We start from the raw sequence: 144179 nt of genomic DNA on the forward strand, positions 1-144179 counted from the left end.
AATACATGTACACAGATGTATTTACGAACAACAAAGCATCAAGCAAACAAAAACAGTAACGTAAAACCACAACCCACCGAACAGAGTGTTACACAAGTAGTGTTATGGCACCAACTTGTAAAGTAACATTCATATACGCATGAACAGCGCGACACATTTTAAATAGTTTTATTCCTTAAAATTAACGAAGAATCTATGTTTTAAGCAGTGCGTTAGATTTCATTTATCTGACATCTCAAAAAGTTGAATGACGTATATTTTTTGTAATAATTGATGAAATGCAAGTCTATTAAGTTGAAATCAGTTCTGTTTTTCAACTTTCGTCAAAGAACTGTATGAGTATGGAGTTAACTTATAATTAATTAGGAATCTTTCTTTTGAGCAGTGCTTTAGATGTTATTTTATCAATGCTATATTTAATGGACTGTGTTATTTTCAAGATTTTGATCTAAAATCGTATGGGTTTATTTTTATGAGAAGTGTTGGTATAGGTATAAGATACTGTGTATCATCAGGTGATGATTTTTTTGTGCAATAGTTGGTGGATAAAAAACATATCCGGTTTAACACCATTTCGATGAAAATGAAGTGATATCTAAGAATAATTTAGAATAATTTTATTGTATATTAACGATGTGCCTAAAACAGAAGAACGTTTAAACGATAATAGCAACAAATATCCATATTAACAACGAATAATTTAATCATACCGTATACAAGTATATAACACATATTGTTCTTCAATTGTCAAGCCAGTAACATCTCCTCTGGACAGGTATCATATGTACTATCGCGATATCTAGTAAATAACAAGATGAGCTGCTCCTTTTCGCACAACGCTTGTAGAATAATATTTCTACAGTGACGTTCCGGGAGTTAATGACATCATAGCAGTCACATGTGACCGTGTTACCAAGGCTACCAATCAAACTGCACGTATTTTACAGGCAAAAAGGTGCCCTTCGACAGTTAGGAGACAACACGTGTGCATTTGAAGGCCTAAAGTTAAGCTATTGTAACAAACCCTCAGTTGGGTCATATTACATAACCTTCATTGTGACGTCAACAATCCATTACTCTCTTGCAGAGTCTCATCGCTTGCACATTCGTGAATGTCTCGGTGTGGAGACTGATTGAGATCCTGTAACTCCATATGTACATTTTGCTTCCATTTTCCTGATTTGTTTTGTATGACGTTTCCCGCCAAAATCAAAGCAGACAGTTGTTTGTCTTTTATACACACTGCGGACCCGACCGACATGGTCCTAGTGGACCGTGACGACACGGTACTGAGTCTGCGCAACTTCCACTTCCGGTTCCATTTCTTTCGTATTTCCTGCTGCACCTACCAATTATGAATGATCGAAACCTTAAATCTAATTTTGAATAATTGTAGACAAATTACATTTGAAAGAGAATCTTTTTTTTTTTTTTTTTTTTAAACATCAAAAATTCAAACTGATAATATCTTAACTAGATTTCTATTTTTTAAAATAAACATTTATTACATACATGTACAATTATGAAAGTTTTGACAAGGTATTCGACGTTAAGCAAATTAGACGTACCTCTCCATTTAGGAAACAGAAAAGAAGAGCTACGAGAAAACCCTGCAATGAAATTATGTCATCAGTACATGCCGTCATACAAACTATAACAAATTTTATTCCTATTGACTGTCATACAGTGTTTTAGTTTTTATGCAAATAAATTCCAAAAGGATGTCTAATCTAATAAAAATCAATGCAACGAATTTCCGGAAAAAGTGATGGTCATACAAATGTGAAAAAAACCCAAATTTTAGAATAAATATCTTCGTAAAGAGACAAGAGTATTTCCCAGTAAGCAAAATCTATCTCCACTGAAGGAATCTTTTAGTTCCTAACTTTAAAATCACTTACCACAAATATCAAGCCCAAGGAAACATTTGATTTTTGCTCTAAATGGTATCAAAAAGGAAACACGTGGCTAATTATTTTTCATTGAACAAACTCTGACCTGGAACGAGTTGACCCCGCTCTCCACATAGAGCCAGATGAGCTCCACCCCGGGGTCCATACACTCAGGCATGACGACGGAGATCATGTAGTAGACCCCAAACAGTGGGATCAGCACCAGGGTGGAGCGGGCCAGCTTCCTGCAAAACAAACGCTAATAAGTTATATCCAGGTATCTAATGTACTTCCTGTCATAAAAAGGTACACATCAAGTATATACACCTGTATGCACAAAGAGTTCAGAAACAGCGTGTAGCTTCTTGCATTCAAAACAAACTTAGGTGTGTGACTCAAGTATGTATGTATACTGGAAATCATCATTAAATTAAGGTTTATTTTGCATGCGCAAATCTAGATGGAAAGGGGGGGGGGGTTGTCAGGGGTCCAAGGATTCACATTCCTGAATTGTCTGAAATTTGATATTTACGTTTTCCTGGCAAGTACACTGTAATAATTAAAAAAGCAAAGAAAACATAAGATATTTCGGACTTATTTCTGAAAAATTGAAAGTTATAAAACTAATTTAAAGTAAAATTGCCGAATGCAGACCTCGGACACCCCCCCGCGGCAAACAAAATTATGTGACCCTCGTCTCGGAACCCCTACCCCCACGTAAAATTTTCTGGATACAGCAAATGTGATAAAAAGTGAAATAAGAACCAATGTCGATTGAACCAAATTTCTGTAAAGAAAGGTATGTAACTTATATACGAGTGTCTTACCTGTAGTAATGAGTCTTACCTGTAGTAATGAGTCTTACCTGTATTAACAAGTCTTACCTGTATTTATGAGTCTTACCTGTATAAATGAGTCTTACCTGTATTAAAGAGTCTTACCAGTAGTTATGAGTCCTACCTGTAGTAACAAGTCTTACCTGTATTAATGAGTCTTACCTGTATTACATTGTAACGAGTCTTACCTGTATTAATGAGTCTTACCTGTATTACATTGTAACGAGTCTTACCTGTATTTATGAGTCTTACCTGTATTAATGAGTCTTACCTGTATTACATTGTAACGAGTCTTACCTGTATTAATGAGTTTTACCTGTAGTAATGAGTCTTACCTGTATTACATTGTAACGAGTCTTACCTGTATTTATGAGTCTTACCTGTATTAATGAGTTTTACCTGTAGCAATGAGTCTTACCTGTAGTAATAAGTCTTACCTGTAGTAATGAGTCTTACCTGTATTAATGAGTCTAACCTGTATTAATGAGTCCTACCTGTAGTAATGAGTCTTACCTGTATTTCATTGTAACGAGTCTTACCTGTATTTATGAGTCTTACCTGTATTAATGAGTTTTACCTGTAGTAATGAGTCTTACCTGTATTAATGAGTTTTACCTGTAGTAATGAGTCCTACCTGTAGCGATGGGTATCGTGGTTATTGGATGCTGTCAGCTTGGTAAATATGACTCTGATGATGTTGATGAAAAACATAAAATTTACCTTTGAAAAAAAAATGAAAAAAATGATATATATCTATTTGCAAATTTAAAAGAGGAGTAAGAAACTATGAAAGAGAAGTTTTAAAATTGATTGATGCTACATGTAAAATAATATCATCTTCGCTACCCAAGGGTTTTCGGTCCACTCTGCAACCCATAAATGTGGAGCAGAGTGGACCAAAAACCCTTGGGTGGCAAAGATGAGTTAATCTTGGAAATCGAACTTAAAAAGCAGATTATTTTTATCAGACGTAAATAGTTTTAAATGAAATAAATGATATTAGAAATAAATATCCATATATAATTTAAGACAATTTATATAATTTAAAAAGTGAGACTCACTACAATGGTGGCCACGATAGGTCCCCGGATGATCCAGACGTACTTATTTTCTGCTGTGTGGGTACTCCAACATCTGTTCAACACAATTTCAAGAAAAATCTTAAGACATATTCAAGCAGGAGTGAACTTCTTGATGCCCCCGGCTCTTGAATTACTCATATTCAATCAAGGGCTCAATCATAATGAACCCAGCAAAGGAACAAACAAATGCAATAAAATAAAAATTAATGTAAAAACCTATTCCAGTAGAATAAATCGAAAAATTCACGGATTTCGGTTGATATGTATACATGCATTTGAAGTTTAGATAGTACATAATTATACTCAATCAAAACTTGTTCATTCAAAATGAAATTTTATCTTTACAAGAAATATTTTGAAGGTATGATCACCAAGCGTTAAATTTAAATTTGGAGATTTTTTTATTCTTTTTCGGTCACCTAATTTCAAATTTTCAAAGATTTAAAAAATTCATAAGTCAAAATCGTCTTTGTTGTCTCAAGTAACGTTTTGTATGAAATAACATCGCGAGGTTAAATAAATTAACTTTAGCGCGTATGAGATTATGGGAGATGCCTGCTTTAATTTGGGACGACTTTTATAAATAAATGGAAGGTTTAACTGGGCCATCCTTTATTCATGACCTGTATACTGTTAACCCTTATCTACAAAAATCAGTTCAGGAATCTGCCACGCCGTGGCTAATTTTACAAACAATGCATCATCATGCGGAATAGTAGTGTGAAGACGCTGTCAGAATGAGCGGGGGGGGGGGGCTAGAACAAATGGAAGTGATACTATACCAAACTGTATAAATGTAGATGCTTGTAAATCAAAAAGTGCGTTACCCAATTTACGAAACGTTTGATGAAATTAAAATGAAACGGCGATAAAATTGAAACTGAACGAAAAATATTCAGTCTATTTGGAGAGAAGGGGAAACATATTTTAAAAGTCTCAAATGATGTGAAAAATATCGAGATTATGAAATAAAACTATTAAGAGATATATTCGATGTTTGCTTACAACGATTCAAGTCCACTGGATGAAATATCTGGTTTCGGCGCTGCGGAAACCCTTTGGAAACTCTGCGGAAACTTAAGGTTACTTTAAGTTTCCGACAGGTTTCAGCACGGAAACTTCAAGTTTCATTAAGTTTCCGCAGTGCTGAAACTTAGGCTGTCCATGAATCCAAATGGTTTCCGCAACGGAAACTTACTGAAACTTGAAGTTTCTGCATAGTTTCAACCTCCATATACAATTGGGAAACATATTGTTTACAAAGGGTTTCCGCAACTGAAACTTACTGAAACTTTTTATATCTTTGCTTTCACAAAAGCTGAGCAAGGTTTCTACTTTATGTAAAAACAAAACACTTTCAAACAGTTCCAAATTTATTTTGTTCAAAAATCTGAAATTGTTTCCAATAATAAATAAAATACAGCCAAGATACAATAATGGAGAAACATCCATATGGCAATTCCCTTATTAGGGACTTTTATTTAAAAAATGATAAAATTGCACAAGAAAAAAAACTCCCATAGAAATCTTTACATTTGTATTTTTTTTTCATCTCGATTAAATGCCTATCAAATCTACCTTTAAAAATGCAACAAAGATCTTACTTTTTTAAAAATATGAATGCAATTTACAAAATAACTGCACGTACATGAATAAACAAAGAAAACTTCACTGTTACATGAACATGATACACTTGTCTCAATTTGTTTTGAACTACAATGAATATGTACACCATAAAATATTTTTGAAAAGTCTAAAGTATCCATCTTTAAAAAAAAAAATACACTACAAAATAGTAGTTGACTATAGAGGTATGACCCAGATTTGATTTGAATATGTCAATAAATTCCAAAATGAGGTCAAAGTTACCCACTTACAAGTTGGGATAAACCTTTTCTTTGTTAGTAATATAATCTAATATTTTACAATAGAACAGGATTTGATATCATTTTTTTGATAATCCATTAAGTCCAAAGTGAACTTTTCATTTCCACCCATGATGTACCAAGTGATCATTTTCATTTTCATTTTATTTATTCTCATATTGTATAAAACAACATAGAGAAAATATACAATACATACAATATTAAACAAAAAGCAAGAGTGTATACTGTACACATCAACCTGGAGAGTTGACTCTCTTATTAATGATATTGATGAATTTACATAAGTTATTAATAACAGCTAATTTTTTACATGAAAATAATTCAAAAAATTTGAAAGCATTTGGTCTTCTAAAATACATTGATGGTAAATAAGCTTTTCTATATTCTTTCAATTCTGGACATATCATGATATAGTGATATTCGTCGCCAATGTTATTTTTACATAAATTACAAAATCGTTGATTTCTAGGTACATTGTTCCATCTGCCTGTCTCAATTGGCAGTTTATGGTTGCTTGTTCTAAATCTAACTAATGTAGTAATGTTATTCATATAAGCACCAGAGTTTATGTAATATCTAGGTACAAAAGTGTTATTGGTAAACAAGTTATAGATCAATCCTTTACTAGATGCGTTACAATCAGAGACCCATTTTTGTTGAAATTGGTCAATCAAAGTTTGCTTAGCAACATTTAAAATCATTTTAATATCATAAGCCTGTCAGTATTTAATAGATGACCCAGAGGGAGATATGAAAAGCTTGTTGGCCAATAAAAAGCTAACAATGGAGCAGTCTGTCAAATCATGTGCAAAAATATGATGTTCACATTTAATTAATTATGCTGATTGCAACACACTTCATTCCTGATGAATATTCTTCTTTACACACGGTTTACCTTCCTACATTTCACTACTTTACCTACATTAATATTTTTAAATCCAAGACATGAAGTAAAATATACATTGTTTATATATGACAAGTATTACTACATGTACATGTACTTGCTTTTTGTAGCATGAATGTATAAAATACAAAGTATCACACAATTCATTCATCTTACAATTCTCATCAATCCCAGCATTTTACTTATGATATAAAAGCTAATTCCAATTATATATTAGTTACATAACACAGATTAAAATAAAACCCACATGGAAACAACTTTCCATCCAAGTAATTTTGTTATATAAAAATTGTAATACATGGGGTATATGTTGTCTTTATATATTTTCATAAACGACATAATTGAATATTGTTTGGTGTATTTTATCATTTCTATGACCCATGCATTCATCTCCTAATGCAGTGTTTTTACATTTAAGATTGGTTTCTTAATTTTTCGTATATTGCTGCAAATAAAAACTAAGTTATCAATAAATGTTTAAACAAAGAAAATGGAAAAAAAAGTAGTTAACACTTATCAACTTGGAGGTGTGAGGATATATGTTACATGGAGTCTAATATTTTATGCAATATTTGCAAATATAACAAATTATTTAAGAAAATGAAAGTTAATATCTGCAAGGTCTAATCAATCATTTAATAAGTCAAAACCATGTGATTTTCTAAGATTCTAGCTTACAGACAGACATTGTAATATACTGGTATTTGATCATATAAAAAAAGTACTTTTATAGTTAATAGGTTTTTTGAAATGAGAATACTTTACAGTTAAAAAGTCTTGTTCTGCAGAGGTTTAGTCGGGTCGTAGAGATGTGTCCATTCGAATCAATAAGGAGTGTCCTTGGCTGTTGTTGATGTAACCCGAGTCGTAGTTTATGGAAATAGGCCTTTTTGGGGGACTTTCGAGCATTGTCCAGGCCGGTGAAGCACTCATATGATCACATCATGGCTACAGCAGACTTAGTACTTCTGGACAGTGGTAGCATTAAAATTCTTCTTCTTGCAATGAACTTGTTCCTTTCACTGGGCTGTACTTTATGTCTGTTCTATTTATCTTAAACATAAATAATAAAGTTTCATTTAGATTTTTAAACAATAAACATAAGTCATTCAGCCTAACATGTAATAAAAGCATTCTGAATAAAATTCTGAATACAGAAGCTACTATGCAGTTGCCAGTTGCTGTTTAAACTATGTCATATAATGACTACAGTAGTATCTGGTCTAAAATGTTTCATTTTATGTTTGAAGCTATGTTATTTTCATTTTGATTCAATTATTGTTTGTTGAACAATGGAAAAACTTATCAACAATAAGTGTGTTTCATTTTCCGGATTTAATTAATATTATTTTTTCGTTACATATAGAGTTTGTAAATTGTTTAATGTGCGAAAGATTCATTGCTCGTCTTGTTTACCAACCAAGCATTCATATATTAGGGACGTTTATATAATTATATATGTGTATACCCTGGATAATCTTGATTATCATGCATATAAAGTTGGTTAATGGTTAACTTGGTCAAAACGTATATTTAAAAGAGATACAGTAATAAAAATTAAAACGCCGAACCAAGTTTGAAAAAATGACGCCATCTTGATTTAATGGCGCGAGATCTCGTTTACAAATGAGAGATAAATTAGAGCCTTGAAAATGTTACTGGGAGTATCTATATTGTGAATTTAGTTACCTTGACATGAGTTCTTCGTTCCTGCATTATCTCCTTGTTGTAGAGGCTATTAATGCTTCTCAATTCTCCATTTTACAACAGCACCTTCTTGTCCATTTTAACCTTCGCTCGGAATCATAAAGTGCGCCAATACTGACCAATCAGAACCCGCTAAATCTCGGAAAAGTGCATCTTGGGATAGTTTAAAATGAATAATGTTTAATCAAAATTATCACTTTTTACCGAATAGTATACTTTTTACATGTATATTTATTTTAAATAAGAACTGTCGGAGTCAGAATTTCCTGGTTAAATACGACAAAGTATTGGCGTTTTGTTACAATTGTATTTGTAACACGTGATTAACCAAAAAAAATGGCCGACCGTTTGTTTACAAATGTCTAATGAAATTAAACAAGTTTTAATGAGACATATGTATTAGATTTTGTCTTTAACTATATTTTATTTACATGTACTGATGATTTTGCCAAACTAAATATGATAGAGCCTTATATAGTTTACTGACAAGTTAGTCTTGATTTGTCCAATTTTCACCACGATTCTAAGCACGGTCATATTCTTATTCAAAATATAGAGGTGTGAAAATATTATGTTCATCACAGAGCAGGTTCTGCATGAACACACAGAAATCACAAATATAATTAGATGCCGATCAATTAACGGGGTCCGGTTAACAGCGTTCACCCGTACGGTGAATTTACAACTACGATGAATTGATGGCAATTATTTTACAGTTACACATGTGCACTGATTGGTCACGCGATGAACAGTACGTTAAGAATACTTATGAAATTAAAATACAAACGCGTTAAACAAGCCGGGAAGTAAGACGTACACGTCGGAGTGATATATAAACAAAATATAATTTTAATTATTTGGTATACTTTCTACATCAAATGTATACGAATGTATAATCAAATTTTAAAAATGGGATTAAATCACGTGCACCACATGGCTAGTGCTGGATTTTAAACTGATCTTGTAATATAACGTATAACTTCAGTAAATTATGAATAATGCTTAATATATCTTATAACAGAAACATGTGCATGTTTCATAAACATGTATCAATATCTGTATTTACATTTTACAGTACAGAAAGTAAATACAAAGTAAAGAAATGCACGAATCACATAGGCGTCGAACCGGGGGGGGGGGGGGGGGAGGGGGGCTTAGTGCAAAGTTAGACTTAACCAATAGGCATATAGCCTCCCCCCCCCCCCCCCCACTTTTTCTCGCCGGAAATGTAATTGTTCCTTAATTTACCTTGAAAGATTGAGAAGTTGGAGTAATAGGCATACTAGCCCCCCCCCCCCCCCCCCCCCCCCGACACGGATAAGGAATTTCATGATTTGGGGGAAAAAATTTGGGTAGGGAAATTTATTTTCGGAAGTATATAGTATAGGTATTATATATATGAATTAGCTCTAAACCTCAGGTTGTACGAATATTTGGTACGATTTGTAAAAATTTACAACGACTTTACCTTAATTTGTTTGCTAAATTAGTTATTGTACCTCAAGGTTCATTCAAATGATAACTAAATGATTTAAGAAGGAGTCTTACAAAATAGGTATATTAATTTATTTTACTAAATAATTATAATTTACTTATCAGTTTTACTAACTCAGGTACACACAAATTGAAAAAAAATTCCCGCCGGGCTCCAGTTATAAACTCACGCTTCCTACTGTGTATATGTTATGTAACAGTCTTTTGTTCACTCCTGACAGAAAAAACCCTGCAATCCACACAGAATATACAGGAAAATCACAAAGGAGGTCACCTGGACAAAGAATGTATACACATGTATACACGTGCCCGAGTACCTAAGATTAATGATTTCATCATATGCATTAAACAAGATCAGACATCAGTTTTTCTCTTCAAATTCAATTAATTACTTAGTAAGGTTCTTAATTGCCTTATTTGCCACATTAGAAGATAGTTACTTGTATACATATAGTTTCAGTCACGCTGAAACCTTACTATACATTTTAGTATGTACGGATTCATTAATCATTAGGCTAGAATTAAACTTAAACCTGTTGAATATAAATGATATCACTATTAAACTCAAATCAATTTTAGTAATAGTTTCAGCAATGCGTAAACCATTTGGAATCTTAACTTAAAGTTTCAGCATACTGAAACCTAGCGGAAATGTTCTGAAACTGATTGATATCTCCATAATAATTTACACAACTTTTCACATGATTCAAATTTAGTTTCCACATTGCGGAAACCACCAGGAATCTTAACTTAAAGTTTCAGCATACTGAAACCTAGCGGAAATGTTCTGAAACTGATTGATATTTCCATAATAATTTACACAACTATTCACACGATTCAAATTTAGTTTCCACATTGCGGAAACCATCAGGAATCTTAAACTAAAGTTTCTGCTGACTGAAACCTAACGGATACTTGCTGAATCGATATAATGGTTTCTGCATTGCGGAAACTATACATGAAACTTCAACTTCAAGTTTCAGCAAGGTTTCCATATAGTTTCAGTTTTGCTGAAACTTGATTTTTCATCCAGTGGTCTTAAAAACATTTACAAGCAAGTGGTTGTGTTTGTATTTATACAATGTACAGTTTGATGTCCGCAAAACAACTTTTCTAGTAAAGATTACAAAATGTTATGAATAGATTCAAAAAAAAAGTGTAAATATTTACAGGGTATCTTCCAGGAATCTCCTGACAAGGATCCAAGGTACGACACAAAGCAGAGGCAGTACTGTAACAAATAAAACCACCAATACCGTGTACTGTATACAGTCTGCGTGTTATTCATGCAAGCATATCACCAATCGATCGATTGATAATCAGTATTAGTCAATTCAATAAATTAATCAATCAATATAAAAATCACAACCACTGAACCAAAGAGCTTATTATCATCTGTAAGTTTGCATGATATTTAAGGAAGCTGTATGATCAACAAACTAACCTTCAGTTCTACCCATCACTGTATGATATGATTTGTTTAGCTATAAACTATAACGTGTTTAGTTAAGATAAAATTATCATATCTTTAAACTTTTAAAATTAGGCAATTTCCTAAATTTTAATATAGAGCTCTTCTTCTAAAGGAGATCAAAACAGTCTACAAAAATGGACACGGCCATCGAGCCCTCTTAACATATTCATATACAATTATATCATTCACAGATTTGCCTCAGTTACATATTGTACATGTATAGTAGTACTCACACCATCCTGCTAGTATAGGTTTGCCTCAGTTACATATAGTACATGTATAGTAGTACTCACACCATCCTGCTAGTATAGGTTTGCCTCAGTTACATATAGTACATGTATAGTAGTACTCACACCATCCTGCTAGTATAGGTTTGCCTCAGTTACATATAGTACATGTATAGTAGTACTCACACCATCCTGCTAGTATAGGTTTGCCTCAGTTACATATAGTACATGTATAGTAGTACTCACACCATCCTGCTAGTATAGGTTTGCATCAGTTACATATAGTACATGTATAGTAGTACTCACACCATCCTGCTAGTATAGGTTTGCATCAGTTACATATACTACATGTATAGTAGTACTCACACCATCCTGCTAGTATAGGTTTGCCTCAGTTACATATAGTACATGTATAGTAGTACTCACACCATCCTGCTAGTATAGGTTTGCATCAGTTACATATACTACATGTATAGTAGTACTCACACCATCCTGCTAGTATAGGTTTGCATCAGTTACATAAATGTGTAGTACATGTATAGTAGTACTCACACCATCCTGCTAGTATAGGTTTGCATCAGTTACATAAATGTGTAGTACATGTATAGTAGTACTCACACCATCCTGCTAGTATAGGTTTGCATCAGTTACATAAATGTGTAGTACATGTATAGTAGTACTCACACCATCCTGCTAGTATGTAGAGGTGGAACCGCTTGCTTTTCTTGAAAGTTGTGATGAAGATGAGGTTATGGAGATAGAGTCCCTCGATGAAGATCCACAAATAGTTAGCCACGATGATGTAGTTGAAGAAAGTGAATACAAGTTTGCAGGTCCAGTTCTATATATAAAAAAATCCCCAAAGAACATATATAGCAGATATATAATATTGACATCTTGCTGTGTCTTTGTCTGTGACAACACGAAATATTGATTTTGTAACATATATTTCGATAAAATTCATCAACGACGCGAATGACGTATTGTTGGGGCGAAAGCTGGGTTTGCGAAAGTAACGTCACAACGTCAATGATTTAGTACACGTATCTAATTGTGAAAATTATACATAATAATTTACAAATAATAAGGAATCATTCTTTGAATATAATGAGGTGATCAGATGAGATGATCAAATCTAATGTACAAAGTATTTACCCCTGGTTTTTTTTTATTGTTTTCCTGTAAAATCTCGACGAAGATGGGTGGGGGATCATATCAATGTTGACAAATCTCTACCAAATAATACTTCTGTTTTGCAATTTCATTGAATATATCACTAGGAAATATTCTATTGTATCTGATGCACTGTGCCGCAATGCACCAGCAGATTGACTGTGACAATGCTTAGATTTACTCGATGAATTTATATGATATTCGGACATTCTCGATTCCTTCCACTGACGATAAATACACTCTATCGAGACAAATCTTTTAAGGTGGGTCAAATGATGGGATATACGTGTAGATATAATCGATATATAGGTATAATCGATGTGGTTTTTGTGTTGTTTGATAAAGACCGGAGTTATAACAATCAAAATCATTTATAATTACTGTAGATTCTTAATTAAACGCGAGTAATAAATATCCGCGTAAAATTTCGAGAAGTTTTCTCACTTTTAGTTTTCAGAAAGTTTGAACCATATGAAATGATAAAAAAAATGCTGCTCGCATTCGCAATTTCATATCCATGCCATCAATGAAATGCATAAAGTTACTTACGAATTCAAGGGTACGCGAAATTTTCTTTTCGAAAGTCTAAAGAAAGCAATCGGAATTGGACATAAATTATTCACAGAGCGAGAAAATATCAGCCCATTGTCCCACTGTCGTAATCGCATTCGAGATGTTTAAATTACAAATATCCACACTCAACAGTTTACATACGATTTATGCATAAAGTTGTGTACCAAAAAAAGGAATGAAAAAAACCCCTCGAAGAAACAAATAAACAAGCAATGAAAAAACCGTAGCCCCACAATAATTTCGAATACTTGGTTTCTGATAAACACAAACGATTTAACGACCTTGTTTTCGCTGCCTCTTTTATTGGGGATTTTAATACTCTCATCACGAGTTGTTTTTTTTTTTTTGCAATTATATCAACAGCCGTCCAAAAAACGGTCATTTTCCCAAATCGTAAAGATTGAAGTAAGCTCAGATTCTTTGGTGTGCGTTGTCATAATGTTATCTCGTTTTATTTCTGTAGTTGGAGAATAAACAAACCGCTAAAGGGCAAGACATTAAGTACTGTGATATCGATTAAATGAAGCATAGGGTAACAATATTACTCAATCGATATACATTTATTTGAACAATTTAGTATAATTGGGTCAATAAATCTTATTAATATACGAGGGTCAATCAAAAAATACGAAGACTTTTGTCATAGCTATGTTACGTAACGTCATATAATTACTAAATTTGGAAGACATAATTTAGCAAAAGTTTCAAACAATTTGCAAGAAAAAAAGTTAATAAATTCCTTTACTTCTAAGAATTATTTAGAATCTAATCCTGCAAAAATGAGGTCACTGCGCACGGTCAAAATTTGTGTTAGGTCAACAATAAACCATATAATGTTGAAGGTAATATCGCTATAAATTAGGCTTAAAACCAAATAATATTGAAACCTCAAATCAAGTATAGTAATGGTATTCTATGTACCAAATAATGACGGGATAAATTATTTTGTCAAACAGATATTAGTAACTAAAGACAAATAGTCCTCTTTAGAATTGACTATAAAATCATCGACGTCGCCGGACGTCACGGCGCAACAAGAAGTATAAACAGAATGGATTTAACTTGGGATAAAGCCGATACAAGCTGTGAAAATGCTCAATTGTGCAACAAATAAGTCAACAATTATTTGCAAGTTTGTGTTTAGCTGTAATAAATTTTGTGAGGGTGATGGTAATTGTAATTTGAATATAAAACAGTCCAAAAGAGATTAGACAATCTGTAAATATTTGGTCAGAAACTAAGTAACGTCAACCGACGTTCATGGTTATCCTTACTGTAAACTAAGAGATACACGATCCAAAAAAGGAAAACTTCGAAGAACTAACTTATAATTCTCGAACAAATGTGTGCAAATAAGATGTTAAGTGGTTCAGTGCCATTTTAAATTGTAAGGAGAAAGGCACAAGAGACTAACCGTGATATAAAAATGTGGTATATCTATAAACTGTGCGTGTTTAATCTTGACGTCATGTTTTGAACGTTACCGGCGCCGCAGTGACAAAACATGTTGTATTCAAAAAAGGGGTAACAGAAATACCCTTTCATCAAATGGACTAAAACTTCGCAAATCAGAAACATAAGTGTTGGTGCACAGATCAATCTGTTAAATATGCCTTTCATGAAAAATATATGATAGACAGCCACATTGTCTTCGTATTTTTTGATTGACCCTCGTATTTCATCTTCAATGCACTTCTTTTTTACTTTATAAACATGTATAATACTTTTGTTTGACAAACACTCTGTCGAGTGAAATCCATTTCTGGATAAATGAAAAAACAATGCAATGTTCGACATTAATTTTTAGCCGGGCTCTGCTGAAAGCAGAGTCCTGGCTGTAGGCAGATAAATCGCCAATGTTACTATAAATAGCACAACTTCAAAGATAAACAAAAAACCTAACAGCGTCAAAGTAAAAGCTCCTGCTATACCAAATAGTTAAACAAAGAGCCACGTGTTGTCAAAAGTGTTGGCATTTTGTTTCTTTTATTCTAATTTCGAGAGAATTGTCTATTTTTTAGTTATCTTATTAATAACTTGTTTTAAAAACAAGACTACGCAATTTGGATACATACAATGCGCATGAATTTTATGAACTACTTTGCTGCGCGTTGAAGAAATGGGGATTGAATATACAACGCTTGTTGCAAAATTCAAGACAGCAACTGTTGAACTTTTTTCTATTAGACAGATATATTTTTGTTTGTAGCCGCTTACAAAATTTGGTCGCTCTCTGACGCTTTGCCGACATTGAAAGCATAATTATGAGAGAGAGAGAGAGAGAGAGAGAGAGAGAGAGAGAGAGAGAGAGAGAGAGAGATTTTCAGTCTTTACCACACAATATGCATAAAGACACACCAAAAGAGCCCGACTTTCAGTACTTCAGTACTTTGATTATAATTTGTGTATTGATAGGTTTTTAGTATACTTTGATTATCAAATTGTGGTTACATAACAATTAATGCACTCTTAAAAAAACGATATGCTGCAAAAAAAATAAATTTCAACTTGTTATTTGATTTAGAAATATTGAAATGATATAAAGAGTGATAATTATTCCGGAAATTACCGATCCTTCAGTTGTCAGAGTGGCGGTGTTGTTTATGACGGCTGGTCGCCCTTCCGGTGTATGGAAGACGTCTTTAACAAGGCATATTATAGATCGCAGAATGAAGGAAACAAAAAGGTTGATGTGTATCGTGTTCCTTTGGCAGTGCAATCTCCTGACAATAATAGATATTGCAGACATTTTATCTATTTTCTCTGCGCCTAACAAGCGAGTGTACGAGACATAATGACAGATTGCATTCAGTTCTCAGCATTTATTTGCAAAAGAAAAAGGTAAAAACACCAAACAGGAGTAAAATAAATATACAGATGACATAACATTACCTCTTAAATAAAATAATTAAAGTTATCAAATTAAACTTAGAGATTTACTCATATTAATAAAGTTACCAATTAATGTATTTTTTTCAAATAAAGATAATTCTTTACTGGTAAATTAATAAAGAGAATATTGAGGCAGGTGTATGTGCTTAATTTTGACTCTCCTTACAATTTACTTTGTACAAAATAAAGAATTTTAACAAAAACAACAGCAATTTCTTCTGCAAGTTCCGAAAGGTCTACTTTGCTACAAATGGATACCTACCGAAAGCGAGCCATCATTCCTACCGCCACGAACAGACATGCCAGGGACACAGAGTAACCAATCAGGTACAGGTTCTTGATCCGGGGCAGATGGTCCTACAAAGTCAACGACAGCTAGGGTATAATGGGGACTTTCTAGTTAATTCAGAAGAGAGAGAGAGAGAGAGAGAGAGAGAGAGAGAGAGAGAGAGAGAGAGAGAGAGAGCGCTAGCTCTTTGAAATTCCTTTAATTTTACGTATAATATTGAAGTTTTATTTATTCATTGTCTCATAATTCTTTTAACAGTTATGGGTTATGACGTGTTTACAGTAGAACTTAAATAGCATATTTGAAATAAAATAAATGCATGGTCTAGGTGGATTTTTTTTCGAGTACACAAACAGGGGGAAAACTTGAATTGTGGTGTACATTTGTTTGAGAGATTTACCATGAGCGGATCCACGGGCTTTCGTTTGTCCAAGCAATCTCTGAAGTCCGTCCATGTCTTATTGAAGCCCGGATGAACGTACCATTGTCCATTGGGTAGACACTCACGGCGAGCTTTCGCTACAAAACGGTGGACAGTTTCGTATATTTTTGATTTTATGAATAACTATACAGAATATTGTTTTAAATTATAAATCAATAATTATGCTGCACCTCTTTAACAATAAAACACTGGTACATAATATATTAAGAAAGACACAAACAAGGTCAGTGAAGAAGAAAATGGAGGAGCGGAATGGAGGGGTGGGGGTGGGGGTTGTTAGACGCGTTCGTCAGTTCTATCTTTTCATCTTACATTTTTGATAGTATCTCTTTAACATGAAAAAAATCACTTCCAGAATATGTAGAAAGAAATCATTTGAAAACAAAATCTTAAGAAAATAGATATCGCCAATTCGTCCCAAAAAGGACGTGAATTTTCGATAAAAAAAATTAAGTAGTTTACATCAGAATATCCGTAAAGAAATTCAGTATGTGTACGTGTGCACCTAAAACTTACCACACATCGAATTTTACCGCTTAACAACAGTACAAAAACAGGTTATAGTTTTTTTCAAATTATAGTGTCTTTAATAAAAAAGAAGATGGGGGAATAAGATAGCGCAAATGCCCATTCGGTTTAGTAGTGAAATACAATTTTGAATTTATTTTTCCCCAATTAAATCTATTCAAATACATTATAATAAAACTTTGCAAAAGCAAAATTTCTAACTATAGTCAGTTTTTAATATATTTAACAAAAAATAAGATAAAAAAAATATTGTCGGATATTATGGTGGTATCGAACCCGTAACATAAAAACCCTAGATATATAAGGTTAGCTTATGCCAGGTGCTCCAACCACTGAGCTTTTTCAGACACAACAAAGTGGGCCTTTTAACTATTATGTATGACTAAGGTCACGAACTACCGGACTTGTATTATTTTTTCAAAACGTTCAATTGTTGGGATACAAAATGATATTTTTAATGTATAGTGGGTCATTTCTCCACGTTTTTGTTGATTGAAATCGGTTTGTTTTCCAATAGACCTTGATTAGACTATGAGAAAAATATGGAGCACAGACCCACTCTATAAAAGAAAATGCCCTGAAGTTCTAAAAAATGACAGTTTTTGCAGGTTTTGATACGTACACGCCTGTTTTAGTCAACATATTCCAAGCATTGAACATACCTATAGGTTAAAAATCAATGATTCGTTAAATATATATTGTTTTCAATGAATTGAAAAAAATCCATCAGATTTATTGATACTTTAATTTTTCAGTAGCCTGTCCGACCGCGTATGGGCATTTTACACGCCATATCCACCCATCTTCTTTAAAAAAAAAATAGCGAAAATGGTCGTTTTAAACGTTGTCGGCAATTTTATGAGAGAGTAAATATAGTTATGCTATTTGTGTAAACATAAGGTATCTTGTAAAAATTGGATCTGAAATGAAGTGATAATGAATACTCTGTTTAACCCTTTGAAAGAATATGTGACAAATATCATACATCTTCAAATAAACATGGACTTGATGGATCTGTCGGAATTAAGGTATTATAACTGACAGGAATAAAAACGAATTAAGCTTTGTGTAAATAATCTAGATAAATGAGTATTGTCACGGATTATATAAACTGCAAACTCAGCAGTAGGACTGAGTCTAACGACAATCTGTGACAACAAATGGGGGACCTAGAATGTACACAAACTCAGCAGTAGGACTGAGTCTAACGACAATCTGTGACAACAGGTGGTGGACCTAGAATGCAGACAATATAAATTACGTGAAAACTGACAACGGTGTACCTCTGGTATCAAAGTTGTTGATGTAGTTCGGACAGTTCTGTTCGGCCATTGTTCCCGCCTTCGTATCAGGCCAGCAGACGATGTTATCAAAGGTTTGGTTACAGAAGGGACCTGGTCAAATAGAGTTATCAGCCATTGATAGCATTCAGTCAAAAATCATACAGAAGAAAGTTTGACTTGTTAAGGTCAAGGTTAAGCGGTGTGTAAAACGTCGTGTGAGGATAGGTAGACTAGAAAACACTTGTGACGTGGTTATCAACACACATATTGTTAAAAAAGAGAGTCTGAAGGCCGAATCCTTATTTTTTGAAAGATATAGTCTCATAACTGCAACGGTGTGTGCATACAAATTTTCATAACGCGCGTTACATTTTTGACCTTCTTGCCTTGTACGCAAATGCGAATTATACCTCAAAATTACTGTACTATCCTATGGGTAAGTTTAAATTAATGGAAGAGCCATTGTAACAGCCACTAGCGTGATCTTTAATTTTCGCTTGTGACGTTGTATTTATCAGCGTTCAACGTTTGTGATGTCACAATTAAAACTCGTGATTTAACCTTTTAGTACCATGTCTGTGTTATGGTGCTATATCTGCAGTAGCTTTACATGCAAAATATACGTGGAATGTAAATATACTGTAGACATGGATATAAAAATTTAGGAAATACAAAAACTTAATTGTAAAATTTATGGATCTCTTCTTTTCTATATAAATAATAGTTTATAGCTGAGCAATTCATAAATTGAAAAAACTAAGGTAGGTCTAATGGTGCATTTGTTGACCTCCACGCCTCCTTAGTTTGTTCTCCTGAATGATACAGGAACCATAATCCTGTTAATCCACGCTAATTACACGCTCGTATATATTCATCTGGTATTGTTTGGGTATTTGATTTTTGGTTTGATTTGGGCTCCGCTCTTTTTAAAACTTTTTTAAGCAACCAGCGACAGCAACTCCTAAAATTGACCTCGACAAATTAAAAAAAAGAATCAAACGCTGTTCCAAGGAACAACGTGTAGTGACTTACTGACATTATAATAGTGTTACCAGTGTCTACGAAAAAGCAGATCATTGTGTCTACTAATTGTCTATCTGATACCTACTGTATCTATTAAATCGAGTTGCAAATCAAAGTGAGCAAAGTTTAAACACATTCAGTGAAATCTGTGAGATAATCTTTGAACCATCTTGACAAAAACCAAGAGGGGAGATTGGTGTGTCATAAATCATTAAAGTTATTGGGTATAGCTCGGATCTTGATGGATACTCTTACACTTTGGCGTCACAAAGGGAGCTTCTATCTTATTGCTGGAATATCAATCATTTCCTTACGTACTCTCACATCGCCACATAAACAGCAATTCAATACACCTCATGAAATCTATCTAACTCCTATTCAGATGGCAAAAGTATGAAAAAGTGATAAATCATATCGCAGACTCGCTTGTTTGAATCCCGACGGAGTGGAGAGGGGGGTTAGACCTTTACACGTACATGCACGGTCGAGAAGTAAAACGCCATCTGTAAAATACCTGATACCGCCGGCCGCGGCACAATGTGTTCCTGTAGGCACCGCTCTCTCGCTTTCTGTAGCAGCTGTAGTTGTTTCTTATAGCTTAATTTCACGCTGTACACTTTCTGTAAAAGAGATTATTTCAATACAGCTAGAGAGAACAAGTCAGTCATCATACCGAGTGACGAAAAAAGGCGACTTTCTCCCATCCTAGTACATTGTACCATACAGAGAAACGCAATAACGCACAGAGAAAAAAAGACCCCCCTCCCCTATTATACCGGTATAACGCTCAGGAAATGAAGCGGCTAAAAATATTACACAGCTGTGCCCCTCCCCCCTGTACTAAACAGGAAGCACTGGCGTCGGAAGCAAATTGAAAGTGGGGGGGGGGGGGGGGGCTAGAACAATCCTATTACTAGGCCTATTACTCCAACCTTATCAATCTTTCACGGTTCATTTAGGAACAACTATACTTCCGGCGATAAAAAGTGGGGGGGGGGGCTAAACCCTCTATAATGCTACGTGCCTAATGGATAGGTCTACATTTGCAAAAAAATCATTTCGGTATGATAAGCCCCCCCCCCCCCCCCCCTAGCCCCCCCCGGTTCCGACGCCTATGGGAAGTATACAGGAAGATATTTTCACGGAGAGAAAAAGCTCCCCCCCCCCAATTTCCTTTGTACAAAACTGAGAGACACGTTATAAATCGTATTAAATAAATAGTAAATAAATTATTAAAAATATTACCATTCAGAAAAATGCTATAACGCAGAGAAAACAAAGCAAATATATTCCTTGATAACATGATAATATGACAACAAACTGCTTGGTGGTCAATTGCCGACCTTACTGTACTGACTCGCACTCTGACGATATTGGAACAACGCAGTGCGTAATCCTACGTCTATTATAATAACGCAATTAAACATTTTTGTACATCTTAAACAAAGAAGTAAAATATATGGTTTTTCATTTACACGATTAATCAAACTGAACTGTAATGATATATCTTACCAAAAAAATATGAGTCAATTGTTCTTATTCATAATCTCTACATTTAGATAAATGCGCACGTACATGTAGCATCATATGTACACGTGGTTTTGGTGTTCATCTGCAGGTAGCTTAATGGTAATACGTTATAAAATTGTTTTTTACTTGAGGGATATAGCCAACTATTTTATTAAAAGAACACAAAAAGGAACATTGATCGCAATATTCGTATAGTAATTGTGTATATAACTTTCTCTTTTCTACTAGTATATATTTTTCGTTTACCATTTTTTGCGTGTATTCGTATACCAGTATATAATTTCTCTTTTTTTTGACTGTTTGTTATGTATTCTAGTTGTTCGTAATATATACATGTATTGTACATGTAACATGAAAGTTTGGAAAAAGGGGGGAGGTGTGGTGGGGGAAGAAGAGCACGTTCATGTAAACAACACAATGCCATTGTATCACAAATTGTATAAAATAGATGTAGCAACTTTTGTTATACTTAAGCGAAACAAAAATTGCTCCGTGGGTATATTAACATATTTCCTTATAATACAAGTTAAATTGATTTATAATATTTACTTTACTCATAAAAATGTATTGGAAGTTGTTAACATCCAGGAAAATATTTGTCAGGGTGATAAAAATAGATAGACATGATAGCAGCTTGACAAAGTTATTAAGATTATTGACTTGTTGTCAGTGAAACAATGCAAGAGAGATAGCGGACTGTGAGCAAGGAAGAGTTTATACTATAGACGGATTGTGTTCTGGAGAAATCTAAGGAAATATTCTTAAGAAATAACAAGCAATGCAACTGAGTAGATAGTAATTGCTTCATTAAACACCGGATCTGGAATCAATGAATAAATAAATTCACTAGAGAATTCAAAATGATTTCTGTAAATCGACCCATCTCATTGAGAGAGAGAGAGAGAGAGAGAGAGAGAGAGAGAGAGAGAGAGAGAGAGAGAGAGAGAGAGGAGAGAGAGAGAGAGAGAGAGAGAGAGAGAGATTAATACAACCGTTTCAGATTATATCTAATGACGATGATAACGATAGATGATTAACTATCATAGCTTCTAATGATTTTGTGTGTGAAATATTTGGGGGTGACATATTTTTATTATCATTCGACCATAATTAATTTTGTATGCATGTAGCATCCTCGGTACAACGTACTATTATCATCCATGTTATTTGCTGGGGGAGGGGGGGGGGGGGGGAGAAACATTTCATGTACCACGACTTACATCAGACCGATTTTGTTTTATTTTGAACTGTAGAAATAATTGCACTTATAGAGATTTTTGATATTCTTTCAGATGAACGAAGTATTAACATGTGGACTTTGTTACCTTATTCGACATGTACATTATTCATGTATAATGTAAAGAATAAAATGCTTTAACTTACACATATCCTTAATGTATGGTCTTTAGGTCGGCCTGTTTTTACATGGTATACGGTACCATTAAATAACTGATACTATGCATGTATTACATACATGTATACTGTCAATGCGGCGTAAAAATCGGCAAACGCAAGTGCAAGCACTGATTGAAGTCTAGAAGCTATAATTAAGCACCAGAGCTTTTTACTTTTTCATCAATTGATTCGATTAAAATTTTAAAAACACCACGTCGCCAGCAAGTTGAAAATCATTCATCTACATGCACTTTATAACAACATGGGACGCAAAAACCTATAAAAAGCTATTGTATATATTTAACTCAATAGTATTTAACTGTTATATAGCTTTGTTTATCAAATAGTGATTTTTGTTTAGATTTGATAGGCTTTATTGGTTTCACAAACAGATAAAAATGTGTGGGGGGAGGGGGGGGGGGGTGGTTAAACACATTCTGTTGAGGTTCGGCAGTATATCTACACACATTTACTATATATAGATAGTGTCAATAGCCGGACAAATGCTATTGAATATTATAAAGTACATCGCATACACGGCTCTAGTATACATACAATGACAAAAAGTAGAATGATCAAAAGGATAATGAAAGAAAAAAACTGTAATGATATGTAATGATATGTAATGATTTCTTACATGAACATATTAATACTTAGATAAGACATTCATATTTATATGATACATATATGAATAAATATAAGTATCAGTTGTGATTTTTACCAAAAGCAACATTTCTATTTTAAACTGTGTGATGTTTCAGATTTATGACATTTAAAACAGGCCGAAATTACAAATTAAAATCTTAGTTAAAAACTCGTTTTACGCAATAGAAATAGAAGTCGACAGAAAACAAATTTTTGTGACGGTCTGCTGTTAATTTCAAGCTTGTGATGCACATGTATGTTAAGCATGTGAAAAATTGGACACCACACTATTCTCAAATAAAGAATTTACAAGCATCAAGTTCCGAAAGAATTTAAACAACCCAACTGCAAATGTATCACGTATCGTTATTTTTAAATAGATCTGCACCTCCATTTGTCCAAAACTCTGACTAAAAAAAAAAAAGAAGAAGGAAAAACGAGGCCAAGTTTAGGGTTAAGTTTAAGAGTGTGTAGATGATGATATTCAGAGACTGTCAGTATCTTCATATAAATTAATCGCGCTGTAACATTAATATTTGCGTATAAAGCATGCATGTCACTTAGATTTTAGATATATCGATTTTAGTTTTCTGACAAAACTGTATGAATGTATTAAAAGTTCGCATTTCGCGAATAATATTTTCGCGTTTTATTACTAAACGACAGAATTAGGTTCCCGAGTAAAATAACAGATAACTTCCCTCTAAAACAGACTGTTTACAAATACTGTATAAGCTAAGACCCCCAAGGACATTACCCTCATAAATAATACATACAAGATAAATCAGGGATGTAGAGCATCATAAAACGTAATCAAATATCATATTGATGACAAACACAGTAAAACTCTTTTGGGTCCATAATTGCAGCCTAAGTATCCATTCTCACAAACACACATGAAAACGTCAATGGACAGTCTGAGGGATATCTATTTAATAAGTTTCAAACATAAGAACACTAAAAAGAAACTTAGGATTATAAATTAGTAAGTTTTAGTTTAAATGGATTCTTATTTCTTTATGTGTGGCGGATGATCATGAGTGGTATAGGTATTCGTCCTAGGGTAGGTAGGACTACAAACAGTTTACTCTGAGTGGGGAACTTGTGCAGGGGAAAATTTCGCTGAATTCTAATTTCATGCAGAAATGTATATTAATCTATTAATTATTTTTATTAATAAATAATGAAACCCAAGTCTATGCAGAGTATTGGTATTTTTTTTTAAAACAAAAAATGTATAAACATTGTAATCGAGGAAGAAAATATGAGCATATTGTTATCACTGCTTGGTCCGCCTTATTAGTACTTCCTGTACACGTCTTATACGTCTGATTAACAGTTATATGTATTGATCAAGTACTTGTACAAAAGTACGGCATATAATGCAATTCTTAACAAAAGGAAGTCATATCATGAGTGGAAAAACGATTTCTTTTTGTTTACCCCCCCCCCCCCCAATAAAAAAACAACGTTACAACAAATAACAGGAGTAAATGAATTTTATCATTTACACGAAGGTATGTGTGAAAGAAGTCGACGAAATAAAGTTACCATGTAAAAAGAAACTTACAATGAATATTAATAATTAGTTCTTAATCAAATACAATACAAAAATCAAAATACTTACGGGGTCCTGGAAACACCCCCTCCCTACCACACATCGTCCACATGACGTCACAATCCATAGAATGGTCAGAAAGGACCAGTAATCCATTGAAGAGCACTCCCCGACCCACACGGTGCGTTAAATGATAATAATTATAGCAGTTTTCTCCTTGGCAGATTCTCGCCCTCTACGATACAAAACAAAAAATAAGCACACCACATTAATTAGGCGAGTGAAATAAATCTCCCGATTCCTGGAACTTGCGTTAGCCGTTGATGAAGCAGTGGATCATTATATAACGGGAATCACTATTTCTTGCCCGTCAGAAGCAAGGGTCGGGGCCCCGCTATCTAGACATGTCCAGGTTAGTGATAATCTGTCGCCCTCTCGTTAACTTCTATTTTCTCCACTTTGTTTTCATTCCAAGTTTTAAAAATAGTAGTTTTGTTTTATATTGACGCTTATCGATACGTTTTCGTTCCCAAATCACATGTGCGCGTGCGGGTCGCATGCATTGGTCAGATTCTCAGAATACCGTATAGTGTCTACACCGTACGTAGCTTGTCAACACACAGTTCTGCAACTACTACCGGTTCACTGAGTCACGATTAGAGAAATAGTTGAATAGCTATTGAATGGACAGTGGTAAAAGTTGGACATTCCTGGCGCGGATTCCCTGTCATTTCAACGATTCGGCATCACAGCTCCTACAAAAGAAATTGCACATGTGTACAAAAAAATGAAAATACATTTGCACTTTTGAGTTATGATTCGATTTGTTTCTCCCTCCGTTACAGCATGGTGCTGGCCGTTAAGTAGCGATGTTTTCTCTTTTCAGAAAACACGACAGATTTACAGACCCCTTCCTTTTCTTCCACGTGAAGGACGCACGGCTGAAACGGTCACACAAAATAATACAATGTTGTGTATTGCAATGCCCAGGTAAGATACGTGTGTTGGTTTATAGAGTTGAATGACCTTGGCTGTTGACTATAGTTTACAGAGGGTAGAACATTTACCTGTATGGTACATTGTATTGTGGAAATAATGGAATTTATACCTCAATGGTTACAGAGTTAATTTTACTTGCCATGCCTTGCACTGTGCTTGCTCAGTAATTACACAACCTCTATTTTACTATGCACTGATATAGATAGGGACTAGGGGTCCGGGTCTCCGTGGGTCTAACCCCTAACCCCCACCACCACCCACCCACCTTTCTGAAAATACACAATCATTTAATTTACAAATCAAGACATTGAACCTCTTTCTCCCTGTCTCGACAATCAAAATCATTGCCTGTTGTTGTATCATCAGCATGTACAGTTTTCAGTATACTTGTAGATATAGTTCCTTCTGTGTCTAAGCCCTATGTATATTTTTCATTGTTTAAATGGAAATAAATCTATTAGAACCGTTTTAACAAGAGCTTGGACTTTCGGTGGGATGTTTTTATCTAACAAGCTGTCAGATATTGGCCTCCTTTCTTCTAATTCGCTGAGAGAACCTCATTAATATTCATATGCTGTCAAAACCTTGTTCTACTGTGTGAAACTGACGCTGTTTCAGAGAAACACATCCCTGGAGGAAGTCGGACGAGTGTCATTGCGTTCAATGTATGCATATCTATTAGCCAATGGTTGGACAGTTAAAAGGGCATGATCACGATTTTGGGCAAATATTATTATTCCGATTACAATGCTTTAGAAAGGCAGTTTTAAAAGGCAACCGAAATTTGAGTGTCATTTGTTGAGTTATAAGCGAGTTACAGAGCTTGAAATTCTTCGCAATGTAAACAAAGCGTTTGTTTACATTTTGAACGTTGAAGAAAACAATTCAGTTTTTTTAAAACTGGTGTGTTAAACGTTAGGAACTGTTTATCCATGCTTAAAATAAATAACAATATAGACAAATAAGCTGGAAAAAGATTTTTTACTGGTATATAAAACCTATGTAAACAAAAACAGGGCTAGAGCATTGTTTACATGACAAAGACTTGTGAGCCCTGTATCTTGCTTATAACTCTACGAATGACTCTCAAATTGTATTTGATTATTAGAAATGCCTCACTGAAGCATTGTAAACAATAGAAATAGAAAAATAAAATTTGACCAAAATCATGACCATGCCCCTTTAACTATTAGTAGACCCCGCCTTCATTTAATCGGAGTTTTTCACTTTCTGCCCAAAGTCCAAGCTCTTGTTAAAACGGTTTTAATTAAGATTGTAATATATGGTCTATATTGTTATATGAAGCAAATGTCAGTATAATTTGAACATTGTGCAATGGTTTATGAAATAAAATAACGAAATATTTTATAACGATATGTTAGAAAAATATTACAGGAATTCTAACAAATCACACTTGTTTACAACAGCTTTGTTATGCCACCAGCTATACATGTTCATGTAAAAAGAGGGTAAAATAAAAACCCGAGAAATATAAATATACGTGAATGATATCAAACAAATAAGACATACGTTTGTTGTTATGAAAAGCACTGAAAGTATACAGATGTCTAAGTAAATATATTCATTTTGCATTTTTTTTTATATGTGCGGCTAGTAAATATACAGTCCGACATGTATATAATTTTGATATATATGTTTTATTCACCAACCAAGGGCCCTTAGGGAGGGGGGGCATATGCATTTAAACAATAAAACATCTATCTGCATTCTACCTCTGTATGACTTCTCATAAATCGGTGCGTCAAAACTTACACAGGTTCTTGTACGAGAGTGCACGGGGGCACTTAGTCCGTGGGAGAGGGTCAGTCTGCAGCATGCGTCTGTACAAGAGTTGTACGTTATTTTGAACGCATGCGTGGAACCCGGCGTAATGACGTCAGGATTAAGCCTATCGCATGTACATGTATCTAAGTACAAGTTTACCGAAGAAAAAAAGATTTATATGGTGATCGTAGACCTCGGTTATCTGTTGAATAAACGAAGAGCAAGATGAAAGGTCTCATATAATAAGACTGATCAAAGCAAAACAATAGCTGAAATAGACACTGGAAAAATACATTTTGTTTCAATTATCTCACGTGGGGGTTCACAATCATTCAAACTCCTTAATAAACGTATTGTGTTATAATGAGGTTCGGTATTGGTGTAGTAAAGCGGTCCCAGTCAGTAATAAATCGACTGTATCTGTTTGAAATAAATAAGCAAGCGATCTTCTCTTCTACGATTTCGTGCCTTTTTAAAATTATTTTTTTTATTAAAATGTATACGTAATTTATTATAAATTGGCAATTTTGAAATAATACATTCCTATCCATTCTAATCGATTCATATATATATATATATATAGACCATTACTTTAATTCCCAAACCCGTAGGCCTCATCGGTTTTATTATGTGTATGTTACATATTATATGTATTAATACCCCCCCCCCCTCCTCCGGAACATTCTTATAATTGAAATATGTATTCGAACGAAAACATTCAAGCGGAATTCGGTGGAGTGCAATATGTACTGGTTGATACTTCCTTTGACAATAGAGCAGTTGTGTGGTCTATTTTTATCTTATTAAAAATGGGTTTTCCGTTTTAACTTGAAGTGTGTCACATGTTTTGATAGAATTAATTCTCTGTCTGTTTTTTTTTGCTGTTGTTTTTTTCAGCTGTAAGTAATTTGATATTTTTTTTTTAAAGGGAGTTCTACTTATTTCATAAAATTCCCAGTTAAGACCTTGTATCTATTACACTTTTGCAAAAAAGTGAAAAAAATAAAATATAATATCATGTTAAGTAAACATAAATCTAAATATCAACTTCTGACTCTAATTAGCACCATTAATTAAAAATCTTAATGACTGCCATGCAGTTATAAATATACACGAAGTCATTACATAGATGCGTATATACATAAAATAGCACGAAAAATGTCCATATTTAATACACAATATTAATGCGCAATTCATAGATTCGTTGAAATATTCCATTTTTGAATTGTATTAACTGATATATTTTACATGTGGCATCACATAGTTGATTTATCAAATATCAAATAACAGTAACAATGTACGTATTTTACTATGCACGGGATAAATCAAATAATTTAAGGCTGTTTTAACCTACCTGGCTCCTGACATTACATTCCCGATCGCCTCAGCAACAAAAATACGTCAGGCTGCACAAGAAACAGCTGCCGATTGTTTACAAATATTTACACACAATCTTTGACTTATATTGCCGTCATTGCGTAACAGAATCTGTGGGGACCTGGAACTTGACACTTAGTATAATTTTTTATACACGCGCTGTGTTACAGAGAGAAAATTAATAGGGCTCGCGGTTTGTCAAAGAAAAACTAGTTGTAAATACTCTGTTTATTTTCAAAAATAACCTGTATTCTTCTCAAATAAATGCAAGAATGTCAACAGTGAATTGAAACTTAATACAACGTTTACATCCACATGTGATAAAAGGGAAACGAAAACGTTGCATGGAAGAAGCTTTAATTTTGGTTTCAGATATCTTAAAGCAGTTTTGTGTCCTCATTTACATGTATACATGTGAACATACAAGTATTCACTCCAAGCACCTACTGTATTACATGTATAGTTTTCAGAGGTTTTCGAAACTGTGCGTGTATGTTGGGGGGGGGGGGTGATTTTTGATTACGTGAACATTGAGAAGAAAAAATGGGGGTTGGGTAGGGGAAGCCCCCCCCCCCTATCTCTTGTTGCTACATGGCTGTACTTATATTTGAATTTATATGTGACAAACATCTAGCAAATTGAAAGTTATTTTAAATATTAGGCACCTGGTTTAAGTTATTGTAAAAAGGGATTTTCTTTCTTTCTTTTTTTCTACTCGCATATACCGTCACTAGTTTTTAGTATTGTTAGACTAGTCTTGGTTTGTGTGTGTGTGTGTGTGTGTGTGTGTGTGTGTGTGTGTGGTTTACCTTTGTTTTATTTTGATATATTTACATTTTCCTGTGTCTTTGCCTGTAATAACACTACGTATCGATTTTGTATAACCCATAATACAAATGACGATAAATATTGAGGCGCCAGCGGGGTTTGCTTATTCATATTTAAATATTTAATCGTACGATGGCTTAAAATTATATAAATATAAGTAATAAGGAATCATTCTTTGAATATTATGAGGTGATAATTTCGGTCGGTCGTGATCAAATCTATCATAAAGCCCTTCGGGCTTGATTGGATTTGATCATGCCCCGACCAAAATTATCACCTCATAATACTCAAAGAATGATTCCTTATTCCTTATTTAATCCAAACTATTTTGTAAAAATTTTTTTACGGTTTTGAGAAAACTCACCACCAAGCGTTAGAGGTGTAGGACAATCAAGGAGGCCGGATGGTGACAAATTTCTATCAGATCTGACTTAAACCTTTAAATATGATATTCTTGGCCGTAAACTATTATTAAGTAAAGAAAAAATCAAAATAGTTTAGCTTTAAATTTCAGACTGTTGCAAATTTTTGTGGTAAGAACTTATAGTCAATTGTTAAGATTTCACCTTCAAAACATTCGTATATTTCAGTATGTAATAATAAGCTGTAATATATGATGCATAAAGTGAAGGTTGGTGCGAGGAACTATAAAGGGGGTTGGATGTGCCCCCCCCCCCCATTTTGAAAATTAAACCGGTAATATTTCCGAAAATAGGTCACGGATCCCCCCTTCCCCCGGCAAACACAATTTTCCAATGGGACCCCCCCCCCCCTGGGATGTATAGTTAGGAAACAGTATGTAGTGACGAATTCACTTAAATCTTCAGTGATGATTCATATATATGGAAGATAACACCTGTAATATGAAGAACTTGTACTCGCAGATAATCATATAAGTTCACGGTTCGAGGCTCAATCATTTCAAAAGAAGGATAACTCATTTTTCATCCAACTGCATATATGAACCTGCTACATCACTGAAGTCCCTGTCTAAAAAAAAGACAGCAATACCTGGATCATATTCATGCGTTTCTAACGGAAACGTGAACGCCTTAAGATAATCCGAGATTAATTCCACCGACTACTTTAACCTTATGACATGTGCAGGGGAGGCTAATTGCGAAGTACAAGCAAGTCTAGGTGTTGCCTTTAACCTCTAAATTTGTCCGTTGTATAACGTGTAGCTCTGACCCTTTTTCCTCAGATTTAAAGGGTTCATACTTCTAACAAAATGATGAATTATATTAATAAGATTACATGTTTAGTATCAGGCATTGAACAGCTAGAACTATTTAAGCTCCCTGTAATTTTCGCTTTTCTACACTTGTAAACAGCTTTGCCCCGGCTTGAAGTCGCCGATACACAGTTGTGTTTAAAGAGAGATAAACTTTGAAAAGTTTTTTGAAACATATAAAAGTTAGGTTTTTATAAAATATAACCACTGTACATTATCTTCAAATACAGGTAGCTAAAGTATTCATAATTGTACATTTTCCAATAATTGTAGGATATCGACGTCTTTTCCAAACACTTTCTTTCATCTATTATTTCAAGTTCACTTGTCCAGTTTTTCTCATAACATTCAGTTTCATCGTACTTAATATAGATACCTAAATATTTAGCTAAGGTTTACGTAGTTCTTATCCCAGATTGATAAAGGATTATTGGCGCACTCAGTTACTCATCAATTTATAGGTTAACCATTTTATAAACATTCCGTCTTGGTTCTGTAACTGTTATTGTTATACTTTCATGTTAGATACTGAAATCTGATTGGTTTAGACGCAGTTCATAATCCGTTCCATTACCCTCAGCGTTAGCAACGCACTTAGCAACGGGTAACGTTACAAATTGTTACATGCGCGAAAATTATGCGCGTACGGTTCGCCGTAGAATTCACGTTATTCCTATATAAAAGCAGTACAGTTTTCTTTAAAATGAAGACATTCAGTATAATAAAATAAATAGTGCCCGTTTCGCGTCGGTTGACAATGGTTTTCACGGGGTGTCAATTTCAATTGCTACCCTCCCAAACAGGCACTATTTATATAATAGTAAATTCTCAATTTGTTTTTAGTTCCTTATTAGACGATTTTGAATTTTGACCACATAAAAACATGGTACCAACCTCAATAAAAAGCTAACAAACTCAATATCATAGAGTAATATTATGTATTTTTTGATTAAAATAAAAAGATGCACAAGCTTAAGATTTAAAAAGACTACGATGATACAAAAAAGCTTGATCCAGAAAACGTCTTTTAGGCTACAAAATACTTGGCAGGAAGGAGAGAAATGCTATGAAAACAAATGGTGATAACAGATGGCCTCTGGAATGTCCAGTCGATGGCGGATCGCATCTCAAAGCTTGTGGTGAGTGCAGGTCTTTGTTCGGGTATTTCAATATAAGTGTTGATTTGGTTACATTGGGACAGTTGATCACTCCAAACTGTTTGTCGAAGCATATCCGAATTTCAAACAACCAGTTCCGCTAAAATTAATAATCAATATTATTTTTATTTTTTGTCATTGCAATCATTTTGATCGATTGTACACATTGTAATTCGTGTTTTGTTATCCAGACAACAATAGTATGGTTATATTTACAGATAGATAAATACGTAGAGAATTGTGTTTGTTTAAATACGTTCATAAATACGTTCATATATAATGTTTGTTTTCTGAATGCTAAGATAACGTTTACTTACAGCACACTTGGATTTAGACCATGTGATACTGCTGAGACGAGTTGTGTTACGTTTCAGGGCGTCCTGGATAGATGAAATCTAGCAAAAATAAAACAGACACTCCTAAATAAATACAATCTGAGAGAGAGAGAGAGAGAGAGAGAGAGAGAGAGAGAGAGAGAGAGAGAGAGAGAGAGAGAGAGAGAGAATTGAATTTTCTTTTAATATTTCAACTTTTCGGTTGAGATAGCGTTTATCAATCCAGCCAAAATGACTTTTTTTTAAAGAAAAAATAGTTCTTACTGTGTAATTTTTTCCTTCAGTAACATTCATACTTCGTAGGATTCTTAATTCAAAATAGAATTAAAAATTTATAGTTTATTAAAATATGCATAGAGAAATTGATGATTTGGGGCCAAATAGAGTTTGCATCTGATTTTCGATCTGGATATTTAGAAAGCATACAACAAATATGCATAATTATATCTATAAAGACGAATACGACAGTTGAACAGCCAAATAAATATACTGTTGTTCATTTGCTCGCGAATTTTCACAAATTTGCTATTTTACGGGCATCGTAGATACACAGTTATAGGACAGTGATACTACTTAAAGATTATTTTGACAGTCATTTTTAGTTTTAAAAAAAATACAAGTATGCTTTTGATTTGATAGTATTTTTGTAGTATTTTAACATAGGTAAACATGGGTATGTGGTGCATATTTGACTACATTAAAGGGTCATGGTCGCGATTTTGGTTAAACTTTATTTTTCCGATTTTATTGCGTACAATGCTTTAGTAAGGCATTTGTTTAACCAACCAAAATTTGAGTGTCATTCGTTGAGTGATGAGCGAGTTACAGAGTTTACAATTCTTTGCTATGTAAACAAAACTTTTGCTTACATTTTGAATGCTGATGTGAAAATTCCAGTTTTAGACCTAATTTTACTGTGTTAAACTGTTTATTTATGCTTAAAATGAATAAAAAAGATAGATAAATCAGCTGAAATAAGATTTTTTGTTGGTATATTGAACTTATGTAACAAAACCAATACACGAGCCTTACTTACATGACAAAACATTTATGAGCGTTGTATCATGTGACCATGCCCCTTTAAGAATAATAATTCTTCTTTCACTTTAACAGCGCATATTTTACTTTTGCCATATAATTAAATAATACTGATCGTTTTCCGTTATATTTTATACACGAAAGGTGCGGCCGGTGTTGTATAGCAGTTTTCCCCCATAGTAGCTTTTCCCCCCGGAAAACCTACTATATAGTAGCTTTTCCCCCATAGTAGGGTTTCTCCCGCACGTTTTTGGTTCAGATTTTATAAAAAATATTTGTGGAAATCCAGTAAGGATTAAAATCAATGTTTCTACACTCCCATGTTGCATACATGTATATCTGCATTCATCTGTACAGGTTAAGTTTCGTTTTGCCGATTTATTATCTTTATAGACGATGCTGAAAGTTGAACATGTGTGTAATGGAATCACACATAGAACTTAATTTAGGTAATTTATTTTAAAAAAGTTTTACAAGTTATACACTTATATTCATAATTCTGTGTTCTGAAATTGTATTAAACGAGAATGTTTTAAGAATTTCTTGATAAATCTATCAGACTGTTTGTCTGTTTGTGAAAATTTCATTCAAGCTAAACCTCTGTTTTAGAGAAATTTCGTTTCCGATGATTTAGAGCCCGATTTTTAAAATCCTATTATAATATTTATAGTGCATATTCTTTAGGGTCCAATGTCTCATAAACTAGAGATGACCATATCACCATATTTTTATAGTGGCAAAGGTTTACCACTTGAAGATGACTCTGAAAATTTCAGCCTTCAGGGTAGGGGCCCTTAATGTTTCAGGGCCCGATGTTAATGATTGAATAGTGTTCTATGAGTGGTGACCCGAATCTCAAATTCTAGAGATGACCAATTAACCATATTTTCACAATGATAGTGGTATACCACTAGTAAATGACACCGGAAATTTAAGCCCCCATGCAGGGTAGGATCCTTTGTTGTTTCGAGCCCGATTGTTTGAAATCCAATTATAAAGAATATGTATTTTTAGGGCCCCATATCTCATAAACTATAGATGACCACATGAACATATTTTTACGGTCATTTAAAAGTAAAACCATCATTTAAAAATACACAACCACTCATATATTTCTTTATCAAAATGATTGAAAATAACGTTTAATTCTGCTGCTTTTTTTTTTTAATTTACAGACGAAAAGGTACGCGGGTAAAATTCATTATTCTTCAAAACATTAAATCAATTCATAAGATGACTAAGGATATATTTATCTAAGTTTTTAAATTATTTGCATAACTTTCTTATCCAACCTAATTCTAATTCTAGATTTAAAACTAATGATTTATTTGTATTTCATTACATGTTTTATAACTGTTATCAATGTTAACTGGCATTGTATGGCACTGTAATATATTATGTACAAGGAGAGGACATTCTAAGTTTTTGGAACTTGTGTCCAATCCTTTTGGCATTAGTCAATAAAATATGTTCAACACAACACAAGGATATAATATATAATTAGATAAATAAATCAATGAACGTTTATTCATAAAGAGGAAACCGAAAATCAAAAATAAATAACCAACCTAAGCGCATATACGACTTTTTTACTTGTTGGTTGATTAGAAAAACAAGCTTATATTTAAAAAAAAAAGTCAGCTCATCACAATATATGTGTTAATTGTTTTTTGAGGGTTTTTTTTGTTTTGTATTTTTAAATACCCTTGTTTAATTGTTCGAAGAAATAATATGGTACACAAGTAAATCTTTTTTGCAAAAATATGAAACAAATAGTATAAAGTTTTAGGTAATGGAATGGTACATCTTGATTTATATGGCATCGTTTTCAAAATTGTATATTTATAAATCACGTTGCAAACTTAAAAGTGGAAAAATTAGCAAATAGTGAGTGACAATATAAACATAAAGTAAGTTCAGGATCCATTTCACATTTCCCAAAGTAACCAGCAAAGATACCGAAATTGTTCTGGTTGTGAAGGCATTTCATTGTTTTTTAAAATGTTTAAATCATAATATCTCGCGTTTCGTAGAAATGTGCTTAAAAATATGAATATGCGTAACTTTAAAACGAAATGGTAAACACTAACTTCACATATGCTTTTAATACATAATTAAAATACCCCTTACCCATGATTTAGAACCCCATCAAAAATCAAAGTAAAACTAAAACATTTCAGTTTCTCATCATATTATTGCATCCTGTCTCCCGTTTGATATTTAGCAGAAGAAATATATAACTGTTTTTAAGATCTTCAATTTTAACGGTATTAATTTAAAATTGATAACCTTTTGGACGAAGGGAGTAATACATTTCCACTTTTTATTCCCTTCCTCTACAAAATTAAGTCAAGATTGGTCAGTTAGTTCCCTGGGAGAAGCTTATACATTGATGGTAATACATTGAAAAATTAAATTTCCAAACCAGCGTATTTTCACTCAAATGTGTTCTCGCGTGTTCATAACGTCGAAGTAAAAACTGTAGATAATCATCTACAGTAGATGAAAAAGATTCGAGGTATTCCGAGATTCGTGTAAAAGGTGATCCAAAAAGGGGTGAGAACAGGTGAAATAAACTATGATGACACATGCATGTTATGAAGGCGCATGCCTTAGTTCATATTTGGGGTTGAAAAACCATGTATTTTATTCTATGTATTAATAAATGCCATAATTATCCTTTTTTGTGAGAAATTAATATCATATCATTTATTGCAAATTATTGGCACGAGTGGTCCGCAATAAACATGGCCGGAAAGTAAAAATGGGGGAAAATCCACTATATAGTAGGTTTTCCGTGGTGGTAATCTGGCTATAAAAAGGGAGAAAGCCCACTATATAGTCAGCTTTCCGTGGGGGAAAAACTGCTATATAGCCATATTTCCGGGGGGAAGAACTGCTATATAGCCATTTTTCCGGGGGGAAAGATGGCTAGGGGGAAAAGGCACTATATAACACCGGTCGACAGGGAATGCTTACTCGTCCTTGGCACCTGATCCACCTCTATTTTCTTAGAGGTCCGTGTTTGCTTTGAATTTATATTTGGCTATATGGATTTTTGAGCCGGTTGAGAGTTTGTTTTTCCTGTCTTTAAGTATCTATTGTGTATTCAAATTATTCAGTAAGGAAAACAATCAGGTTTATCACCATCCTAACTTATTCTTCCTAAATTTATCTTAATAGATTAAAATGTTCAAAAGATTACTTTACAGCACTACATTATGTATTTTTTTATTTACAGTCACATGCAGCACTGATCCTTCTTTGAAGATAGAAACGATACATTGAGTGATTTGTGATATAAATGATCGGTAACATAGTGAACCTTACTCCTTTATGTTATACATCTCAGCCAATTTCACAGCTTTTGTAAAGTATTGGCTGATATTCTGCACGCCCGGAACACTTTCTGCACAAGATCCATGCACTTTCCATTGCGTAGACCTATGATATAACAAAAATAAAACCAAACAAAATATTCTACAGGAAAAAAAACTTTTAGATGCCAGACGTACGATTTCAAATACATTTTAAGATATACACAATGACACACGTGCATGCAAAACACATTTAGAATTTAAAAACAAATACACATTTAAAACAAATGTATTACTCTAGAACAACTGTGTGCAAAATTGGATATTAATGTCCATTTTATGTAATTTTTGTTTTGCATAATATTTCAGCATTCGTGTTAATATGAATTTTACGCTAATATAGAATTTTTATATTTGGATCTGAATACGTTTAGTCGCCAAAGAGACGCTTAAAATTGAGCGTCCGGGGTAACCGTTGCCATTATAAGAAAGCTAAAGATGCAAATTACAAATTTTATCTATTTTATGCAATATAATAAGGTGTCGCCACTATAATGTAAGCTATTAAAGACGTTGAGGCTTCTATGGAAACACAATAGGGGCATAAATGTGTATTTATTTATAAACTTCTAACTCAAGAGGAGTTACCATATATTTTTTAAAACAAATTTAATTTAAAGCTTCAAAAAGAAATGACTGTAATGATGGTATTTTGGTTTAGTTTTAGACTTGAGTATTAATGATATCAGACTAACCATATTAAATGTTTATGGTCTCAACTTTGACTGTCTATAAGAAATGAAAATTAATCTCCTTGAAAAACCTAATAAAATAGCTGGTTGGTTGCTATTAAAACATAATTAATCTCTTTCAAAAGAGCTCTGTATAACCGATAATTCAAGAAAAATATTCAAATTTTTAATTGAAATATGATATATGTAATCTAATGCTATACAATTTATTTCAAGTGGCCGATTTTAATTTTCATAGGACATGTTTATGCGCAATCTAGTAAAATACAGTGGATTTCTTTATAAGAATTAACATTAAAAAGTAAAAATTGTATGTCTTGGAAATTTAACACACAGAATTATGCTATGGAATAGTTATTTAAATTTTCAAAGAAGCCTTTGTACCAATCTTCATTTGTAATAATTCCAATCTATAGCAACATTTTATGCATATTTAAATTTTGAGATGACCCCCGCTAAAAACCAAATCGTAGAATTTAGAATTTTTACATATAAGAAAGAAAATGATATTACTAATCACAGATAACAAATTGTAAAAAAAAAAAAAAGCAAATATAGTATATAATGACAATTTCTTATATATTCCAATCGTAAATGTGTCTGCGTCTTGAGGTGGTACCTAAAACATATAATTTACAGACAACTTTTCAAATAGTTTGCAGTTGATGTATATTACACAGAATTTAAAGATAAAAGTTTTGCTATTGTAGTATTTATGGAAAAAAAGCCACATCGGCCTCCTACATACTTAAGAAGTATCTTACAGGTAATTTGCGGTCCACCCAGCTTCCATAGTAATCTAATCACTCACCAGAACTTTTCATTGGGTTCATTTATGATAAGGTTTGGCCATTTTTCATTCATTTCTGTAATCACATCCTAAAATCCAAAGGAGTCTAACTTTAAGTTTTTTTGAAAAATTTAAAATCATAAACTTTCTCCATTTATTTATCTATTAAAAAAAGTACCTTGGGAATCTGCGACACGTCAAAAAAGTCACTACACTTTCTTGGATTTGCACCAGTAAAATTTGATGGCCTGTATATGCAATTCAACCAAAAATGCATGTAATGTTATCATTCATATCATTTAATTTAGTAATTTATTCATGGTATTACACGTCTTAAAAATATCAAACAACGCCTTCCGGTATTGCTTTCATAACTATATACTTACCATAATCCATGGATTGTCCAAAAATTCGGCATAGAAGACATTTTACACTGAAAAAAATATATATCAAATGTATGTTATATAGAAACATTGTTTACCATTTTCACTACAATATTATGTGGTGAAACTCATTCTTTTTATTTACAAAAAACAACTCAGAAAAACCCATCAATGTATAAATTTTTACAGTTATTATGTGTAAACAATGCTAGAGAACTCTATAACTTAGGGATGTTCTTGCATCATGTCTTCAAACTACATGATGATTGATATACTATTATTTTAACAATTGTTGTAACTAAATCGATGTGTTGAATTTTATATTCTCCAATGCTATTATAACTGTACTACATATTCATTGCTGTTACCAGTTTGTAAGTAAATCCATGCAATGTGCTGCACATATTCTGTTAAAGACATTCCATATATGTAATAAGATATATGCCCTACGCAATAAAGAAAGTTGAAGCATGTTAAATGGCATAGCTTAATGAAATTAAGGTTGAAAAAATAAAGAAACATGACAATGGTAAATGTTAATGTCATAGATACCCTCGCAACAATTGTTGTAACTAAATCGATGTGTTGAATTTTATATTCTCCAATGCTATTATAACTGTACTACATATTCATTGCTGTTACCAGTTTGTAAGTAAATCTATGCAATGTGCTGCACATATTCTGTTAAAGACATTCCATATATGTAATAAGATATATGTCCTACGCAATTAATAAAGTTGAAGAATGTTAAATGGCATAGCTTAATGAAATTAAGGTTGAAAAAATAAAGAAACATGACAATGGTAAATGTTAATGTCATAGATACCCCCGCTTTAATAACGCGGCAAAACGTAACTGGCCATTGTAATGAAAATGTGAAAAAATCAAATTTTTCTGCTTCAACAAAGTCTTGGAATCTAAAAAGGACGAAAAAAGAAAAATAACCGCTCATTAAGAAATCTCAAATCAGGAATTAAGGATAGAAATGGTTTGTTGTTCTTTTTCTGAAATATTTTCTTGTATCAATGTGTTTCAATGTATCATCGAAAGAAGCTTAATCAGTCATCAAGTATTGCTAATACTTTACAGATTTATAAAATCATATTTAATTTATATAAAAATAATAAATGCAAATTTCATATATTTGTTTTAATTAGAGGGACTTATGAAAAACCTTAATATCCTTTAACAGCATATCTACACATACCTTATTCCTGCCAGCATAGCGACTGAGAGCCCTAATCTCATGGCATACCATACAATCATCCTGGATAATATATGAATCTGTCATCAAACAAAATGCACCTATACTACTATATCAAAATGATAGACTCGAATTTTTGGGCTTTAATACCGAGAAATCGGAAGAGTAATGTTTTTTGTTTTCTATATTTTAAGCATCATTGGTACTTGAAGATAACCACTGTATTTTTATTTTTTCTCAATCAAGCTATTCAAAATAATAATCAACAAAAAATTATTTTAAAACTCTGGATATCATCGCATTAGATTCACGCTAAATATGAATAATTTGACAGTTATTTTCAATGCAATTTCATTATTTTTCTCCAAAATCGTTTCGGAGCGATTCTGCAATGTTTTGCTACATTACGGGTATATGGGAGGCATTTTAACTGTGGTGAAGGCCTGTCCCGAAAAACATTTAGATAATTCTAACTAAGGAGAGTGTAGTGAAAAAATAGCATTATTATAGGCTTAAAGCTTGGGTATTTAGATGTCAGCAATACGGTGTGTCAATGTATCTACTTCGTACATGTCCGATATCATATGCAATATGTCAACCCGTGCACTCACGGGTGAAAGTCTAGTAATCATTGATATCAACGCCCAAAACGTGGTCCATCTCTAACTCTAAGGCAGACACTGTTTTGACAATATTCAAAAAGGTATATGTTTAACATTCATACATCAATTGATAATATGAATAATGCCTCGCTTAAATTGATTGATGATAAATGTAGAAGGTGTGCAAGTAGTGTCGTTTTAACAAGGGCGTGGACTTTTGATGGGTAGTTACTATCTAGGTAGCATTTTAGAACTTATCATATACTTCAAATTCATGAAATGCCTTCAATTAATAAAACTAACGATCTTATCAGAAATATTTTCAAAAGAATCATTGAATGACACGGATACATAAATCTTATACGTGCGAAAAACCACATAACTTCCGGTGCGATCAAATGCACAAAGAAGTCCATTAAAACACTTGTTCAATAAAACACATTACATATTAATTATCCTGTTACAGTACCGATCAGACCCAACCTAAAAGAAAGTAAACTCCAACTAAACCCTGGGATTACTTTCTGGGTTTATTCTGGGTTTACTAGAGTGGACCCAGAGTAAACCCAGAGTAAACCCCAAGTAAACCCAGAGTGGACACAGAGAGTAAACCCCGATCAGAAGTATACTCTGAAAGCAAACGCTTACTGTGTATTCGGAATATACTAGGAGCAGGAATCACAGGCAGTATGATGATAAGATAAAACACAGGTCTGCTTTTTGGAAAAAAAAAACAATTGTTGCTAAAATCTTCTAGCTTACAGTGTTATGCACGGTATCACTTTTAACAAAAAATATCTGTCTTATATTGCTTTGATATCCCATTTTAATTTAAAGCTTTTAATTGATAAGTTTCATATGACTTCAAAAACACTGGTATGATGTCATTACGTGGTTGCAGAAGTCTAAAATGTTACTTATGACAGTCCGATATTAGAGAGCTTCTTAATATCCAGTGGAAACCTGTGGTTACAGTACTGATATCCTTAAACATCGGACTGTCTCAGGTGAATCAGCAATGAAATGCAATGGCAATGTTTTAAGTACGATATATGCCTCAAACACTTCTGTATTAAAAAATATCAGACAGTTCTTGGCCCAAGCAGGTCTCAAAACTCTAAGATATTTATTCGCACAGAACTGTTATCGGCAATTATCCAATACATATCAGCTAAGGATTTTGTTGTTGTAAAACCTTAGAGTGGATATTAGCTATGAATAACCGGTATTTTTGTTTAACCGTGCATGCTGCACTTTAAAATTTATGTACTTTTTTTGTAAGTACCATATAATGTTTGTTTTTACACGAGGAGTATGTATAAACAATAAAGAAATGACGTATTTAAGAATTTGAACTGTTTTATCTGTAGTTTCTTCCGCCACGACGGAATCGTTTTAAAACATATCCCTGTATACATTTCATAAAATATATTTTTAAGCGTTTAGTTTAATCGTATTCATAGGCAGTACATATAATTATACTTGTTGACAGGATGTATTGGTGAGTTCAACTGAGATCAACTATTGAAGTGTTTTTATAGTTTTCTGAAAACTATACAAACTTCGCTTTTAAAAAACGCCTCGATATATTTTTAATTTTCATTTTATGAAGACTTTTATTTACATAAAACAAAACCATTCAAATTGTTTTATGTTCTTCGAATAACACAAATGATAGATAGAACGCTAGTTTACGTTTGCCTGAGAAGCATTTATGAGAGTTATTTTTATTTTATGAACTATATAAATTTATAATTTTTAGGGTTTATTTTATCTCTGAATAATGGTACTGTTCATCTTATATATATTGAACTTTTGTAAAGCCTAAATAAGTTTTCAAAACAAAAATTGATAAGAAATGTATTTAACAAGAAGATTATCACTTATATGAACAAAATGTTTCTATTAAAGGCATTGCAAGTAGAACAAAGACAATATTTAAACAATTTTTTAATTTGAAGTTACATGTAAATCATGTTTGAATGCGTTTTTTTTTTCAAATTTCATTTATGAGATGTAAGTCAATTGTCTTAATTTCGAACACATAGATTGTTTTAAAATAAATGGTTTAAAATTACATTACCTTAATTAGATTCTCGGATATCTAAAATTCCTAAGAAAAAAACTTTAATCCAGCTTTTCTTTCCTTGCTGTAATAAGCGTATGGTGACTGCAGTATTATCTGCACGTCAATATTAATTTTGTTTCACTCCTAATATACACTTAAAAACATTTATCACTCATTGTGATGAAATCTTCCGCGTAGTTTGCTTATCTGATACTTAATATTTGTTAAGCGGTAGTTTGTGCAGGTTATGCCAGTTTTGTCTCACATGTTTAGAAATGTTAGTAATAAACACAGATAAAGTACTTTAAGTGATCCCAGGGCAGGAAGAATAATTGTATGAATTGATAATTCCTTGATAGCTACCGTGTTTGAAAGTTTTATTAAGTACACACATATGCATTCTCGTTCCTTTCTTAATTTAGATCTTGGACAAAGTTACTTCACACGTCGAACTTCATTCAATTTTTGGAAATAGGAATTCAGAATATGTACGAACAATTTTAGAAAATTGTTACTGAAGCGGTTAAAGCTGCTTGGTCCGATTTTATATCAAATTTTGTGCACGTTTTTAAACGATGGTTATGCTTTGTATTTTTATAATAATAGACATTGCAGTAGTTTTCCCGGTCAATTACGCCAAATTTCAATGAAAAAAGTCATGTACAAAATGTTTTAACAAAACAAACGACATAAATAGGGTATCGCGTTATTTCACCTCATGTTAAAATTCACCCCTGACGTCAAGAGGGATATGGTTGTATTACGACTTTGACATCGCTATAAATAAAGGTCGTAATGTTCAGACAAATTACAAATAAACCTGTGTACCTTTTGTTCGCTAATATTTCTGAAGTTTGCTTTGTTTACAATCAATGCATAGCATGCGGGTTGAATGGCCTTAACCATTCGGGGGACTTAAGTAAACAGTTCCCTTTTCTAAACATCCCATGATGCATTTTGGTTTGCTTTTTCGTTTGCCCAAAGAGGAATTATTTTCATTAACTTTAAATATCTCTTACTTTGAAAGAAGAACGATTCTGCTAGTATAAATAGGAGAAAATCCATAACTTTCTAAGATAAATGGTTTGTATGAAAAATTATTTGATGCTATAATAACAAAAAAATCGGACCAAGCAGGATACCCCACACGTATGGGACTAATGTTGTATGGGATTAATGCTGTATAGAACTAATATTGTATGGGACTAATGTTGTATGGGACTAATATTGTATGGGACTAATGTTGTATGGGATTAATGCTGTATAGAACTAATATTGTATGGGACTAATGTTGTATGGGACTAATATTGTATGGGACTAATGTTGTATGGGATTATTGCTGTATAGAACTAATATTGTATGGGACTAATGTTGTATGGGATTAATGTTGTATGGGACTAATGTTATATGGAATTAATGTTAATATGGTCAACAGTCAAGTCAAGACTATTTCCCCAATATTCAAGACTATTTCCCCAATATTACAAGAAAATGTTTTGCTACAAATCTAAACTAATTGGTTTTTGATAAACTAAACTAGAGTCCAGATATTGTATATCAATAACTCTTTTCATCAATAAAGGTTCCGAGAGATAATTTTGAGCCATTTAGTATTAGTACAGAGTCGTCAGCATATTATAATTTTTAAAGGTATCCAGCTTGTGTGACCGATGATTATATATTACATTGAAAAATAGATAACCATGATTTAATGTATGTTCCAAAATTTAAAACAATGTAAACATTTGTGAATAAAGGATTACAGCTTTTGGGGACATTTAAAAAATAGAATTGGCATATTTTTATAATTGTAGGAATTACCAATGTCCTAACTGCAACCTTATCAACTTTATGTATTTACATTATATAAAGTTCCTATTTACAAAGAACGTTTTCATAAACAGTAGTCATTACATTTTCTTGTGCCTCCATATGTTAATGAGGACGCCCACATTTTACAGACTTATTACATAGTCAGCCTATGTTTTTCTATTGTTCTCCTTTTAATGGTACAACACGTTTCTTTTTACGTTCGCGTTCTCTGTGGTAAACGGTATTAATAGCTTAACCTGTTAAATATTATAATTCACCACGTGATTTCTAACCCTAGGTTACTTTGTGAATACAAGACGCCCGTTATGTGACGTATAAGTAGCATGCATTCCACTGATAGTACCGCTATTCTATTTTTAGACCACTCATCACAATAGTAGAACAACCCTCCATGCATATTAATTAGTCTTATTTTTAATCAAGGAAAGACAAGTCTAATTCAAGAAATTTGCGGAGTTAGAATGTAACAAATTCTTATATTGCAACTTAATTTAAACGATTATGATAATAAATTGTAAATTTCTATTGGAAGTTTACCAAACTGATTTAACAAATGACTAGAAGTAAACTTAAGTGATTAGTAATCAGAGCAATACAGACGAAAAAGGATACAAAATACGGTGTTAAGTGCAGTCATCCTTTTCATAAAACAGTATCAAATGCTTTAAGAAAACCAACTAATAATACACCAGGGATGTCATTTTTATCTGTATATTACATTAGATCATATGTCTAGTATTCTCACAGATATACCTTCCTGATATAAAGCCTGTTTGATCGGGAATAATAATAATATCAAACACATTATTATTCTCATGCAATTTTTATTGTACCAACGAAAAAGAAGACTCATGCCACCCATTTAGTTTAAGAATTTAGATTTAAAAAAAACAAGCATACTTATATTTTTATCTGAATGAAGTACTTTATGATTTTATGATTCATTTTATAAACTACATAATATTTAATGACGAGACTACACTCAGGGCACGGTGTGTCGATGTGGTTGTAGTAATGCCTCTTGTTTTACTTTAAAAATGATACTTACAGGTCAGGCAATGATTTGCTATTTGCATACTGTAAGCATTTTGCAACAAATGGTTAAAATTCGCAAATCATACAATATATGACCATGTAAGTCAAAAATTACATAGTATAGAGTTGTAGTTCGTTTCCATCACTTTTCAGCAGGCGAGAGTTATCTGATTTTGCTGTTCCTTTTGGTCTTGTTTTCCATTTCTTTTGATATGCATAAATGATAAAACCTAACGCTGTGGATATAATTATAACTAGTAATGTTCCGAGTAAAACCATCTTGTAATTGGAACTGCTTGAAGTAGGTCTATGTGGTGAACAATAATTGTTCCGTACAGAGTTTGTGACATTTGTACAAGGTGTTTTCTGCGAGTCGTCTTTATCAGAGTACTTTATTATAGGACATTTCATAGATGCATTTGGACAATCGATTACGTCAAAGGTTTTGTCGAAGCATATCCATATTTCCGACAGCCATCCAGGCTAAAAAGTATAAATCAAAATATTTTATATGTCATAGTCATGCAATTGTGTTCAATCATCTTAATACATAATAAGATTGAATGAAAATACTCCTTAATCATCTACAATTGTAATATGTTAACTTTAAAGACAGTTGACTGATTGTTGTTTTCCTTAATAGTTAATCAATTAAATGCCGATGTGTTGATACTTGCAGCACAACTTGCGTTGGTCCAACTAATTTTCGCTGTTTTTCCAGTTCTATTCATCATGGCGCACTGTACATTTTCAATCTATTAAAATGGTTAAAAAGGAGACCGTCTATTAAAAAAACCCCATATTTTACATTGTATAAATTTTATCAGCTATACACATTTCTAAAACTATGTGATTCATGGCCTTAATGCATGTTAATTTGATAATGAAAAGAAAGCAAACGCATTAATTCTAACTATGCTTATTCACCGTGTCCGTGTTTTAAATGCTGTTAAAACTGCAATTATCGAACCTTTGTTTAATTAAGAATGCCTATCTGCTCTCGCCGCCCTTAAAGGGGCGAAGACATGGTTTGAGCTAACCATGTTCATAGTTTCCAGTTTTAAAAATGATATATAGAATGATTTACATAATAAGTGAATTCTTTCTCAAGATAGAGTGTTTGAAATTCTTTGTCATGTAAACAAAGCTAGAGTCTTGTTGTTGTTACCATATGTGTTGTTTTGATATAAATTTTAATCACATTCCAAATTTGCTTTCTTTTGTTTACAATTCACTTTTAAACATATTGAAAAAAGAGTTATTGTGTTTGTCTAGAGTCATTTTGTCAGAATAAAATAATGTAATTTCGCTACTTTTGTAAACAAATATAAACATCGAGTTTTGTTTAAATAAGAATGGATTTTTCCCTTTGTATATTCCTTTTAGCCTAAATTTTAACATTTAAATTTGGTCAATCTTTAAAAATACACAACAAAATCATTTTAAATAGAAAAAAATCAATAAAACAAAAGATGCTGATCTCTAATCATATCTAGGTCCCTTTAAGATATATCTACAAAACATTGCCTGAGCAAGATTTCGGCATAGTATGCTTACGCTTTATAAACCCTGTGAAAACGATGCGAAAGATATACTAATAAAACAACTGACAGGAGGAAAATCAATAATTAAGGTCAGACGTCACGTTCCTCAACTTTATATAACTTTTTCCAGGAATTTGTTAATGGTTTACTACTACTTTGACAAGCTTTCTTGCAAAAAATTAGGATACCTTACCAGGCATTTCTGCAAAATACTAGACTTTGCAATCTTCTATATATTCTTCTTGAAAATACACTTGAATGCTGATATAATCAAAGTACTGAAGTACTGAAAGCCGGGCCCTTTTGGTGTGTCTTTATGCATATTGTGTAGTAAAGACTGAAAATCTCTCAATATCTCTCTCTCTCTCTCACGCTTTTAATGTCGGCAAAGCATCAGAGAGCGACCAAATTTTGTAAGCGGCTATATAAAAAAAAAATACGTCTGTCTAGTAGAAGTTAAAAAGTTCAACAGTTGCTGCCTTGAATTTTGCAACAAGCATTATATATTCAATCCCCATTTCTTCATCGCGCAGCAAAGTAGTTCATGGAAATTCATGCGCATTGTATGTGTCCAAAATGCATAGTAATGTTTTAAAAACACGTTATTAATAAGAAAACTAAAAAAGATAGAGAATTCATTCGAAAATTTAAAAAAAGAAACAAAATGCCAACACTTTTGACAAAACGTGGCTCTTTGTGTAACTATTTGGTATAGCGGAAGCTTTACCTTGACGCTGTTTGGTTTTTTGTTTACTTGTGCTATTTATAGTAACATTGGCGATTTGCCTGCCTATAGCCAGGACTCTGCTTTCAGCAGAGCCCGGCTAAAAACAAATAAATATAGAGCACAGCGGCCGGGCTTTGACTCACAACTTCTATAACCTACGCTCCTGTCAGTGAGCGGCCACGGCTCTAACCACTCGGCCATCTAGGCATACATCCATAGACAAGTAAATTCCAATCATTTAAAAAATAATTATAAAAACAATAATTTTATTGGAACTCTTCACTACGAGGAGATACAAAAAAGATGCTCGAGGAACGTGTCGTATGACCTTAATGCTTTTTGCACTCACCAAGTAACATTTGCCTGTCGTGATACCACTGTTTTTAAGAATTCTGAATTTGATAAAAAAGAAGAAGTTAGGTTTGTTTTGATTACGACGTAACTTTGCTCATTACGAACTTCAAGTTTATAACATGAAAAGCAGTCAGTATTATCAATATATGATATCAAATTGTATTTTACTCTGTTATATTATATGTTCTTGCTAGCTCTATGGCCTTGCTGAAATAGTTGCTAATATTCTCAACCCCGTTGACCTTAGACGCACATGATCCATGCTTCCACCATTGCTGAGCCCTTAGAGAAAATAGAATACTTCTATTATTAACAGAAACATATATACTTTGGATAAAATGTCAGTCATTTTATTTCTTTAAATGTATACATCTTACGTTTTTCTTTATTTAAAAAAACTATAAACAGAAAGGTTTTTCAAAAATTATAAAATACAAACTATACAAATAAAGGAAAAGATACAGTTTCGTCCTATATGTACCCTAAATTTAAACTTTGTTTAATCTCACGAAAAATAAACAAGTAAACAATACTAACGCAGGTGTAAAAAGTACCAACTGATGCAATTTTATTCTGTTGGGAAAAGAGAACTGATTGCAACATTATATCACATTTCTAAAATGTAGTGAAAAATCATAAAAAATGGCATATTTTCTCATATTTTTTATAAATGAATATGTGCCCAGAGCCATGTGCCTACAACGAAATTATAATATTTTATATAATATCACACAGGAAAGTTAAGATGTGAATTGTGATGTGGGCAATGCCTGCAAAGATCATCGTTTTATAAAAAAGATACTATATTTAGGTATTTTGCTTACTTTTATGAAAATATGGGAACATGCACTTATCTATGACGTCATAATTACCCTAAAAGTCAAATCAGATGACTACATTAATTAATTTTCATTTTTAAGTATTGTTGTAAAAAAAAAGAAGTTTTGTCTTAATAAATGTTAAATTTCATTTTTTTTCTGTGATTAAATAAATCAAGAATCACTTGATCATGAAACAGGGCAAACTACGACAATAACTGAAACTTAGTTCTTTGTTAGCAACAATAGAAATTCAAACCAAATAAATGTCAGAAAAGTAGTTTACCAAAATTTTGTGTCGTTCTCATCAGTATTAAGATTAGGCCAAATCAGTTTCAAACTCTCCCTGACGTTCTGAAAAGAAAGCATAATTTGAAACCAAATGTTATGTGAAAAAAGTATTAACATCGATAAAGTTAGTATGGGTACATTTAGAAGCCAAAAAGTATTTGTCATATTCACAATTATATCTGTAATTAGAAGGAGGGGTTTATGTGTTTGATCTTTTAACGTAAAAGATAGTCTATCTATACTACTATATTAAAATAATAGACTCGAATTTTTAAGCTAAAGCCTTTAAACCGATAAATCGGAAGAGTATTGCCTTTTGTTTAATATATTTTAAACATCATTGGTACTTGAAGTTTACCAATTAGTCAAACATTCCGGAAAACATCTGGATTTTTAGGATTTTACAATCCAGCGCATGCGCAATACATTCACGCTGACGGGATCTTTAGTTTATGTTTCCACAAAATCATATTTGCATTAATAAACTCAGAAACGATAGTATAAATACGTGTAATTTTTCTTTGGAAATTTAATTGCTATATATTCTGTTCATATATAAATTCCTTATGGGAGAAATTAGAGAATAACAAATATACATATTTACTTTACTACTTAGCCTACTTTTTTGTTTGTGTATCTCTTAGGAGAGTGAAGATATAATGTATAGGTTGTTTTATCGTTAAAATGAAAAAATATATTTATGTCGTACGGACCCGGTTTAACGATAGAATGCGTTCCGTGTATTGTCTCTGTAGCAAAGAAAATAGGTGCACGTTGTTCAAAAAGTGTTGAATTTTTACATTATATGGATACAAATTTTAGATTTTAGATGAAAGGTATTTACAGTCAGTCTCCAAATGGTTACTATGATTAAGTTGACTGTTATTTTCAATGCTTTTTCATCAATTTTCTCCAAAATCGTTACGGGGCGATTCTGCAATTTTTTGTTACATTACGGGTATATGTGAGGCATTATAAAAATAAATGGTTACATTGAAATTAATGTTAAAAGAGGCTTTGACCGGCCCTGTGGATGTATCTATTTCGTAAATGTCCGATATGCAATGTCAATCCGTGCATGCACGGGTCAAAATCTAGTGGTATCAATAAGCGAAACATACTTGAGGTATTTGCTGAGCATCAAAGTTGTTATTACAGCAAACAGGTCTATTTTGTTTTGATTCATTTGATGGCCTGTAAGTGAACATTAAATTGCAGTCATATCATAATATCATGATTAATGTAAGGTCAAACAATTTATTTTTTTTATTTCAAAATGTTATTGTTTGTTAGTCAAAAAAAATAATTAAGTGTGAAGTAGAAATTTCCCAAAACATGTACAATATCTATTTAACGAGCCGATGACACACATACCACAATCCATGAATTGTCCAAACCTCGGGCATTCTATCCAAGTTACACTGCCAATGTAAAAAAAATATGTATGTGTAGAATATCACAAAGTTTCAAATAAATTGTAATAAAATGCCAAAGATTTTAAAATTTTAATATATATATATATATATCAGATATATCACACAAACCCTATCAGAATGTATCTTGCAATATGAAATTGGCCATTGTAAAGCCAAGGTGAAGTAATCAAACTGTTTTGCTTCATTTGCTTCAAGGTATCTACAACAAATATTATTTCTAAAAATAATCATGTGTATTATTACACATAATATGCGTTATAAATACCTTTCATGAATTGAACTTAAGCGTCTATTTTCCTATTTAAAATATTAATACTTAAACTTCAGATAATTCCCCTTTTCTACAAACGTGTCACTCAGGTGACCTACTGCAAGTGGTCATCGTCCGTCGTCGTGCGTTGAGCGTCGGCAATTTTACATTTTTAACTTAAAAACTACCACCCCTGGGGTGCCAGGGGTGGGGCCATATACAGTTATATCATGCATTTTACAACTTTATGCTATGCTATGGTATGCGATTTTAATTGTTTGCTTTGAGATTCCAATGCAATGCTATGAGATTTGTATGCTATACTATGAGAAATTAAAATGAAGGGCTTAATGATAAGGTATGGTATGGTATGCCATGAGCTATGAACGAAAACGCCTCCATACACAGAGGAGTTCCACACATTTCGAAGTAAAATAATAAGAGGTTGGAGTTTACCACAAATCTACAGTACCGATCAGACCCAACTTAACACCAAAGTAAACCCCAACTAAACCCCGGGTTTACTTTTTGGGTTTACTTGGGGTTTACTCTTGGTTTACTTTTTGAAAGTTTGGGCCCTTTCGGGGTTTAGATTGGGTTTACTCGGGGTTTACTTTGGGTTTACTTTGAAATTGCTTTTGAGGTCAATTGTATGCACTGAAGTGTGAAATAGACTAGTATTTAATCTTACCATCCTACTGTCTGTAATTCCTACCTGTTGTATATTCCGAATACACAGTTAGCGTCTGCTTTCAGGGGTATACTTCTGACTGTGTTTACACTCTGTGTCCACTCTTGGTTTACTTTGGGTTTACTCTGGGTTTACTCTGGGTCCACTCTAGTAAACCCAAAGTAAACCCAGAGTAAACCTAGAAAGTAAACTGAGGGTTTAGTTGGGGGTATACTCTCTGTTAGGTTGGGTCTGATCGGTACTGTACAATGTGAACATTCATTTTTTTTCAAATAAAAATATTAAAAACCTAGTTAAAATAATGCTGTATGCTATGCTATGGTATGATTTGACGAATGAGATTCTATGAGATAGTATGCTATGGTATGAGGTTCCAATGATATGGTATGAGATGTATGAGATTCTAATGCTATGCCACGAGATTTCAATGCTATGCTATGCTTTGGTGTATGTTGTAAAATATATGCTTGAACTGACTGTATGCAAAAAAGGCCAAACTTTCAAAAATCTTCTCCTCTACTCTCACACATGTACAGAAAAATCTGAGTGCATGGTTATGATTTCCATGCCACCCTCTTCCAAAATTGTGAAATTCATGGCCCCTGGGTCATGGTTTCAGGCTCTAGGGTGGGGCCACTTTTATGTATAAAATCTTAGCAAATCTTCTCTACTCCCATATATATTTGAATAAAACTTAGTGCATTGTTATAATGTCCAATGACTCCTCTACCAAAATTGTGAAATGCATGGGCCCCTGGGTCAGGGTTTTAGGCTCTAGGGGGGGCACTTTGGTCATATACTGAAAATGTTTTAAATCTTAAAAAATCTTCTTCTTTAATCCCACACATGTGGTAAAAAAACTAAATGTATAGTTATAATGTCCACAAACTCCTCTACCTAAATTGTGATAGTGTTTATGCATATAATGTTTAAAAATCTTCCTCTCTACCGACACAGAACACAGAATAAAAACTAACTACATATTTAGAAAAAAAAAATATCCTGTCATCTTTAATAATATTTCATGTCACCTGCATGTAAGGCAAGGCAATGGCTGGGAAGGGGTGTATGTATTTGTCTCATTATTTTATTTTGCTCAGGAGTTTCAATGAATGAAATGAGTTATTTCATAAGTTTAGAAAAGAAAATAATAAAACTGTCCATCAAAGTTATCGATAAGATATTATAAAAGCATTTGAAAAGAGTTCAGGGAGGAGGATTGTAATAGTTAATGGAGTTACCTTCCCTTGTTTCTTCATGATGGAGTTATCCTCTTTGGTTTGTTCATATTTTGTAAATAATCATTTAATACATTGTAATTAAGATGTTGTATGATCAAAATAGTTTTGCAAGTATTTTTTTTTCATTTGAAACAAAAACAGTTTTTATTCTTTTTTTTCAAATAAACAAGTCGACTTGTTAACAGTAAAGTAAAAAGTAGTATACTAGGAACTTTGTTTTAGTTTATCTATGAAACCATTTAACCATAAATCCTAATTTTTAAGTTGATATACCTGGGATAAACAATTTGAATGGAATCTGTGCACCTTTTCTGTAGTATGTCATACACTCTGTTACGAGCTCTAAGTCTTTTGCTAAACTATTGGGTTGAGTCCTTTTCGAAAGTAAACGAATTGTATGACATTACAATATTATATTATTCTACTCCAAAATGAAACACAATTAAATGCATTTATGAGACTTCTTGACAATTTTGTGTATGGGCTATGGTGCTCAGGTGACCGTTAAGACATATTGGCCTCTTGTTTGTTGTTTCTTTGTTAAGTTTTTATGATTCGCCTGAGCCAAAGTCTCGTGTGATTATTTTCTGATCGAGTGATTCCGCAGTCCGTCGAAGTTACTGTTGTTGTTCATGCTGTAATCTGTCCACAATATAATTTCATCTTTTAAACCATTTAGTATATTTCCACTTAATAAGTCATTTTTTTTATTTCAAATCATATTTATATTCTTATTATCAACAAAGCCATGATTAGTAATAAAAAACTAAATAAATTTATCAGGAAATGTTTCTTCATGTTTTTCTAGTTTGCTGCCCAATAATTTACATATATAATTCATAAAAGTATATGATTCTTACCTGCTTCCTAAAAGTAATAGAACTAAAAACACCATTCCTTGTGAAAACAGTGTATCCATATTTGATAATCACCAGTATATTAGAAGACCTGTATAACAAAAAAATGTATGAGATTGTTTGCAACAAGATAAACATTTCTTATTGAACGATGTTTTTCAAACCACTTTACGTTTTAAGATTATAAAACAAAATAGGTCATTTAAACAAAATATATATGCACAGAGAGAATATGTAAACAGAAAAAATGTTTTGCTATTATAGTTGTCGATATTGGATAAGAAAAATATTAGCGAGTGATGAATTTTTTTTGCAATTGTAGAGATAACATCTCCAGTAAACCAGTGTACTTTAATATGAGTGTTCCCTTCATATGTCAGTATGTCAACATTTACATCTTATAGTACAATAGTTGCATTAAAGCACCAGTCATATTTCCAAACGCGACCCACGGTTGACGGTTTTTGAGTCGTACATGGGAGTATTCGGGCGACTCTGCAGTTCATCGTCTGTTATCTTGATCAAAATCAACTTCTTTGTCGGTTGACCAATGTTTTGTCCGTCACCCAAAACTATGATTTTCTGCGTTGGTTGCCAAAGACAAACAAGCAACCAGCGATCATCAACCGACCATCACCGGACATTTTTTAGTCTGTCGTCGGTTGTGCGACACTTAACTATTTGGATTATATTATAAATGTCGATACTTTTCTAGCCACATCATCCTATTTACACAATTTTGGGTTTCTGTTTATCAAACCCTGTATAATCTATGTTCATGTTCTTTGTTGTATATTCAGAATTGGCATGTGATTAGCCTGGCATGTTGCGTTTTTTTAAAATGCAAACATCTTTCATGGTAGCATTTTGAAATCATTGGAGTTTTAAAAATGTAAAATGTGTGCATATCTCAAGCATTATTTCCATAAGTTTTCTGTAAGGTTAACTGTTCGAAATAAATTTCAAAATTATACCGAAAGTACCAATTTCTGCACTCTGACTGATTTAAATATCAAAAACTCAAAAGTATTTTTGAGTAACATAATCTTGTCTTTAACCATGCATATGCTTACGAGAAACTTGCAAGGGTATAAATGTTTGCATTAGGTATATATGCATTATTCTGTTTAAAATTACTAGCATGAAAAAATGACATTAACAAACCGCCAACCATCTCAAATATCCATAAAACGCAATACAAATTCAACCCAGAGAAGAGCAACACGGACCTCCGAGGTCAAAAGACATCAAGAGATAGAGGTAGGATCAAGTGCCTAGGAGGAGTGAGCATCCTCTGCTGACCGGTCACACCCGCCATGTACTCCTTTTCGTAATCGGGGAATAAACCCCGGAAAAATCCGTGAACAATTAGGTGATTAATTATGGTCTAACAATTAATATGAAAATAGTCAGTCAGCATATGGTTAATAAAGAGTTATCCGAACACATATGTATCGCAGAAACGGTGACTGTGGCGTCACGTACTCTCTTGTAATGTTGGCATGGTTACCGAAGAACAGGTTCGGGTTATCCCTCTTATTTAAAAATAAAAAAAGTTTTTTCATTACTCTCCCTTGCCCTATTTTATGTTTTATAGACCTGATGAAATTGTCGGATATATCAAATGCGGATCGCCACTCTGATACCCCAAAAACCCTGATATTGTTGAGCCCTTAGAGGATAATCAGTGTTCGTCTTTAAAGAACTTAATATTTTTATCAGGGTCAAGATCTAGTAAATGAAAGGTGTCCACAATTTTATGAAATTCAAGATTGAAATTCTTTCAATGATGCTTTAAAACAATAGCTTTGTCTGATAGGGGCTTACCTTTTGCTAAACGCAATGAAAAATCATGTTTAGAACTATCATTTCTAGACAGAAATAAGTAACAAGTTTCAGAGTTTTGTCAATTTTTTTTTATTAATTTTATATATCTAGATTACCTAAAGTCACCCCGAAATGTTATAAAACAAACACGTACTTTTGTAACGATTTAATTTAAAATGTCAACAGTCTGTTTCATTTTCAACTAAAGTTCTGTTCGAAAAGAATTGAAAGCAATAATCAATTATGACGTCATAACTGTTCTAGCATAAAAATACACTGGAAACATTAACTAGATCATGACCGTAAGAGGATAAACCCTTTAACAGGATTATCTATGACATCTTTTATGGTACTACACATTAGTTAAGAAATAAACAACGTTATTTAGTGAACATGGCGTTACGAAAAGCAATTGCTCTGTTGGCATATTCCATGATGCGCGCTAGCTCAGTTATTCCTAACGCTATGTTCACTAAATAATCGTTGTTTATTACTTATATTTGCATTAGACTATTTGCAAATATCCTGTATTAGCCTAGACCTTGACATTTAGCTATTGCATCAAAATAAACATTCAGACTCTAATGTATCTTTTAATTCACATAGATTTGTTAACAGAATGAATGATGTTATAACAGAAACTCCTTTTCAATGTTATTATAAGACATGTTTTAATTAAATACATAAATTTTAAGGAGTTGGAGAAAAAGACATGATGTTTCGTATAGCGGTTTAAATGTACAACGTCATGGAAAAGTATATGACGTCACACCTTTATGACGTCATAGTGTACAGCTAGATAGAGCAACTGCAATTATAGAAAAATAATCTCAGTTCCTCCGCATGGACTTACAGTGGGAAAGAACAATGGAGTTGCAAATATTAACATTTAAATGTCATATATAAGTTTATATTATATTGTATAAAAAGCTCAGTGAACCTTGGATAAATAGTATTTCTTTTAAATATGTACAATCTATCATGATTTTTACAGGACATCAACGAACCTTGAAGACGGAGATACATCGTCGGCCCATCCTTTCAGATCGATAACTAATGTTTCAAATAATTCCGAAAAAAAACCCTTTAATAAAAAATAACCGAAAATAACCGAATGATATCGTGTGAACCACGCTTACCTTGTAAGTGATTCTCCAAAATCAACTCTATCCAACGTTTCATTTTCCTTTAAGTTTCCCTGTAAGGCAATGTAAAATTATCAATCGTGTAACATGTCAAAGCAATGGCTAGTTCAAGAGCGCCTATGTTTATACAGCACCGTTCTTTTATTGACAGACTCTCTTATCGAAACGGCCTCATCGATTACAGCATAATGCGGCCTTCCTTTTTTATAAACATGTAATGCATTCCAAGGTATTCTGATTATAAGCAGGCTTAAGTTTTAAACTTTTTTTTTTACTTAACCTGTGAAGAAATGATATCATGTATAACAATACTTTACCCTGATATTCTAATTTAGGTTAGAACTCATGGGTGCGTTTTACAGGAGAACTTACGACTTATAACCAAATTAATGAATGCTTATTAATCACAAACATGTCGATGTTTTATTCTTATAGCTGTAGAATATAATCTTAGGAAATAAAATAGTTGCAACCAAATGGTTTTATAAAAATTCTGTCCATTCATGATCACTCTAAGAGACTACAAAATAAGTTATTTTGTAAAATGCAGCCCAGCATTAAAGAAAGAAGATCAATCCTATTATATACATGATCTTTGATGATCTTTCTAGAACTTAAACAGACATTCCTTACGAAGAAATAATATCGGGCCATGTTTCTAGATTAGCAACTTGTTTAATTATATGATAATTTTGAAAAACAAATTATAGAAGAGAACCCCCTTTAAAAAATGATATCTTTTGAACATATATAGCTTACTTTTTCATAGATTTTCTTAAAATAACTAATTTTCAGTTTTATTATGCCTTTATTTTTTATCTAAAGGCTGTATACAAGTAAATAAGATAACATTTCAAAGCAACGACTTCCCTTTAGAGCGCATTAATTTATACAGAAAGGCATTGAGTCAAATCTAACATTTTTAAGTTGCATTCTAAACCAGATAATAAATTAAGTCTGTGCTTTAGAAATCGACATGCCTGCAATGTGATACTGAGAAAAAAATTCTTCTCGTTTACAACATTTTATCACAAATAGGATTTGTTTAGAACCAAACCCTTTTAAATTATTTTTTGTCAGTTATTCAACACATAACTATGATTAAGTTGACAGTCAATAATATTAAACTTTATGTTGAAGCAAATCCGCATTTCCAAAAGCAATTGACCCTTAGTCAATTTTAAATTACTTTCAAATTTGTTTTTGAGGCAATGACTTTAGAACATGTTTTCGTTTATATACAGACACGATAGCTAGATTGGTCATGATATCTTAATTATGTATTATGCATCGCCCCTAACATATCAGGCAATCAATGATCACACTTTCTTCCTTCCAAGTAACGATCGATTTCTTTTCGGTTAACAGTGCTATGACTGACCAACGTTTGAAATAATCTTTGAAGAACAAAACAAAAAACGTCACCAAATGGAACGTAAGAGTGAATATTTCAGACAAAAGTTATAAATATGATTTACAAACAAATTTTAAAAAATATAGTTCTACATATTAAGCATTGTATCATTTTTAATGTGTAACTCGTTGATCCCGCGCTCGCGTTGGATACCATCTAGTGAAACAGGAATATTCCAAATATCTTGAAAACTGTTTAGATTCCGACCACTAAACCATATATATTCTTGTTTAGGATGTCATTATGATGCATCAAATAGGGTACTTAAAGTACTTCCCGAGGAGTTCTCTTTAACCCCAACCCCCGCTCCTTCTGAAATAGGAAGTGATGGTATATTTTGAGATCCTTATCTCAAAACCATATTTATATTTGCTCGTTGTGTCATTGCGCATCAAAAGGTGTATAGGTTATGCCCCCTTGGAGGCACTTTGATTTTTTAGAACTGAAAATAATAAAACATTTTATCTTATTCATATGTAGTGTTTAACCCATGTGGGTAAATCCTAGCCTAATGATGACCCTGCTTTGTTTAGGAGACTTTACAATTGCACAGAAAACATTTTATTGTTTTTATCCTAAAATTTAAAAAGCAATTTCCAAAATTTTAATGTGCATTTAGAGAAAAATACCAATGAAGAAATGATTTAAAAGTTGCTACTGTATACATGTAAGAATGTAAGACTGAATCTTTAGAATCAGGTTTGATTCGGGGGGTGTGGAGGATCAACATTTTATTTTATTAATTTATTATCAATTTAAACTTGAATATTAGTTATTGATCACCACGTAGAAAATAAGACTTTTGATCATAGGTCAATAAAAATATTTGGCAATTATGCAAGATGTAATGTACTTTTTTTTAATAAAAATATTTTTTAACCAGTTTATAAAACTTTTTAGACCCCAAATTATATTTTGATTTTAATAGATCATTCAACAATTAAGAAGAGTGTAAATGCAATGTTTTTTTTTTTTATTTTAAGAGAAAAAAACGTCATTTTATTTACAGTTAAGGAGAGATACATGCATGGATTAAAAAAATGTTAAGGGGAGAGGTAACAGTTATTTGACTTTGCCAGGGGGTTCTTTCGAGGCATATTTTTGGCAGTTTTATAATAGCATTTAAAGAAATTTGAATTTTAGAGAGGGATCTGGACCCCCTGACCCCCCCCCCCCCCCCCCCCCGATCCGCGCATAGGATAAATATTAATTTTCTGCTACTATTTGACTAAAAGGATTATCTTTGATTTTTCAAAACCTTTTTGCACATCTATTGGACAGTCCATATCATATCCCAATATTTGATGCATTAATTCATTATGTATATATGAGAAGTTCTGGGATCTATATTTTTTAGGAGTGATATACGTTGATTTTCTGCTATTATTTTACTCCCTGGATGAAATTAAAAAAAATTAAAACCTTATTTCACATCTGTCGGACAGTCCCTATCATATCATATGATATGACGTGTCTATTCGAATTCATTTAATGATATGAGGAGTTCTGGGATCTAGCCTTTTTTTGGAATGATAAACGTCACTTTTAACTATTATTTGACTCCCTGGGTGATTTTCAAATTTTTAAAACCTTATTGCACATCTTTAGGACAACCCCTATCATTTACCAAGGTATGATATGTCTATTCATTAAGTATAGGAGGAGTCCTGGGATTTAGGATTTTTTGGAATAATAAACGTCATTTTTCTGCTACATGTACTATTTGAGTTTCTGGATGAAATTTAATATTTTAAAACCTTATTGCGCATCTATAGGACATACCCAATCATATCCAAAATGATGATATACCTACTTCAGTTGTTTTAAGAGGAGTTCTGGGATCTAGCTTTTTTAGGAGTGATAAACGTCAATTTTATGCTACTAAAAGAAGTCGTTTTTCAGCTACCAAATGACTTCCAGGACAAAATTGAAATTTCCGAACCTTTATTGCGCATTAGATTATACGGTTCATTTGAAAACATATTCCAAGAGATAATTTGACTATCGTTGAAAATAAAGGTGTTCGAGGAAGAAGGTTTTTGGTGAAAAAAACGTCATTTTTTACCAATCAATTTATTCCAAGGACTATCAGAGAGTTTTATAAACCTTTTTACAAAACAAAATGCCAACCCAAATTATACTCCACAGGATCATTTTGCTGGTTTGTAAGATGTAAAAGCAGTTTGAGAAAGTAAAACGTGACAGACGGACGAACGGAACAGGAAAACAACAATATACCCGAACTTTCTTTAGAAAGTGCGTGTATAATAATATTGTTCAAACTTGTTTTTGTCAAAGATACAACTTAATTGTTGATCTTTATTAGTAAGTTTAAGTAAGTAAAGTTATAACACATACATGTATAATTTAATGTGTAAAATAATTTATTAAGAACATCATTATTACAACAAATATTTTCAAGTTAGATTTGACATATTGTCATGACATTAATAAAGTGGAAATAATGCAAAAGCTAAATCAATTGAATACATGATTAATGTTTATGTTCTAATTCTAGTTTTGATATTTTACTTCTGTCAGTCCTTGTATTCTGTACATCTAAATCTATACATTTACATATAAAAAGGTCTCGAATGTGTAGAAATGCATTTATAGGAAACTTGGTCATATCAATAAACATACATTTTGTGCAATGAAAGCCCTATTATCATCAGTAAGTAACAAACATACTTGTACAACAAAATGTATTTAAAATACAATATAGTAAATAAGAATTATAAAACTTGGAAAAATGCTTGATAATTATTATTCAGTTTACAAAAATAACGTCGAGATAGGAACGAGGTTAACATAAGTCATAAAAGTCATACAAAGTCATTATATTATGATAGTATCATTAACATTTACAACACAATCGCAATGTAAAATGTAATATTAAAACAAAACTTAAAGTGGGTGCAGCTGATTTTCATCACTTCTCATTGTGTCAGAGATTTGTTCATACGATGAGCGTTTGCATTTTTGGACGAACACATAAAGGACAAAACCAAAAGCTATAAGCAGGAAGACGGAGAGGGAAGTTACTTCGACTTCAACCGCCGTGGTATTGTCGGGAGGTTTTGGCTTTATACAATGTCCACAACTACTAGGTGATTCTTTAAAATTTTGTGTATTTGTAGTTGGGTATTCACCTTCTTTTGATGATTTAAGATTTTTTGTACATGCAGCTGGGTATTTAACTTTAATTTCAATTGATTGAGCTGGCAATGGACAGTCGATAACATCAAACGTTTTGCTGAAGCAGATCCGTATTTCAGACAGCAATGGAGTCTACGATGTAAAGTAATTTTTTTGATTTCATTATGTTTCTATAACAATGAGTTTTGAATATGTTTCATATATACACAAAACCAAAGTTCCGAGTGTTTATCTAGTATACTGTATTAACTATATGAAATAAAGACACTTATTTGTCTTGTCGTCAGGATGACTGATTTTCACTTATATTTAAAGGGGGCATTGTCACGATTTTGGTCAAATTTTGTTTTTATGTTTTTATTATTTACAATGCTTTAGAAATGCATTTCTAATGAGCAAATTTAATTTGAGAGTTATTTGTAGAGTTATAAGCAAGATACAGGGCTCATAATTCTTTGTCATGTAAACAAGGCTCGTGCCCTCTTTTTGTTTACATAGGTTTAATATACCAGTAAAAAATCTTTTTCCAGCTTATTTGTCTTTTTATTTATTTTAAGCATAGATAAACAGTTCTTTACGTTTAACACATTCGTTTAAGGTTTAACACTGAAATATTTACTTCAACGTTCAAAATATAAACAAGGGCTTTGTTTACATAGCGAAGAATTTCAAGCTCTGTAACTCGCTTCTAACTCAACAAATGAAACTCAAAATTCTGTTGCCTTTCTGAAGCATTGTAAATATTAAAATCGGAATAATAATTTTTGACCAAAATCGTGACCATGCCCCTTTAAGTAGTTAAGAACGATGCATTGTTCTTGGCCTCTGGTAGCGACCCGAAGCCTTGACTTTTGCTCAATATCACAAACACTTCCAGTTTTGTTGAAGTTCGCTCAAATCACGTTGCTGATAGAAATGACTTTACATATTTAGAAGAGAAAATATCTATTTAGATAACGCTTTCTTTGGATTGCTAAATATTTAAAACAATGTCGAGGACAAAATAAACAGCAATTTTAAAGGGAGAACAATCTTTCATAGTAACAATCCGGAAACCAGTATTCCAAGGATTCTGGCTGTTTACTTAATGCTTAGTTTGGCCATGTTAAATGGGTTTTTTTTTTAAACTATCACTTTAAGTTGCCAATTATAATAAGCACGCGCAGAAAATTACCTATGTGGTATGTAGTCATTTCGTCACCAGTAATAGATTTCGATCGGTATTGTCTTATTTATCTGTGTCAATAATTAGAGGACATATTAGTTATCAGATATAAATATTTAAAATTTCATTATTTTATTTTGTATTTTTAAAGTTATTCTATTTTTTAGGTTGAGCACTCAGAAGTTTTGTTAAGTGTACTTTATTCTTAATGCATATTTTTATCAATACTTACACATCTGTTTTTGATCCAAGTTATGTACGATTTATGTCCGGTTTTCAGTTTCATGGCTGACTGAACTTTATTAATCTATAGAAAACACGACTAAAAAGTCAACAAATAGTATCACAAAGTGATGTATTTACTCCATAAACAATGGCACAGTCAGACATATGCACAGGATATACATGTAATAACGAATTAAATAAAACAGGCTTAAGCAATTGATCTTTATTTTTGGATGTTTTAACATGAATCTCAACGACATTTTATTGGTTGTTTTATCAGATACAAAATCTCCTTATACATATATATTTTTTTTAATTTTCACTACTTTTAACCACCTGGAACTAAGACAGAGATAACACGTATAGTTGATCTGATTTTATGATAAGATTAATTTTTTCAATGAACCGAATACTCAATTTCACTCAATTTGTTGTTCCCCCCAAAAAAAGGCTGTAAGAACTGTTTGGCTTGGGCTGACTTGCTTGTCATCAATTGTTGGGATACTTACAAAACAGGAGAACTTTTCATTTATTGATGAAACAAAGACATGCAAAAATTGTATGGTACAAAAAGTTTACAAACTTTAGTAATATCATTAAATAATTTAATTCTGGTTGTAACACGCTTTCTGATTGGTTGAAAAATTTATTTTATATCGTATAAAAAATGTTGCTTACATCATAGTAAGACTAACGTCAAAAACGTATCAATCCTCCAGACGTTACGTTTGAATTTTGTACAGATTGATGTCATTTTATAGATCATATGGCTGTTTTTATCAACAATTGATAGCAAAAAAAATTAATTTATAAAGAATGAATTCAATATTTATGAGTTTTTTACGATATAAAATGGTTTGGAACAGTTTACGCTTTTTAATTAACAGCTTCGCGGTTTATAAAGCGTAAACTGCACCAAACATTTTATATCGTATAAAACTTATCAATATTGAATTCATTCCTAAAATAAACTTGCCAAAAAGTTTAACAATTATAGTAATATCATAAAATGAACTTGCTGTATATGTGTTGAAGTTGTTTTCTGTTATTTTTTCCTTCGAAAGGATACTATAAGTAAAAACAGAAAGATATCTTTGTATCCAAGGAAATTTGTGATGCATGCAGAAGCAGTTGCCTTCTTTTAAAATATGTTTGTATCATAAAATTGTATTTGAGATTTTTCAAAAACTTTTCTTATCAAATAAAGAGTTTTACAAATAAGAAGGTGTAATCATATAAAAAGTTACCCGGTTACGTTATACTGTTCAGCCAATTGTAAGACTTTCTTAAAATATTTCAAAATGGTGTTCACTTCTGCAACACTATATGCACATGAGCCATGCTTTCTCCACTCGTAAGACCTTTCAATATGTACAAGAATATTTATAATAGATATGTTACAGAAATGGTATGTGTGTTCTATTAAAAAAATGTCTTTCATCTTTCTTATACACGTACGAACTAATAGTTTTTGAAGATTTATTTAAAAATGATTTTATTATTGATATTGTACTAGACGTTTTAAACTTATTTTTGATTGTTTAGAATAGGTATAATGGATTAAAGGTAATTAAAATTAAATGTACAGTTATGTTAATATGACTGTTTTTTACCAGAAATCAATATTTTTTTTAGTTAAGTCCAGGTTTGGCCAAAACTCGTCCAATGATTTCTCAATCGTCTACAAAAACAGGGTGACAAATGTATCAAATAGTTTTCGCATTTACAAATTGAAGAGTTTTCAACCATATTTGTAAAAAGCAGCATTCAAAATTGAAATAGTGTTAGTAGAAGTGTTAGCAGTAATAGTAGTAGTAGAAGTACAAAAGAAGAAAAAGTATCATTAGTAGTAGTAATAGTTGTAGTAGAAGTAGTAGTAGTAGTAGTAGTAAAAAAGAAATAGTAGTAGTAGTAGTAGTAGTAGTAGTAGTAGTAGTAGTAGTACATGTAGTAGTAGTAGTAGTAGTAGTAGTAGTTGTAGAAGTAGTAGTATGAGTAGTAGTAGTAGTAGTAGTAGTACATGTAGTAGTAGTAGTAGTAGTAGTAGTACATGTAGTAGTAGTAGTAGTAGTAGTAGTAGTAGTAGTATGAGTAGTAGTAGTAGTAGTAGAAGAAGTAGTAGTATGAGTAGTAGTAGTAGTAGTATATGTAGTAGTAGTAGTAGTAGTAGTAGTAGTAGTAGTAGTAGTAGTAGTACATGTAGTAATAGTAGTAGTAGTAGTTGTAGAAGTAGTAGTATGAGTAGTAGTAGTAGTAGTAGTAGTACATGTAGTAGTAGTAGTGGTAGTAGTAGTAGTACATGTAGTAGTAGTAGTAGTAGTAGTAGTAGTAGTAGTAGTAGTAGTACATGTAGTAGTAGTAGTAGTAGTAGTAGTAGTAGTAGTAGTAGTAGAAGTAGTAGTATGAGTAGTAGTAGTAGTAGTACATGTAGTAGTAGTAGTAGTAGTAGTAGTAGTAGTAGTAGTAGTAGTACATGTAGTAGTAGTAGTAGTAGTAGTAGTAGTAGTAGTAGTAGTAGTAGTAGTATTAGTAGTAATAGTAATAGTACATGTAGTAGTAGTAGTAGTAGTAGTAGTAGTAGTAGTAGTAGTAGTAGTGGTAGTAGTAGTAGTAGTAGTAGTAGTAGTAGTAGTAGAAGTAGTAGTATGAGTAGTAGTAGTAGTAGTAGTAGTAGTAGTAGTAGTAGTAGAACATGTAGTAGTAGTAGTAGTAGTAGTAGCATTAGTGGTTGTAATAGTTGTAGCATAAGTAGTAGTAATATTAGAAAAAAAATAGTAGTAGTAGTAATACAGTCATTTCATGCATATCTTTTACAAATGTATGCTATGCTATGGTATGCGATTTTAATGATATGCTATGAGATTTGTATGCTATGCTATGAGATTTGTATGCTATACTATGGGAAATTGATATGAAGGGCTTAATGATATGGTATGCTATGCTATGCTATCGTATGCTATGAGATTTGAACAAAAACGCCTCCATACACAGAAGAGTTCCACACATTTCGAAGTAAAATAATAAGAAGCCAAAGTTTACCACAAATCAATTATGTAAACATTTGTTTTTTCAGATAAAAGCATTTAAAACCGAGTTAAAAGAATGTTGTATGCTATGCTATGGTATGCTATGGTATGGTATGGCGGATGCGATTCTATGAGATTGTATGCTATGGTATGAGATTCCAATGATATGCTATGAGATTTCAATGCTATGCTATGAGATTTCAATGCTATGCTATGCTATGGTGTATGTTGTAAAAGATATGCTTGAGCTGACTGTAGTAGTAGTAGTAGTGGAAGTAAAGAAGAAGAAGTATTAGTTGGAGTAATAGTAGGTGTAGTACTGTATATTCCTTATTTTACGCAAGTACTTAATCCCGCGATTCAGTGGTTTTCCATCAACGCGCGAGAACATAAAATCGCGAATGCTGAAATGTTATCATTGTTTCATGTAGTTCACATTTGTCCAAAAACTAAAAGCAAGATGTTAATGTTTGGGAGATGAGCTTTTCGCGATTTTACGCGGAATATAATTCCACGCGTTTAATTAGGAAGTTACAGTATTGTGAAATACATGTGGTTGTTATATGATGTAAGTAGCAGTTATAGAAAAGGTAGAATAAAAAGTACACTGAGTCGAAGTTGTATCAGCATAAGTTAAAGCAGTTGTAGTAGTGGTTGTAGTAGCAGTATTTTTATTACTCATTTATTTTTAACGGTTTGAATGAAATGATGCAGAAAATACAAAAATACCGTTATCTGTGACCCATCAAATGTGTTGTTGCAGTAATCCGGATTTCTTCTATTTTTGTTTGAGGGCCTGCATGTTTTCGTAAGATTTAATATACGTGATATTGCAAAAAATTAACAGGTCATCAAATTTTATTATTTTAATTTTAATTTTATTTCATTAAACTATATTCATTATCATCATTTAATTATAAGGTTATGTGCCAAACGTTTAATGAAACAACTCGTCATTTTTTAATAGCAGGTACGGTAGGTTCTGATGATGATATACTAGTAGTCAACATGGAAAATGCTTACATACCATAATCCATGGATTGTCCAAATATGCTTCTGGTAACAATTCTGAAAGCATTAATATCAATAATATCATTTTTTTTTTCGAATAAATCCGTGATTGAGAGAGCCTAATAACTTTAGAACTTACATTCAATCCCATTGCTCTATTACGATAGAATATGTTCTAAACAATCCATGATGAAAAAAAATCTTAATCATACATACAAGGAATTGGAACGGTTTACATTGTTAGAAAAAAAAATAGTTTTTTACAAGTTGATAAATAAACAACCATGCAAAATTGTAATTAATTAAATGTAATATTATAAATTTTTATTAACATACCGTGTTTTTATCGCTGCAGTAGGTAATAGGCCATTGAAATGCCAGTGTAAAATAATCAAATGATGCTGCTTCTACGTGGCTTGGTTGAAGTAAGAGAAATGAACATAACACTATGAGAATGTTACCACTAAGTAGAAAACAACGGAAATCAAAACCCGCTTTTATTTTATTTTCTTTTTTAAGAAAATTGTGACTATTCTCTCGTGTTTTACTATTTTGTACACTATTTTATATAATACTACAGTCAGTATAAGCATATCTTTTAACAACATACACCATAGCATAGCCTAGCATTGAAATGTCATAGCATTGGAATCTCATATCATAGCATTCAATCTCATAGAATCTCATTCGTCATTACATGACATAACATACCATACCATATATACAACATTATTTTAACTCGGTTTAAGAGGTTTTTATTTGAAAAAATAAATGTTCACATTGCAGATTTGTGGTAAACTTTGGCTTTCTATCATTTTACTTCAAAATTTGTGGAACTCTTCTGTGTATGGAGGCGTTTAGTTCAAATTTAATAGCATACCATATCATTAAGCCCTTCATTTCAATTTCCCATAGCATAGAATGCAAATCTCATAACATAAACTTGTAAAAGATATGCAAGAAATGACTCTAGTACCCCCGAATACATTAAAAAAAAAACAATTATATCCAAGTACATTGCCAGTGAAAACTTCACATGATCATAGAGTAAATAATACTTACCTACATTCTAGCAGAAAAAGGACTGAAAACAGTAGTCTAAGTGAAAAAGGTAAGTCCATCCCTTGTAAACAGCAAAGTCTGCCAAACAAATGAATATTAATTTATATTTCAAAAGCATATTTTTTGGAAAGGATGGGGGGAGGGGTTTTTCTTTATATATGCATAGGAATTTGTTTTAAAAATCTTTTAAATTGATTCATTTCAAAAGGTTTTAATATTGTTACGATTATGCATTATGACCATTATGTAAAATTGGAAAATTTTGAATAAAGGAAATTTAAGTTATAATATTAATGCATATGACAGAGTTCTACTGTTGTATTCAAACTTGTATTCTGCAGGTCGGTAGCCTTATACCCACTAAACGATGGATTATCTGAGGCAAAATTTGTTTTCTGATGAAAGTTGGAGGATTGAATAAACGTCGAAATCTAATATTTAGTAATATACATGAGCTTTCGAAATGCCATGTTCCTGAAAAGTATAGGAAATGCACATTCGACCAAAAAATCTGCACTTGTTTAAATATAAACATGCAATCTTAGATTCTTGTCAGATACACAAATGTGAAAAGCAAAAGCAAATAAATCCATAAATAAATAAATATTTTTTTTAAAATTTAATTTGTGAAACATACTTTGTAAATGTATGATATCTGTGTTTTCGATAACATAGAAAAACCACACTGTAAGTTTACCTCTGTTGGTGAAAACTATTTTAAGATATACAAGTCGAAGCTCTATTTCGTATTTATTGGTTCTTGATACGACGTTTAAACCAATGTAATATCGTATAAACAACTTTAGAAACATACCTAGAGGTAACAGGCATCACTTGATTTTGCTTATTGCTTTATCAATACTTAAACACTTTTCAGTTGCATGAATAATTATCTCCGGCTTTGACAAATGTGACTTAGTACCAATACTATTACAAATATATATATATATATGTCCTAACGAAACAAAATTTGACACTTTAAAATGTATGCTCAAGTGTCTATCGTAAATTCTAACTGTCAGATATCATTTGACATGACCATTTTAAATAAATTAATAAAGCTACGTGAGAGACGTAAGTTTCATATTCTTTTTAAGAGAAATCATTGCAATCAGAAAGTTTAGATACTCTTAATTTATTTATATTTTTCATTACTGCAGTTACAAGTGGCTATATACATTTAGCTAAGATCAAACACATTGAGATCGTGATGATATAGATACAGCTACTGAGCAAGGCAAAAATGGTGATATGTGGTGATAACGAACAGTGTTCAAAATCAAAATGATCTCAAAAATGTTTTTGTGTGTGTGTGTAATAATCGCATCTAAAGATTCTAACTACAATTAAGCAAAACCATGCTTCATTAAAATTTGCAAAATTATAATAACGAATATAGGAATTAGGTTGTGACTATCTAGAAAAAAAACCAAACATAAAACAAACGAGTGAGCAAAAACCAACAGACTTAAAGAGACAGTACGGCGCATCTTATCAAACAACTGACTTAAAAAAAATTTCCGATCGGGTTCGGTATTTTTGTACTACTCATGAATGTATAAACTTTCAGATAATTACAAAGTTCTCCATGCAATAAATCTAATTATTTCTTTTAAATTGATAATTACGTATAACCTATTACATATTTACATCGCAACGTGTTCGGGGTTCAGCCTTCTATACTATTACGCATGCGTATTTACTGTAAACAAAACACATGAATCTCTTGGACGGGTTTGTTGATAACAATATGTCTTTTTTACTTCTCATAGGTAATAACTGTTCAAAGTTTTTAAAATAACCACAATTTTAATTTTGTAAGCATGAATTTTTCGTGTTTATCATAGGAGTTGCTACAACCTAAATTTATTTTTATAAATGAGGCTCCCTGAGGGTTTATTTGACATATTTATGTCTATTCATTTTAAAATGAACCTAAATTGGTAAACCATTTATAAATTATCGAGTAAGTAAGGATGTGTTTCATTTAGAGAATCGCTTTAACCTCGTTTACCATGATGACCGCAGTGGGACGAAGATCTTGTAGTTTTCAGCACGTGTCAATTACTGTCAATCAAAGTCCACATGGTACAAATAAACGATATAAGATTATTCCGGGTTGTACGACCCTTGAATTTCTGGAAGTTCATAATTACGTTACGTTAAGTATGTGAATGGGATTTTCATGTATTTCAACTATTACAATCAACGTTATTTCTTATTTCCTAACGATACATTAGGTAAATCTGAAGTTATTCAAACATGCGTTTTCAGCTGTACTGTCTCTTTAATGAACGATAATTATTAGTTGGAATTGGTTATCAAACAGTGGCCTCAATAAAGAATCTAAAAGCAGGGGTGTTTTCTGCCTTTTTGTTGACAATGAATTTTAATGATACATCCAATAGGTTGTACGTTGAAATTCATAATCCAAGCACTACCCCTGACTTTCAATGCAGGGTTCGGAGCAAGCGTGCAGTAAACAAGCTGTATATAGACGTTAATTTAACGTGGCTTGCGGGTTTGCTGACGTCACAATAGAATTTGACATTAAAAGTGCATCGTGTGTACAAGGACAGTTACATTACCAACATTAGCAGTAACGTTATTTATATTGAAATAAAAAAAAATATTATTTTGTATACACAAACATTTACTTTGATGTCATTCAAATAAAGGATATTCAACGAATAATGATATATCATAACGTTTCAGAATGCAAATCTAACTTTGAACTAAAATACTGGGGGTTTTCAATTTCTGAAAAAATAAATACAATTAAAATTGTTTTTGTGGAATATAAAAATTATGTCATCTTTTGAATAAAATTGCGTCATAATAGAATCCTTCAAAACCTTTTTTGCAATGAAGTTAAAAGGAAGATTTCTTTCTGAAAAAAAAGGACGCAAGTATCAATAATTTGGAATGTAAATACGACTGATTAGTAGGCTTTTTGTTATTTTTAATAATAATTAGACGATATTTGAATTGAAATCGTGTATGAAACACTATTCTTGCAATTAAAAATTTGATTCTATTTGCTGAAGATTAAAATTTATTAGTAAATGATTGAATACGATTTAAAATATATTCTTTAAATAAAATTTGAATTTAACTTTTTTCACAATTAAATTAAAATATAACATTTAATTCCAATGAAATACATTTGTTTTACTCTATATATAGTCATTCAGCGGCAGCTTTAAAATTTAAATGAAACCAACAAATTGTAATTTGCTAATTGCATGCTTCAATTTGATTTTCTTGTTGTACAATGCACATCTATTTGTTCGGCAAACAGATGCACGGAACTTATTAAGTGTACTGTCGCGATAAAGATATAACGTTTTATGAAAATTTCAAATCTTTTAAGCTTTTTTGAGAAAAATTGACTGCGAACACAAATCATCTTCATAATCATTGTGCTGAGTAGAAGGAAATTCGTCTGGTTTGTTTTAAAGTTATAAGTATGGTTTTGGAACGCGGTTACCGGCAAAAATGTAAAATATTGCTATATATTTACATTGTTATTGTCTTAACCTGTGATAAAACTACGTATCGATTTTGTACTATAAAACTCATAACTTCAAATGAAGCCAAATTGAGGCATCAGCGGGGTTTGCTTATTTACATTTTTTATATTTAATCGTACGATGGTTTAAATTATATAAATACAAGATATAAGGAATCATTCTTTGAATATTATGAGGTGAATATTTTGGTCGGGGCGTGATCAAATACATCAAAGCCCGTTGGGCTTTATTGGATTTGATCACTCCCCGACCAAAATTATCACCTCATGATACTTAAAGAATGATTCCTTATTCCTTATATATTACATTGAAATGGCGTCACTTCTGTTAATCGACATTGGTATGATACGATATCATGATATTTAGGCTGGCGAATCTAATTAAAATAATCAGGAATAAACCTTTGAAACCAACTGATTCAACAGAGAATTTTTCAGGGTAGGTTGTCTCACAAACAGTAGACCCGCGAGCTACCTTAAGGTTTACATTCTTCAAATTTTACTTTACAAATTGTAAGTGATAGATACATTTCGATTTGTGAGTGATAGATGTAACGTCAGCTTAATTTTTGATGAATAAAAATGGTAATTATTCATTATAGAATAAGTGTATGTTTTTTTATGAAAATTATTTTTAGTATACATCTATGACACTTTATCACATGTTTGTTTAAATTTGAAGTGGATACCATCTATCAAACAGTTTTCTGAAAGTAAACTGCAATGACGTCCTTATCGGGAAATCGATATAAAACATATGATCTGAAGCTCCTAAAAATCAGTAAAAAGGTTAATGCCATAAAATCATCCACGTATTAAATTTTTCAAAGGAACATATCAAAGTGTTCGTATGAGATCCCGCTATGTTTGATAAAGATTATGTTTTGTTTTTGAGATTCGCATGTACTATGGCAATATGGGTTTTTTTTTCAATTAAAAAAACGAAACTGTGGGTCATAAATGAAACAAGAAGCAGAATTATCCCAATAATTTATGCATGTTTCAAAGCAAACAAATAAATGGAGGAACATATTTTGTCTCTAATTTTGATCATTAAAGATACCGGTTAGTAGCATTTTGACATTTACCGTTTTATAGTAGTACCAATATTTAAAGCGAATAATATAATTATTATGTATACAAGAAGTAATTTGCCACAAAATAGCAATTCTATTTGCCTTTTCTATCTGCCTTTGTCGTTTCATGAAAAAGAAAATTGGTAGAATTGAATTCAAGATTCAATGTTGTAAAGGTATCATATGGTATTTGAACGTACCCTCTAGTATTGGTATTTTGATCAATAATGCCGTTCTTATAAAAGGATTCATAGAAATTGACATGCACACCAAAGCAATGTATATATTTACAATGATCGTACCTTGATTTAGAATTTACGATGATATTTTTCTTCCAGAAGTTTTAAGATCTTTCCAATATTATCACAAGTAACAGTCACTGATATTGGTAGGATATTCTTGTCTTTATATATACCAGTAAAACTAAAACATAAGTGATTAATAATTGACTGTTCCGACATCGAAAGTACATAATGATTTCATTTTATTTGAGGACGTGGGGGGAAAAAACCATGAGACACAATACACTTGTTACAAGTAATAAACATTAGAAAGTTTGCATATTATACACACTTAAAACAAAACAACGCCTACATGAATATGTAGTTTCCCTCTCAAGTTTTTAAGGTAGACCCAGCCTTTATTTTGATTTCTGTCAAAGCAATCCTTTTTTTTTTCAATTTGAACAGTTCAAACAGCTTATAAACTTACTAAAAAGGCCAACATATTTATCTCTGCGCGTTCATTTTCCTACAGTAAACTTCAGCTCACAATTGGTCTAAAAAGTTAACATCAAAATGTTAAGACAATGAAGCATGATCTCATAATATATTTATTTATGCAAACAAATACATCATGTTAGGTTATGATTTAAAAAATCTACTGATAGTCTTATTAAAAAAGACTTATTATAAAAAGTCTTATTGATTTTTTACAGAAAATGTTTAAAAAAAATCATGTATTCTTCATTCAACCTTCAAAATAATTAGCAAAAATTCATATTTTTGGAAATTTCTCAAAAAATATATTGTTTACATAAAGATTTTACTAAACATTTATTCGGAGTAATGTATTTTGTTAACAAAAAAACAACCTTGGTTTATCAAAATTGAATAGCTACTTCTGGTTTAGTACTTTCTTAAACATGAAATGTGGTCATAAAGAACAATGTTCCAAAATCAAGGTCCAAAGGAAAGATACAAAACAAAAGCAGAGCAAACACGGACCTCTTAAAAAATTGAGATAAGATCAGGTGTCATGGAGGAGGGGGCAATCTCGGCTGACCGGTCATACTGGAAACATCCGAAGACAAATCGGTGATTTATAATGGCCTAATAATAAGTATGAAAAACGTCAGTCAGCATTCGACCTAGCATAAGAATGTATTTGATTACAAGGACATTGTATCGACCGTAGAATATACGAAATGATGACTTCAATCGAGAATGTTGATGATTTTATTTTATCAATTTGTGTGTCAGTTGCTTGCCTCGTTTTAAAAGTTATTCATATTTAGTGCATGTCCTTGCGTATCGAATCAACTGAGAGACAACAACTCCATATGAAGGTATGAAGGAATATTGCTACACACGTGAGGAAAATTGACTTTAGAAAAATTGAAATCATTAAGTTTTGTTGTTAGGTTACCATTAATGTTTTTTTCTAATAAAACATCTACTTATGAAACAGATGACTCGGACTTGTTGTATCTTTTATTTCAAGTTCACATGTATACCCTCATATTTAAGGATATGGTTTTTCTTTTCTTTCCTTTTTTTGGCAAACGTTGGGAAAAATTAAATTGTACCAAAGAGACATGATCTTACACTTCATAAAAAGTATTTACATATCCAAACTGTATTATACAAAATAAAAAATAACTTTGGTCCTAGCTGATAAAACCGTAAAACTGAGCAACCCCCCCCCCCCCCCCCCCCATTTTCCACCAAGATTTTAAAATATTTATGGTTTTCCGCTCCTATTAAAACATATGAGTTATAAATTATATTTGTTCTGAAGCCATCGAACCATACTTTATCCATAATTTATCACGCTGTCTAAAAAAAACCCGGACGATACAGGTTTTTACTGGTTATTGTTAATCGCATCCTTACATCATTGTGCAGGTTCTGTATATGAAACAAGCATTCTGAGAGTATTGCATAAGCAATACACGTCCCCTACCGGTTTGTAGAAATTTGTGAAAACAATGCACTGTTATGCAGAATATCATTTCTTACCGTCTCAACAGACCAACCCGATAACGAACCCGATTGTAATAATACAAAAAACCCTGTCGATTAAATTTGCATCACAATGCTTGATACTATTTTACAAAACTTATTTGTTTGTTAGAAACAATAAAAGGAATGGTCCAAGTAATATAAATGCACGATATTATTACTAACAACACACTTTCCTCGTTTATTTGACACACACCGAGCCCGATAACGAACCCGAACATTAAAAAAATGGAATATAAAAAATTAATTTTCTTGAAAATATGTCAACCAGACGCTACAAAAGTGTAAACTTGATCTGTAGTTTGATATTTTGAAGCTGCTCAGCAAGTTTCATATCATTCGTCCAACGCATAAAGAAAAAAACAGTGGAAAACTGAAGTGGGACAGACAGACGGACGGGCGGACGGACGGACGGACAGACAGACGGACGGACGGACGGACGGACGGACGGACTGACGGACGCAGAGGAAAGCTATAGTCCCCTCCGGTGAAACCGGTAGGGGACTAATAAGAACGGATACATCAACTTTACCTCATTGACATTTCATGATCCGTTTTACAATCACGGGATTTATTTGTAAATTATGTAACATAGACGCTCTTACACTAGGCTCTGTCAAAAGATGGAAACAATTGCTGCGCAAATGTAAATTTTACTCCGTCCTGATTAACAAACCGTATCTCTAGATACATGTACTAGTACTGCCCATGTCGCTAAGTTTGTTAAACACTGGTTCAAAGAAAAACTTATTGCATTACCTTTTCCTCGTATATTGTCGCACCACATTTCACAATAACTCTCCTCTAAACCGATCGAAACTATTTACCCTTGGAATAGATCATGTTCAACAGGTGTCATATCGTTTCAGTTAAATTGATCCATTGACGTTTTACACATTCATTTAATTGCAATTCCAAATAAAGTAGCAATGCATTTTATAGTTTTGTATTTAAAAAAAAGAATTTTAGGATAAGATATAAAAGGTGTATAATAAATGATACAAGTTAGTCCATGTCGAAAAATAATCCACTTGTTTCATGTATATCAAAAAGAAAACTTTGTCTAGCATATTATGCTCTATGCTCTATGCAGAGGCACTTTGTTTTGTAGATTACGCCTTGTCAGATAAAACCCACCTTGTCAGTAAAACGCTTGTCATGTAGATGCCGCCTTGTCATGTAGACGCCACCTCGTCATTAAGACACCACCTCGTTTTATATGGACGCAATTTTTTATAAAGCCGCCACATTGTCAATAAGAAGCCAATTTGTTGTAGATAGACGCAAATGTATCATGTAGACTATACTTTGTCATGTACATCGCGCCTCTTTATGTAGACACCATATTTTCATGAAGTCGCCATATTGTCATAGAGAAGTCTACGTCGTATACTGGCGCCATTATGTCATGTTGACTTTACTTTATCATTTAGACGCCACCCTGTCATATTGACGCCACGTCACTTACCATTTATACGTCTCCTTATCATTATATGAACATTTGATGGAATCTGATTTTATCTTTATTGTTTCTTTTATTTTGGTTGCTTTCTGGAGTTTTTAACCTCTTATACAATTTCAACATAAAACATAATGGAAAAATATAAATCCTATTAAAAATATTTATGAAAATAAATACAGTAATACGAGGGTTGTCCCAAAATAGCGTAGACAATTGGCGTTATTCAGTTAATCGAAGACAAAGGAAGATGAAATTTGTGCCACAAAGGTTTCAAGAAAGTTGCATTAAAATAATGTTTTAAAATCGAATATTGCTTGAGATTAAATTAGTTAAATGAAAGCATGTTATATCAGAAATTCGACATGCGGCGCAATGTCAAAAACAAAAAGTTAAAATCTACTTAATGAATTGAAAATTGGGCAGAAAAGTTCTTTTCGAATGAAAAAAATTCAAATAAAACATACACTGATATTTGATAATAGTTCTATTATTTACTCAGAAAATGTTTTGGCTATAACAAAACTTTTAAATATTTCATAGCGCGTTTTGTGACAAGTTGAAAAGATATCTGGTAATAAAATGACGTTGTCAGCGTTTAAGGCGGCGCAGCAGTAACTGATACAATTTTGTAAAGACCATGAAAATAATCCTGAGCGGTTTTGGAATTAAATGAAATTAACAAAATCGATGAGATATGCGTTTTGTGAATAAGTAGTTAAACAACATTGAAAATATTTGAACAAGTATGAGACAATAAGTGGAAAAAAGAAACCCCGAACGATATCAATGGACGTCAAAATGTTAAACGACACATTTCGGTAAGACGGACGTCAGACAACAAGTATTACAGGGCAAGTTTGGAGCCGACACATCCTTTGTACTTAGAAAATGTTTAAAAAAAAACAAACTAGAAATATTTATTGAATGTGCACGCAGGGTACATGTTCAAAGATAATATATAATCTAAGACATTTTTGGAAATAAAACGTAAATGTTATTGTAAACGATGTGGAGGGTTTAGCAACAACGTAAAACTGGAAATTTTCGACGTCGCACATTGCGCCGCCTGACAAAACTTGATGTTACTAATTATTCATTTTCTCGAGAAATAAATAAAGTACAGATTTGAACTTTTCAGCATTGTTTGCCAAAGAAAGAAGTCTAATGAAATTGCAGTGAACAGATTATAAATTATGTGTCCTGTCTACATTATTTTGGGACAACCCTCGTATATATGTTAAGACAACATGATGACAGTCTAAAATTTATTAAATTTAAAAAATGCATAACCCTTATGTTTATGATTAATTTTGGTAATTTTGTCTGTCTTCTACTTTGAAGTGAAACTAAGATGCATGTGATATTAACGACGGAGGTGTCACTGTTTTCAGAAAACGGAAAAAAAACAGCTCTATGATGAGTACTTGACGATATGCATGTGATATCTAGTTGTGTCATTACCTCATTCTTTAGGTGAAGTACGTTAAGTAGATGGTTCACGAGTCGATACAACAACTCATTTGTGCAAATTTGTAATACATTCTAGAATGAGTCACAAGACAAACAAATGCCCAGATTCGAATCATAATAGGCATATAATTGTTCATCTAATTTTGATGTTAACCTGGTGTGAAATAATATATCTAAATTAATTTAATTATTCTGCTATAGGTAAAGTGTATTTGTATATACGTATAAAAACATTTAGGGATGATCTTTATTTGAACATCTTTTAACTAAATTGAAACAATTTTACCTAATCAAGACAATCAAACATTCTTCGGTTTAGGTGATATGTATCAGGGTAGACATAAGGATTATCCGAACAATATGTTATATAAAGCTGTGTATTAATAGTTTTGTGACAACAGAAAAAAACTCCAATGTCATTAGAATCAACACGCGCAAAATCTCTCTCTCTCTCTCTCTCTTTCTCTCTTTCTTTCTCTCTCTCTCTCTCTCCTTCTCTCTCTCTCTCTCTCTGTGTGTGTGCTCTGTCCCAAATAGAAGTCGGTTTTCAGGAAAACAGTTTATTCAGCAGACAGATCAAAGCAATGCGGTAAAAAGCATACAAACATAAATGACATGTATTGCCTTCCCTAGAAAAACAATTCATCAAATCTTACACATAGAATGAACTAGAAAACTGACCAGTCAGGAAGGGCCCCGCTATGACAATTAATATAGAGAAGTGAAAAAAACTTTGAATTCCATCCTCTTTATATTAACAATGATGAAAAATAAATGCCCGGCATAAGATGTAAAGAACTGCAAAATATATAAGGTAGTAAAAAAAAATATGAAAATTATAAATAACAACTGTATTTTTAAAATTTCAAGATAATTCCTGAATGTCCAAAAACTCTAAATAATAACCTTGTATCTGCATAAAACAGGGATAACCTCATGTCTTATAAAAATCAAAGTACTGAAGTACTGACAGGAGTTGATTTTATCGATTATCAATTATTCCCAATCAACGATATGTGATTTTGCATGCCAAGTAGTATCAGTAATCGAAATATTTCTGAGAAATTGTATGTATCCAGGCAAGATTGAACTCTTGTCTTGTTCAACCAAACGCTCGACTGTCTCCGTTTTTCTCTGACAAGCAAGAGAGACTCTGTTTTGTCGGATATTAACGGAGACAGCCAAGCGTCTGGTTGAACGAGACTACATTGAACTCTAGCGTAGGAATACATACGACTTTAAAAAATATCTAAACTGTTTGTACAATTTAAAATCTTTATTATTTTCATGGTATTTATAAATATGTTTTCCTGAAAAACAATGCTTCAGAATACAAAGCATCAAATTTATCAATTATTTTCAAGAACTAAGTGTTGTCAGCGGTTTTTGTGCTTGATTTGTGCGTAGGTCCAAACACTGTTTCACTTTCGTTTTGCCCGAGTAATTGCATAGGAGAGTTGATTAAAATCAACTCCCAAAAACTAAATTAAATGTGTATTTAAAAAAGATTTAAACAGGTGTTTTATAAAATGCAAGCCCTCAGTGAAAGCAAATACATTGTATCACCCAGGGTTGACCTCAACTTCAAAACAAACATCAGTTGCAGACAAAGGTGTTCATTAATCTTCATATGACAGATAGAGATAAGCCTCTAAATTTGCTGCAGCAGGCAAGATAATTAATCCCAGGGGATTAATTGTTCTGCTCTCTCGTCCTTTTTTTTCTAAATTTACAATAAAAATTTTTTTTTCAGAAATGACAGAATGGGGTTATTATCTGATTACCTGTAAAAATTAACAGCATTATTATTAAGGCAGAAAAAAATAAAATAAATAATTAAAAAATAAAATAGTGAAAAAGGATATATTAATATATATCTTGGTTTTAGAATTCAATAAAATTATCATAAATCATTGTGTACGGTATTTTAACCAAAATAAAGTATGAATTTTATATTCTAAATCCATATTTCAAAGAATGTACACAATACTACACATCATTTAAAATTGACCTTAACTTCAAAACAAAGTTCATTTGCAGACACAGGCAGTGCAGTAATTATTCTCAATGTGACAGATAAAGATAAAGCTTAGGATTTTCTTCCTGTGGAAGGTTAATTAATCCCAAAGGACAAATATTGCACAGCCTTCCAAGGATACAATGGTAACATTCTCAGCAGTTATCTCTCTTTGCCCATTCATTCTTATGCATAGTTAAGGAATCTACCCCACCACCCCAGCTCCAACCAGAAGACATAGAGAACCAAACTTAGCATCAAAATATGTATTTCCGCCTTTTGAACTACCATACCATATTTGAACTTGATTGGGCAACCATAAAAAAAAGTTACTAGAAAAAAACCAGAAAATTTGTGGACGGAAGAGTGACAGACGGACAGACAGAAGGACGGACGGACAGAGTGATTACTATAGGGCACCCGCAAATCCTTGCGGGGCCCTAATAAGGCACCATATATTAATGTAAACTGGATCATAATTGACAAGAAAATAATGAGTAAAAAAGTAATCAATTGACGTTATCAAACTGACACTATATATGTAATTATCAAGTTCAATATGTAGAGTTGTTGACAAAATGACGCACCATACTTGAAGCACATGGTAAACTAAAATCCATCGATAACAAGAATATGCAAAATTAAGCATAGTTGACAATAAAGACAGATGTTAATCATATCACTACAAGATTAAATATGCATGATTATAAAAGTCAAAGCACTTACACTGTCGAATCCAAGGCTTACAAAAACTATTGCAATCTAGCCGTGGTGAAAATGGCGCAGTATTCAACAATAAACAGACAAGTCATACATAAAATCTTTCGTACGAAATACATGTAATCAAAAAAGATACACAGGAGACAAAACTTTCTCTCTCTCTCTCTCTCTCTCTCTCTCTCTCTCTCATATTTAGTCTCACATTTTTTTAAAATTAGTTATAAAATGTCAAATCAAAGTCAATTACAAGATTTATTAAGATTTATTATTAGTTATCAATACTTATATGCCCTGCACTGCATTCCCTGGAAAACTGACTGATTTCCTGCAAAACAGACTGATTCCTTGCAAAACTGAATCACATTTTTAAAAACTTCCTTTTACTCATGATGTTTCAAAACTAAATTACAGTATAATTGTCAAAACTAAATTACTGTATAATTTCTTTCGTTAGAATAGAACATTCTCATCATTATAAATCTAACATGCACAGTACAATGTATCATCTTCTAAGACTTCAACATTTTTAATTCATTTTTTTCCTATTGCATTTCTTATACTATCTCCTTAGATAATGATTTACATAACAAATGTTGTTGCAATGAAGGCAACTTTAATTTATTAGAAAAGGAAATCGTAAAAAATATAAATAAAAAAAGGTTATCAGTACGTAAAACAAATGACATATCTCTTATATAACGTTCTTTATAAACTCCAAGTTTTCATAATAATCAGTGACAAAGTCCAGTTGATGTAAGTATTCATCTCTCGTTCGATTAAAGAGGAGTTCCTCCATGCATTGTAATGGAAAAGTTTGGTTTTCTAGGAAAAACTTGTTGGCGAAAAATTCTGGTCTCCTTGCCAAAAGAGGAAGATCTCCAATCCCGAATATACAAATCCCTCGCACATAGTGGCCAAAGCAAGGCCAATCTCTCCAGTTCTTAAATCGCGAGAGGAATGGTTTTTTTATGTAGTCAGTCTCTGGGTCACCTTAAATAATAAGAGTTACTACATTACACTGAACATCACTGTATGATCAATATTTGTTTTATTCACAAGAGTCGATTTAATTAATGTGTGTGTGTGTGTGTGTGTGTGTGTGTGTGTGTGGGTGGGTGGGTGGGTGGGTGTGTGTGTGTGTGTCATTTACTATGTAAGTTATTCATCAAGACGGTAAATTTGTTTTCCTAAAAAATCGCAGTGCACAATTAAAAGATATATCTCTTGTACAGACATCAGCGTAATATCATCCGCAAATAGCATGTTAAGTGTTCTGCGAACCTGTAAAATGACTTATTGCGCTTTTGATTTTTTTTGGAAAGCATTGTTATGCATCGGAGTTGGATTCTGCTTGAATATATGCACATGTTTACACAATTGACACATTTGTGATTGATATTTGTTATTCGTATATGAAATAACATTCTTTATTTGATTAGCATCCAAACTTACATTAAAAATACCAATGCATCGACTAACGTAACTGGCATGTGCAATACAGAAATTGCAAAATAGGTAAATATTTCGCTAAGAAAAATGACGATACTACAGCAACTTATGGTCGACCTGACCAAAATAATTGCAAGTCCTCCACTACTGATTTAAACAGGACCAAACACACAAGACTTAAGATATTTAGGATATTTAGGATCCCATTAACCAATATCGTTGGTTAATTAAGGGATATACATGTTAAGGGTTATCACTAAGTATTCAATAAACAAGTCAGTTCTTTAAAAACAATTAAGTCTAAGTCAGTTGATTATCTCAATTAAGAATCATAAGATTTAAGATTACAAATGAAACTGTATGTTAAACTGGCATTTTAAAATCAGAACTGTATATAATAAGCAAAATCATAGTATATTAATTCGACCAATATATTTAGGTCAGGCAAAAAATAAAATGGTAACATTGAAACACATTGAGTTCGGAAGACCGTCACAATGTATAGCTGGAATTGACAGCACAGCGAGTATGTCAGGAACAGAGAAGTTTCTTTAAAAAAGATTTGGATTAATACTCTTAGTAATCCAGGTTCAATCATGGGTGTACAGTGATATTCCATACACCCTGAGGCCGCAATCAAGGGTGTACCGGGACACTGGATAATCCCCGTACAGTAAGTAAATAAATTGTAAATGGAATTAATAATAAAACTTAAAACTTAAAAATAAGAAACTGCATAAAAACTAAACAAAAACAATCCTCTTCAATCATTAAACAATCAATTAGAGGAATATAGGTTAAGAGCACTTAGTTTAAGGAGGGTGGCACCTGAAATACTAGCAATGTCAATCATCCAAAAACCACTTGGATATAAAAATGGGGATCTAAAATAATCATTTGTATTATTTGTGACCTATGTCACATACCTTTTTTTTAAATATAGGGCCCCAAACAGAAATGATAATTGTCCTGAAAATTTTGCTAAAATTTGGCATTGAAATTGATTTTTTTAAAACATCAAACAAATATTTAGTTTGAACTATTATTTAATTAGAATTTCAATAGAGTATGAAGTTCAACACATGTCGTGACTATAAAAATAATATTTACCTCAAATTTTAAAAATATATGCTTAACTGGTAGTTTCAAATGCTGGTGCATAATGAACACAACAGCAGATGTTAAGATTGTTACAAAACTTTGGAGCAATCAAATTATAATGAAAATTAATAAATATTAGTAAGGCCATATTTCCAAAACTTTGCATACAAATAAACATATATTGTATGTTTCATGTGAAAGTAAAAAAAGAATGGGTCACATCTAAAAAATCTGAGATATGGCATGAAATAAGCAAATTTTAGGCCAAAAATGGAATTAAATAATAGCCCTAACACTGCATTGCTTTGCATGTACACAACATCTTTAAAAATTTCAACACTGAGTGTTTATTTATATGGCTTTTTATATGTACACATATGGATAACGTACACGCGTGATTCAAAATACCCAAAACGAAAGAGGTAAAGAATTCAATCATTGAGTCTACATTTTACAGAATTTGTAAAAAAAAAAAAAACACATTGCAGTTCAGAATGTTTGTTCATGTGTCAATCTATCAATATACAATTTTTTTTTTCGATTGCTGCTAAGGCTACAGCATATTTGATGAACATTTAACACCATTTTTTCCTAGAAAATTTTTTTCCACGAGGATAGCGAGTACATTTTTAAATCACAATTTATATAATTACCTCTATAAAATTGTGTATGTACTAAATAATTTATAAATTGCAGATGGAGGCTGCTTGATGTTTTCGTTTGTAGATGTTATGCAAAGAGTTAAAAGACTCGGAACACGGGGCGAGTCATAATTAATATCCTTCATAACCGTACCTTAAAACTAGCGGCTTTGGATTCAAATAGTATTATAGTCGAATATTAAGTTCCTTTTAATTGCCAGTGTACATTTGTCATTTCAGTAACACACATTGTGCTTTATATGACGGTCGTGTACTGTAGGAAAATTGAGTTTAATTAGCATGCATTTATTAACACATCTCCCAGTACTGAATCAATTCGAGATGTCTCCGTTACAGTAGAACAGTGAAGCGTTAAACATGTGTACCAGCTCTACAAGCAAATGAACTGTCGTCTGGGCGACGGTCTGAGTACAGCTAGCGACTCTTCTATCGATCGGTTACCTGAGTCTCGTAATGCATCTAAATATAGAGAGGGGCACAATTTTGAAACAAACAACAAAAATAAAGTCAAAGAAGTTCATCTTTATTAAATGAAAATGTACAAATGAATAAAAACATTTGGGAATTTAATTTGGAATCATCTTTACCCGCTGCATGTATTAGTTAATGCATTACAAGAAGCTCTTTAATAACTTCTTAAACGTGCACACCCCCACGAAAATGGACCGAACTGACAGAAATTGTTTTTGCAAATACTGACTATAAATTACGAAAACATCAAATTAAATACTCCGGAGGGAATTGAAATTCAGTTCTTTACAACTTTGCTTCAAAAATGCAGTAGAATTTTTTATTCCTTAACAAGTTTTGAGCAATAAACTATAGGGGCCAGCCCCTTTTTCTTCATTCCGAATGAAAGGCCTCGCTAAGACACACAACTTTTGAAATACAACTTATAACAAATTATTATCAGGTAGAAAACTAAAACGGATATACGTTAATTTGTTCTAATCTCTGTTTACAAACCTGTACCACTCCTTTTATTTCAATCTAAATAACATATGAAATGTGTCTTGCACAATTTCAATGCATCTGCTTCCAAACCAGCCCATCTTTGAGACTCTGCCAGCCATCGTTAAAGCTTAACCCATCTGACAAAAGAAGTCGTGAAATATAACTATAAGGGGAATATTTCACAACCGGATGGGGATTTTCATCAAGTAAAATATGAAACGACAACATTGTGCGGCATGTTATCACACTTGAAAATCTCAAAACAATCCGTGAACAAAGCAGCGAGATATTAAGGATCAAAGTTTGCGTCTAGAAGAAAAAAAATAATAAAAAATCTAAAAAAAAAAATTCATAACAATGGTAAGGTCTTCCACTCGGAAGCATAAGACCCTATCTATTGAGTTATGAGTTGAGAATTTTCAGACTAGAGGTGGCTTGATAATGTATGCGATATCATAGTTTCTTCTTAGCCAGGTACAGGGTTGGGTAAAATATTTTAAAATTTAACTAAATTCTTTCAAATATATCAATAATTTTGTCATATACAAGTACTTGAATGTTTGGTTATAAACAAGATTTTTTCTATAGTGAATTTGTTTAATATATTTTGTATCTTTCAATATCTTGGGTATGAAAGGCAATTAATAAAAATTAGGTTTACAAAACCACCGATTAATATAAAATTGTTTGGCGTATTTGATTTAAAATTGTATTGTTTATTGAAGACAGCAAAAAGAATAAGATCGAAATTCATATAACCTGTAAAATGGTTGGATGGTCATGGAAATTTTAGACTAAATAAATCTCCTGTTGATAGAGAGCCCTGTGTAGACATTAAGGCAAATCCTAAAACTTTAAAGATCAAATACATGTATTTGATTATTTTTCTTTACTTAATAAAAAAAAATATAGCATATTCATAATTTAAGGTATGCCTGATGGGAAATTCGTTGATAAGCTAGCCTCGTCAAAACAAATAGGGGTAAAATAAAAAGCATATCTCTTTACTGATGTTAGCAAAGTAACTTCATATCAGCCAAATTTAAATCACTTGGAATATACATGAGACTGAAACACATTAGCAATCTTTGATTTTCATTTTTATAACTAATAGGGTGTTGTGAACTTATAAAGTATTTTTTTTTTTAGTTTTTAAGACATTAATGTAGATTGTCGTGATATGTAGCCAAACCATTTTCCGAAAAAAAGCCAAATAATAGAGTAATGACAACAAATAAAATCGGTTTTTAATGTCATATTTCAATTATTTTTTTTTTTTTGGGGGGGGGGGGTGGTAGTGAGAGTTTACCTTAAATAAAGGGATAAATACTAACCACAATTATTGAGCCTCATAAAGAAAGTTTATTAAAAGCCAAACAGAAATGCCTTTCACAAGATTTAATTTGTCTATACCTAAATAAAAACAAGAGGCCCAGGGGCCACATCGCTCACCTGAGCAACAATTGCCTAAATTCTGATCAAATTAGCATTACAGTATCAAAATATCTTGACAACTGAGTACAGTTGATCTTGCTAAAAAAAATTGAAAATATGCCAATTTTTATCCACCTCTTATTTTTTGGTAAATACCAAGCCCCTTTTGTTGTTGTACCTCTAAGATTTTTCTCTCTATTCCTATATACCCCCCCCTCCCCATTTCGTGGCCCCACTATTCTCTAGGGAATCATGGTTTCATCAAACTTAAATCTACCTTTAATCTCATAACCTGTGCTTTCACACTAAGTACTGAGTTTTGGACCAAAAACTTTCCAAGAATATTTTTAAAGATTTTCTCTATATATTCCTTTGTAAAAATTCAAACCGCCATCACGGTCCCGCCCTACCACTAGTGATTTTGAAAACTTGAATTTACACTACCCGAGGATGCCTCTACACAAGTTTAAGCTTTTCTGGCCAAATAGTCTTTAAAAAGAAGATTTTGAAAGATTTTCTCTATATATTCCTAAGTAAAATTTCATCCCCCATAGTGGCCTCACCCTACCCCTGGACTATTATTTAAACAAACTTGAATCTATATGATCTGGGGATGCCTCCACTCAAATTTGGGCTTTCCTGGCCTAAAACTTTTGAGAGGAAGACTTTTAAAAGATTTTCTCTATATATAAAAATGTATCCCCCATTGTGGCCCCGCCCTACCCCCAGGGACCATGATTTGAACAAACTTGAATCTACATTATCTGAGAATGGTTACATGCCAATTTGAGATTTCTTGGCCAAATAGTTATTAAAAGAAATTTTTTAAAAGATTTTCTCTATATACTCTTATGTAAAAATTGATCCCCCAATTGTGGCCCCACCCTACCCCCGGGGACTATGATTTGATTTGAAGAAACGTGAATCTACACTACCTGAGGATGCTTCCATTTTAATTTGAGCTTATCTGGCCTAATAGATTTTGAGAATAAGATTTTTAAAGATTTTCTCTATATATATTCCTATGCAAAACCTGATCCCCCAATTGTGGCACCACCCTACCCCCGGGGATCATGATTTCAACAGACTTAAATCTACACTACCTGAGGATGCTTCCATTTTAATTTGAGCTTTTCTGGCCTAATAGTTATTGAGAAGAGGATTTTTAAAGATTTTCTCGATATATTCCTATTTAAAACATGATCTCCCTATTGTGGCCCCACCCTACCCCCGGGGACCATGATTTAAACAAACTTGAATCTACACTACCTGAGGATGCCTCCACACAAGTTTAAGTTTTTCTGGCCTAATAGTTATTGAGAAGAAGATTTTTGAAAAATACCAACAAATTTTTAATAATTCTCAATTATCTCCCCTTTAAAAAGGGCGTGGCACTTCATTTGTACAAACTTGAATCCCCTTCACCTCAAAGTTGCTTCCACTCAAAGTTGAGCTTTCCTGGCCAAGTGGTTTTTGAGAAGAAGATTTTTAAAGATTTTCTCTATATATTCCTATATAAAACTTGATCCCCCAATTGTGGCCCCATCCTACCCCTGGGGACCATGATTTGAACAAACTTAAATCAACATTTCCTGAGCATGCTTCCAATTTAATATGAGCTTTTCTGGCCTAATAGTTTTTGAGAAGAAGATTCTTAAAGATTTTCTCTATATATTCCTATGTAAAACTTGATCCCCCAATTGTGGCCCCACCCTACCCCAGGGGACCATGATTTGAACAATTTTGAATCTACACTTCCTGAGGATGCTTCCATTTTAATTTGAGCTTTTCTGGCCTAATAGTTTTTGAGAACAAAATTTTTAAAGATTTTCTCCATATATTCCTATGTACAACTTGATCCCCTAATTGTGGCCCCACCCTACCCCCGGGAACCATGATTTGAACAAACTTGAATCTACACTACCTGAGGATGCTCCCATTTTAATTTGAGCTTTTCTAGCCTGATAGTTTTTGAGAAGAAGATTTTTAAAGATTTTCTCTATATATTCCTATGTAAAACTTGATCCCCCTCTTGTGGCCCCTCCCTACCCCCGGGGACCATGATTTGAACAAACGTGAATCTACACTACCTGAGGATGCCTCCACACAAGTTTAAGCTTTTCCGGCTGAATAGTTTTTGAGAAGAAGATTTTTGAAAAATACCAACAAATTTTTAATAATTCTCAATTATCTCCCCTTTAAAAAGGGCGTGGCACTTCATTTGTACAAACTTGAATCCCCTTCACCTAGTGGTGCTTTGTGCCAAATTTGGTTGAAATCTGTCCAGTGGTTCTTGAGAAGAAGATGAAAATGTGAAAAGTTAACAACGACAACGACGACAACGACAACGACGACAACGACAGACAACGGACAAATTGTGATCAGAAAAGCTCACTTAAGCCTTTGGCTCAGGTGAGCTAAAAATCAGTTCGACTTTGTCTAGCCTGACTTTTGCATAATTTAGTTAGGTCGCTACGCTCTAAATTCGTTATTGATTGTCACATTGTAATGTTCCTTCAAGTGAACAAATTAATGTTGAACACTTGAGGCGCAGCAATCATGTAGGGACTTATGTAATATTTAGGCCAGAGAAAAATGATCAGATTATTAAGGTCTTCCGTTTTCAGCGGAAGACCTTGTTGTTTTCGTACTGTTTATTATAATTGTTTTCCAAATTTTCTGCACGCGATTTCTCAAAAAATTATTCGACCGATCTAAACATTTTTTTCACAGATGATCGGACACTATCTGAATTTTATGTGTTTTTTAATTTTTTGTTGTCGTCACTTTCAGTCCTGATTTACGGCCGATTTTGTAATTTTTTACGTCCTATATTGTGCAGAGCTGATCTCAAAAACTTTCAGAGATATGACTTCGAAATAATTTTCAAGAAAGGTAGACATAAGTTTGAAGTTGTACACTTTTATTTTGTTTAACGCCAGTGGCGCCATTTCTTGGAGCTCAGCTAGGCACGAAAATTGGTTCCGAAATTTGAATAAATTTTTTTGGACGTTTCGATCGGTATTCTTTTATCGGTTGATATTTTGTTAAGACATATATAACAGAAGTGGTAGAGTATGAAAGTTCTTTCTAACAAAATCAAGAAAAAGGGGTTTGCCCCTTTATTTAAGGGTCAATAGACTCGTAAAGTCTATTACATATAACTTCAAAAGGATTAAATTTTGTAAAGCATTATAGAAGCAAAGTTGTTGATCGTAACAATATATATCTTAAAAACTCATTTATTAAGTAATAAAGGATTTTTGTACATTATCTGAAAGTTTGGGGGGGGGGGGGGTTAATTCTGAAATTGTATCGATTATTCATGGTATTATTTAAAACAGAAATCGACTGGGAGACCTACTCGTTACTCGTAACGAGATTGTATCTAGTTTTTATAGCTTTTAAAAAAAAATTCCTAGATGAAAGGTTATTTTATATCTTTAATGATTCTAAAAAATCAAGTTCATTTATTTATTTTTTTTCTGAGCGTTAGTGTATTTTATCAATTTTTTATAAGATGCAAATGACACCAATTTTAAAAAAAAGTTAGTTTTGACTTTAAAGAAAACTAACTTCTAGGTCATTACATGGAGACGTAGACAGTGCACATGTGTTTCTGTAGAAATTTTCAAATTCACTGTATTCTTTATAAAGGGATCATTAATTGAAAACGTTTTCGCGTGCATACAAAGTCGAATATGCAGTTTATGTTTTTGACTCAGCAGCTGTAAAGGGGAGATGCATAAAGCTTATTATTTTGATCTTCTGAGAACATGATTAATATCATGTCTAAAAAATCTAAGATTTGAGTCGGGCCACAGGGGCATGTGTAATAAAAAAACATTCATAAAACAGTGGGTACCTCGAAGGAAAACTAAAGAGAACGCCAATTTGGATTCTGTCTCGCTTTATCAGCTAATTTCTCAATAAAACTGGTAAATTTAACATATGCGCAGAATCATATCCCTTAATAAATGTTTCTTTATAAGCTCTTATCCCCCGTTTTATTTAGTTTACGTCTACATTAACAAACTTTATCTATTTCTCGCGTAAACTTCGAAAATCGACAACTCCTTGGTTTTTTTTTAAACAGAGATCTCACGTGCCGTACTTTTGCTTTCTGCAGAACCCAAGGAAATGTTGATTTTGAATGTTTACGTGACAAGTTTGTTAATGTGTTTAAAAACCGGAGGAATCTTAAAGAACAATCATTATATAAAGGATACCAATCGGGGCAAACACAGGTAAAATTGCAACAAAAAAGATGGGGGAATAAGATGGTGCAAATGTCCATTCGGTTTAGTATTCAAATACAATTTTGAATTTATTTTTTCACAAGTAAATCTATTCAAATATGTTATTATATTCAGTTTTTAATATAATTAACAAAAGATAAGAAATAAAATATTGCATGATATTTTTGTGGTATCGAAGCCAAAACATAAAAAAAACCCATTTTTTAGGATTAGCTTATGTCAGGTACTCTAACCACTGATCCATTTCAGACACAACAAAGTAAGCTGTTTAAATATTATGTGTGACTTTGACTACGAATTTACGGACTTGTATTATTTTTCAAAACGTTCATTTGTTGGGATACAAAATGATATTTTTAATGTATAGTGGGTCATCTCTCCACGTTTTTGTTGATTGAAATCGGTTTGTTTTCCATTAGACCTTATTTAAACTATGAGATGTTAGTTTAAAATTGCAGTGAGCTAGACATTAGGGAATAAAGATACCATAAAATTAGGTGTATCACAAACTTACTGGCATGACTTGGCGAAATAACTTAACGTCAGTTGCAAATTATCTGTACATTTTTTAAACTATATCTCTTTGCGTTAAGACTATAAACACTGTTACTGTTCAAGAAAACAATAAATTATCGAGATCATTTTCAAAGTAGATTAATTACTAAGTAAATCAAAATTTCTTCATTCACCATTCTGATGAAGAATACTTTGTATCTACACACTCTAAACTTGGGCTGATTTAAAAGAAATGTCTCACAATGCATTGAGCTTTTGACGGATGATGCATAATAAGTTTAAACAATATTAAAGTTAGGGCGGGAAGTAAAAGAAAATATGTTGAAGGTGGTTTCAATGTTTTATGAATGCCTTAACCTTGTTTTAAAAATAGAACAATTAGCTGGAAGAAAGACACTATTATAAGCTTGCGTGTAACATAATGAAGGATTTATGTACTGCTTTATACATATACATTCATAATTTTTATCCTGTTGTACGAGTTATGATTCATTCAAAAGAGAATTTAATGATAAAAAGGAGTATGCAAAGTGAAATTTTTCGAAATTGACGAATTAAGGATTAAAAGAAATATTTCACCAATCCAGAATTAAAGTCGAGGGCAATAAGAGCATATCCTAATCTGAATTTGTTATCTTAAGGTGAAATCATTATTTTTATTGCAGTTTTCAGATCTGAATTAATGTAGATATATAAGGAAATGGAATAATTTCAAATATTTTTAGTATTGTCGCATTTCGTCGCATCTGTGATGTTTTTACCCTTCGTAAAAACAAATAAGTTTTGTAAGATTGTGTTACAGTTACTGTTCTAATCTCATACCTTTATAACTTCCAGGCACACGTAAATGAGGATTGTAGTTTAGAGAAGCGAAGAACGTCTCGTCTGGAACGGACACCTTCTGGTTCCACTTTAAGAAATCTTTCGCAACCGGGTCGTTGATGGCATACTCCACAAACTGCCTATTTACGGTTATGTGTACGGCGCCCTTCACTGGTCTGATCTGATGAGGTGCAGGTCCCGCCCTCTGCCAGCGATCTTTGAGAGCACTGCAATAATTTTTTTCCTTTTTTTTGGGGGGGGGGTTAAACACAATTTAAAGTTTTAAACTGTAAACTGTTTCTAGTCGTTATGTTATTGGTATTATTAAAAAATAATTAAGATGTATCTAATATTTAGACCTATTTTCAAGGATTTGTAAAAGAAAAAAAAAGAGGGTCATCATTAAAAAAAAATTCAAAGCAGTATCACTGTGCGAAGTGATGATAATTTAAGTCTTGGATGATGATGATAATTTTTTACCTGTAAAATAGGACAGGAGACTGAAGTAAAGTTTACGTCTTTATTGTTGAATGTCTGAGGAAGAAGTGCATTTATATCACAAACATATAATACCAGCAAATGTCACTGCAAAAATTATAAAACATGCGGTGGCACAGATAACTTCACTGCTCAGTACACACTTTAAAACAATAGTTACATATTTGTTTACAGATAGCTAGCATTGCCTAAGACGTAATATATACAACACCATAATAGAATAGAATGTGTGGTGACACAATTATTTCATGTGCATAAACACCCATAACACAAAAGTTGTACACTTTTTATATTACAGTATGAAGTGATAATAAATGAACATCTTATAAAAATAAAGAATAGGAAATTAAAACAGATTGGGGAAATTTACTCAATAATAGAGATTCACTTGGCAAATAATGAAAGGTACTTGAGGACAGATGATTGTTCCAAAAATAACAGACCAAAACATCAACACATGGTTTTGTTTACATTATCAACTGAGGAACTTCCAGTGAAGAGATCTTAACTCCCGGTTGACAAGAAAAAAGGGGATAATGCTTGAGTAAACACAAGATTAAAAGAATGCTTTGTCTAAACCTACACACTTTACTGACTACATAAAAAGATCATACACACACAAAACATGTTTGCTACCTGTATACAAAATCTATGTAAACTGAGCATTCAAATCCAGCAAAAACAAAAAAACTTGTAATCAAACAATATGCAATGACGAAATGTGTAATATGCAAATACATGATACTAAACTACACATAAAACAATTACTTACACTTGAGACGCACGCACATTGTTGGTAAAATAGAGATTTGCCGAGCGAGCTAAAAGTTAGTTTCATTTTGCACAGATAAAAGTTGTAAAAGAAAGTAAAAACCGTACTTGGTAGAGAAAATGAAATTCCAAAATAGCTGATAAACAATTTGAAGAATAAAACTTGTGTTCAACTTGAAATATAGAACAAATAAATTTGAATTATCAACAATGCTTTGTCTCGTGGTAATGGACTACATGTTCAATCAAAATACATAAACAAGTAAACAAAAGTTAGATATGCATTTCAAACGCAGAGCATAAAAATGTGCATAACAAAATAAGCAAAATAAGACAAATAGTAAAATATGATTTACCTGCAAAATTGGACAAGAGACTGAAGTAAAGTGTACGTCTTTATTGTTGAATGTCCGAGGAAGAAGTGATCGGACAAAGAAAGATAGTGTCCCCTGTCCAGTGCATGAGTTAACCTCTTTAATAAGATTACGTCAATTACGCAATGAGGATTCCGAACAAAAAGTATCGATATGTGTAATTTACCTAAGAGCTTTACGTAGGGTTTTATACAAAAAGGGTATTATAGATGTCGCAAGTAAGCATTTAGTTTGTTTATCAAATTATTTTGAGTGATTCGGGGCATTTGATGTCCGTGACACTAATTGATTTCACAAGGTTCAAAAGGAAATAGTTACAAAGAATGTGAGACACCCTCGATAATCAAATAAAACATAATCTGTATGTGTTAACGCGCGTAATAAAGGAATGCAATATTAAATGCTCTAAAAGGAGATAACAAAAATCCTATCTTGTTAATCAAAAACTAAGTTTAAAATGAAATGAATAAATTTCATACAATGAAAAACTTTATTGTAAAAGTTCTATATAGAAAATCACTTCTTGGGTAAAAGTGACCATATGATAGCAGTATTGGTGTAAAAAAAATGCATTTTAGTCAATACAGCTACGCTGATTTATTTTTTCCCTAAATCTAAATTAAGAACATGATGATGCTAGGCCCATGCATATTTTTGATAATATATCTTTTCAAATAAAAAGAAAAAAATCTTACCGCTTTATAAGCCCTTCTAAATCATTTGCACCATTATAAATTTTTAAAATCTTTACAAGCTCGTAATTGGTTCGCAGAGGAAATTCCTGACCTGTTAAATTGATAAAGTACTTCCACTTTTTGAACTTTAGTAGGTCCTGCATACAAATCAAATCTTGCGTCAAAACACTCATTGAGCCCCAGTAAACCTCTATTCTCTTCGAAGCTAGGAATACGTTTGGAAAGCAACGGACAATGCTTGCAAACTCTTTGTACACTGTATAATTCGTTTTCTTGTCCACATGAATACAATACACATTCTGCGGTCGGTAGATCGCTCTAAGAAGGATTTCAAACTGTTTTGGATTTTTGTAAGTCGCGATGCTGTATGCAATTGGGAAGTCCCTTTCTTCTTTAGTCAATGGATCCATTATGTATCTCCGGGAACTTACAAAAGCGGCGCAATCTCTTGTCTGATTAATAAAGCCGTTTCTTTGAAAGGACTGTGGATGCAACTTACTTAAGCGATTTGCTCTTACCACTTCTTTTACATCGGCGTCAAAAAGAAGCTTACAGTTGACATGCTCTTGGTCTTGTCTCCGTTTATTGAAAAAGCTGAACTGTTTTTGAGGACTAGTTATCCTCTCTGATATCTTATAAAGTGGCGAAAAGGAAACACGCGTCTTATTTCTCGGAGCACTTGGACCGAAACCCTCCCAGTGGCGTATCATCATGGCTCTCTGCCGCGTTTTCCAGTCCGTATTATCCTTTGTTTTCTCACTGACTTCTGAAGATACATTATCGGCTTTTACAATGGTGCTGAATTTGTTTTGTTTTTTGAAACTCCCGGATATCCTCAAACTTTCATTTTTGTTTGATTTTAAGTTCTTGGCCAGAAAATAGTACGGTTTCATGGTCTCAAAATTAAAGGATACATTGTTCGCGTTAAAAACTTTGATTGCTAATTGCACCAAGAAGAGAAATAGAGAAATTGCACACAATTGTCGAATTTTTTTCACTAATATCCGCATTATAATGTTATTGTCCTTTTTCGAAAATACCAAACTCTGTTCCGAATCTAGGACAACAAGTGTCGTAGTATATGGGACACTTTAAACTATGCGTTTGAATTATGATGCAACGGTGAATATGGACGTTAAAAATGAAACAGTCCATGGTTCCTTTCATGTCAAACCGTCAATGATGCAGCTTGTGATTTCACGTATAGCTAAATGCCTTACGTTTTTAAAGTAATTAGTTTAGTTATTGGAGTGTGGCGTATAGATCGATGAGGATGAGAAATAATTAACAAAAAATAAACAAACAAACAAACAAATACGGATGCATGTACGTGAAGTAGATGATCTTGTGTATGAAAACGGTTAAACACATGTTTAGAATGACAGTAACAATATTGTTTACAAAAATATTTCTCAACAAATGTTTACAGGATGATCAGCAAGGCAGTACCTATGTGTAGTGTACATGCTTTTAGTACCGGTAGATCAAAAGGTGTAAATGTCGCAATATCCAACTTTGTACGTTGTCAATATTCCCCCTTGATTGAGATATAGGTATTACATAAATATCTAAAAGCCCATATGGCTAACTTTTGAATATAAATATAAATCAAAGAACTATATATGATATGACTTATATTTGGCCCCCATAATTTGACATTTTTAAAGTGTTTCGGTTACAATTAAATGTTATGTTATTTTTTTAGAAGTGTTGATATAAAATATATTTTTCACATATTTATTTGATATATTTGCACTCACTTGCAGTAAATGACGTCAGAAGTGACGCTTTTTCTATAATTCAATTAAAATCGGTCAAAAATTGACATTTTTCTTTTTATGAATGGGAACTAAATACTTCATTATTAAACATTTTTCTATTTTGCGGACTTAAAAAAACAATAAAACGGCATTTTTCCATATCATGGAAGGAGCACGTGGTCTATTTCGCGGGCTGATTTGATTGACAGGGATAGCACGTGGACCCTGACTGCATATATTCTATCGCAATTTTAGGGAAAAGGGTTCAATGAAATGGAAACTATAAATCTAACTTAATACACTGAATTACAAGTAAAATGTACTTAAATCAAACTCATACTGGTATTCTCTCTCTCTCTCTCTCTCTCTCTCTCTCTCTCTCTCTCTCTCTCTCTCTCTCTCTCTCTCTCTTCTCTCTCTCTCTCTTATATGCCGATCATTAAAAAATCAAACAGTAATTATTGCAATACTGAGTAAACTGTAGTTTCTTGGAACACAAATAATTTCTAAACTCAAGTTGCTATAAAGATGAAATAAAAAAAAACATCAAGTACCGATCCACGGATTCTGAGCCCTATGAATATGTACCGTGCGGTACTACATGGACAAGTACATCACACATATGTAGAAAAGAAAGAAAATTTGAAAATATATTAGATATAAAGCTGTATGATTATATTACTTAGAGAAAGTACATTTGTTTTCGACAACCCGTTAGATTTGTTATCGTTGAATAGAGTATAAGTGAGAAAAGATCACAGTTATGGTTCTATGCACTATTGAAACTGCCAAACTACAGTAACTACGATTACTACTTCGTTTAAAAACGGACTGAAACAAAAACATATGGAACCTTTTATTTGAATGTTAAAAAGGAAAAGAAAGTGTCAGTGTTTTAATTGATCAAACCTTTATGTGGGCGATATCGATTCTTAATATAAACAAAAATCAACCGTAACAATCACATACGTCTGAAAATTGCGTGCCTAAAAAATTTATTTGTTTTTATTAAGGTCTTCCGTTTCCAACGGAAGACCTTGTACTGATTCTGTTGGAAATTCTTCATTATTATTTTTAGGGTCTTCCGTTTTCCAACGGAAGACCCTTTTGTTTTTCTTTGGATTCTTTTTCATTAGGGTCTTCCGTTTCCGACGGAAGACCCTCTTGTTATTCTATTGTTTCTTTTCCTTATTATTATTTTATTTTTTATTTTTTTTCTGACTTTTTTCGAACGCTATTTCTCGTGAACTACTAGACCGATTTGCATGAAATTTTCAGGACGTATTGAACATCAAAAGCACTTGATTTTATAAAATTTCTACCTGATGACGTCACTTCCGGTTCGAGATTTTGAGGATTTAGTGAAATTTTAAGGCCCATTTTGTCCACGTAACTTCTCAAAAACTAATTGAGATAGAAATAAGAAACTTTCAGGGATAGTAGATGAATGTCTGTAGATGATCCTATTTATTTGATTTTTTAAAAAATGCGCAAGGCGGCGAAGCTCGCCTGAGCTAAAAATTGGCACCAATTTTTTTCAAGAAATTTTCGCACATTTTCGGCCCTAGCTTTTAATGTGTAAATATTTTGCTAAGACATGTAATGCAAAAGTTGTTCAGATTAACTAGATCTTTCGTTTGCTTTTAAAAAAAGGGGCCGGCCCCTCAAATTAGGGGCTAAGAATGCTCTAAAGTATTTTTGCAATAACTCTTTACTGCAAAATAATTTGTTATCAATCATAGAACCAAAAATGTTCATAGTACATCTGTTTATCTAAACAGTACCATGTCGAAGTCATATGTTACGTAATTAGGGGCTAAAAGGGGCCAAAAGTCCGAAATTTTGATCTTAAATATCTAGAAAAGAAGAAATATTTTGATAAGCATTATAGAACAAAAAATGCTTAAAATAATGTTTTTAACAATATGCTTTCTAAAAAATTTTTGTTGGTGTCCCAGTAAGGATTTTAAGGGTCGGCCCCTAAAACACAATTGTTCAGATATATTTAAAACGGTCAACAATTTCTGAACACTTGTTGAACAAAATGTGTTTATATTTACAAGACCTTTTATTTGATATTAAGAAAAAGGGACTGGCCCCTCAAATAAGGGGCCAAGAGGGCTGTAAATTCTTTTTATAATAACTCTTAACTGAAAAATAATTTGTTATCAATTATAGAACAAAAAATGTTCATTGTACATCTGTTTATCTATACGGTACCATACATATGTCATATGATACGTAATTAGGGGTTTTAAGGGGCCAAAAGTCCGAAATTTTGATCTTAAATATCTAGAAAAGGAGAAATATTTTGATAAGAATTATAGAACAAAAAATGCTTAAAATAATGTTCTTAACGATATGGTATCTAAAACATATATGTTGGTGGCCCTGGTAAGGAGTTTAAGGGTCGGCCCCTAAAACACAATTGTTCGGATATCTCTAGATCGGTCAACAATTCGTGAATACATGTTGAACAAAATATGTTTATATTTACAAGACCTTTCAGTTGGTATCAAGAAAAAAGGAGTGACCCCTCAAATAAGGGGCCAAAGGGGCTATGAAGACTTTTCATAATAACTTATTTTTTGCGATAATTTGTAATTAATCATAATAACAGAAAATAAGAGCTTTTTATTCATAATTCAAAACTGAAATCCGTTCTTAAATCGGACGATGTAATACAGAGATATAGGGGTTTTAAAATTGATTTTTCCGGACATTTTGATTCCACATTCTTGGTTAAGAAAATAGTTTTATGTTCAGAGTTAAATGAACTCGTACCTAAAATTATTCGATAATTGTTGAATCGTACTTTTACACATTTGGATTTGTATTTGCTAAGTCGTTCTTGAAATCGATAAGCTTTGTTAATTCGAACTTGGAATCATTCGGATTTTGTTAATTCGTACCAAGAATAATTCGATTTTTTTTTCGTCTTAGTTTCTTATGTTGGTTTAAGAACCCTGCTTTTTACAGGAACTTCTAGCTTTACTTTCGACATTACCGGAAGACCCACTCGTTGCTTTGCAACGAGCTTTGCTCTAGTTATTATTATTCTTCCTCTGACTTTTTTGGTGGCTTATATCTCAAAAACTATTCAACCGATTTTCACGAAATTTTTAGAACTTGTTTGGTATTGTTAATACTCGAGGTTGTCAAACTTTGAACTTATGACGTCACTTCCGGTTTCAGAAATTGACGATTTTGTAAATTTTAAGGGTCATTTTGTCCACGCATCTCCTCCGAAACTAATCAAGATAGAAGCTTGAAATTTTCAGGGATTGTAGATGAATGTATGTAGATGTACCCCATTGCCTTCACTAATGGAAATAGTGCAAGGCTTCGAAGCTCGCCTGAACCTGAAAATTAGCACCAAATTTTTCCACGAAATTTTCGCACATTTTCTGTAATATCTTTTGATGTATAAATATTTTGTTAAGACATGTAATGCAAAAGATGGTTATATTTGCAAGACCTTTGATGTGATATCAAGAAAAAGGGGCTGGCCCCTCAAATTAGGGGCCAAGAGGGCTCTAAATTCTTCTTACAATAACTCTTTACTGAACAATAATTTGTTATTAGTTATAGAACCAAAAATGTGCATTGTACAGCTGTTTATCTATACAGTACCATATTTAAGCCATATGTTACGTAATTAGGGGCTTCAAGGGGCCAGAAGTTCAAAACTTTGATCATTGATATCTGAAAAAGGAGAAATAATTTTAAACGCAATGTAGAACAAAAGTTGCTCAAAATAATGTTCTGTACAATATGCAGCCTTAAATATTTTTATTAATGACCCCATTTAGGAGTTAAAGGGTCGGCCCCTAAAACACATTTGTACAGATATCTCAAGAACCGTTAACATTTCGTGAACACTTGTAAAACAAATCATGTTTATTTTTTCGAGACCTTTCATTTGATATCAAGAAAAAGGGGCTGGCCCCTCAAATTAGGGGCCAAGAGGAATCTAATGTCTTCTTACAATAACTCTTTACTGAACAATAATTTGTTATTAATTATAAAAGCAAAAATGTTCATTGTGCAGCTGTATATCTATACAGTACCATACTTAAGTCATATATTACGTAATTACGGGTTTCAAGGGGCCAGAATTCAAAACTTTGATCATTAATATCTGAAAAAGGATAAATATTTTGAAAAGTAATGTAGAACAAAAATTGATCAAAAAAATGTTCTGCACAATACGATATCAAAAATTTTGTTGTTAGTGGCCCCGGTAAGGGGTAAAAGGGTCGGCCCCTGAAACACAGTTGTTTAGATATCTCGAGAACGGTTTACAATTCGGTGAACAATTATTAAACAAAATTATTTTATATTAACGAGAACTTTTATTTGATATCAAGAAAAAGGGGTTGACCCCTAAAATTAGGGGTCAGGAGGTCTACTAAGTCTTTTTATAATAACTCTTTTCTGACAAATAATTTGATATTAATCAGCAAAGAAGCTTATATTAAGCTTAATGTAAAACTTAAATCCATTTTAAAATAGGACGATGCATTGCAGAGATATCGGGGTTTAAAAATTGAGTTTTCCGGAAATTTTGTTTCCGCGTCCTTGGTTTAAAAATAAGCATAATGTTCAAAGTAAAATTAACTCGTACCAAAAATAATTGTTAAGTCGTACTTGAACACATTCGGATTTTTTTTGTTAAGTCGTTCTTGAAATTTGAAAGGTTTTTGTTAAGTCGAACTTAAAATCATTCGTATTTTGTTAAGTCGTACCAGGAATAATTCTATTTTTTTCATCTTTTTATTTTAGTTACTCTTGTTATTGGTTTAAGAGCTTTCTTACAGGGACTTCCAGCTTAACTTCCGATATTAACGGAAGACCCACTCGTTGCTTTGCAACGAGCTTTGCTCTAGTTCTTCTTCTTTTTCTTCTAGACGTTTCTTTAAACTGTAATATCTCGCTTGTTTGTCATCAGATTTTATTCAAATTTTCAGGGTTTATTGGAAATGACAATAGCTTACTATAGCACAAAATATTGTGAAATCGCTACTTCCGGTTTTGAGTTATTCCCCTTTGAATATTTTTTAGTGGGTCTCGTGTACCTGCAAAGGCTCTGAGTTGATCCATAGCAAGTAATTTTAATTTATAAATCTTTAATGTAGACACCTTGAACGTTGTCCTCCTAGTTTTACATGTTTGATTAACCCACGTATACTTCTTAAAAACTTACATCGAAATTTGTGTTTCAAAAAATGTAAAATTTTGCTTATATCTTTGCTCAATAACTTTTTAGTTGTAAATTTTTTCTAGACACATATAGAACAAAAGTTGTGCAGAATATTACGAGCTTTCATTTGATACCATAAAAAAGGGGCTAGCCCCTAAAATGAGGGGTCTAGATCCCTTAAAAGTCTTTGCTTAATAACTCTAAAACGGTAAATTTTTCGATATGGGCGTCGCTGCAAAAAATGTTGTTTGTGACTTTATTGAGCTCATAAAACTGTTTTTGTGTTCGGGTATTGCATAATATGAGGGTAAATAGTAATACGCGTTGACCAGTACTCGCGGCAATTTGGCCAAGTTAACGAAACTCTCCCTCGCCCGCGGCCGAGAAAATCGGTCACCATGGTCGCGGCTGGGCTACCTAGCGGTCAGCGGTTATCTAATACACGAGAGTTGTGTCTCTCATATATGAGTTTATTTAGCCGCGAACTCAAGAATTGTTTTAGTTTTGATTACATATAAAAGTTTGTGGACTAAACGATTGGGTATCAATTAAGAAATTGTTCAGTTAATTAATAAAAACAATGTCATTCTCAATCTAAAGCAATATCAGACATAGATCAATTGTGGGTTTTAAGTTAAAAATAAAGAACTTCTATTTGATAGAATATGGTCATTATACTGCAAACTTTTCAAATCTTCCTGGGTTCTTAGCTGTGCGTGTCTGTGCGTTGTACCTTAACGTAATCTATCCTTCGTCCACGGCCGAGGAGATCAGCCACGGCTGCACTACCTAGCGGTAAGCGGTTATCTAATACACAAGATTCGCACACCGCGACGCACACTTAGATGAATATGAACGTGTTTGAGTTTATATAGCCGTAAATACAAGAACTGTTTTAATTTTATGTTATAAAAGTTTATCCATCTTGTATTTATTTAATTAAACATTTGACTGTAAATGAATATTAATGAACGATATTACTCCAAATCGGAAACATCGTCAGACATAAATTAATGGTTGGTTTGTATATCTAAAAAATTTAAAATCCCCCCCCCCCCCCCCAAATATTTAATGATGATTATCCCTCGCACATGACCGAGGAGATCCAGCGCTAGTGAACAAGTGATCCGTGGTCGGCTCGTGTTCTTCTACATGTACCTTATCACGCGTTCATGTTTCATATTTTGCACGGACAGAACTATATTTAATTATGTTTTCAACTGTTATATAGGTTTCAGATGAAAAGATAAATTTATTTTACTTGAACAGTTGATTAAGCATTGATTTAATTATACGATAGCGTACAAAGTAGTTTAAAAATCAAATCAAATTATATCAAAGTTCTATGTTACATGTTTGCGGTAGGTGCTAGCACGATAAAAGAATGTCCTCAATTTTCCTGAATTGAGGCATTTGATTATTTTAAAGAATATTCACATGAGTTTTAAACAACTTAAGATTAGATTCTATCGGTCACATATTAATCACTCTGTAGTTTTTCTTATACATGGTTGTTCGTTTCAGTGTGGAAGCGAACTCATTGCTGCGTCCCCCCCCCCCCCTCCTCACGCCCCGCTGACAAGTACTCGCACTGGATTTTTTTTAAATTGGCGAAAAGATATCCAGATCTGTCGAAAATCATTTTTGGTGACTTCTTCTTATGTGTAACATTTTCTATTCAACGTGTTTTTACTTTCCCACCCGTTTGTTTATTCGGTCAGTCTGTGTTAATTCAAACGCCACGTGCGACCGACAATCTTGTGTCGCTTTAGTGCACACGACTCAGAACATATGTAATTGAGTAACAGTTGGAAGGGTGCTTTTATAAACAATTAGACTTTTATTTGAAGTCAATCATCTTCACATTGAAGATGTGAAATCGTAACCTGAGAATGCAGGCACGTAGCATCGTTTTTGAAAGTGTGGGGGGGGTGGGGGGGGGGGGAGGGGGCCAGACCCATCCAAAAAATCTTGACAAGCAAAATTAAAAAAAAAAAAAAAAAGGGGGGGAATTAAAAGTTTCCAAAAATCTTCAAAATCCTAATCCGTGGGGGTGGGTGGGGGGGATAGACTAAACTTTACTTCCAAAAAAAAAATTCTTCTCTACCAAAATTTTTTACCCTCCAAATCATGAAATTCCTAATCCCTGGGGGGGGGGGGGGGAACAGCTAACTTCAATTTGACTTTTCATTTCCTTATTTTCATATCAATTTTTTACTTACTTCCAAAAAAGTGGGGGAGGGAGGGGGGGCCAACTCCATTATAATTCATTTTTTTATATGTAAATTAAAAAATTTGTTGAAGCAAGAAAAAATTGGGTGGGGGCCTCGCCCCCCCCCCCCCCCCCCCCCCCGATGCTACGTGCCTGGAATGTGGCTAATAAATTAACCTGTTGAACACGCTAAACTTCTATAGTTATGAACAGAATAATTCATAATATATAATAATTAAAAGTTCGAAGTCAAAGGAAATTTTGTTCTTGGGAAATACGACTACATTATGCAATGCAGTCGATCGCCATAGAAATCATCAAAGTACTGCAAATGCAGCAGACTTCTTATTTCTTTAAAAGACCATGATAGTTCACTTGACTTGCAGACTATAATATAGCAACATATCTGCCTCCCAAAAATATATGCGCTTCACAAAGTTACACTTAAGTGCGTTATTGGGGATTTTATTTATTGCTAATTTATGAAAATTGATTAAAAAAAAAAAACCCCTTTTAATTGAAATTGTGTACTATGAGGTTGTAATGCAACTTCATTTACTTACAAGGTTAGCTACAGCCAGTGGAATACTAATTTTAGGTGAACAATGAATACCTAATATATTAGAATACAAGATAAATAGTTTCCAGAACTATAATACTATGCATGTGTATATGAAGGTTGCACCCTCATTTGTATGGCTGTAGGTGAGGAGGTAAAGGTGTATCGATGTACATACAGTGTATGACTGCACATACGGATTCCGGACCGTGGCTACTGACGATACTCATGATAGTCTATTAATACATCAATGCACAGTTTGATCTAGAAACTGACCAGTTTCATAACTTCTTCGAATTTATCTAACACGGGCTGTCTAATTCCTTCCCAGAATTCCAATTTACGCAAGTGCAATTGAAGTTTTTTTCAATTAAATTAGTCAACCCACTGACATAAAAATAAGGATTTTGCACATTATTACATCGTCAAGAAAAGTAATATTCATTTCTGTTAATAAGGTTATTTAATTCACGTTACATAGCGGTGTCTCTATGAAACAGCACGTGTAAAATTTAGATGGTCGCTTTTGCATAAATTCTCCCGCTGATCTTTTTTTTCTCGCTGATTATATATTATTTTGAATGTCCAAGTCTACTCGTATCATAGATATAATAACAATGCTTGCTACCCTTTGAAAATTTAACTCGCCATTAAACATCTCATGTTTTAAAGAATTTTTGAAACGATTACACAAACTGTGTTCGACAAATAGTTTTCCTAAAACAGTTTCTTCCTTTCTTTTTTAAAACACGTTATATATACAGGCTTTCAATTAAAACACGTTTTTATAACAAAAGCAGAACTGAAAGTTTAGTCATTATAATCGTTTGACACCATATCACATATATTTTCAACCCGCAGCAACAACGGAAGACCTACTCGTGGCTTTGCCACGAGCTCTGCTCTAGTTTCTTTGTCTTTTTCTTTCATTCTCTTACGTACATCAATAAATATTTTATTCTTTATAAGTTTTATTCCTAAATCCTCCTTTTTTCACAGGTAAATACCGCGTGTTACACCGTGTTATTGTCCGTGTTGCACCGTGTTTTTTTTCGTTTCGTGGCCGTAACAGAGAACAATAGATCAAAGGTACCGACACTTCCACGCTCAGCGTGGACTTTCAAACACGGTGGTCGGTGTTTATGTCGGGATACTCGTGAGCTGTTCTGTATATGCGTATTTAATTGATATCAAGTCGTGTAACATAATTCTCTCTCTCTCTCTCTCTCTCTCTCTCTCTCTCTCTCTCTCTCTCTCTCTCTCTCTCTCTCTCTGAAGTATAGACGCAGATCTAAAAATGTTTCTAGAGAGACATGATTTAAACGTGACATTTTTCATAAAAGTCATTTGAAATTGCTATGACAAAAATGACAAAAATGTCTATGTGTGATACGAAAGCCCAGAGGGCTCATTCGAGATTCGAGATTCAAAATTCGACATTCGAAATACGAAATTCGCGATTATAAATTGAGATTCAAAATCTAAACTAAACAATCAAATCGTGGATTTGAAACCTGTATCCAAGCAACATCAAACTGTTCTAAATGAAGATCATTCGTATAATGCTCCAATCTACAAATAAATGTCTTAATAACTCTTCTGTAATGGTTTTATAATAGTTAAAATAAGTTTGATTGATTAACCCCACGCAGTATATCAAATAATCATATTAGTGATAGCATTGTATGTTTGTAATGCAAAGGTTTTATCATAATATGGGTCTAAATATAGCAATGCGATGCAATTCATACAAAATCCCTTTTATTTACAGTTGTTTTTAAACAATGACATATTTCAACATTAAAAATACCGGGTTTTTTTAAACGACGGAGAGATGACCAAGTGTGTACTTTTTCCAAATATTTTTGGAGGTTAAAAGAAAACAAAGTCCATAGATAAGACAAAAATGTTTCAAACACTACTTTATACCGCATATTGCTAAGTCTCCCGTGGCTCATTGGTTTTGTCCTGGAGTAATGGATACAACCATGAAGTGTTTTGGGTTCAAATCCTATTGGTGATTCCTTTTTTGATTTTTATTTAAATGTAATGTTAAAGTATCAGCATGTAATGTTAAAGTATCAGCACATAATGTTTAAGTACCATCACGTAATGTTAAAGTACCATCACGTAATGTGTAAGTATCAGCATGTAATGTTAAAGTACCATCATGTAATGTTAAAGTATCAGCACGTAATGTTAAAGTACCATCATGTAATATTAAAATATCAGAATGTAATGTTGAAGTACCATCATGTAATGTTGAAGTATCATTATAATATGAAGATTACCTACATGAGGCAGTTGGGGCGTTCCATACGTGTCGATGATTCCTGCAACTTTCGATCTTGTGAGCCCAATTTCTTTCCTTCTTCATCGGTAGCACACGTTTGTTTTACATCGACTCTCTCTCTCTTTCTCTCTCTCTCTCTCTTTCTCTCTCTCTCTCTCTCTCTCTCTCTCTCTCTCTCTCTCTCTCTCTCTCTCTCTCTCTCTCTCTCTCTCTCTCTCTCTCTCTCTCTTGTTATTACATTTCCTTAGGGGGGGGGGGGGTATTCGTGATGGCTCAATCAGCAGATAGCGATTTAAAAAAAAAATAGATTTTCTGAAATTTGTTTGAGTTTGGGGATGGTTTGTTTTAATTATTTTTTTTTCAGAATATAAATCTCGGGTGGGGGGGGGGGGGGGGCTTTATTCTTTATTCCGGTTTGTCAGCTATTCCGTCTTCACTTCGTTTTCCAATCTCTTTTTCTATTTTTTTCCGAATTTTGGTTTAATTTCAAACATTATGTGTAGCTCTATAACGACTTTTATTTTTGATGAACAGGTATTTAGGTAATTAATTTTAAATAAAGACTTTTTTGGCCTATATCCTACCATTTATCCAACACAGCAATTTACACTCATCGAGTTCGACTTGCATTACTTTTCTATCCACTGGTTTTAAAGTTATTAAATTTATTTTAAAAAAGTTCGGATTTATAACCTGATTAGAGCTGCGCTGGTGCATCTATTTACCCAAATGGACTAAAATAAACCCATAAGAACTTAAAAATGATAAAGAAATTATCATTTTGACCCGTGTGATAGTTTAAAAAATTCTCAAAGCATTTACGTGTAATTCAACCGATCATTTTTTGATTTTTCTTCTTGATCACCGACTGTTGTGTCAGACTACTGATAGGAAGCTTTTGTTTATCAGATCATTTATGCATTTACCAAAGATTTGGATTTATCTGTGGATTTGGATTTTTTTTATAACTTTTGTGAAAAATACAAGTTGTTGAACTTACTCATTTTCTTGCAATACATTGCATAGAGAGTAACTCATTTCTCTGGATATTTAGTCTTTATCAATCTAGGGTTGACAAATGGTTATGAATATCTGTCCACACAAAAACCCAAATTTCTGTCACAGGAACATCTTTTCTCTTCTTGTATTGATTAACTGGTTATGTGACAATATTTTTTTATATAATTTTTTTATTGTTGGATAACGTTTTGTGAAAAATATCAAAATTACCTTTTTGCACTTACAAATGTACTAGTATATAATCTTCCTTATATCATACACAAAAATGGAATACTGTAAAACGAGAAACTTTGGCGCATACGTATTTTAGCGCAAACGCAAGTGCCAGTGCATTAGCGCAATTATATTTTAGCGCATGCATCTTTTCTTTAAAAAAATACAAAAAATGTTGATGTTTGATAAACGATCACGCCCAAAACTTATTCATGTGTTTACTCAAGCACGTGAACACAACGACTTTTATTTCTATCTCGCATGCACGGTTAACTGTCGTTGAGAACAATACATTTACTTTTGTGTAAATCGTCAGTAGATAGATATGAAAACTTCATTTATTGGCGATGATATGTAATTTTTGTTGGTAAACAAATTTGAGTTATCGGACTTTGAATTTAACGTGTCGACTTGGATAACACTAGAAGAGTCCCGAAACTAAGTGATATCGAATGCTACATTTACCATGAGTTTCGATCACCATGAGAGAATCTTTTTCACAGTAATTTTACATTAAAAAACACAAAAATAGGTATCGTCTTGTTATCTTTATATCCACTCATCAGAGATCAAAGAAATTATGATCAATCATGTACATGTATTGTCAGCGTTAACGATCGCCACGCTTAATCACATTTTCACCTCGAGGCGGTAAATGGAAGTGGCATGAGGAGAAGCCCAATTTTCAAGGTGCTAATGAGAGATATTAAAAAGCAATTAAAACTGAATTAATAAATCCATGTTTAGGCACTTATACCCGATAACCCTTACCGTTTACCTGTGTAATTGTTTAAACAAACACAACCGACAGCATCTGATATATAAATGAACACTTCTATATAGCCTTAAAAATGGACTGACGTTATTATTTTGCAACTTGAAGAAATTTAATACATATGGAAAATCGTTGGCGCACTATTAATTTTAGCGCTCAGAGGCAGCTGCGCCAAAGGCGCTAAAATTTGTAGTGCGCCATATTTTCTCGTTTTACAGTATGTTGGAAATACTATGTACATGTAACATTTAAACTGACTTGACATCCAGTAATGTCAGACCAATGATTTATTATATGTATTTTAGGGAAAGATTAATTGAACCTACATTGAATTTGTAAATAAAGGGTCGGAGTCATGTCTAATGGCATAAATCAACTCTGTGGTCATAAAAGTTGTAGCAAACTTGCTAAAAATCATATGAAATTTGATGAATTAAGAGTTTATTATGACATAAAATTATTGCATTTTCCTCCTTAAATGTTCATTTATTTTGATTGTCAACATCATGCATTGGTTCATGAGCAAAATGCATTAAAAAGTCTGAAAATTGAAGTGGGGGGGGGGTACAAGTTTTGTGATGTAGTGTAAAAAGTAACTCGAATATCCCACTTGATATTTTGTATTAATGTTACTAAAAATATGTTTTTATAACATTTATTAAAATTAAGAAGTTGGATTGGTTATTAAATTTTTGAAGATCAAAAAACATGCCTCCAGACTATGAAATTGTGTTCAAATTATGATGAGTACATATTATACAAGGTAGTGTAATTTGAATTATCAATGTAATATTTCTATTTACTATGAATGGATTTAAATGTTAATTGATGTTTATTGCTTGTTTTTGTAATTCATAATTTTTTTAACCTGGCGTATTTAATCATAACTCAATTAAAATAAGATACTGGAAAAAGTGTGGATATATAGCAACCAAACCGCCCTTAAATCAACAAGTATTATAGTTGAAATTTTCTCAAACTGTTACTACTAATATAAGGTATAATATTTATAAAAAGGAGAAAAATTGATTGGATAGATTTTTTTCAAGGACCCTTGCAATCACCTCCTTAGTAAGCGAAGCTTGATTGAGAAAAAATAAAAACATTGGTAATCTTCAAGTACCAATGATGTTTAAAATTTATAACACAAAGGACAGTACTCTTCCGATTTCTCGGTTTTAAAGCCCAAAAATTCGAGTCTATTATTTTAATATAGTAGTATAGATAAGAAACCATTCCTTGAATATTATGAGGTTATAATTTCGGTCGAAGCTTGGTCAAATCTATCATAAATCCCTTCGAATTTTATTGGATTTGACCACGCCCCGATCGAAATTATCACCTCATAATACTCAGGGAATATGATTTCTTATTAATCAAATAAAAGTTTAAATTGATTAAGATTCTATCGTTTCAAATCAATGATACAGTGCTGGTCGGTGCCCTGTACAATGGTGTAAGGTGGGGCACAATGTTGATCAGTGCCCTGGACAGTGGCGTACAGTGGGCACAGTGCTGGTCAGTGTAAGTAAACAGTAGAGCTTAGTAGTTTACTGTAGAAGATTGTGAAATGTACTGTAAGGTACAGTCGATTTACTGTAGAAGTACATGTAATGTGAGATAATGCCTTTTACTTTTGATTTTATCAGTGTCCGAAGATAATGATTAAATGGAATGTGTGTTATGTAGCGACGTAGCATGTATTTAACCCTATTATTTCATAACATAACAATATAAAGTTGCAAGGGGCGCAACTCTATCTATCAACAATTACCAATTTCATCTCTCTGAATCATTCTGTGAATGCAGGTTGCACTACAGTATTAAATTTTACTATATATTCTTACCAAAATTGCATTGCTTTACATACAGATTAAAAATTCAAAACGAACTTCTGGAAAAAGTTCTCTTGACATCTTTTTAAACAACGCTTCATTAACAATTTTCTGGCAAAATACACACGTGCATCCAGCAAGGCGTGAGACTTTGTTTACCTCGAAGTTACACATGTGCTTGAAAATCAAGCCTGGGCCTTTTCACCCCCCCCCCCCCCTCCGGAAACAACACGCATCAAAAATTGAAATGACCTCGCATTATTACAAAACTGGGATAGTTAGACCTCTTACACATTGTTTTTCATCTCATAAAAAAATCAGCTCCTGTCTCGAGCGGAAACGCCCCAAATTCAAAGAATTATTTTGCATCAGCCATGTTTTGACGTGAACCTTCAGTGAAATACTGTAGTGACACCTGCAATAAAACTCATTTTTACTTATCGCAAAATAAACATAAATAAATTGATTAATACTCATTGTGTTGTGTGACTTAAAATTTTTTTTTAAATATCTACTCATTTCAGAAAGTTATGAGCGATTTTTTAACACCACGGTGTACACGGTGGCCACCGATTTATGAAAATATGATCAAAGTTATACTGTATGCATTAACACGGTGTTTTGATATTCAGTGGTTTTTTGGTTTTATATTGACAAGTGATATATGAAATTGTATAAAATCACGCAAATTAATTGATATCATGTGGACCCCAGAAATTAAGTCAGCAAAATATACGATGACCCTGCCTCTGGGGGTGGGGTAGAGAAAACGTCATTATTTCATACAATTTATGAAAATATTGAGAACCTTTGTCCAAAATAGCATGGGTTGGTTCTAATCTAACTAACATGAGTGATACAATACATCTCAGCTGTTTTCCGCTTTCGTATCAATATTTCTCAATTTTGGACATAGATTGAGCATTTCTTACTGTAACACAAGGGCCTAAACAACCGATTTTATTTGAAATTCACACCCCGTAGAAGATTTTGTTGTTTACGACGATGAATACTACATCGTATTTGATCTGCTGAAAATTTTCCGGACAGTTTAGACGGTCCGATCTATTATAAATGGCCCATTGTTTTGAGGTAGTAGAACATTTCAGAGGAAATCTGGGCTAATTTTGCATGCATCATTAAAAACAAAATAAGCGTGCTGCTGGCTACAAAACCACATTGTTTGTCATTTTTCGTCTAAACACACTGATTTAACACCTAAAACATAGGAAAAACAATTTTTAACACGGCAAACATGTTTTCCTGCAGGTTGCACTACAGTATTAAATTTTACTATATATTCTTACCAAAATTGCATAACTTTACATACAGATTAAAATTTAAAACGAACTTCTGGAAAAATCCTCTTGACATCTTTTTAAACAACGCTTCATTTACAATTTTCTAGCAAAATACGCCCGTGCATCCAGCAAGGCGTGAGACTGTGTTTACCTCGAAGTTACACATGTGCTTGAAAATCAAGCCCGGGCCTTTTCACCCCCCCCCCCCCCTCCGGAAACAACACGCATCAAAAATTGAAATGACCTCGCATTATTACAAAACTGGGATAGTTAGACCTCTTACACATTGTTTTTCGTCTCATAAAAAATTAGCTCCTGTCTCGAGCGGAAACGCCCTTGCATACGTGAACCTTCAGTGAAATACTGTAGTGACACCTGCAATCCCCATCTTCCCAAGTCAAGGGTTTCTGATCCGCTCCGCTCTACATAAACCCTTGACAGAAAAGTTAACGATTACGCCATCTAGTGAGACTACTCATTTTTAAACCTTTGTGATCTCTTGTTCTGACCAATCAGAGAATGCTTTATAAACAGAAACAGTATAGCAATATGGCTGCTCCCATGAACAAAATCAAATCCGTAGAAAATATAGATCCACTCGGAATAAAACCCGATACCAGTAAGTCAAATACTTATTATTCCGTCTCAAATTTATTTGACAATGGTTCAACATTAACCAATTCACAATTAACATCATTATTGAAACAACGTTTTTTATTGGATCATGCAAACTTGTATTACACCTACCAGCGTGCGCGGTTTTTAACCCCGTCAAACTCTGCCTATTCGGTCAAGGGTTTATGTAGAGAAGAGCGAATCAGAAACCCTTGACTTGGGAAAATGTGTAATGTCAAGAGACGCTTTTTAATATACATAGAATTTTTTTTGCAGTATCCAGACAAAGAATTTTTGAAAATATTTAAAATAAATTATACAGTATGTTATTATAAAAACCGTCGTATGTTGTTTTAAATATCATAACCGTCGAGTATGTTTTGCTTTTTAATAATACAGATCGTTTTATATATTTATTTTATTCCTTCTTAAAATGCCTCTTTCTCGGTACATTTTTTGTAAAGATAAATATTTTACTTATAAAAAATTGTGCATTTAATCTAACAAATATTGAATAACAATAAATTGTCGAAATGAAAAGGTATCCAGATATATTTTTTTTAATCCAGAGGCATCTGAGCGAAGCTAGGTCTAAGAACCAGTGCGAGGGAAAAAGAAAGACTGAACCTACAGATTTATTAAGAAAAATAAATTGGCAGCATCCCATCCTAGTTTCTATACGCTGTCCCAAAATATCCTCGATTCACATTTTGCTTAAATACTTGATATTTATAAATTCCTAGGGGTTCGATCGATGTTCACTCAATACTATGAAACTTTTTAAGATTTCTTCTTTTAAACACCCATCTAGCTAATTACACGGCGAAAAAAGTTATCTCTACTTGGATTTCTTTTCTGCAACAGACCCGGATGATAAAGTTGAAAAATTGTGCGAGGTATTCCGAGTGACTGCCGAATGGAACAAAAGATGTCACCATTTGTCATTATCAAATCTCCATAAGAAATTTGATTTCGTTTTGTTTTTCGGTGTTAAAAGAATGATTACGTGTGAAGGAAGTTATCTTGGCTATTTTCCCTTTCATATATTACAAGTGCACTTCATTCCCAGGTTTGTTTATTTTTATCAACAATTATATTAACAGTTGTCTAATGTAACTGTCCCGCATAAATATTTTCTGACAGACTATGTATCACCCCTACTCTGTGGTATTTTATATTAAACTCAAAATTTAAGGTTTCATGGGGTTTGAAGACACGTTTCGGGTTTCGCACAAGGTTTGGTGATTCTTTCGAGATACGAAAGCAAAGACAAAGATAGTGATGTGATCTGTCACTATGGCCGCGATTGATTTTACCAAAAGGTGTACACCGTGTACACTTTTGTAAATCAAGTGCAAAGGTGTAGCGTTTAGGTGTACACCGTGTGTACACTTTTCTACACCGAGTCAGGGGCATGTGTTGTTGGGTGTAGCACTGAAACCAATATGCCGGACGAATGTTATGATGGAAACTTGGAAAACGCTTTTAAGTAATGTAACGGATTAAAAAGTTGTCTTTTGTATGAAAGCCATTACATTTGAAGTGTGTGTTTATTTTATTGCATTTACAACGTTATTAAAAAAACCATATTATTTGTCGCAAAATAGCAGATTCTTTGTTAAAACTGTTCCGTCATATTCATTTTTTACTTCCCTACACCATGTACACTACACCATTGAAGTGGACTTGATATACAATACAAAATTTTTACACCGTTGTATACCGGTGTACACCAAATTAAGCTTAATCAAGCGCGCCCTATAATTTAGAGGTGGATAAAACATGTGTACTAAGTGAACTCGCTCTTTTACTCAAACTGCGATCACTCTGTTGATTAGATTTTAATTCTGTCTTGGCTTAGATAAAGGAATAATACATGAATTGTCGCAAGTCTCCTACCTTACTGTTACAGTATGCAACTTAACATTCAAAAGTGTAGTAGAGTCGATTATTGTTTTATTATATCATTTGGAAGAGCAGAATATATGATATATTTAGAAAGGTTAAAAAAAAAAAATAAATGGCGACAGCTTTGTATCATCTACGTGAGATCCCAATTCACAATAGCATAAGATATTATAGGGAGCGTTGACATTTCTGTAATTTTGCATTTTCAGTTTTTATTTCTTTAATACATTTATTTAATATAAAACCAATACAAACTTTGCATTGTGGTTATTGTAGATGGAAAGTACAGGAAAACTGGTGCTTAACTGAAAATTACCATGGAATATGGATTACGGTTGACCAATAAAAAACGATTCCAGCTAGCCTTTACGGCAACATCTGCCGATTGTTTAATTACAGCAAGACCAGAATAATTTCGACAGTCAACGTAATGGTTAATTCGACCCAGTACGGCCCCGGCTCCAAGGTAGTTGTATTGGCTCCAAAATGTTCCGTATCTGATTATTGGTTTATTCAGTATGAATCGTGCATTTGAAACTGACATCGATGGCGCATCACTTGAACTGCTTGCAATCATTAAGTTGAAACCGTAGTACCGGAAAGCGAACCCCCCTCCACAATAACTTATTTGATGGTTGTCGGTGCCAGTCACGTCATCGTATACCACTACGAACCAGTTACGACTTGGATAGGTGCTTGTTAGATGGTTATATACCAATCTTGCAACTTCTTGGTTGGAACTGTCAATGTTGTGATGTACTATACTCAAAGTACTATTCAGATCATTCATGCGAACAACTGTACTGCCAGCATTAACGATGGCAATAAGTGACAACCATATCAGCAATTTCATCTAAAATGAAATAAACAGTAAACATTTTTTTAAGTGGAAGACTAGCTATGTTTTTTTTAATTTTATTTTTGTTTAAAATACAGGTTTTATGTCAGATATTTTACCAAACATGATACATTTATTAAAGTGATAGGGACACTCTCAGATCTCAATATGATTGAAAGTATCTCGTATATGATATCACAATACAAATACCGTTTTGAATTCGTAGTATTTAAATTACACAGTGTTTGACAATAAAATACAGTGTTAATGTCTTATATAGGTAAACCAAGTAAAAGTTCCAGGTTGCGAACTCATGACTTGAGGGTGTCATTTGAGCTGTCATTTAAACCAATTGCGTTCACCTGTTAGAACCCAAAATTGTGAAAAGATATTATTTAATTAATATTAGGTTGTGTTTAATTGAAAAAAAAGTATGTAACAATATGGATGTTTCCAATACATCCGTCTGTAGGCTGTGTGTTAAAAATAAACCAACTACTAATACATGTATCATATTTTATTTTGATTCTTAAAAAGGATTAACATTCTTAAAATTATATCCTTAATATTTTTTTTGAAACAGAGATCTTCTTCTCGGGTATATCACTACAAAAAATGGCCACGGTCAATCGGTTCTCTTTAATACGCGTATTTATTGCACAGTGTAGGCCAGCTATTTCAAAACCAAGGACATTTTGTATTATAAAAGACTTTGGACATTTCAGGCCATACACATTATTAATTAAATAAGTTAATTAGATGAATTGAATACAAGTTATTCTTGTTAACAATGATTCCTGATGTGATTTTAAATTGATAAATTGTTGATGATATTCTTGATGTTTCATCTATTGCCTAAAATCTTATGTCTTTTTTAAATTACAAATTAATCTTGCAACAGAAAAACACTTATCTCACCTTGCTATAGACAGTGCAGCGTATTGTTTCTAGTTGGAATTTTCGGGATGGTTCCCTAGGTATCCTCAGTGATGGATGCCAAATACTGAACTCAAAAATATTGTATTTATATACGTATAAGAAAATCTAGAGTGAGGTTTAGTCATTGAGTATATTATTGGTTGTTTTATATATTGTAGGCGGAGTCTAATTCTTAGAGTAGAAGAATCAAATAGGCTTAAAAATTAATATAATTTGGAGCAATATTTTTGAGGCATAATAAGTTTGTTTGTAAACCCATTAATTTTAAAAATTGCAGAAATACTGTGGAAAGGAATCCGTACATACCATTAAAAGGTTGATTAACAAATGAACGTAATTTGTGATTTAATTCTCTGACATAGGACTCTATGAGAAAGGAAACAGAATAGAAATATAAAAAAAGTATTGAACATTCGTGAAATAATCAGCACAAACAAAACATTTAAATAATTGTATATAATTTTTTAAGTGTTTGCTATAACTTGTTAGACATAGATTAAGTTGGAATATTTTAAAACAAATTTTCAAGGTAATTTTCATTTCAAAGAAATAAAAAGGAAAAACGAGGTGTTCCATGCTTATCTTAGATGGTTTGTAAATGTTTTCTGATATGAGTTAAAGATTAATATTTGTTTTTAACATATTGAATTTCATATTTTCTTTTACGGTTCGATCGGTCTCTCAGATACGATAATACTTTAAAATTCAACAACGACGACTTTAGCTACATTTTGCCTAAAAATTAATATTGTATTAAGAATTATTCATTCCTAAAAATGTATATGGCTTGTATGATATGTATTTTAAAACTGTAAGTATTTGGTTAAAGATAAAATGTGATAGCATGATAGATAACATGTGTTAGCAAAACAATAAAAATACGTCGTGCGGTTTGAATTTCAAAGTACAATATAATGTTGGACGAAGCCTCAAAATCATGAAGCATCTTTAAAAGAAAAAAAGACAATAACAAACCGTGAACCATCTCAAACATCCATTTAACGAAATACAAATTCAAAGCAGAGCAACACGGACCTCCAAATAGATAGAGTAATCGTATCATAGAATTTACGAAAAGATGACGCCAAGCGAGACTGTTAATTGATAGTCCTGTTTTATCAACTTGTTTGCCATTAGCTTGCGTCTTAGAAACTGTTCATACGAAGAGCATGTCCTTGCGTATCGAATCAACTGAGTGACAAAAACACCATACGCAGGTTATGAAGGTGTATTGCTACATAAGTAAGGAAAGTTGACTATAGACAAATTGAAGTCGTCGCGTTTATCATAGTGTTTTGTTGTTAGGTTACCATCAATGTCTATTTCCAGTAAAATATCCAAATATAAAACAGATGACACAGACTCTGTTGTATTCAGTCAAAATTTCAATAATTCTTGAAATATAAATATATAAATCAATATTTTAAAAAATGGAGTTGCATGTATATGAATAATAAAGACACACATTTGACTAGGATTTATTGTTTGTTTTTTTATCAGTTTACAAAATTTGACTTGTCTAACACTGCTTCATAACCTTTAACAGCAAAACACTATTCAACACTTTCGAGTGAGTAGAGTAAAAAATTCTGTCCTTCAAATAATTCTGTATTGTTTATTTCTTGAATACTTGTAATATTTTTACAAAAAAAACAGTGTCGAGAACTGTAAGTGTCTTGTTTGAAACTTTGACCCTTTTTGTAACAAGTAGCTAAGTGGTTCGAGGGCTCCGACTTGTTTCTTGATGGTCCTGGAATTCCCTAAAAAAAACAAGGTTCATTATTGGCCGTAAAGTGCATAATTAATTATTTTAAAAAGTGTGAATTTGGAAATGAAATGCCCTTTTTCTTATGTTCTGATTTATGTTTATGCATATGTAATTTATAACAAAAAAACACTTGAAATTATTTGAATTTGTTTATATATATTTACTTCTCAAATTATTTAAAAGAGATTTTATTTGGTTATTTTCTACAAACACTGAATGCCTAAAAAAGGATAGTGTAAAGATAATTAACACTACTCGCTATAAGTATCATTTTTCGGGGAAGGGGGGGGGGGAATCCAAAAAATAAAGTAAAAAAACGATAATCCAAGCACATTGAGTTCTATACTGTTTGATATTTCTGTTTTGTTGTACTAGTCTTTTAAAGTATAATTATTGTGTCATGAAGTTTAAAGGGTAATATTTTTTTTTTAATTTGTTGTATTTGTAGACTCGTAAATACATAACAAAATATTGACATTTTAGATTGTAAAGCTTAAAATTCCAACTGCGATGCCATTTGGAGAAAACAAATTAATCATATTTTAAAATGTTAACTCATATATTTTTATTTGATAATCAATGTAACCATACTAAGATTGCCCACGTAATTTAAAGTCCTTTGATTAATTATCTTGGGGAAAAACACTTAAATTTCATAATGATGGATCAGTGTTTTATTAAAGACTTTTGCATTGCAAACATTTAGTCCCGCAGAATTTCCTACTGAATTAAATTATCTCCTAATAATAATACACTATACCAGTTTACAGTAATAGTCACCAAAGACAACAAGTGTTCCTTATTTTACCCGTGACATTCTGATATTAGTGAACTTCTTAATTTCAGACCATTACTATTGAATACAGTACCTATTTCCTTCCAAATTGGACTGCCCAAGGTTAATTAACAATGAAATTTAATGGCCTTGAAACTCCCTGATATTTTTTCATACAGATCTGCATATATCCATTATTATACTTTCATGTTATATACTTATATCTGATTGGTTAAGTCGCAGTTGATGATCCATTCTATTACCCTCAGCATTAGCAACACACTTGGCAACGGGTAACACAACGAATTGTTCAAGCGCGTAAATTATGCGAGTACGGTTCGCCATAGTATTCACATCATTGCAATATAAAAGCAGTAACGTTTTCTTTGAAATTAAGACATTCAGTAAATACAATTTTAAAACATATATAGTCAAACTGCATCAATATGATAAAAATCTAGGGGTTAGAAAAGCTTTATTTTGATTTCAAATTATATTCGAAATTTTTTTATTAATTTTAAAGAGGCTGACATGGTTGTAGACGCAATCGACCTTGAACTGGTTTTACTAAGTGCTTGGGACACGAGAACTACTTTCACAATAAAATACATGAAGTAGGCGCGGACTTTCAATATCCTGTGTGAAACTAAACCTTTGTTTACATAGCGTAGAATTGTAAGCTCTGTAACTCGCTTATAACTCAACAAATGGCATTCAAAATTTTTGTTGCATATTAAAAATGCCTTACTGAAGCATTGTAAAATGAAAATTGGAAAAATAATTTTCGACCAAAATCGTGACCATGCCCCTTTAAGTAGATACTTACATGATTCTAAAAGACTTTGTAATGTTCATCCAAACTACTAGTGTCGTCAAGTGCCTCGAAAACCCACTCATTAATATTAGATTCTATTTTGGCTTTTCTTAAAAACCAGGTCACTAGTTAAAAGCGTTTAATATTGAATTCAAATGTTGTTAAGTTCTAATTTTAAATGCCGCATCCAAAGTACGATGATGCGTTATGGTATTTATTTCTTCTTATGCTGTGTCATATATTATTTAGTTATTGTTTTGATTTTTTAAATACATGTGCATACTTTATTTTACACATTTCGTCTTGTTACAGTTCTGTGTTACCACTGTTCATGGACAAACACCCCTTGCCTACAGAATTCTCCTCGTACATAAGCACTGTGTTTTGTATCTTGACCTGTTTAAGCAAAAAATAGGATAACTTTTAAGTAGTTATGAATTGCTTTGACGACAATAAAAATTCCCACAAAATGTACTGCTTTTTTGCTGAAAAGTTATTTTTAGATATAGATCATCATTATTTGACATTGTACGGTTGTAACTTGATAGTAACTATTTCAAAGACATCTTTTATGATTCTACACTAGTATTGAAAGTAACACATGTACCTGCATTACGATCAATTTCATATAATGTGCCACATAAGATATATAAAAAGAAAAGTGTATATAAGAAAAACTCATTGTATATAAAAAAAAAAACATACACATATATATAAGATAAACTCAAATTTATAAAAATAAGCAGCTTTATATATAAAGGAATTGCAAATATATATAAAGAATTTTGTATATATATATATATATATATATATATATATATATATATATATATATATATATATATATATATATATATATATATATATATATATATATATATATGGATTAATTAATTCAGTTTAAATTGCTTTTTTATATCTCTCATTAGCACCTTGAAAATTGGGCTTCTCCCCATGCCACTTCCATTAAGCGCCTCGAGGTGAAAATGTGCTTAAGCATGGCGATCGTTAACGCTGACAATACATGATTGATCATAATTTCTTTGATCTCTGATTAGTGGATATAAAGATAACAAGACGATACCTATTTTTGTGTTTTTTTAATGTAAAATTATTGTGAAAAAGATTCTCTCAAGGTGATCGAAACTCGTGGTAAATGTAGCATTCGATTTCACATTTAGTTTCGGGACTCTTCTAGTGTTGTCCAAGTCGACACGTTAAATTCAAAGTCCGATAACTCAAACTTGTTTACCAACAAAAATTACACATCATCGCCAATAAATGAAGTTTTCATATCTATCTACTGACGATTTACACAAAAGTAAGTGTATTGTTCTCAACGACAGTTTACCGTGCATGCGAGATAGAAATCAAAGTCGCTGTGTTCACGTGCTTGAGTGAACACAGAACTAAATTTTGGGCGTGATCGCTTATCAAACAACAACATTTTTTGTATTCTTTTTTAAAAGAAAAGATGCATGCGCTAAAATATAATTGCGCTAATGTACTGGCACTTGCATTTGCGCTAAAATACGTATGCGCCAAATTTTCTCGTTTTACAGTATATATATATATATATATATATATATATATATATATATATATATATATATATATATATATATATATATATATATATATATATATATATATATATATATATATATGCTGGATGCCCTCCCTTTAAATCTGCCACTGACTTTTCCCAAATCCCTGTGTTATCATGTAATGTAACATTTATTAGATCGTTCAAACTAATCACTGGGAGCATAATATTTCCGATCTTCTCCTCCGTAGGCGGGGTGTATCATGCAGACGCTGGGCTGAACTCAGTAAAGGTCACTCAGTGGTAAATTTTCGCTTTATATATTTATCACTGTTTTGTTTTTATATAACAGTACTGTTTAAATATACACGACCTAGCTTAATATATATACACAATTCTTTATATATATTGCCATTTCCTTTATATATAAAGCTGCTTATTTTTATATATTCGAGTTTATCTTATATATATGTGTGTGTTTTTATATATACAATGAGATTTTCTTATATAGACTTTTCTTTTTATATATCTTATGTGGCACTAACAGGCTTCTTTATAAACCTTATCTCATTGTAAATGTAGTGATTAGCAGATAATTTAAAGTATAGAGATCCTTGCAACATTTTGATATGACAAGAATATACTTGTATTTAAATTCAGATTTCTTGTATAATACCATTTTATCTGTAACATGATTATAAAGCATAGGCGTCGGAACCGGGGGGGGGGGGGGGGGGGGGGGCTTACCCCATTTTGAATGTTCACAATTTATTAATATACCAGTATTATGGTCAAAGGGATGTAATTCTTGGATGTTTAATGATTGTTGAAATCCTTGCACGCATCTATTTTTATTTGTGCCAAACAAGTTTTTAAAAAACATCATCGTGTACATAGAAGGTTTACAACAATAAGTATTTTGCTTTTTTCTGAATATATACTAGTTAGAGAAGTTTAAAGGACGAACACTGTGCTGGATAATTATGCCAGTGCCGAGGTGGCAATTTTGCATCTGCTTAAGATGCAGTTTCGTAAAAACCTATAAATACCAAATGATAAGACCATTGTCTGGAGAGTATATAATTACTTTTGTTTTAATGTGTCTCACCTGGCAGGTGAGATATTTACCTTTAAATAATAAAACCCCAAAGGAAAATGACAATTCCTTTAGGAGAATTTACCTTTCTACAGGAAATTTTTAAAATTCTACAGATTTTTTTTAATCCTGTAGTAATTATATTTCCTATAGGAGAAAAATATTTCCTGCAGGAATCTAGTTTTCCTAAACGAAATTACATTTTTGTAAGATTTCCTAACGGATTTTAGAATCTTATGAGATTTTTGTTCAAATCCCATCGAAATTTGAATTCATATACGAAGGTATTTTATTCCGATAGGAAATTTCAAATATCCTATAGAAAAAATATTTTCCTGTAGGAATTTATTTTTAAGGGTAAATATCACACCTGAGAGGTAAAATACATTAACAACAAAGGTGGATTTTAGACTCCTTAAGCAATGATCTATTTCATATTGCATATTTGAATAAAATATAGTGATTCAATGCTTATGTACTGACGATGTATGGAATATAGTGATTACATGGTCTAAATGTGACTATTGTTAGCCGATAATTTTCTTAGAATTTTACAGAAGTTTAGATATAAGTAGACATATTATCTGATAACTGACTTGGCGTAGGGATGTTTGACATGATATAACATCAAGTTTGTTAAAAAGGTAACCTCCGTCATATGATTTTGTTACTCTGATGTAGTGATATAGCTTAACTGCCTAAGGTATACCACTTTACATTTTCCGGCAAAATGCTTTACCTGCCGTGATGGTTTTGGTGATGAAAGCTTAAGACGCTGCTAATGACTGCATTTCTTTAACGCTGATATTTTTAGAAATTTTAGTGGTAAGCATATTGAGGAGAATCTTGATTTTGTCAAGTCGAACGATTTTAATCTCACTTTAACGCAGAGTAACTATAATATCTTTAAAAAAAAATTGATATTTATACCATCCAAATTTTGTTACGTATCCTCCAACAAATTCCAGATATTTTAAGTTTTACAAATTATTGTGTTCGCTACATGATCTGGACATATACTGCACTTATTTAAAATGTGTAAGGTCAAGGTCGAAAAAAGGTCAAATGAGGTCAAACTGTACAACAATGAAAGCATAAAGCATTTGATTAATTTAAGGAGAGGGCTACTCTTCGGTGTAGGTCCTCAGCGTGACAAACTGGTTATGTCACAGTTTTCTATTTTATTTTATTTATTCTTAATTTTAGGTGTTTGTAAATGCAAAAAATACCACTAAATGTCCGTAAAAAACTGCATTCATAAATTCAAAATACTTCATTTCTTATCACTACATACATAATTATAATACTATTAGGTAATAAGAACAAGTGCACTTAAGCTATAGAGAATGGGCCCTTTTTCAGTGCCGTTTTAATGTAGAAAATATCAACAAATTGCTTTTTTCTCGTAATAGTTAGGTACTGATGGATACTTCTGATTTATATGCACGCTTACATTTACCAAAATCAGCATACATTTTAAAAAAAATGAGGATTTTTAAATGCCTAAAAATAATCTAAATCCGGAAAAATCGAACCGAACCTACTTGAATTGTGTCTATTTAAATCAGAGGGAGGAGAAATTTAAATCAACATTGTTCTGTAGGTGGATCGATTGGCGCGTTTGCTGAATTATACTTTATGCATTATTTTACGTCTGAAAAAAAATCGAATAAAGTTTTGAAGTTGCATATTACCATTGTGACCAAACATAAATTCCTGACCATACAAAGATGATGGAAAGCAATTTAAAACGTGTCAATGTTTTACAGGGAGAACATTTGACAAACGTTTACCTGGATAGAACCCACGTGATTGTTTGAAATAATTTATACCATGCGTGGGTTCAAACATGGATCACGCAGGTAATAGCTTTTGCTTGCTTTAGGAAAAACCTTGAAATTTTCATACGTTTTTCATTTTTTGGGTACCAGCCTAATGTAGTACAAACTTCTTATTTTCACAAGAATTTTCTAAATGTATAATGCGTATTTTGTCTTTTCAACAAGTTTATACTCGGTTAGGCTGACAGTAAACAAAGGCTTTGAAATGAATGCTCGTCCTCGATTTACTATACAAAATCACGAATGTCGGCTGACCCCTACTATGTTGTAAAGCTTCGTGCTTTTTATACACAATAAATTCAGCGCTAAAACTTGTTAAATCTTGGAAGTTTTAATGGAATAGATATCAATAGATAATGTTAGGGGGAAAATATGCTTAATATGAAACTTCATTTTTTCACTTTTTACCGGTGCCCATAATTGCACTCGTCATTTGTCTAGGAAAATTACGGGTTTTTTTTTATACATCACTTTGAGCCGCGACAAAATGCCAAGAATTGTTAGATTTATTTATTCATGTTTTCACTGTAACACTAGCAGTAGATACAAAATTCAGACATACATACATTCATACAGTTCACAAACTGTTCATACTGTTCAAAAAATGACTTAAGATTGTTGATGGTGGCTGGGCGGTGTATCATTTGCCCAGTAGATCTCTCTTATTATTACAGATATCATTCTTTTCTAGCAATGAAGTATTATTAGATAAAATAAAGTCCACATGTTTTACTTTAAGCTTTAAATTTTCAAAAAAAATTCTATACCTTTATATAGATATTTTTCTCAATGAGATGAATATAGACCAAAACAAAGTCATCACCAGACAGCCATCTTGAACTAGGAACATAAACAAATATGCAGACATAATTTTAGATGATTGGCACAGGGATTGATAAGGCAGTCCCATTGAACACATCGAATAATTATGTCCCCCAAATGGATAAAAGATTTTATTTTCACTTTCAAATAATTGAAATTTATATTCACAAAATAAGAAAAACAGTAATTTAAGTTTGAATTTACATTATTCAATTGAATTTAATCTTATTTGAACCGTCTTTAAACTTCATAAATAAGATAAATGAAAAAATCGAATTTATGCTTAAACCTAAATTTAATGATTGTAACTGTGATAATTTGTCTGCAAAATCACTCTCATACTTTTGTTATTTAGATTTAGATGAGAGTTACGAAATCAAAATTTAAAAACTTCTGAAAAGAACATTTTTCGGATGCATTCAACAATAAAAAATGAAAATGAATTATAAATCTTTGAGCCATTTAATTGTTCAGCTTATCCTTTTCTACATATCATGCGTAATTAAAATATTAAGGGTATCCCCTGTTCCTTCAACAAAAACAAGTCCGTTTTATACATGATTTTTAATACCAAAAATGGAATTTCTTACTGAACTGCTAAAGACACTGTCTAAAAATTGGTATACTTCAACGTAGAAAAGTAAAATTTGACGAAAAAACTTTAATATTTTGTTTTCGTAATTTTAATGGCATTTTTAATAAAAGACTTAACTAGTTTAATTTAACAGGTAGTGAATCATTTTTCAGCCAAAAATAATCAGCTTGAATGGATATTCATCAGTGCTACGGTAATGATCATAGTCAGCCTCTACAGCAGGATTTGCCGACTGCTTAATGACAGCGAGAGCGGAGAAGTTTACACAGTCCACATTGTGATCTATGCTGCTCAAAACTGTTTTAGCTCCGTTACAAGATCGCACTCGTCCTCCTCCCCAAAAACCTCCATACTGGATATATGTGCAAACATCTGGGGTCCCTAGTATAATATCGGCTAAGTAAAACGATATTCCATCTGATGTTTTGCTTTTGCTGACTATCATGAAATTGTAACCATTGAATCGGAAAACATGATACCCGCCACAGTAGGATATTTGGTGGTCATCATTTCCTCTAACATCATCATAGACTACCACGAGCCAGGTGCGCCAATAAAACTTGTCACTGAGATGGTCATGTATCAAATCTGCAACAACCCAATTGGCTGATCCTTTATTATTACGTATGATATTCTTGGCATCGTTTGCTGAAACGGTTCTGAATTTACTGACGATTTCAGCGTCAGCTCTTTTCATGGCTCGTCTCATATTTTGAATTTTATTTACCCATTCTTGTTTGAGGCTCCTTAGAGAGTCTGGTAATTTAAGTTTATAGTACGCCATCTCAATTTGACTTCCAAGAAGAATTAGTCTGGTTAGTCCTAGCATAAATTCCTGAACGGCACGTCTATCATTGTTTGTTCCTTCAATTGCTGCTTCTAAAATATTATCAGAAAATACAAAATTGGACGAAACGATATGATTATACAGCAATCGAGTACTATGTTGAATGCCATTTTCATAAGCTCTTACAAATGATTCGTTATAAAAAGAAAACTCTACATTGGTTTTTGAATTGAAAAATCTCTGCAGTTCAATTTTCAAGGATAATATTCTCCGTTCGTAAGGATATAATTGCGTTCTAGTTCTGGACCAGTCAATCTGACGGGCAATTTCATCAAGTCTGACGTCTATTCTATCAAATCTGTTTTCGATGGTGGATAACATTCTGCGCATGTATCGTAGTTCTGCGGTCTCTGCCCCAATACCAGTTAGACCACTTAACAAACCAACAATTGGTCCCACCATTCCAAGGTATGGACTAACTTTTGTCAAAAGCTTTCCCATTGTGTTTTCAAAATTCTTATCAGCAATGGCCTGTGCCAGCTCTACGCCAGCACTTATTCCGGAGTTCACCAAGTGGTTCCCAGTGCTTGCAAGCACGCTCCTTGCAACAAGTATTACAGGAATTATGTATATTATCAACTTCATCTGAAAACAAAGTTAAAACAAATCAAAGTAACGATTTTTTCCATAGCTTTGAAGCTTTTACCGCTTATTTTTGATGATTTTATATCAAATAATTGTTAAAACATACAAAGTATATTCATTGACATGTATAATTATTTTGACGTCATGACTTAAGGAGGCTGGGTGGTAGACCATACTTACCTCCTTTAGATAAATAGTTTCAAATATATATAAATATTTTAATTTTGAATATAATATCTTTGTATTTTTTTAAATTCATTATAATTAATTGTAAAAAAAATATATCATTTTTAATTTTTATAAAATCAAATCTGATAGTAATTTGTTCATATGTAATAGAAAAAAAAAGACGGAGTTTAGTATGGCAAATATTACATTTTTGACAATAAAACAATTTTGACGCATTTTGTTCATATAAATATTTAGATTTTTAAAAAAAACTGCCATTATTAGAATTCGTAGTGGCTAAACTTTCGTGGTATTCGTCAGTGGATCTCCGCCACAAATTTACATCCTTGATGAAAAAAAAAAATTCAAAAAGGTTACTTTTCTTGAAACTGAAAACCGGATTAACATTCGATCCCACGAATAAGAAAGAAAAACCACAATCCACGAAAATGGCCCCCCACGTATTTAAATGATTCCATAATAAATCAAAACTCGGATTATTCTGTTTCATAACTCTTGTGTATCAACAGTACGGTTATAAGTCTTTATTTCCTCGCATCTAAAGTGCCTAGCTATGTTAACATTATAATTCAACGATTTAAGTTAAACGATTTAAGTGGTTTATAGTCCCATATTGTGAACCAAGAAAAATGCATATTAAGTCGGTATCCGCGAGCTTGGGAGTCTGCGGTACGAGCGCCTCGACCGTCGTTCTCCAGCTGTTCAATAACTTAAACTGACTGAAAACCACAATCACATACCTAACAAAACTAATTTTAACAAAAGCAAATAATAGAAAAAAAACAACTGTTGAAGAGTTACTTTGATGAAAATTTTTCTTAGATATACATGTATGTAATTTGTATTTTTATTTAGGGTGTCTAAGTCGCCAACCAAAAGTAATAAGGTCAAAATAAAGTTATTGTTTGTTTAAAATTGCCTCCCACCTTATTGAAATTTTCCCCCGCTGATAAGATTTCATCAACAGAATATTTAAAAACTTTTTGAGATGGATTTTTTTTTGACATTTTTAATAAGATAAACTTATTTCTAAAAAAAAAAATCCCCTCTGGGTATAAAAACCTCTAAGCAGCAATTCTAAACAAATATATATATTTTTTAAGAATGACCTTCGGTTAAATAAAGTCCCTCAACACCAGAAACAGGGGGTAAGGCGTCATGGCCAAGGGGAACATTTCACACGGTGGTTATAGATCTAATGGTAAGAACGCAATGCATACTTTTCGTATCCAATGTTGATAGCAAATGTTCATCTTAAAAAGGTTTGTTCCTTTTTTTCGGTACCTATTTCATGTCACATCTAGTCTAAAAATTCTGCATCATATATCATTTATCTTTGTATATTCATATTTACCAATGCCAAAAGAACATATTGAATATAATTGTTTTTTTAAAAAGTTACATATTTACAGAGTTTAGCAAGGCACTAAATTTTGTGGCGGAAGGTTTTCAAGAAGAAAATGAACAAATTTTATAACTCAATAGTTTTAAAGTACTGTTACTTTAGCGTCCTAATGTTCAGCGCAGACTAAATTTCTAGATGGTTTGTGTACTTCAATATATTTATGTTATTCTGTAAAAAATATATTTGAATAATATTTTGATATTTCTATCGATATTTTTTTTTTTTTTTGGGGGGGGGGGGCATATTTAGCGTTTATTTCATAGACGACAAGAAAAAAATAGCTTCAATTTTAGCCTAAAACTAGTTTATTTCATGCCTCAATTTTTTTTAGATGTAACCCCTACTTTTTTACTTTTACTGTTACATGAGACATAGAATGTTTGTAAATCAGCATACAGTTTTAGAAAGATGGCAGTACTATTATCTTTTTATTTGCATTATAATTTTGATCACTCCAAAATTTGGTAACAATCTTAACATATGCTCTTGTGTTCATTATGCTCTGGCATTTGAAGCCACCTTTAAAGCAAGTGATTTCAAACTTTGACTTATAAATTACTTTTATAGTCACTACATCATACATGTGTTCAACTTCATACTGTATTGAAAATATCAATAAATGATAGTTCAAACTATAGACATTTGTTTAATTACTTTAAATTATCAATTTCCATGCCACAATTTAGCAAAAGTTTGGGAAAATTATCATTTCTGTTGAGGGCCCCATATTTCCAAACAAAATGGCATATCCCATGGGTCACAAAAACAATAAATGAACATTTTAGCTCCCCATCTTTATGTCCAAGTGGTTTTCGAATGATTGACATTACTACATGTAGCTAGTATTTCAGGTACCAGCCGCCTTAATATAAGTGTCACCATAATTAAATCACTGTGTTAACTGTTTCTACTACTACTTCTACTACTATTTCTACATTTACCACTTATGCTGCTATACTGCAGCTACTATAAAAGTATTGTTAATTCTAAATAGACCGCGATGGACTCCAAACATAGTTTAGTAAACTGATTTTACTTGGTGTGATTGCTAATTGACAACATTTTGATGATATTCTTTGTGAATTATCTAGGCCTATTGCCTAAATTTTAGGACATTTTTTTAATATAAAAATTGTCCATGCAACAGAAAGGAACCTCTCTTACCTTGGTCTAGACAATGCAACGTATTGATTCTAGGTAATTTTTGGGTGACCCCCTAAAAATCCTCAGTGAGGTGGTTCCCTAGCTATCTTCAGTGAGGGGTAATTCTTGTATTTAGAAACATCAGATTGACACTAGTATAAGAAACGCATCAAGTGGAGTTAAGTCATTCAGTATATGACTGGCTGATTTGTATATTGTGGGCGGAGTCTAAATCTAACAGTAAAAAAATCAAATTTGGAATGAAACGTTTGATTGTAAAGCCATACAAGGAAATAAAATAGAAATCGTAGTATTTGATTTTATGGTGTTTTTTTTAAAGAATTATTGATCAAATATGAAACGGTGACCTCATCCAATTAGTTGGATATCTGTTATGAAAATTACTAGCATTCATCGTTTACTATTACTTATTAGCTATCAACTGGGTTGCAATGTTTTTTATCAAACGTAATTTTAATTTCAACCTAGTAAAAAAACTTAGCTGGTCCATGTTTATTTCAGATGATTCATAAATGGTTTCTGAGGTTAATATTGGTTATCTTTTCATTTCTAACTATCGGAATAACGCCATCCATTTTATGTTTAATCTGTCTAGCAGACGGCACTTTAAGATTAGATAATACTAAGTACTTTTAAAAAAGTATAGAAGATTGCTCTGCCTATCATCAGTTCACTAACAACGAATCTAGTCCTCGGGGGCGTTTTATGTTTATCTGGGTACTTGACAATATACAATATGGGTGTTTTCTGTTCTTTACATAACTTTCTAAAGCAGGTATATGATATTGGTTACTACTCTGGAGATGAAAAAAGAGGCATTTTGTAAGCATCCTAAAAGTTCAACTAGACTTAAATCGTCTCGTACAAGCAAGGTAGAACAGTAACCAATAACAAACACATCTTTTATCTCCAGAACAGACTTTGTGAAATCCGATTTTTTAACCTGTGGAACATTTATTGAAGTAAAGATGTCATAATAACGAAATATTTATTATACATTATCACGAGTCTCCCTTTCTCTCATTTTCTTTTAATCTATCTATCTATTAAGTTTTTGATTTTGTACTTTTTAAATAGAAAAATAAACAAAAAACAAACAAATAAAAATTGAAACAGTCGGGTTGGGGGTTGTTAAAAAATTAAATTAACAAACCCATCAAACTGGCTATGTGCAGATATTTTGTTAGTTTGAGAGCGAACGTCAAGTTGTTAGTACGGTACTACGGTCCCTGAAATGTTCTACCTTCCAACATGAACTATGTAAGCGAACGGTGAACGAACGCAAAAATGGGAAAGAAGAATATTTCAGGGACTGTACCAACGACTTCCAACCTCACAGAATCTGCACTAAGTAACCCACCTCGGTTTTGAGTTGCTCTAAACGGGGTTTTTTTCCAGATTCCAATAGATTTGTATATTTAACAGCTTCACAAGCTAAAACATTTTTCATTTACTGTCATTCACTGCCATTTATCCACTATAATAACTGCAAAGTAAAAAAAAAAAATACTTTTCAAGCTAAAAAAAAATATTATTTGTGTGTTCAATTTAAATTTACATTGCATCAAGATATTTCATTAGATTGTAGCAATGTAGATTTTCTACGATTTTCTACAAAATTGTCCCTATTTACTTTGCATCCTTTTAGGGTCAGCATCGTTAATGTATTATCGTCACAAATACAACAAATTTGAACGACAGTTAATCAGAAATTATGCTAAGTGAAATCATAAATTGCAACATCGCGTTAGAAGATTTTTTTTTTTTTCTGCATAAGTTAAGATCATTTTGGGGAATCTCTATCAATCCGGGGATTATGGTTTTAAAAATTTAAATTGAACATTTAAAAAAAAGTATGTACAAGCTAAGTTGTGAATTTCTGGACTTTACAACAAATCTCAGATTGACTCCGGCAATAATGTTTCCAATTTGAAAATGATTGCATAAAATTGACGATTGTATTCAAAAAAGAATTTTTTTTAAATCCCCGTTAACATTTCTATGTATATCTCATCTCACGATATCTGCAAACCGATACTAGTATAAACTGTAACATTATGGTTCCTGAGAAGATCCCCAGAGATTATTCCTTTTACATGTACATTTAATTTAAATCAACATTTAATCGCCTAAAGCAGTTAAATCCTATCCAGAGTGGCCATCTTATTTGCAATTTTGAAATTTGTCAAAACTATTAAAATTCAATTAAGATTTTTTTTTATACATTTTTATAACAGAGAGAGAGAGAGAGAGAGAGAGAGAGAGAGAGAGAGAGAGAGAGAGAGAGAGAGAAGGCGAGAGACAGGTACGGAGAGACTCGAATGTTACAATAACTAGGACACTAAGCAAGAGTGGATCTCTTCAGATTCTTGTTATAAGTCACTCAACTCGACGTGTCAGTTTAAGGAGGTACTGGACAGCTCAAAAATGTAACTTCCGCTATATATATATATATATATATATATATATATATATATATATATATATATATATATATATATATATATATATATATATATATATATATATATATATATATATATATATACACAGTGTACATGCACATTTAAGAAATAAACAGCAATTTAAAACGTTTACCGGCATATAAAGTTGGTTGGTCATGTGATCAAATCCTGTGAAGCCCGTAGGTTTTCTGTGTAGATTTGATCACGTACCAACCAACCAAGACAAATCGTTCAGGAACTGTTAAAATCATAGAGATTTTATGTTTACAATAATCCAAGCGACAAGCGATGAGCGCGTGCTATGATCATTGTGACGTCACGAAGAAATTCAGTTCACTGGAATATGAAGTTGGTTGGTCACGTGATCAAATCCTGTGAAACCCCACGGGCTTCTCAGTAGATTTGATCACGTATCAACCAACTTCATATCCCGGTCAGCTTTTTAACATTGCTGTTTAATTATTTATATTTACGTTTGAAAAAGACAAATCATTCAGAAGTGATAATATAACAGAGATTTTATGCTTACAATAATCCAAGCGACAAGCGATAAGCGCGTTCTATGATCATTGTGACGTCACGAAACGGTTAATACAGAATTGCACGTTTTCGCTTTTCTATAGGTTCATATAAGGACAAAATATTTGCAAATGTAAATAAACAGAATTGAACGTGTTCGCTATTCTATAGGTTTATATAAGGAAACATATTTGCAAATGTAAATATTGTACTTTATTGTCAAATATATTGTTCAATTCTTAAACATTAGAACAGCGACTTTATTCTGATTATGTACTTTCGTCCTAATTGTCATCCGATAATATGCTATATCACACTATTTCATTTTAACTTCTTTTTTTAGCTAAATTTTGACCATATACCCTCTTAAGTAGCTATACGTGGGCTAATAGGTACATTACTTTTCAAATAAGTAATATAAAAATATAAATTATGCATACTTTCTTTAAAGTTCAGTCAATAATTTTAATGACATATTTGTACATAGTTTTGGGAAAACCGTGTCCCTGACCTGGTCACTTAATAAATCCTATAAGAGGATAGGACTTCTGAGTAGCCAAGAAGTGCTCTGGGGTTTCCATCGGATGTTTGTGTGTATAAGCTTAAGAGCTTTTCCAGATACTGTCTGTTTACATCAATTACCTTCACTACTTGTACAATATTTATTTTAAAATGAGGTTAGGAAAACATTGTTTTCTTTTGTATTTTTACATTTCTTATCCCGGCGATTATTTCTGTTCGCTATGTAATCTAGGCAGGTTTGGAGACTTGTAAGGGGTACCAAGTTATTGCAGGACTGTAGCTCCACGGGGAATTCGGGTTGGCTTTTTGTGCGCAATAGCTTATAGGTATACAGTTTGTTGCATGGATGGAACTGTAGCTCTACGGTCCGTCAACGCGAATTCCCCTGGAGCTTCATGTCTGCAGCTAGGAAAGGGGTAGCCTCATAACCCTGACGGGATTTTGCTGTCATCTTGTAAATTTTGTATTTACACCCACCCGGTAAATTCAAAATTTACAACAAGACATTGCTATGCTAAAAATCAAGTTATAATGGGTTTATTCTCGATTATAATCTGTGTTTGGTGATCATTGCGTACATAGAAACTTGTTAAGGTAGAAGTCATTTGGTTTTGAAGTGTAACGCATGATAAATTATAAATCTGAAACTTTGTTTATTGAAACCAGAGAATCAAAAATATCATACAGTTTGTTATATTTTGGTAAAAGAACCGCAGAAAGGAAATAAAATATATTTTCATCAACATTGCTCTGGTGATTTGTAATTTTCAATATCAAAATTATTGCGGACTTTGGACATCTTCGTGCACGTGAATACACTGTAATTCATCAGAATCCAAAATATTTCTTCAGGCGACGAAAAACACCTTGACCCTTAGAGCGTTTGACCTACAAAACAAGAAATTAGATTTTATGTGTTAAAATGAACTTTTCTTTCTCAAGAATTGGAAAACCAATTTAAATTTCTGCTTTTGTTTTACATTATATATAAAGATTATCTAGTCAAAGAAATCGTTAGTTCTTTATACAGTACATATGTTAAACAAAGATTTGGAAGGCTTTATAACAGACACTAGCAAAAGTAAGAGACATGTTGCATGTGTATATGTTGATATATAATGGATTTCTTTTTAGCAAGTCGATTAAAGAACTGCCCATTAACACAAAAAGCTGAAAATATATTATAATATCTTTGGATAATCCAGTAACTTTATAGAATATATAAATAAAATGCATCGTCTATTAGCGAAGAATAACAACATTTAATATACACAATGTATATGGACATACCCCACATAAACACTTGGCGGCGGTAGGTTTTACATGACCTTGTAGGGAGCCATCGACTTCCGGAGTAGATCTAGAGACGCTGATTCCAGGGTCTGGGACAGGTGCTTTTGGATTCTCAAAGCCCTCAACCTGTAAATACCAAAACAAAATGGAACTGTTATTTTTTTCTACAAAACTGTGTATGTGTGTGTGTGCGTGCCTGTATTTGCCCAAGTGGGGAGGTTGTTACGAATTTAGACAGTTTTTTTAGCAATTGAAATACAAGCGTAGAACTACACCCCCCTCCCCCCCCCCCTTTAACAAAATTATTCATAAGACCCCCCCCCCCCCCTGGAAACAATTTCTAAATCCGTGAATGAAGTATGATAATAATATTCTATGTAATTTAAATCTGCATTAGAATAGATGAAACGTAACAACTTTTGGTGAACAACTTTTTCTGTAACCGGTACTATTACGGAGATTGATCCCTCACTATATCCAAAACACCTTGGGGATCAATCTTAAAAACTATAGACATATAGGAAAACCTTTTAAGGAAAAGTTGTTGTATTTGATACACATTATTGCAGATTTATATCAAACATTTCATAATCAATTAAATTTTCTTTTATTTTTTGCACTTTAAATTCATATCCCATTTGGGCTATTGTATCCCAAACAGGGTATTATATCCCATTTGGGCGATTGGTCCCAACCTATTAATTTATCTTCTACCCCTTTTAAAGAAAGAAAGAAAGAGAGAAAGACAGAAAGAAAGTTTAATTGCTAAATGCATTATGTCGAATGTATGAATGGAAAAAACGCATTTGACCTTAAAATTGTTTTATGCTGTAGGTAAATATTTTCCTCTAATATGATAATAGCTTATTATGGTATGGGAAAACGTATAATTATCAAATAATTATTTTAAGGTCAATTCCTTAAAACACCAAGTACCTTATGGAAATTATATACCGGTAAACTTTATTAGAAAAAAACTAAAAGTATAATCTCTAAAGAGAATAAATGATTTTTTTACCCATTTTTCTGTGGTACAGGTAAAGACAATTCTTAAGGTGGCATGGGACACCTGTCCGTATTAAAGTTGATAACTGTTACAGTACATTATAATCAAAATACTTTCACCGGTTTAGAATTTTCAAATTTTACAATATTTGACCAAAGAATGTGTTTTAAAAATATTTGGATAGGTAAAAGTCATAAAAGCCGCAGCGGGATTCAAACTCGTGACTAACAGATTCGTAGTCAACGCTCTAATCCATTGCGTTACGCTGTTGAGTAACAATTTTGGAAAAAAAAAGATTCGTAAAATTCTGCTTGATTTTTATTGGTTTTTTTTCGATAGGAAGTGCGTCACAACATGGAGGTTTCCCATACCACCTTAAGGTACCTCACAACACCCAGACTTATTCTTTTTACAAATTTACGTCACATGATGGCGATTTAAATGATTTGTTAAACTGTTTGTATCACTATCATTCAATTCTGTTGTATATCGTCGTAGCTCAGTGGTTAAAGTATTAGGCTTCTGTAGCCCTTTTCACAAAAAAACTTAAGGGTGTTATTTACTCAGGGTTTGAGTTCTCAAATTCCGATTGTTAAAAAGTTCAATATAATGAGTAAAATTTGTTCTAAAAACAAAAAGTATTTATGAAATGAATTATTATTGACAAAGCATTCAATAGTTTTACTTAATTATGGAATTATGCTCAAACAAAAATTGACTTTTAGCCAAACAGAGGAAATTCGGACTAAATTTGACAGATTTTGTTTTCTGCTAAAAGTTTTTTGGCAGTAGTCTAATATTAAAAGTTAGGATTTTATATTTAAGTCTACGTAATTTTGCATATTTTCCGTTGGTTTTACCTCACTTATTCATTAAAATTATCTTATGGCCCGAATAATTATAATATTGAAAAATGCTTAAAAACATTAAAAGACATCATATCTCAAAATTTTGATCATTGACCTCATATAAATTTTATGCCAACAGAATAAGGTCAATATTAGTAGTTCAATATCATAAATGTTTTTGTATTATCATCATTCAATTTTTTGTAAAATTGAATCAAAAATGGGTAGGGATTTGAAAACAGATAGAGGAAATTCGGACTGAATTATTTTTAAAAATTGATGCTGAAATCTCAATGTTGTGTACTTATTTAGTGCCATTACCATTCGTAAACTGTATCTTATTTTTTAAAGTGTTTAATTATTTGTAATATTTTTATAATTAAGAAAATCTCAATCGTAGTGTAAAATTGTATGGGATTTTTCTTGAATTTTCAATAAATATTCAATGGCCATTAACTCAAAAAGTAGGTCATTGACCTACTTTTCTGAAAGTGAAAAATAACAATACAAGCAAAGGTCTATAACACACAATAGATGGTTTTTCATTATCATCAGTGGATTTTTTTTTCATTCTGAGTAAACGTCATCCTTAAGTTTACTTTTAATCGTAAGTGAAAATTTAAGATTTCACTCTTTTTCACAAAAAAACTTCTGTTGTATATCGTCGTAGCTCAGTGGTTAACGTATAAGGCTTCTGAACCGCAAATCATGAGTTCGAATCCGCCTGGAGTTTTTGTTCATGTTTACTGAATTGAATTTTCAAAAATGTAATTTTTCATCCAAAATTGCACATGTTTGGCCTATTTGACTTAAATACTTCTTATCCATTATGATATATATCATAATCAAGTAATTTTCAGCTGATTTGAGAAAATATTTCAAGGTGTAGTGAGCCACCTTAATCCAATAATGAGACAGTCACATCAAGTTAGAATCACTTTATAAGCTTTTATTGAGGTAAACAGTTTCTTTGTACATGTATATAAATATATGAAAGTATTTACAATTTATAATTTACAATTAAGTTAAAAAACGAACCTATAATTAAAAATATCTAACCTCTTGTAAAATGCTACAGAACAAGAGTCATATTGGCCTCAATAATATCTTAATCATGCTCTGATAGCGAGAAAAAATCGTTCTTAAAACAACTACTCAGTATTCTCTTTCATTTTGAACATTAATTATTGACAATCATGATCAGTACCTCCAATAAAAATATAACTATGGTGTCTAAAATATTTTCATAGAAAAAAACTTCATTCAAATTTGTTTATTAGTCTTTGCATTATTTTCTTTCCAGATTTAAATAACTAGGTCTATTTTACAGAAATGAAAATAATTAAGGTGAGCTAAATGTCTATTTCAATGGCCAAATAAATTCAACCAAATAGATTCACAGTAAAACAGAAAAGGTTTTGCTTAGGTTGCAAAAACATTTGAAGAATTGGGAAGGAAAAAATGAATTGTTATATCTTGAGAAAAAAATATAAAATTAGATTGAAATAAAATAATGTAATGCAATGATATATGAAATTCAAAATGTCTATATATATTCTATTTTGAATCAATAAATGTGGTACAGCGTTTGTGTGGCACATACTGTATTATTGTAATTAGGCAGTATAAAAACAGTCCTCTCGTGAAATACATGCAACATTCACGACCAAAAAACAACAGACTATCAGTTAAAAATGGTGATCCATGATTGAAGCCGTGAGACAAACACTCGGGCACATTCTGAGCGAGAGATGGGCGAGAATCAATCCCATAATAATAAATGAGCACAAGCCATGCAATATCACAGTTGAAAATGGAAAAATCACGGTGAAAATCATTTAATAATATCAGATCTGGCTATTCCCAAGTTAAATCATCTTTCCGTAAAGTGGTCTGTAATTTCTTCATGTCCTTTAACACATTTAACGACACCTCCCTGGCACTTGAAGGTCGTACGTGAACCACACCCGCTGAGCGGCCACGAGTTTTTATTGTGGTTGTGACTTCGACTTCCCCGTTTTGATGACAGTAAGCATTCGCTGAAGCTGATCTCTGCTTCGAGGGATCCACTGACTTCTTTTTCTTTTTCTTTTGATCTAACTGTTGCAAAGACATAAAAGGAAATGGATATAGAATGTGAATTTGTTTATGTAAAACCATTCAATACTAACTACTTCAATAATACAAGTACCAGTAACAATTTACTTTATTGGTGCAAATAAACTTCAAACTTTTTGTATCGAACAAATATTGACCATTTTTTAATTTGACTGTAAGTTTTTAATCCCTAAGTTATTGATATCCTTAATAACACCCCCTGAGCACCTGAGCAAGGAAAGTCAGCAGTCAAATTTCTACAAGCCATTAAAATGGTTGATTGGGTTTCCACTAGTGAAGTAATTGTTTATTTTCCACCCTGAATATATGAAGTAAATGTTATGCCCTCTGTACAAGTATTATGTAGCTTACTTTGTTTTGATGTCGTCTGATTTTGGAGATCTGCTGACTTTTGCCCTCCATTCGGGTCACTAGTGCGTCCAGCTCTCGCTCGAGATCCTCGCGGATTTGGGGGTCTGTGGCCTCGCTGATCTCGTGGGACAGTTCCTGGTGCTCACTGAAATGCAGAAACAAACTCACTCACTCATTTCTCAGGCACAAATGCATATTGTCAAATGCTGCTGCATTGGTTTATTGATTGTTGTTATGAATGAAAAGGACAATCACTTAATAAGTTTTAATTTTTTAAAGAAATTTCTGAAAATTGAGTTGTTCCCCTTTTTATATAAAATCCCTGCTACTGCATTAACACATGAAGATTTTTTTTGCCAATAAAACTAGGATTCTCTTTAAAACAAGGCAAAATTTATTTCGTAGTAAAGGAGAGTTACAAACAAATGTTAATACACTAATCTTTCAATAACAGAAACTGACCAGCTCATCTGGCCAAACTCGTCCTGTAACTGTAGCAGGAGCTCGGCGAGGTCCGTGTCTATACTCGAGGAGCTGGAGGAGCCTGAAGAGGGCGATGAGGAGCGCGAGGCCTGGTGGTCCAGGCCATTACAAAGCGCCATGTTGTGGGTCTTCATCAGTGACAGCACTCGCTGTACATTGGCTCCCACCGAGTGACTGGCTGTTAGAGACTGTAAACAACAAAATAGCAAAGAACATATATATATTATTATTAACGTTACACCACAAACTACAGGACAAAATACACACGGACTGAAGATAACAAAGAACATATATATATATATATATATATTTATATAGGGACTGTTATGTTACACCGCAAATTACAGGATTGTAAACGACAAAATACACACAGACTGAAGATAACAAAGAACATATATATATAGGGACTGTAACGTTACACCACAAATTACACAAATTTAGTGACTGCAGACCACAAATAACACATACTGATACAAAATACTAAAGCATGGAAAACAACAACCAATAATAAATTCCAACTTTTCCAACTCTAGTGTTCATGCATTATATTTTGTGTAACAGGTGATTTATCCTGTATATAATTTAATTCTGGTTGTAACACAGCATTTGATTGGTTAAAAAATTAAGTTAAATTTGTATAACCTGGTTTGCACGTCACAATGCATCGTCAAAAAAACGTACTAATCCTCTTGACATTACATTTGAATTTTTAAAAGATTAATATCAAAAGTAAAACGCATCCATTTTGTACAGTAAATTACAGATTCTGAAAATTAAATTATAAGAAATGAACTCAATATCTACCCAAATTATACTCGTATAACCTGGGTTGGAGCAATTTACGCTTTGTAATTCGCGGATTATAAAGTGTAAACTGCCCCAACCAAGGTTATACTCATATAACTTGGGTAGACATTGAGTTCATTTCTTAAATATCTGCAGTTAGATGTATGTGTAACAGGTGATTTATCCTGTATATATCTGCAGTGAGATTGTTACCTTTCCGGCTACGAAGGGAATCTCGGCCAGGTTGAGGCGGTAGTGCTTGCTGTGATCTGTGGGCGGGGACTGTTTCTGTTTTTTGTGAGCCGACGCTTTCCGTCGTTTCTTTGTTTTCTTGGCTTTTTGAGTTAATCTCTCAATACTCTCTGCGTTCCTTAGTATCCGAGCAGACTCAGCTACAGACTCTTGCTGTAAACAATTCAAAAAAACATACAGACAATTTTCAATTGTGTTACATCTTATACAATTTCAATCAAACATGTACTTACCTCGACTGCTTTCTCCTCTATCAGCCTTCGGCGATGTTTCTCTTCTTGTAGTTTTTCCTCCAACTCACGAATCTTATTCTAGTGGGGAGAAAAAAATATCAAAATTACTCAATAAATCTTCATTGAATGCCAAGTACATTTTATAATGACATCAAAACTTTATCTATCACTGGAACATTAAGGAATAAACAAAATTACCGGTATGATCCAACACACATGTACAAAAATTGGAAATTTCATGAAAACCGGTCCACTGAATTCATGATTCCATTGTGAGTGTTTAAAATTAATATCTTTATAATTTTATCAATGTTTTGTTTGTAAACATACTGACTTAAAACCATACAGTTCCCCATGCTCTATTTATCTCAACACATGACTGGTATAGTTTTGATTTCTTTGTGATGTTTCAGTGCAACAATAAAAATTATTTAGCAGATGGTGAGAAATGGTCCCCGAGGCCATTATAAATATATGTTTTTGCTTATTGCTTTTGTTATTTATGCTTATTGCTACTGTTACTTTGTTGTTTCTCATTAAAAAAGAATATGAATATTGCCTATGCCTTTTCTGATTTTTATCAACACGTAAAATCTGGACAGACCGTTCCAAAATGTATTGACATAAAATACTTTTACATTTAACACTAATTTTTCAAAACGAGTAAAATCCTGATTTTACCCATAAAACATAAAATTAAAAGTAATCCCTATTATGGCTCAGTTACGACTTAACCCTCTTTACCGTTTTTGTAGCTGATCTCTCCGAACTGTCAAAATCACAAAAGCATTAAGCAACAATAATAAACATAAACTCAATTCCTACAGCCTACAATAGAACCCATTATAAACACAGGGGCGAATGGGCGGGGCAAAGGTTGAACAAGCGCTCTAGTTTCCCCAGATTACCTTAACTTAAACACTTTCAATTCATTTGTGTTCAGTCACACACGCTGGATAAGAAATTTTATACACATCAAAAAAATAGGATTAGAGCAAGCTGATATCACAAGGCAGGATTTAAGCTGATAATGAACCCCTGGGGGGATTAAAACTTGAGAGAGTTAGGAGATAGCAAGAATATTTCAACTGGCCACAGCATATTCCAGCCCAAGCTAGTTGATACACAACTCCGTAAAAGATTTCCACAATCCAAGAGTATCATGTTACGTTTAAACAGCCAGTCTGCTGTTAAAAACTAAAGAGAGGATTAGCAGGTGTGGCCCTCTATATATCATACTTTGACAAGCTATGACAGTTCTATCAAAGTTAAAGAGACTTCACCCAGACCAACACCAATTATAAGGTGTTGAATCACTTAATAACAGAAAACTGCAACAGCCAAGATTTAATTCATTATATCATGAAGCACTTCGATCCACTCAAGATATTCCAATTAAACACCTTAAAACTTTTTAAATTCCATTTCAATAGATAAAAAATTCAAATGATTGGTATTGACAGAAAAAGATTGAAGCATTTAAAAACGACACAGAAACTAAATAGCTCTCTCAAGTCTTTTCAATATTCCTATTTCATTTTCACTGTCATTTGGGAGAGAAACTTTCGGTTCTCTATCATCTCCATAAACTGGTCTCAAAATGAATTATTCAAGCATTCTCAAACATCTCATTCTTCATTTTGTTCCTGAGTTTATTCATAATGCATGCAAAATGAGACAGGAGTTTATGTTAGAGTTTAAAGCGATCTAATTGTGGGAGGGGTAGAATACAATGAACCTACTTGTCAACCCTCACAAATGCCCCCGAGAGAGCAGCCATCCCACGGGCACTGAAAACTCATTCCATTGTGTCCCGTGACAGAGCATTTCATTTCATACACGACCATCCATTCATAAATATTCAATGAGTCCTTCACAAAGGCTATGAAGTTTAGTTTTGTTTACTATAGATTTTTATTATTTGGGGATATTAAAAAGCATTCACTAATTTTCAATACCTAGAGTGAATCCAATAGAGTTTTTTTTATGATATCATTTTCTGAATATATAAAGTGATCTTTGATTATCTATAAGTATTTTTAAACTACCTCAACAAATGAACAAATATGAATGTATTGCAGGACAATAGAAGCATTTCCATCAGAGAAAAGTATTCAACGTACTCAACAAACACCAATATCTAGTTATAAAGTAATCTTGGTGCATACCATTATTTACTGCTGCAAGCAATTTAAAGCAAAAAAGATATTTACGAAAAATCCCACCATGTACATATGCATACTGTACTAACATAATTTTGTTTGTCTGTGTATTCTATCTTAATAGCTTAATTTGGTAAAAAGCGACTTGCCCTAAATCAAGAACATTGCTAAATTGAATATCAAGGCAAGAATAAGAACAATCAGAGGTATGCTGAAATTGTTAATTCAAATCCACACCAACTTAATCAATAACTTCCATCAAATGTCTTACACGGAAAATGTACAGTACAAGTACAGTATCTTTACAGATGATGACATTGTATAGAATCGGACCCACAACTAAAGATGCTTATCCGATCAGTTGTTTTCTTTTCTGAAAACAAACTGCAAGTCCTCACTAGTCTTACTCAATATGTACCACCAGTGTATTATCAACCCCTACACCACTTATCATTATAATTAATTCTCAACTCTTTGATTCTCAACTTCATGATCAAGAACTGCTTATTGAGTGTTTGACCTTGTTTCCAATTCTCATCTTTACTCAAGCAGCATTTCATTATCCTTACCTCTGAGAGAGTTTGAGATGCTGTGAGTCTGAGATGCTCTCGCTCTAGGTCCATTAGTTTTTCCCGCTGCCTGAGATACTCGGGGGAGGGGCCGGGCTGCGGCGGTGACTGTGTAACCCTGTCCACACGGTCAGACACCGCCGCTTTGATCACCGCCTCCTGGCGGTCGCTTTCAGCGGTTTGCACCATTTTCCTCATGTAGTCCAGCTGTTTCTCCAGAAGCTGACTCCGCGTCTCTGCTGCTGTCAGCTGTGTCTCTAATTCTGCACAGAACAAAGTGATTCCCATTATGATTACAATCAACAGTTTAGTGATAAATCAACAAAACTTCAGTATCCCGGGGAAGTTGCAAGACGCAGCTGTGAACTTTATAATATTAAAACAAAAAATTGGTCCTCACAATCTCATATTTTCATAATTTGCTACCAAGCAGTGGAATTCCAGAATCAAATACTTCCTAAACTACAGAAATTATAAGTAAAATTTACAACGCAGTCATTTTTATGGTTTAACCTTGTGTGTTTTGAAAGTTTTGCAATTTTACCTTGCTTGCATCTGGAAGTTTTGTGCTTTTTACCTTGTGTTTGTTTGGAGAGTTTTGCAGTTTTACCTTGTGTGTCTTTGGACAGTTTTGTGGTTTTTACCTTGTGTGCGTTTGGAGTTATGTGGTTTTACCTTGTGTGTCTTTGGACAGTTTTGTGGTTTTTACCTTGTGTGTCTTTGGACAGTTTTGTGGTTTTACCTTGTGTGTGTCTGAAGAGTTTTGCAGTTTTTACCTTGTGTGTCTTTGGACAGTTTTGTGGTTTTACCTTGTGTGTGTCTGAAGAGTTTTGCAGTTTTTACCTTGTGTGTGTTTGGACAGTTTTGTGGTTTTTACCTTGTGTGTGTTTGGACAGTTTTGTGGTTTTACCTTGTGTGTGTTTGGACACTGTGGATTGACCTGGGATGTTCTGTGGCTCTTTCTGGAGGATGTTCTTGTACTTTGTTGTCTCTGCAGCCAGAGATTTCAGGTTGTTTTCTGCAGTCCCCCTCTCCACCTCTAACTTCCGTATTTTTTCTTGCAGATTCTTGAGTGCTGAAATCACAGCTGGAAAGGAAAGATTAGTTTATTATTTGACCTCTATAAGATTGCAATTTATCAAGCTAAACTCTCTCTTAGATATTTGCAATAAACTGTGGTTTAATACTAAGGGAACATCAAAAACAGAATGTCTGAAAAAAGTTATAGTTACATGGTTAATATAGCTAAAGACATGCAATCAATATATTTTGCTTCAGATATATATCAAGGAATTGTTTTATTGGTTAAACATAGTACATGTACATATATTGAAATGATGAAATTTGATTTATACTGCAATAACTGTGATTAAAAACCCACTGGTTCATGGTTCTTTTCTATGGAAAGCATTAAGAGTCCTCTTTCTAGTGCTCAACGACAATGAATCAGTCTAGCTTTTATATTTATATCATTTGTCAGTTATTCCACTTTCAAGCTCTTATTTTTCTTTTAAAAGAGTCATAAACCAGTTAACTATTGGTTCTCACTCACCATGAAATCATGAACCAATACTCAAGAAACTTGAACAACTTTCTATTTTGTTCTCCAGCAACATGAACTAGATAATTTTCTGGTTCTCTAGCACCATGAACCTGTCTCAACTACTCACTTCTCAACGTCAAGCTTTTGTGAAACAACTAACCTGTTCTGTTGTTTTCTGGGAAGGGTTTGACAGGCTTGGTGGGATCAAATCGGTAATCGTCGTTGATGAAGGGCTTTGTGGGA

The 144179-nt window shown here is 32.5% G+C and overlaps 9 protein-coding genes across 16 annotated transcripts in view; all 9 read right to left on the reverse strand.

The window, feature by feature from the left end:
• Positions 1-601: 601 nt before the first annotated feature.
• Positions 602-25037, reverse strand: LOC128183188 (secretin receptor-like). The gene is made up of 13 exons (XM_052852101.1): positions 24903-25037; positions 20220-20325; positions 18683-18793; positions 16830-16948; positions 16403-16497; positions 15818-15971; positions 12187-12343; positions 10972-11032; positions 3790-3862; positions 3363-3448; positions 1999-2137; positions 1569-1610; positions 602-1345 (listed from the first exon to the last, which is right to left on the reverse strand). Exons 1-13 carry the CDS (start codon positions 24987-24989, stop codon positions 1052-1054), a joined length of 1524 nt encoding a protein of 507 aa, XP_052708061.1. The 5' UTR covers positions 24990-25037; the 3' UTR covers positions 602-1051.
• Positions 25038-31980: 6943 nt separating this feature from the next.
• LOC128183189 (ribonuclease Oy-like) lies at positions 31981-42865 on the reverse strand. 3 transcript variants are annotated; one of them, XM_052852103.1, is made up of 10 exons: positions 42718-42865; positions 40036-40095; positions 39655-39745; positions 38832-38878; positions 38624-38693; positions 38467-38534; positions 36917-37030; positions 32813-32855; positions 32531-32608; positions 31981-32313 (listed from the first exon to the last, which is right to left on the reverse strand). In XM_052852103.1, exons 2-10 carry the CDS (start codon positions 40092-40094, stop codon positions 32089-32091), a joined length of 795 nt encoding a protein of 264 aa, XP_052708063.1. In that variant the 5' UTR covers position 40095; positions 42718-42865; the 3' UTR covers positions 31981-32088. The 3 variants fall into 3 exon arrangements, with proteins under 3 accessions (XP_052708063.1, XP_052708062.1, XP_052708064.1); XM_052852102.1 differs by having other exon boundaries at positions 40036-40112; XM_052852104.1 differs by lacking the exons at positions 39655-39745; positions 40036-40095 and having other exon boundaries at positions 42718-42851.
• A 2332-nt stretch (positions 42866-45197) lies between these two features.
• Positions 45198-56811, reverse strand: LOC128184796 (ribonuclease Oy-like). Its single transcript, XM_052854382.1, has 10 exons — positions 56746-56811; positions 53783-53870; positions 50849-50939; positions 50679-50725; positions 50426-50498; positions 49300-49367; positions 48364-48477; positions 48191-48233; positions 46248-46325; positions 45198-46053 (listed from the first exon to the last, which is right to left on the reverse strand). Exons 2-10 carry the CDS (start codon positions 53839-53841, stop codon positions 45682-45684), a joined length of 945 nt encoding a protein of 314 aa, XP_052710342.1. The 5' UTR covers positions 53842-53870; positions 56746-56811; the 3' UTR covers positions 45198-45681.
• Positions 56812-60531: 3720 nt separating this feature from the next.
• LOC128185693 (ribonuclease Oy-like) lies at positions 60532-80426 on the reverse strand. The gene is made up of 11 exons (XM_052855321.1): positions 80340-80426; positions 72724-72844; positions 67814-67891; positions 67088-67166; positions 66768-66808; positions 66470-66536; positions 64328-64395; positions 63962-64075; positions 63734-63782; positions 62722-62796; positions 60532-61456 (listed from the first exon to the last, which is right to left on the reverse strand). The coding sequence occupies exons 3-11, from the start codon at positions 67870-67872 to the stop codon at positions 61073-61075; spliced, it is 936 nt and encodes a 311-aa protein (XP_052711281.1). The 5' UTR covers positions 67873-67891; positions 72724-72844; positions 80340-80426; the 3' UTR covers positions 60532-61072.
• A 13401-nt stretch (positions 80427-93827) lies between these two features.
• LOC128185692 (beta-1,3-galactosyl-O-glycosyl-glycoprotein beta-1,6-N-acetylglucosaminyltransferase 3-like) lies at positions 93828-94893 on the reverse strand. The gene has a single exon (XM_052855319.1). It carries the CDS (start codon positions 94876-94878, stop codon positions 93865-93867), a length of 1014 nt encoding a protein of 337 aa, XP_052711279.1. The 5' UTR covers positions 94879-94893; the 3' UTR covers positions 93828-93864.
• An 18685-nt stretch (positions 94894-113578) lies between these two features.
• LOC128183649 (uncharacterized) lies at positions 113579-120994 on the reverse strand. The gene is made up of 3 exons (XM_052852752.1): positions 120990-120994; positions 115319-115403; positions 113579-114415 (listed from the first exon to the last, which is right to left on the reverse strand). The coding sequence occupies exons 1-3, from the start codon at positions 120992-120994 to the stop codon at positions 113864-113866; spliced, it is 642 nt and encodes a 213-aa protein (XP_052708712.1). The 3' UTR covers positions 113579-113863.
• A 3667-nt stretch (positions 120995-124661) lies between these two features.
• Positions 124662-128919, reverse strand: LOC128185897 (uncharacterized). The gene is made up of 2 exons (XM_052855601.1): positions 128787-128919; positions 124662-126028 (listed from the first exon to the last, which is right to left on the reverse strand). Exon 2 carries the CDS (start codon positions 126026-126028, stop codon positions 124745-124747), a length of 1284 nt encoding a protein of 427 aa, XP_052711561.1. The 5' UTR covers positions 128787-128919; the 3' UTR covers positions 124662-124744.
• A 4042-nt stretch (positions 128920-132961) lies between these two features.
• Positions 132962-134102, reverse strand: LOC128183650 (uncharacterized). Its single transcript, XM_052852753.1, has 3 exons — positions 134058-134102; positions 133583-133711; positions 132962-133180 (listed from the first exon to the last, which is right to left on the reverse strand). The coding sequence occupies exons 1-3, from the start codon at positions 134100-134102 to the stop codon at positions 133121-133123; spliced, it is 234 nt and encodes a 77-aa protein (XP_052708713.1). The 3' UTR covers positions 132962-133120.
• A 2271-nt stretch (positions 134103-136373) lies between these two features.
• The window catches only part of LOC128184495 (centrosomal protein of 57 kDa-like), an 18729-nt gene continuing 10923 nt past the window's right edge, over positions 136374-144179 (reverse strand). For all 6 annotated transcript variants that reach the window (XM_052854007.1, XM_052854004.1, XM_052854006.1 and 3 more), the window contains exons 2-9: positions 144097-144179; positions 143304-143480; positions 142394-142656; positions 139663-139740; positions 139391-139582; positions 138371-138579; positions 137909-138053; positions 136374-137539 (exon numbers count right to left, since the gene is read on the reverse strand). The exon at positions 144097-144179 is cut by the window's right edge and continues 98 nt beyond it. In XM_052854007.1, coding sequence (XP_052709967.1) covers positions 137297-137539; positions 137909-138053; positions 138371-138579; positions 139391-139582; positions 139663-139740; positions 142394-142656; positions 143304-143480; positions 144097-144179 — 1390 coding nt within the window. In that variant the 3' untranslated portion in view covers positions 136374-137296. The remainder of the gene's footprint in view (positions 137540-137908; positions 138054-138370; positions 138580-139390; positions 139583-139662; positions 139741-142393; positions 142657-143303; positions 143481-144096) is intronic.

This window comes from Crassostrea angulata, chromosome 5 (genome assembly GCF_025612915.1).
Source record: "Crassostrea angulata isolate pt1a10 chromosome 5, ASM2561291v2, whole genome shotgun sequence".
Taxonomy (NCBI): domain Eukaryota; kingdom Metazoa; phylum Mollusca; class Bivalvia; order Ostreida; family Ostreidae; genus Magallana; species Magallana angulata.

What these genes read in the sequence shown, in the direction of transcription:
- LOC128183188 (XM_052852101.1), bottom strand. Translation starts at nt 24,989, where the DNA reads ATGGATTACTGGTCCTTTCTGACCATTCTATGGATTGTGACGTCATGT. An exon ending in GGAATGATGGCTCGCTTTCG is followed by an intron (nt 15,972 to 16,402) that starts GTAGGTATCCAT and finishes TATTATTGTCAG; the next exon opens with GAGATTGCACTGCCAAAGGA. An exon ending in CTCTGACAACTGAAGGATCG is followed by an intron (nt 12,344 to 15,817) that starts GTAATTTCCGGA and finishes TTTTATATATAG; the next exon opens with AACTGGACCTGCAAACTTGT.
- LOC128183189 (XM_052852103.1), bottom strand. Translation starts at nt 40,094, where the DNA reads ATGATTGTATGGTATGCCATGAGATTAGGGCTCTCAGTCGCTATGCTG. An exon ending in TGGACAATCCATGGATTATG is followed by an intron (nt 38,694 to 38,831) that starts GTAAGTATATAG and finishes TTGCATATACAG; the next exon opens with GCCATCAAATTTTACTGGTG. An exon ending in GAGATGTATAACATAAAGGA is followed by an intron (nt 32,856 to 36,916) that starts GTAAGGTTCACT and finishes TTTTGAATTAAG; the next exon opens with AATCCTACGAAGTATGAATG.
- LOC128184796 (XM_052854382.1), bottom strand. Translation starts at nt 53,841, where the DNA reads ATGGATACACTGTTTTCACAAGGAATGGTGTTTTTAGTTCTATTACTT. An exon ending in CGACAGGCAAATGTTACTTG is followed by an intron (nt 46,326 to 48,190) that starts GTGAGTGCAAAA and finishes CCATTTTAATAG; the next exon opens with ATTGAAAATGTACAGTGCGC. An exon ending in GGACCAACGCAAGTTGTGCT is followed by an intron (nt 46,054 to 46,247) that starts GCAAGTATCAAC and finishes TATACTTTTTAG; the next exon opens with CCTGGATGGCTGTCGGAAAT.
- LOC128183650 (XM_052852753.1), bottom strand. Translation starts at nt 134,102, where the DNA reads ATGTCTATAGTTTTTAAGATTGATCCCCAAGGTGTTTTGGATATA. An exon ending in CCCAAGGTGTTTTGGATATA is followed by an intron (nt 133,712 to 134,057) that starts GTGAGGGATCAA and finishes TGGTATTTACAG; the next exon opens with GTTGAGGGCTTTGAGAATCC. An exon ending in CCGCCAAGTGTTTATGTGGG is followed by an intron (nt 133,181 to 133,582) that starts GTATGTCCATAT and finishes CTTGTTTTGTAG; the next exon opens with GTCAAACGCTCTAAGGGTCA.
- LOC128185692 (XM_052855319.1), bottom strand. Translation starts at nt 94,878, where the DNA reads ATGCGGATATTAGTGAAAAAAATTCGACAATTGTGTGCAATTTCTCTA.
- LOC128185693 (XM_052855321.1), bottom strand. Translation starts at nt 67,872, where the DNA reads ATGGACTTACCTTTTTCACTTAGACTACTGTTTTCAGTCCTTTTTCTG. An exon ending in AAAAAAAATATTGATTTCTG is followed by an intron (nt 64,076 to 64,327) that starts GTAAAAAACAGT and finishes ACATATTGAAAG; the next exon opens with GTCTTACGAGTGGAGAAAGC. An exon ending in ACAACTTCAACACATATACA is followed by an intron (nt 62,797 to 63,733) that starts GCAAGTTCATTT and finishes TGTTTTCTATAG; the next exon opens with ATTAATAAAGTTCAGTCAGC.
- LOC128185897 (XM_052855601.1), bottom strand. Translation starts at nt 126,028, where the DNA reads ATGAAGTTGATAATATACATAATTCCTGTAATACTTGTTGCAAGGAGC.
- LOC128183649 (XM_052852752.1), bottom strand. An exon ending in GCTGCACTGTCTATAGCAAG is followed by an intron (nt 114,416 to 115,318) that starts GTGAGATAAGTG and finishes ATTTCATTTTAG; the next exon opens with ATGAAATTGCTGATATGGTT.